At 43.7% G+C, this 144179-nt stretch overlaps 2 protein-coding genes and 1 long non-coding RNA gene across 7 annotated transcripts; all 3 read right to left on the reverse strand.

Annotated features, from left to right (window-relative positions):
- Nucleotides 1-373: 373 nt before the first annotated feature.
- On the reverse strand, nucleotides 374-80850 carry bach2b (BTB and CNC homology 1, basic leucine zipper transcription factor 2b). Of its 2 annotated transcripts, none has more exons than XM_070849545.1 (5): nucleotides 80745-80850; nucleotides 24209-24463; nucleotides 10135-11640; nucleotides 2264-2470; nucleotides 374-913 (listed from the first exon to the last, which is right to left on the reverse strand). In XM_070849545.1, the coding sequence occupies exons 2-5, from the start codon at nucleotides 24449-24451 to the stop codon at nucleotides 431-433; spliced, it is 2439 nt and encodes an 812-aa protein (XP_070705646.1). In that variant the 5' UTR covers nucleotides 24452-24463; nucleotides 80745-80850; the 3' UTR covers nucleotides 374-430. The 2 variants fall into 2 exon arrangements, with proteins under 2 accessions (XP_070705646.1, XP_070705645.1); XM_070849544.1 differs by lacking the exon at nucleotides 80745-80850 and adding an exon at nucleotides 64905-64962.
- A 21164-nt stretch (nucleotides 80851-102014) lies between these two features.
- On the reverse strand, nucleotides 102015-119934 carry map3k7 (mitogen-activated protein kinase kinase kinase 7). Of its 4 annotated transcripts, none has more exons than XM_070849031.1 (18): nucleotides 119742-119934; nucleotides 119026-119141; nucleotides 118798-118908; nucleotides 118564-118629; nucleotides 118417-118462; nucleotides 117068-117206; nucleotides 115557-115685; nucleotides 114532-114656; nucleotides 113963-114093; nucleotides 113126-113207; nucleotides 112341-112450; nucleotides 112060-112207; nucleotides 111331-111411; nucleotides 108424-108491; nucleotides 106598-106697; nucleotides 105751-105812; nucleotides 105440-105555; nucleotides 102015-103814 (listed from the first exon to the last, which is right to left on the reverse strand). In XM_070849031.1, the coding sequence occupies exons 1-18, from the start codon at nucleotides 119803-119805 to the stop codon at nucleotides 103634-103636; spliced, it is 1875 nt and encodes a 624-aa protein (XP_070705132.1). In that variant the 5' UTR covers nucleotides 119806-119934; the 3' UTR covers nucleotides 102015-103633. The 4 variants fall into 4 exon arrangements, with proteins under 4 accessions (XP_070705132.1, XP_070705129.1, XP_070705134.1 ...); XM_070849028.1 differs by having other exon boundaries at nucleotides 112341-112471; XM_070849033.1 differs by having other exon boundaries at nucleotides 112341-112471; nucleotides 119026-119145.
- Nucleotides 119935-141662: 21728 nt separating this feature from the next.
- On the reverse strand, nucleotides 141663-143425 carry LOC139218381 (uncharacterized). The gene is made up of 2 exons (XR_011585655.1): nucleotides 143269-143425; nucleotides 141663-141890 (listed from the first exon to the last, which is right to left on the reverse strand). It is a non-coding gene; the product is annotated as an uncharacterized lncRNA (long non-coding RNA).
- Between the last annotated feature and the right edge of the window lie 754 nt (nucleotides 143426-144179).

The following is a 144179-nucleotide window of genomic DNA, read 5'->3' on the forward strand; positions in this document are numbered from 1 at the left end:
AAAGGCAGGAACAGAGATAACTGTTGGTACACCGAGAGACGAAGAGAGCTGCTGTTTAGGTCCAATGAGGTTCAACTTTCAGTTGTGATGTGTGATGCGCGAAGAACTGAGTCTTCGCTGTAGAGGTTGCTGCCGGGGCGAGTATAGCACCATTGTAAGGGTTTGGTGAGAAGTTCCCACTCTGTCATGGTAAGAGGAGAATACCTGGAGAACAGTATTGCTGCTGTTAAGACAACTTTAGTGTCAACCGTTCAAAAAAAAAAAAAAAAAAAAAAAAAACGCACAAAGAGACATAAATACAAACAAAGCTTGTTTTTCAGTGAACACTGGCGGAGGCTGACCGTCTCAACAACCCCGAGAGAGGGTTTGTCAGAAGAGTAAAATTAAATAATAAAAAAAACATCAAAAACAACAACACAAAGAACCACCACTACATAGTACAGTCCTTCCTTGGTTGCTCGTCAGTTGTACATTTGTCAGTCATTTCCTGGCAAAAATCGACCGTCACCGTCTGGTTGGACAGCCCCGACTTTGTGCACAAGCCGGCGTCTTGGCCGTCCGTGTCTCCGTCCGCCCCGTTCCTGACGGCCGAGTCGGGCTCACTCTCCGAGGGCCCGGGCGACCCGTGGAAGCTGGGCTCCGGCGTGGCCGAGCCCGAGTGGGCGGTGAGGTCGATGCTGGTGGCGGTGGCGGGGCTGGGGGCGGGCTTGGGTTCGTGGGCGGCGTTGTTGCCGGCAGTGGAGTTGGCGGGCCGCAGCACGGGGCAGTAGTGGTGTAAAGACTGGACCTGCTCGGGGCTCAGCTGCACGTCCCTGCACACCTCCTGCGACAGGCAGGAGAAGTTCTCCCACAGCTCCCCCATGCACGCCTTCAGCTGGTTCCTCTCCGTCAGCAGCTTCTCCTTCTCACATACCTGCCCACACACACACACACACACACACACACACACAATATGACTTACTTTTAAGGTGCACTTTGTAAGTCAGAGTCAGAGTCAGCAAAAAGAAAACTGAAATGCTGCTCTGTCCCTGGTTGGATAGCTTACTTGTCTTTAATGTACAATGTGAGAGTTCTTCTTTGGTAATAACAAGTAAACAAGCTGATGGAGGAGAGGAATCTCTGATACTGTTGCACTTCCTACTTAGTACCAACAGAGGTAGACAAAACCAATCTTCTTAAAGGATAGGTTCACAATTTTTCAAGTCCGTCTCAAAACAATGATCAAGTACCCAAGTGAACATTAGAACAGGTTTGTCTCGCTGCGATCATTCCCCCCGGTTACACTTGGCCATTTAAAGATCTGCTCTGATGATGTTCCAGCGGAAGTGATCAAAAAGGGCACCTGAGGTTAGCCTTAGCAGTCTGAGTTAGACAAGTGGATATCTTTTTTTTTTTTTACAGATTACTATGAGAGAACCCATTTAGATGCATGGAAGGATTATGAGACAAATGGGGGCCCTGGGCACAGATATGTAAAAGCCCCCCCCCCCCATTCCTCCTACACGGAAGTAAGACACCAAGAGTGACAGATGGTGTTTTGTGTCTCTTTCAGTAATATTTTGCAGCTTAGAGATGTTGACCTCTTGGGCCCCTGGGCCTGTGTCTGGTGGGGCCGTTTAGTAATCTACTCACATTCAGATGTTCGTATCCACCCATGGCTGTTGTTTTAAGGATGGAAAATATGTGAATTGATCCTTTAACTCATACACCGTACTGAAATCTCATGTTATTATTAAACTGTCCGCTGTATTATGAGGAACTGATTCTCACATCATCACACGCTCTGTCGCTGCACACTGCTGGAGCTGGCCGCTCTGCGAGTCTTACTCATGAAAGGCCCTTTACGATAAAAGTTATTTATTATTATTGCTTCCACGGGACTCTAACAGACTGCTGTAACATTTCCCGAGGCGGAAGCAACGAATTACAGACCTGCAGTTTTGAAAAAACAAAAACAAAAACAGTTGCTAGACAGTTGCCTGCAGATTGAACCTTCGCCAGCCCACTCACTGCTTCACACACTCAGCATGGCACCCAGAGGGCACTCTGATGGTGTGAAAGTGCTGATAGAAAGGAGCTGCTCTAAACAACGCAAGCCCATCTGACAGCAAGGATTCCACCACATCATCATTTCCCGTGCTTTGTTCAGGTGGGAGTTCGGGTAATTACCTATACCTGATGACAAGGCGCCTTATGGAGAAAGGAGAGTCTCAGGCTGAGGACGGTTGGGTGCCGTTAGCGCCGGTGGAAACGGCTGACTCACCAGTTTTCTGATCTCACACTCCAGGTTCATGATGCAGTCGAGCTTCCTTTTGCGGCAGCGCTGCGCCGCGATGCGGTTCTTGCTCCGCCGCCTCACGTCGTGGATGAACTCGAGCTGTTCCGAGGTCAGTTTGTGCATTTTCACCAACATTTGGAAATCGTTCCGTGGAAGATTTGTGATTTGATCTACAGGGAAAGGCAGCTTCACCTGGGAAAGAGAGAAAAGATGTCATTGACTGATAATTATTATTAAAAAATACTAATATCTTTCTTTTGTGTGTGTCTAAAGTGTGTCACTGGAGTAATTATAGACTTTTGAACTTTCTTTCTGTCTCTATTTCTATTTGTCTCATATGGTCTATGGCTGAATGTACCTGGTACGTAGAAAAGAATTCATCAGTGTTATCATTGTGCATAGCTGCTGTTGGACAGCTACTACATTTGACCACAAGATGGCAAAAGAACCCTGCTCCACACGCCTGGCAGAGCAAGCCTTGGTGAGCACTCAGCTCTCCCCGCCTCATATTTAACATGTAGCGCATTCTCAAGTGGAGGGGGAAAAGGTGATGCAAGAAAAGAGTCCCTCTCCATCTGTCCCGTCGCACCTGGAAAGGTGCCAGTATGACAGATTGAGGGGGCAGTGACTTTGTCAACCTGATCCAAATCAGTGTCAGGTGATTTCTGGGGGCATGAATATCTGCACCACAAGCTAGGAGCAGCCTTCACAAGCCGCAGAACAAAAGAATTAGTGGAATAAATACAGCAGTGTGAAGAAAAGCGTTTGTGGTGTGTCTTCACTGATGCTAAAAACATATTCAGGTTGTAGCTATATGTTTATTTTCCATTTCTCAGCTTGGAGAGCAACAATAAGTCAGCCTCCTTCCCTCAGGTGATGGCAAACCTTATGATAAGCACATCATAGGCAGATCCACCCCAGCGGTATCTGCGTGCACCAGGGAGCCAGAGCTTTAGGCAGCGAGAAAAGCGGTGAAGGCGTAACAAAGAGCCAGAGGAAGACAGCCGGAGAGCTTGGCAGAGATGAGAGGAGCTACGGCTCTCTTTCCCCCTCTCCCTCCCCGTGGCTGCCTCTGCAGAGTGCAGGAAGAACAAAGTCAAACAAAGGAGATGATGCGACTCCAGACTCCCACCGTACCTGGCTGCCTGAGCGGGGGGCCAGAAGCTCCCCGGAGACCCTCAGCCGCTCAGATGACTGCAGGCACAGGCTGCAGCAGAGCTCTGTTTTTTCCACCAGCGGTACACGGTGGCGGCCGAGGTGTCACCTGGTGTAAGCGCCGCTCAGGGGGAATAAAGCGAGGTCCCCACTCATGACAGAATTGAAATTACTCCTCACCAAAGAGCAAATCTAGATGTCAATCTATCCCTGAGAGAGAAAATGGTTTGAGTTTCCTCATTAGAAGAGCAGCCCCTCTCTCGGTCGCCAGGAGACCTATTTTTCATCTCAGCTCGACATCTGCATGCAGACACATGAATAAATAATGGCCCGAGCTTTCAAGGCCACACTCGGCTCTCGCTACTTTGCCAGGGCATGACAACTCCAGCCTCAAAAGAGACGCGGGGAGAGCGATAAAACATCAGTACTGGCTGCCAGCTTCATCTAAAGCAAAGGAAGAAGACGACTCTCTTTGCGATTAGATAGCAGGCGCAGATAGCTGGTGTGCCATAGTGTACGGTGATTACAGGAGTATGACTGTTCCTACCACAGGATCTGATGGGATCTTTGACCAAACCAGGCTAGAATAACAAGGGGGAAGGAGACACTGTGACCTTGTGATGGTTTCTTTCTCCCCCTCATCCAGCAGCCAGTGGTACACAGGGGACGGCTAAATTTAGCTGCTCCTCCATGAGCACCAGCAATGCTTGGGATGACGGAGTACGCTTCAATAGTGGTCATAAATTCACACCCAACTCTTCTGGATTTACATTTCTCTCTCCGTTCTCTTCGTTTCCTCCTCCCTACCCTCAGTCACCCACTTTTCTCTGGGTCATTATGCTGCAAATGGGGTACAGAGCGAAAAAGTAGGGCTCATCTGTTATGAGGACCAGCGCTGTGCTGCGCCTCAGCCCTGACAATGTGCACTCTTAAAAAATAATGTTTTAAAATTCACAATCAGGCTCAAAATGCCATTTATAAGTGGAAACATTCAGTCAAAGGGATGAGCTGATCATTTTCACCTGGTGAAGGCTATTTCTTTAACCCTTTCATGCATGAATGAAGTGTTTTTATTCATCTTTAGGCATGAAAAACAAGATTTGAACCCATATTTTATAAAGATATATTTACATGTCCAGTAGTTGAAATATAGCTAGCGATGCATGATGTACAATTCTACAATATTTTTCTGACCTGCAAGGGTTTCTTTTTCTAGAAGGTTTGAACAGAAGAAAATGAGCAACTTGGTATTTTCTGGTCTGTCGGCCATCTTGGTTTCACTCTTTTTTTTTCCACTTCCAATGGCTTCCCCCTGGGTAGCAGTCAGTGTATGAGATGATGCAGTAGCTTCCACTGTAGAGGCTGATGTACAACTATGCCATCAAAACTCATGCATATACAAGAAAACAGCTTTTTGAATAGCTGCACACTGCAGTGACCTCTATGCATGAAAGGGTTAAATATGTGTTCTGGATTATTACAGCATTTTATATGATATTATTTTACATTTTATATTTTTTATATTATGTTGGGAGGTGTATTGGGTACAGGTCTTGCCACGTTATTGTAAAATGATGAATCCATCCATCCATTGTAACTTGTTTTGAATTGTAGATGCGAGGGCTGATTAAGTAGGTTATTTTTGCAGTGTGTGTGAGACGGGGTAGAGGGCGGCCTGCAGCAGGTGGAGACCTGAGATGAGCTGTGGCGGGGTGGGTCGGCTCGAAGGATGACCCAGGCAGGGGGGAGGGGGTGGGGGGGGGGTGTCACTGTGCTCTGTGCTCACCTACACTCTCTCAAATCTCCGGGACTTTCAACACCTCCGGCAGTTTGCTGTAAAAGCTGAAGCCATTCTCTAAAATGACTGACACCTCTGGTCCAGCTTCCGTGTAATACTTGTCCCTTATCTAATCCAAAGTAAAAATGAGATCATATCTTGTCAGGTGGGATTCAGAATTAGGCACATTTGTGTTTCATGTTATCTCTGTAATTAACCCTGTTACATCCCACATGCTTGTTAATGAGATTATAAGGCAGCATCACACACACGCGCGTGTCCCGAGTCAGATCTTGATGGAGATAACGTTGAGAGGATCAGTAGTAACTGTTCTGCTCCAGGAAGTAATAAACAACACTTTTCACATGTATAAATGACTGTTGTTTCCTCACTGAATGATCTAATCATGAATAATATCAACCTGCACTGGGTTCATAAAAACACTTCTTTTCACAGCATTCTGTGTCATGTAGTCGTTTCCATTGAAAAAAAATCCTCTGATGCTTTTTACTTTAGTGGCAGCAGCATCCACTGTAGTTGGTTTGAAATAAGCACAAACAGAAATGGGTTGTTAAGAAAAATGTGTCAGAACAAAAAAAAAAAACAAAACAACGCTACCAAGTTGTTTCTGGGAATTTGCGTAAAATCGACCACAGCACTGGGCACCGAGGTGCAACGACACAGCCAGAGTCAACACGACAGGAATCTCACAGATCGCCACTGTAAGGTAGCTGGATGCTAAACGTCTCAGTGCTTCCTCAGAGCTCAGGTCTATCAAATGAATAATAAAGTTGTTTGTGTGGCCCAGCTGGCCCCCGAGGGCTCCTGTACTGTTGCTGTAACTCAATGGTAGCAGCATCCCGGGGATCTCGACTTCATCCTGATCACACACCTTTCTCTTTTCTGGCAGGGAGGGAGGACAAAAATACATCCTCTGTTTGGGTCTCTATATTTGTCCCATTTCACTCAGTGTATTGCTGCTTGTACTCGAGGGACACTTTGGGGGGGGGGGTAATGAAGAGGCTCTGTATCTCATTACCTTGTTATTACATTTTTTACACATGCATCGAGCCAGATAAATATAGATTTCAAAGTAAAATGCTTATGTAAACATGCTCTCCCTCTGCACACTTGTAGGCTACAAAATAAAACTCCCTGCAATACCAGAAGTAAATTCTTCATTAGCATTACTAATAAGTCTCTGTCCACTACATAATATCGAATATACTTCATTTCCAAAGACCATTTCTTTCCCAGCTAACGCTGATAGATGTATGAATGGTAAATCAGACTTAGACCACAGCCACATTATATCTAGACTAGAGTAAAGGTTGTCTGGCGTTGTGCAAGGGTGGCAATACCGTTAACAAGGATTGTGCGCTTCCTGTCACACGGCCATTCTAGTTAGTGTTTTTCGCCTGATTAACACAGAAACCAAATAAACAATGTGCTGATATATCAGGACTACTTCCTCATTCCTCCCACTCGCTCTGAGATCAATATCTGCAACACGGCAGCGGCCAGACGATATGCCAGAATGAACTCGACGCCTACACGGCAAACAGGAGCTGTAGATCTCTGAAGAGACAGAGAGACAGACTGAGGTACAAATGGTCCTGTGTAGAGAGGCATGGCACGCTCCCAGCTCAGCTACTGGCGGTTGCAGTGGCAGTTGTGGCAGTGCACAATATTAGCTGCTGCCTTTGTGACTGCACACTCCGATCTCCTCGCTGACTGGAGACCTCTCTTGTGGTTTGCTAGCCACTGCAAAAGAGCTGAAATCAAGGTCAAGACTTTTTTTCTGAAAAAGCAGTTCAGTTACACAACAATGTGCACTAACCTGACAGTTAGTCACACCATCACTAAGGTCGGGTATATTTTACCTTGTAAAAAAATACTTCTCATCAAAATATATTAAAGTACAACAATACATGGCCAATTGAAGTACTCTTCTTTTATTTTCCCCTATACAACGTCTCATAAAATGAAATGAAAAATGAAAAATTCCTTAAAAAAAAGGTTATACCACACCAAACTGGTTATACCACACCAAATAAGGGCGTAGCAGTGGATTCAGTGCATTTTATTATTCATCAATTTAACTTGTCATTCTTTTTTCCACTTCACCCATCAGTGTAGAAGCAAACAACAAAATCAAAGCAACATCTCCAATCGTTTGGAACTTTTATTTCCAATTACCCTACTGCTGCGCTGTCACAACTAAATCTCACAACAGTGTCTTTCTCTGTCTCATCTTAAGCAAATCATTATCTTATTTGAGTTATTATCTTAAAAGAGTAAATCAATATGAGAAATGATCCTTTCCAGTTTGAGTCTTGAGAAAAGTTAAGAGCTGACTTTGTTTACTGAAACAGAGTTCTGATATTGTGCAGGATCATTCATAAGCCAATCAAGTCTTTTTTTGGATCTAACTGTTATCTCATAAACTGATTCTTTCAGGCCAATAAAGATCAGTGCTGTGACAGAAAAAAATGCTGAATCTATAAGAAAGCTTTACATTTGTGAGTGAAGAAAACTCTCCGAAGTTGCTTTGTCTCTGTTTTAAGGTGACTCTAGGCTGTCCGCTGTATGAACCTGCTGATAGTAGATGGCTCATGTGAAGTTAACAGCCCATAACCGCAGAGCAGGAGCTACCCCAAGACCTCACGTGACTCTGGCTACCTTCAATGACGGGCGTTTGGTCAGACTGGCCTGGACTCTAACAACTTCCTTCCTCATCTGGATTCATTGTGTCCAGTCCACAGTCCGTGGCTGCAGCTATTTTTACCAAAGCTGCCATTTGCTTCTCAGCGAGGCGAGGCCAGCCCTCTGTCTCTCTCTCTCTCTCTGTTTGTTTGTGTGGCTGAATTACAGAGAGGGGCTGAAAGGAAAAAGAGTGGCTCAGGAAGCATGAGGTAGCATTTCTTTGCCGCATAAAGGCCAAAGGGGAGTAACCTAACACTGAGCCTCATTTTGAAACTACCTCTCTGTGACCTCCATCATAACGTTAATGGAATAAGCTGTACGGCTGGCAGGTCTGGGAAACACTCATTCATGAAAACTCTTATCAACAGACTGCGATAGTGATTGGAAAGCTGGCAGATAACCCTATGTAACAGGTTCAACAAAGGACACTGTGTGGAGTAATGGAGCGCCTACAATGGCTGACACATACGTATATAAACATCATCATACCCACACAACCAAATGACAAAGGGAACTGAAATGTCTCCTAGTCATTTTTTGGGCTGCTCTCCCAGTTGATAGCTCAGCGCTGTAAATAAATCCCACATCATTTACAGCGGCACATTCAACAGGCCCGTCAAAGGCCCATAAATCTGATGGCGATGGGTGTTGTTGTGCCATGCCATGAAAGTAATAATTACATATTACTGCTGAGCCTCTTTATCTTGCAAGGCCTGCTTGTGCAGTGGAACTGAATTCTTTCCATGAAAAAAGCACAATCCTGTCAAGTAGCTCCAACCCTTGCAACACACTGACTTGCTCTGTGAATCTGATCACCATGGCAACGCACCCTGCACTCTCTCCCTCCCTTTCTGCTCCCTATGTGCGCTTAGAGTGTCCCTCTTATCATAAAAAAAATGAAAATAAATTAAAAATCAAAAATAATTCTGCAAACATCACTGAATGGAATATCACATCGGTCGATGGCCTGCTGGCAACACTGAGCCTCCCGAGGTGAAGAGGTTGTGAGTAACAACAAACATATGATGTCACAGCCTAGAGAAAGACATATGACAGTGCTGGTGTCATTTGAAAACACCAGAACCTGCTGTAGTGGTGTATGATTTATTCTAGGAGCGTTTCAAATCCCAACCTGGGAAATGAAAATAAGCACATAACCCAGGCAGCTAACAGCTTTTGTGAGACATTTTGGAGACCTGACACCAACAGTATGTGCTTGAGAAGCAGATGCAGAATTTTAATCATTAAAGTGAGTAAACAACGGTGCTACAAGGACACAGAGCTATTGACTTTATTGTCTTTCACCCCCCCCCTCAGGAGGGGAATCTGCTCATTTCGACATTATTACACCTGCACCGCGGTCCATCTGTGAATAAGAGGGTCCCTCACTGATCTTTACTCGGTAAACAACAACAGTCGTCTAGTCTGCAGCTTGGAGAACGTCTGCCCAGGTGGATTAGGGGAGGATGATTAGAGGATTGGCTATTCATCCCTGTCAGCACTGTTGAGCTGTGCTGCAGTCCTATCATGAGACCAAGCTGAACCCACTCACATTCAGCTCACTGCAAGTGCTGCTCCATTATAGCTCTATGGTCATAGCACATAGCTGCTTTAATGTATTGGTTGTAATCACTTTACAATGTACCACGGTGTACCTTCGCTGTGGCTGACTATCACAGCTACTTGTCCATAGGTCAGGAATGTCAGAGGTCAGCTAGGCTATACTAAGAATTTGCATATGCATCTTTACAGGTGGAATATACATACTAGTCCTCAATGGCAGGGAGACAGATAGAGCCAGAAGGAATCACTTCAGAGGGCAGTATACCTTGGGAGAATCCTGACCCTTCAACCGCCTGCAATGCTTCTCTAACACAGACTATCCCCAGCTAAGATGATCAACCAGTCACAGTCTTAAAAACAGGGCCACAGTCTCCTGCACTGAGACTATCCTAGTGCATTTAAGCTCACATATTCAGACTTGTTACACAGATCTCCAGCAGCGCATAAAGCAGATTAATAATATCAAAGCACATCTGTGCCCTTTGGTAGTGCTGTAAATCTTGTACTGAACACTCCTGCTTCTATTACATGATGATTTAATGACTGTTAAATGCAGACCTGGGGAGCAGGCCACTGCAATATAATTAGCCATGGTAGAACTGAGAGTGATGGCTTCGTTGTGTGTTACATGTGTAAGACAATGCTTTACACTCACCTCTGGCCCTCGCTCCTGTACACTGTCTCCCTCTGAGAAGGAGCCCGACTCATCGCTGGAGTTGATGCCGTAGGACTGCTCACATTTGATCTTGGGCCGCACTTGGTTAAAAAGGGCGTCCCCACCCGCACTTTGCTCCTGCTGGTCCACATTGAGGCAACGTGCCATGTTGGAGCATGGCGAGGAGGAGAACTCAAACTGGGGCAGGCTGCAGGGAGAGCCTCCGCTGCCATCCTCCGCATATGAGTACGAAGAGCAGGAGCTGGAAGTCCTGGTGCGTGTCTCACAAGGCGGAGAGCGTGGGCACACTTTGATTGGCACTGGGCAGCTGGTATTGGGCCGTGGGCGGCACAGGATTGGGGGCTCAGAGGAGGTGGTGCTGGGAGAATAGGTCTGGGAGGTGGGGAGGGACTGGCTGGCTCCAGCCCACACGCTCTTTGGCATGTGCTCAGTGAGCTCCATCTCCAAAGAGTTCCCACCAGGGTAGGAATGCGCTGGGGTTCCCAGACGGTTGCAGGCCCCTGAGGAAAATATGACACTACGGCGGTCTAGCTCAACTTCCTGTTTGCAGACCCCATCACAGGAAGCGGACTTGAGGGACAACCCTGGAGAGAAACCGTCCTCGTCCTTTGGGGATGTAACAGACAGATCCAGCTCCCCAGTGAAAGGCCTGAAGTCTTTTTTATGTTCTCCCTGAGAGTTTCCCTTGTCCTGGGGGCAGACAAGTCTGTTGGTGAATAGCTGCTGTGATGTGTTGGGCAGACTTGGGAGGTCCGCCCCTTTCTTAAAGAAGGCTCGGAGGCAGGAAGGGGACTTGGTTCTCTTGGTTCTTTCCACAGATATGGGGTTATCCATCTCCATGGCTGTCACACTGTCCTTTTCCCTGACATCCTGATCGTCCTCTGACAGGCACAAAGAAATGGCCTCTTCCTCTGCCTGTGGTTCAACTTTGATCTGTGCCAAAGGCAGCCTGCCCTGACCCAGCACTGCCCCACTAACGCTGCTCTCCTTTAATGTGCTTGGAAAACCTGAGGTACTGGTGTGTGAAGAGGTGTCATTATTGTGCTTGTTGCAAGCCCACTGGTATTTCCTGTACTTGGGGCATCGTGGCAGGTCTGATGCTCCGTGCCGATCAAAGTCCAGCCGACCATCCATGAAGTTACTGGGCATAGCCATTGCTAGCCGATCATCGTCAGGGTGTCGAAAGGAGGTGAGGGCATCAGCAAACCGCCGTGTCCTGGGGGAGGTTGGCCTTTCCACCTCTGACTGCATGCTATCATCCTCTGAGTTGTTCGCCTCCGTCTCTGCTGCCACCTTGTGGCAGCGCAGCAAGCCGTCCTCTTCACTGCGCAGCTGAGCTTCCAGGAAGCGAAAGCACGAGTCCTCGAGGTTATGCATGCGCAGGAATTCGGCACAGCGGATGACCTCCTGGATGTTTTCTCTGCTGAGTAACAGCTTAGCAGTGTAGGCAAACTGCAACAATGGGGCGAATCCCCTGGCAGTGACCTGCAAAAAACAGGGAAATTGCCAGCATTACCATCAGCACAGCCATTGTTCAGAGCACTTGGAGTGTGGTGAGACAACCCGACAGCTCCAACAACCATAAACAAACACTGTAAAGTACCGCTTAATCTTTTTATCGGGTCAGCACTGAACATTCTATACAGTGGTAAATAAGAACTGGTGCTCTGGGGATGTTGGCAGGCTGCGTGTCCAGCCTCATGCTCATAATAACAACCTGTGGGACATTCCAGCAGTCCACCACTGTCTGCTTTGTGGTCATATCATTGGTTTGCCTACACCCGCTCCTGTCTTCACAAAACCCTTACTTGAAGTAACATGTCTAAGCACAAGTGCTACTTTATTTTCATTCAGTTTCACATATTCAGTGTTGGCAGCGGAAATCTATATAGAAGTGCTGAGAGCTCACTGATGGAGGACCAAATTCTGACTTGTTCAGTGGATTATACGAAAAGCCAGGTTATATGATCTAAACCTTTTTTGATATCTTACATGAGAAAAACTTTTTTTCTTTTCAAAAAAGGAAGCAAGAGTTCCTTAGAGTTAAGCATTGTTGAAACACAAGCAGCCTTTGATTCCTGCTTTTGGCACCTGATGGCAAACTGCTGGTGCTATGAACAAAATATTGAGATTTGATACTCAGTCCCTGTTATACCTGGGAACTGCACTGTAAGCGCTCCGATCAGAGCACAGCCTCACTTTCTGTGTCCTGCATCCTCAGGTCAAGTGCCTGTAAAGCCTAATGGTTTGTAAGACTACGGCTTATCCCCATTGTGGCCATGTGGCGCGGGATGATAGAGGGAAGCCTTCCATTTAGACTTAATGCCAGATAATTAGGTAAACTCCTGAGCCTGCAGAAGTCCAGGCCGCCCTCTGCTGCTGTTGTCACTGAGCACACACATGAGAGAAAGGAGCCAGAGGAGCCGGCTTTAATGCGAGGCTTGTCTGCTGTTTGGAAATCAGCGTGAGGTTCACACTAGGTTGTGTTCATCACTTTACTCAGGTTCTGCCACCCAATCCCCGCAGCTTTATCCTGGTTCATTCAAATGATCGTTCTGTGCTCAGAGAATGCAATCAAACCGCACACAGAGAAAAGGTGCTTTCACAAACACAATTACAATGGGTTTGCTTTGAATCTTGGATGGCATTGTTCGCTCTACAAAGCACCTTTTCAGAGCCTGAATGATGTTAAGTCTTTCTTACAAGACCTAACAGAGGCTCACAAATGTAGGGGATGAGCAGCACAATGTGGTTTTAATGAGCCCACTGTTTACTGATTGTTTTGCTGCCTTTGTCGAAGGGGAAAGAGAAGATGTATTACCCTAGGTGGAACAGTATCCACTGTGTGGGTGCCGCAGCAGCTTCCAGAGGTCTAGCACTCTCTGCCAGACATCCCACTTGTAAAACTGGATTTTCCCTCCTAAGCAATCAGGCTTCAAAAACCACAGAATTTGCTGTGTGGATTTTCCACGTGGAAAAACAACTAAGCAGTATGCATGAGGAAACAAAAATATGCCACTAAAAATAGCTTGAGGTCATCTAAGAATGTATTAAATCATCATTCAGGAAGATGAATAAACATGTGCATTAGGTTGCTGTTTTTTTTTCTTTTTTTCAAACCTAATAGAGCCAATACTTGACCTCTTCCTTCCCAAAAAAAAAATCTGTATGAAATTAGAGATAATAAATGCTTGTGGCTCAGAGCTCAAGAACACAATGGAAGATGTGTCTGTGCCAATTTGAATGGAACATGACCCCAAAATACAGAGGCGGATTATGTGATTAAAGAACAGATATGAGGATTAGAGCTTTAAATAGTAAAACACACAACTTGTCTTTCGGCTAAACTCAATGATCTGCAAGATTATGTGTCAGAACAACTGTACTGAACTGATTCTGTATTCTAACAGTGGTCGGATGATGCTAGCTGCAATCAACTTGAGCCGACACTGAAGTTCATACCGCACTCGTTTATGACGGTCTTTATACAGCACACACATTGTCCGTGCGACGTCGACCCTCCCTTCCCCGACAATATAAGTAACACAACTTAAATTGTATTTTTAATTATTTAGTTGTAACTGTTTTATTAATTCTATCTGTCATCTATAAATTCTATTTCCAAGTATTAAGGTCAAAATGCTGTTTCAGACCTTTTCAAATGTTAGCCACGCTGCCAGGAATAACATGTTGGCGGGGAGATGAAGAAATCTGAATCTTTTAACCGAATCCTATGTAGTTCCTCACTTTTAATATATTCATTGGCCTAAGTGAGTCCACAAAAACCCCTCCCAGGTTGCTAAAACCCTTGCAGTGGTGTGAAAGTGTGTGTCACTAATGCTGCAAATCTCTACCCCCCATAGGTATTCATTTATGACGACTGCGAAGGCAATAGCAAACCATTAGTCAAATTTATACATACCGGGATACGCCCCTTGAGATTATTATCTAGTATTTAGTTTTCAAGAGGGTCGCATGTTAACGTGATCTTAACTGCATATTACCTCCATTACACATTATTCACTGTGCGGTTATATATTTGAAGCCACTGCTATCTTTGATATACTTTTTTATCAAAAAAATGTATGTTCATATCGTAATTGCAGAGCTGTGAAGTGAGGCGCCTCTGTTTCACTGCAACAGCTGTCAAATCTTTCAATATTTCTTCCAGCTGGCTCGCTACATCTTGAGTCAATATTTGTGGTCCTGTTCCGTACATTGCCAATGCAGTGGTGAGCACAATTGACCAGCCACGCTATAAAAAGTAATGCCAATCTAAGCTTGGATAATTAGACTAGTTTAGTGTTTGTGTGTCTGATTTTTAATTCCCATGCTTACACATACTGTATTTCTACTGTAGCCAAATGTTTACAATGTAAAACCTCATACCAGCACCGGTTTTTACAGACTGGTATTAGAGCTCTAGCTAGCAGACAGTCCAATAGCACCGGCCGTATCAGTCATTGTTAAGAGGAAGCTGCTGACTCCATATCTGTGAGGGGGATGGTGTGTGTCTGTGTGTGTGTGCGTAGGTGCATGTGTGTGTGCGTGCGAAAGCCTGTGCTAGTGTAAGTGGGTGGGTGGGAGTGTGACGGATTGGGGGGAGGGTAGAGGCTTTGACTGGACGATCCGCTCTGATGATGAGCGCAGCACATCTAGTGCTGCAGCACTGCTCAGGAACATGGACACACACACACACACACACACACAACGCCGACAACCATGCACACACATTTCTGTACCCTGTTCCAATAATGAATCCATTGAATCTGAGTCTCAATGCTCTTTTGCACCTTCATTTGTATGATGACATACTGTATGCGCCCTTTAGGCTGCTGACTGGCCACATCATGTTGCTAGTTTATTTAATGATCTTGATGTTATTAATAAAGTCAGCATTTTTATTTCTGCACTAAAGAGATTTACTTTTACAAGGCCATAAAATTGGGGGACTTTTTAAAATCTTTTTTAGACAGCAAGAGTGAAGAGGCAGACAGAAAATGGGGAGGAGAGGAATCAACCAATGACAGTGACGACCATGAGGCCATTTGGCATGTGCAGCTACAGAGATGCTCAACTGAGACGCAAATTGGTTTAAAAACTGTGAATTAGGGGCAGTTATGTCCCCTCATGGGGCAATCTCTCAAAATACAGGATCCCAATACTGAATTTTCTAATTCTCATTCTCAATGGGTATACGTTTTTACAATTTTGCTTTCTTTTTTTCTTCCTTTTTGAGCACTTCACAGATCACAAATAAGAAGATATGGTGAGTTCAGAGATGCAATTCTGAGTAAGTGCATGCAGATTCAAATTTGCTCAAGGTAGCACAAAGTGACTTGAAAATTGGAGTCCATCCTCAGGCTTTATGACCTTCATAATATCATACTTTCACAAGTCATGATCATATGGAGACAGGAATAAAACAGAGAGACTGATGGAAATTAAAAATGAGTTCTGAGATCTGTCAGAAGTGTCACAATTGAAAAACAGACAGCAAAAACAGTCTAGTAGTGTGCAGATAACATGAGGTGGAAAATTTGCTTCACTGTCTGTCCACCTTTAAGAAACTTACTCTTTCCATGCTTCATTTTTGTAGCCATAAAAAGCACATTTGTGAATAATTAAGATTTTCTATTATTCACTAATGAAAACTAGATCTATACTTACGATGGACCAACAGTGACCACAAACAGCCCAGGTTACTAACCCTGACATCTCCTGTGAAACTGTCCTTAGCGTTCATTGTCTTGTACAGCACGCGCTACAAGAACAGAACACAAATATTTAGCAACCTGAATAAGTGTGTGCGCTCACATAACTGCCACTGCCACCTACACGCACACACACACATCTCAAACACCATGCCACGCTGACTGTAATGGTGAGGCAGTGGTGGGCAGGCAGCCGGCTGCATCCAGTGCCGCTGATAAACAGCAAAGCTGCTGGAGTAAAAGTGCTGAGCGAACCAGGGATCTATTTTCAGCTAGTATCAGCAGCTGCTGCCTGCGGGACGGCATCTTTATGTGTGTCCTGCACCATATGTGATTACTCCACTGTTACAACCAGCACAGCAGCCTAATGAAGGAAAGCGTTAAGGGAGCAACACAGGATGGAAGGGGGGGGGGGGTGACGAGAGGAAAATGAGGGAGTAAAGGAGACGATCACGGTGTAGGACACAAACTGTTAAAGCAAGAAGGGGAGGATACACAGAGTGTTTCCTGGTCATTCACTGACTGTCATGATGTGCAAAGCATTCTGTGAGCACCACTTAAGTGTATGAGTTAAAACAATGTGATAAATTCATCAACGTGACAGATTGGGGCCATTTTAAGCTAAGACAGCCCTGCTCTGTGTCTGGAGTGGACAGGCGATGCCATTACAGGGCAGGAAATTAGAGGCAGTGGCCAATCACAGACTCACTCAAACAATTCACATGACATATTAGGAAGCCTGCCAAACATCCTTTCATAAACAGGCCGAGCAACACTACACCACCCTCTCCTCCCTAAATCACTCTCTCGCTTCCCTCACCCAGTGCACCTCACTTACACCGGTCTTTCGCCTCCATAGAAGAGAGGGCTAATTTATGCAAATGTACTCTGGCGAATTCCTGCATGTCATGCATGCTAATGAGGACATGGCATGGCATGACAATGGGAGTGCTTCCCCACGCAAGAGAAAACACTCCATCTCCGTTGGAGGGAGCAGCCGACGCTTTAACATCAGATCTGCTGAGTAACCTGACATTAACCTCTGTGTTCGCAGACAAACAATAAGGATCCTGAGTCACAACACTAATGGAAATGAAACTGGCGCTGTACTGTACGCCGCGCGCTGCATCGTGGGTTAAGCCGTTGTGCTGGAGGAGATGACAGGAAATGTGCAGGGACAAAAGCCCACCGCAGAACAGAGACGCTCTGGGGCCAAAAAAGAAAGTCTTTTAGAATAAAAAACAGCTGGAGCAGACATACAGTAAGTTAGTAACCTCAGACGACTTGTATTAAAAATACATTCAACTGACAAATGAGTGACATATTGTGCAATCACCTGTCTAAAACCTGATAAGACTGATATGGCAAGCTCTAAGCAGCTAAAGAGTCTTTTTACCTTTACCTGAGATTTCACACTTTTACAACATTTTCACATTTTTGAAAACATTTTTTCAAAACATGCCACGGTATTTAAAAAGAACTTTGGATGGTTTTCCTTCCAGGCAGCTGTTCTTTCCGCAAATTTTGCCAAACGGTTCATTTCTGTTGCCCGTTAATGTGGCTGTAACTGTAGACTTGATTGAAATATCTGCGATTTTGTTACTAAGCAACAATGTAAGTTTGAAACGGACACGTTTGTTCGCTGGGTTATACGAACCGACCATATCGATATTTCAAGAGTCTGCAGCTGCGGTGGTATGAAAGTGAATTGAAATCAATGCCTGCCTGGAGGGAAGAATTACAATTAGAATCAGCTTTATTGACCAAGTATGTGTACAAGGAGCTTGACTCTGATTTGAAATTGCTCTTAATGTTATACGCAGTTCAAACAAAAAGAGACAGAAATAGAAATGCAGCTACAACAAAATTGGAATTAAGGTAAAACAAACATGGAACTATTAAATACACACACAATGAGGAAAAATCATTAAGATAAAGAGCATGGTACAATATTCTTTATTCACTATCTAAAGGCTAGTTTATTTCAAGCAGTTTTAGTCATTAAAATTCATACACTTACATACATACATTAATTATATATATATAATATACAATATACAGTATGTATTGATGTAATGATAAGCCAGTATCAGTCTGCTGCTATATCAGTCAGGCTCCAGTGAGTCCAACACTTAAGTAATGGTACTGAATCTGTATGTAATAAGGTTCAGAGCACGTTAGAATCAGCGTTAACAGTAACAGGAGACAGGAGATGCTAAGAACGCTGAATACATTTTCACGTAGGGATGTTGAGAGAGTTGGAAATGGGAGGAAAGTGTCATCCTTAATGACAGCAGAAGCTCAGATGTTCGTAGTGCTGAGCTGTGGGTAAGTAAACCTCCCCCCTGAAGGTGGATTAAATCAGATAGTGTACTTCCTAATCCTCTCCTAGTGCAGCTTACTGTCCAGGCCAGACACTGGGGAGGACATGACCCCACCACTACACTATTTAAGAAACAAGAAGATTTCGTTTGGGCTGTTTGTTTTCTGACCGTACAAATGTTCAATCATTGAATTTGTCCAATAGCGCTGGACTGGTGCCAGGACTAGTCTCAGCTCTGCGTGCAATATTGTTTTTTTTTCACCACGCTTGTATGGCAGGTTTACGAAAGTCTGCGTCTTCCTTTCATAAAGTGAGATATCAGCTGCTTAACTGTGCCAGGTTTGGAGGTTAAATACAAAGGGCATAAACATGAGAATCACACTGCAGGCTGTTGCCCAGCAAGCTGGCTGCTAAAGGTGCTCCCCGATCCAGCCTCTCACACTCAGACAAAGACCCTGCATCTTCTCTGTCAGCTTATGACAGGAGATGTGTCCTTGTGCTGGCAGAGAAAGAGAGACCCCCCGCTGGACTAAGGGGGTTGGGTATTAGTGCCAGAACTCCCACCACCACCAGTGCATCATTCCTCTCTCTGCTGCTTCCCCTTCATCTTCATCACCACCCAACCCCCATCTTAAAGGAAGGCAGGGCCCTGTTCCTGCCTCCCACCATCTGTCTAATAAGCTGTATCTGTGTGATAGTGTCCTGGCCAGGCGCTCGGTGTGGGGCCAGTCGAAACGACGGCCCTCAGATTAGCTGCATTGTGCAGGTTGAAGACCGATAAACTGTTCGACTTAAGGTGCTGGACGGGTGTCACTCATCAACCCTCGTAAACCACCCAAGACCTTTACATGTCACACAAGGAGCGGAGTCCTCACACCTAAAAAGCATAATAGTGGCTTCCAGAATGAGTGTTTTCTGAGCTGCCAAATCTGTGGTTATGGTCTGGTTATATGTAGATAGCTAGAACTGCTGGGTTAAGGTTGTGAAAAGAAACTATTGCTGTCAAAGTCTGATGTTTTGTTGAGGCAACCGTCCACCCCGTGGTCTCTGGACTGATTTAAGTAAAAAGGTTCCGCTACTTTCCCTCACTTAGCTTCCGAGAGAGTAATGCCACTACTCACACACCCACAAGAGGTCGCTAGTTAGGTGAATAAGTGCGCGGGGGCCACAGTGCTTTTCTGATGTGACCTCTCATTGTCAGCTGCCCCCCCCCCCAAAACCAGTGTACCTCAACAATTACTGGCTAGGTTGCAAATGAATTTATTTAGAAAATGATGATCGTCCAGACCTTTCCTCTAAAGCCAATATTCAGTAACACTTAGATCCATGATGAGACATTACCACGTCTAATGGGAATACCATGACATTTTCCAGTGCAAATCTATATTCCCATCTCGTCGCTGTCTCTCTGGCCCTGGTCTTTAATCCCTGGACCAGTGTGTCCTTACCAATCTAGTCTTGGATGCGCTACTCCAACTGGAGAGATCCCACTGTCTCCTGGATTGTCTTTCTTTCGCACCTCTTTCTCGACTGACACTTGGTGGTTGGCTGAATGGGGATCCACATGATGTACCTAGTCTTGAGTGTCATGTACTGGCCTGTGCTTATTGTTTGGCTCCCTGTTCCAAACTGCCCAATTGGATGGTCTTGGGTTGGTGGATCCACTGAGGATCTTAAACACCTACACCCATAACCATAAACCCTAATCATAACCCTTGACCCTAACCACTTTTAAGTCACCGTTGATGACAAACGTTTCAGTATTCCATCCAACGTTTTCAAATGGTGTGTTGTACACAACAGCAGCAGGTCGCTGCAGCCTTTAGGGGGCCGCAAGCGGCACATTTTAAACTTCACGAATCTTCGCAAATCACAGCAAATCCTTTACAGCACTGCAGGTGGACACTCTCTCCTTTTCAAAACAGGGTGGTTTGTGTGCATGTGTTCTTTTTAAGATGAAAAATGTGCAGTGCGTTCCCTGGCTCATGACTAAGGAAAGAATTGACAAACAGGAGGTGGTTTGAGGTCTGTGAAACCAGCGCTCTGCTGAATCACAGCGCTGCCCCTTTTTCCACAGTTAAAAAAATCAGAGAGGGAAGAAATGGTAGCACTGATAATCTGCCACCTTCTGGAGCGCCCTCCACTGTCTCCACAACGGTCTGGAATCAATCATTCCAGCCAGCCACTTGCCAATCACTGGAATGACTGTGAATTGTCATTTGATTCATTTAAGGCAACCACATTATTCACTGCTAAAATTACTGCAATAAATGAGGTTTCTGCTGCAATAATTCCAATGTACAGTAGTCGCTATGACCTGACCCTCTTATGCGGGAGAACAAAGGCAACATGCAGCACTAATAATTAGCTGACAGCAGTCTGCTGTGACCACGGCAGTGAGGACTGAGTCACATCTTTGCACACAGGGCTCGAACTTAGAGGTCATTTCTTTTTGTCACAGCGATGACTGCTCCTCTCCAGTGGAGGGCTCCCTTTGAAATTCCTCTCCCTAGTTTGTATTTGTGGCATGCTGACTCTTATGAATCCCCCTTTGTTCTTACACTCACAAGAAATATGATGTAGAGAAGCACTGTGTGTATGTGTGAAGCCTCAATCGTCCAACACAGACATTGTGATCTTCTGTTCCTTCCCCCTGCCGGCTGGCCTGGAGGACAGCATCAATGACATAAAGCGGGATTGTTTTGTTCCCATGATGTGATGGCCAACAAAGCCCCTTGATGAAACTGGCTGCCCCTCTGCAAGCCTACAATCACATTAGATATAGATGATGTCACTCACCCGTGCCAGCCCCTGCTACTCCAAGGGCAGCGAGGCCATGAGAGGGGAGCGAGGAAGATGGTGGGGGGAGGTGGTCTTTGTTTCACATTTCATCTGTTCCAACCGCTCCCTCTCTCCTCCTCCAGCTAATCTGCCCTTTGTTTCACATAGGTAGCGGCCTTTAGTAGCTGCTGAAGGAACACTCTCTCCGTGACTGGAGGCAGACATACAAGTGTCAGTGAAGTGTTGCTAACCTGGCACAGCTTAAGGCTGCAACTCTGAGCTGACACAGGCCAGTGGGGGATGAGCAAACCCGTCCCCCCCCCCACCATGAGAGAGAAGATGGCACTCAGACACAAGGCAGGGATGTGTCAGCATGCCTCAGCCGCTGAGCGTAAAGCAAAGGGTGACAGGGGGCCTTAAAAAATAGCCTGGCCGCATCAGTGAAATGACATTCCTCCATGTTGCGTCTGTGACTTGTCTAGACAGCCACAGAAGGATGTGCTACCTGTTTTACAGGATGATAGAATGCTATTTAAAGGAAAATTCCACCTAATTTAGATGAACACCGTCAATTACTTCTGTGCCTGAGTATTACATTACATCATCTGAGAGGGAACTGTTGTGCTGCTTATTGCACTACTTATACTCCACAGCAATAGTTGCTAGTTGCTTTGCAGATCAGAATTTGATATTCAAAATATATAGATATATGATACAATTGACAGAGGTTAAAATGAGCTCATCTGCACCACTGACAGCATTTAATGCTCCTTACACGTGAATGCATCAGTAATAATAATCCAAAATATAAATATAACTATAAACTGTATTATATAACATTTTGCATGATAAGCTCTTTTAATTCTGGCACTTGTTGTAAAGCACATTTTTCCGAACGTGCTTATGTAATGTTACTTCATTAAGAGTTTGAAAGCAGGCGTTTCAGCCTGAGTGAAGGGTGAATACTATTCCCATCACTGACAGCACTGGACATGAAAACTGATGAATCATTTCATAAGTTGGGTCCCGCGAAAGTGCATTATTCACTATTTTCTGACACTGACATTGATTACATCGGTGATAATGAAAATCTCTCTACAGTGTGTGATTACATTGGCAGCATCCATTGTGACAGAATAAAGCCAGTACATCCATGTTGTTTTGCCGTGCACGTCCAATGATAAAAAACGTGTGTGTTGTCAAATTTAACAGGGATGGACAAAGGGAAGGAGGCTTGGTGAAAACCTCAACGGGGATAACTCGCTTTCTGGCACAATAAAGAGACAGTCATTGAAAGATGTTACACACACTCCATCTCACACCTGAAACACACAGCAGCTCATGCATTATTCACGCGTGCAGTGAGTGAATGAAAAGGATGCTGCTTTGTGCATCCAGGAGCCGCTCCCTGCAGTCATTCTTTGAGTTAAGGAGGGAAGAAAAAGCCCCTGATGCTCATTTTACACAGGACGCAAAATTTGACGCCAACTTCCTTTTCATTGAGCGAAGGCGACAAGTCGTTTGACAGGCATTACTTTAGTAACGCAGGCTGGCCTCAGCGATGAGCCGCAACTCCACAGCACATGTGGGATGTGCCCCAGTTTTCACAGCAGCACATGTATGTATGCATGTGTGCGAGTGTGACATCAATACGTCAGAAGCGTACTTTCATCGTATGTTAAGTGAAGGAGCTCTGACAGGGATCAGTTGAAAGTGACAGTGTGAGAGCTGAGGTGAGTGAGAGAGAGGAGTGTTGCTGAACACGACGAATGCGCCCCGAGGTGGCGTTAATCTTGCCATAAAATGCTACCTGCTGCCGACGACGGCTGCGGCGGTGGCAGCTGACAGGTGCTAATTGGAAATCACAGCCCCGTAGGTTCAATAATGCACTTCGTCACACCTCTTTATCCTCCAGTGAACAACAGGCCGAATTAAAACACTGTCACATGGAAATCCTCTCCGTCGTGACAGAAAAAAAAGACACTGCGAACAGGAGAGGGAACGAAAATAACTCTAAATAAGTAACCATGATAAATAATCAAAAAGTCAACGGTGAAGTTGAAGCTGAGGAGTGATAACATATCAAAAAGTAGCAAGTGGAGTTCAGGTGAGATTTTTGGAATTTGTGTGGTGCCAGCTGGGAAACCCTCAAGGTCCTCCAGGCCCCATAAAAAAGATTCATTCTTCTATTTACATTCTCTATAAAAACAAAATGTTTATAAATAATCTTACTCAGTATCCCGGTAATTTGCTCCACATTGGACGTATCAAGCAAAAAAAAATCCCTGCGCCGTGGCAGGTTATTACTGTAGGGATAAAGCAAGATGACTCCACTAATACAACAAAACAATACAACATTCTGTAGTGACACTTAAAAACTAGCCAGTCACCTTTCACCTCTTGTGTTAAGACAGAGCATGAAGCCAATTTTCACCTTGCTTCATTTGCACAATTTAGACAGATTAAGCAGATTTTTTTTGCCATTGCATCATCTGTACCAACGTTAGCTGGAGCTTGTTAGATTGTCTCTGATCCGTCAGTGAGTGAAACGTGCGAAGCTTAATGACCTCGCGGTATCGTCCTGTAATATGCCACAAAATGTCCATCACAGTCTGGACTAGTAATGCTCACGATCAATCTTTTTTTTTAAGTGAGCTCTTCGTGGCACCGGAGAGGAAATACTGTGAAAAGAAGCATAACTTGCTGTAAGTCACCAGAATTTGATTTCCCCTGTGGGTCCATGCAATGCTGACGATGCAGGATAACAGTCACCAAAACTGCTCAGTTAAAGAGTTACCTGTGGGTCCAAATGACTTCATTTTTATCAGAATCAGAATTCCTCTGGCTCTCCTCTCGTTCTTTTGTGCAAGTATGTCACACTTTGCACCCGCTATGCTTCACTTGGGTTTGTGAATTTGGAACTGGATTATGCAAACACAACAACTCTTCACTAGTAGTATTTTAGACATCACATTTTATGTGAAAAAAATACAGTTGCGTATGGCTTTGTTCTCTTTGGCCAAAGGTTGCATTCAGAGTTGTGCTTTTCCTTGAGGTGGAGGGTGGATAGAGGGCCTGAGTCATGTATAGTGGAGCTATGGATGCTGGGAGAAGTTAGTATTGCTTTTGTACTGGTGTCAGTGGGGAGTTTTAGTGTTGCATTGTGTAGGAGTCAATAGCATTCCACCCCTGCATGAGAAAAGTGTCAGGGAAACAGCGTGTTTGATGGACGTACCTCTTCCGGAAGGCTAACGACCAAGCCATTCTCCGCCTGGCCCACCAGCGCCTGAAGGAAATACTCGCTGCAGGCGGCCAGCACGGCCCGGTGCCCACGGAACTCCTTGCCCTCCACCAGGACAGTCACATCGCACAGGATATCCTGCTTCCGCTGGTCGTTGAGGCAGAGGAGGATATTGGTACAATGAACCGTCGACTCATACACATACATGGGGGCTTCAGGCTTCTCATCCACGGACATTCCGCTCACACCCTGGAAATAGAAGCACAACAGAGGGGGGTCAGCTTACAGCCGAGCCCAGCGAGCGCATACCGCAGGGCTGACATCAGCCCCGGCGGTCTGCTGCAGCCAGCCTCATGATTCAACACATACAAGCCTGACTGACTGCTTCCCCTTCAACATTCAGAACTCAGCAAAATGTTGCCGTGCATGCCCCCTGCTCACTGTGGACTCTGTGGACAAAATATCCATGCATGAATCACAGAGGACTGACTTTGAGAGTAGTCTACATACGTCCTCTTGCACACTTCCCGCTGCACATTCACATCACATGCACAGAAAAAAACCCTGGTAATCACATCAGCAAATGACAACAAACAGAACAGCCTTTATTCCAAAAAGCAAATTCCATCGAAGTTAAAGGTTGACAAGAGAGTCCAGAGCAAAGTGTGCCGTACTTTTCGCTTCAGCAGCCACATGTGTTTATAATCTAAGAGGGACTCACTGTAAAGGTATGCTGAGCAGCTTTGGACACTCTCAGCAGAGGAAGGGTGACAATATAAGAAAAAGAGCAGCTTCTTCGCGGGACAGGCGACCCTCATAATGTCTGTGCACATTGCTGTTGATTTGATTGAATAAAATGACATTGTGTTTCAAGATGAATGCATTGACTTGAGGGGACCTTTTGTCCTACTTTTACAGCATTAGTGCAACAAATAAGATTTCCTCAGAAAAGTTCTAGAAATGGCGAATACACACGGAAGATGTCCTCACTTTAAATGTTCTGGACTTGCATACGTGCTGTATGACTTGTGTCCACATTGGAACGGCAGCTCATGGTTCATCTAAAGAAAAGTTGCTCATTATACATGAAACTGTTAAATTTGCACTAACTTGACATTTTTAGTACACGTTTTTCATATAAATGAAGGGAAAATACACTGGACCTTAACTTTTGTAGTGTTAGCAGTGACCAAATAACCAATTTAAAGGCAGGGTCTGTACGTTACTTTAGAATTTGTGTTTATTGGTTGGAATTTTCACAGCAGCTCCACAGAAAGCAATAAATGAAAACAGTTTGACATGAAAAAGGAAAACTTCTGGTGTTTTCTGTGATTGTCACAGGACCGTGTACTCATGCACCGGCCTACCCGCGTGCACTCTGTGTGTGTAAACTCATTGCACATCACTGGAGTCTTCCACCAGGCTAAAGCTAGTGAGTCACTAGAATGTCACAGAAAGTGCAGCCAAAATTGAAATCACAGCTCAACGACAGACTGCTGTCTGTTACCACCACCAAAAACACACACACACACACACACACACACCGAGACGAGAGAGAGCGAGAGAGCTGCAGTCCTCAAATGTGTGTATCATGTGTGACCGTACATCCTCGGAGCTAACCCTTAAGAACAACGCATAGCCTCTAAGCCAAGTGAGCAGTAACTCGGAGCTACAGGTAACATTACATCTGTGACAGCGTGTTGTGCTTGTGCTCATATGATTGTGGCATTTAAGGGAGTTGTGTTTTGTCGGACTGGAGGACTAGGAGAGGCTGCACAGAACGAACAGCGGCTGGTCTTCTCATCACTATCGTGGACTGGCCCTCCGGCGGTAATGTCAGTGAGGCAGTGCGTCGATGTGCTGCTGGGGAGTGGCTTTGGAGGAAAGCCTGAAGAAAGGGGGGGCGGTGGGATATTTTCGGTTAGATTCTTTTAAAATCAAGCTAGTTTCTGCAATGTTGCAGACTTTGCCTTTAAGCAAAGAAAGCTCTCGCTGACTCACACTTTTATGTATAAAAAAAAATGCTCAGCCAGAGGCAAAGTGTTATTGAAAATGAGGAAGCGCAGCTAAAATCCCCTGGGTGAACAGAGACTCATACATTCAACGCAGTGATGAGTGCCATCACTTGCCATAACAGAATCCTCTCCCTGACTCCCCCATCATCCAGGATTCTCAGGGTTGGTGGATCTTCTATATACCCACACACCCTCCAGGCTTCAAGAAAGGTGGATGTGCGTGCGTGGAATGGTGTGAAAATGAAGACAGAGACGTGTCTTCGCTTTGCAGATGCAACTAGCTCCCATCTTGTGAAACTAGTAGCCCTTCGCCACAGAAAGGGAGTGAAGGAGACCGGCTGAGACTCTGATTGCTAGCTTTTCCTTCTTAAGGCAACTGATCCAGTCGACAGTCAGGCGCAGGAGTGTTGAATGAAAGCATCGGATGCGCTGTTTGTCTCTATATGTCATGGTTAGCAACCGTGCCACGGACAAGCAGTGCAGCCTTTGAAAAGCCTGCACAGTCATTGCATCACTTTTGCACTATCATTTCACAACTGCTGTTATGGAAGCAACAATTTCATCAGGATTTGGAGCAGTTATTGTACAGAGGGTCAGTCTGAGATATGTGCTGAAACACAGAACGTGCATCGTATATGACGTAACTAGTAAGAGCATTTTTCAAATTCATACAATAGATTGCGAGAGGTTTAACTGAGTAACAAAAAGGCTGCAACAAATGTACGTCACATAGATACTAGCTTTAATGTCTTAGCGTTTAATGCATTTAGTCCGGTAATCTAGATTACCTAAAACTAAATGCTGGAATGTCGGAAAAGCTATGACGTCACCTATATAGGCCACATATTGCACACGAACTATGCAAATGACTCAGCAGCTGCATGACCTGTTTTTGACCTCAGCTTTATGAAGAAACTGATGGTAGCTGGCAGCAGTTCCAGACCTATCAGCATCTTTGAAAATATAATCAGGCGCTGATCTCTCAGCATTGGAGAGCACATGTCAGTCATCTCCTATCTACCCAACGGTATACTATAGCAAGTGACGTCTGAAACAAGCGAATGCGTACTGAGCCCAGACCACAATGAGGAAAGTGAAAATTGTGAGCTGGTTATGCAAGGCTACGCTAAGCCATGACTTACATGCAAGTATTTTCATATTAGGCCATTTGCAGCTTCATTTGCTCACCAGTCCAGAGTTATAATAAAGAACTGACTGAAGCAAACACACAGTCTGGCACCGGGGGCTGTTGAGAAGCAACTATGTCAGTCCAGACTCTCCTGTGGTTCTGGCTGGTCCAACTGTTGTATAGTTTGCTTATTTCCACCAAACATTTCTCAGTTGGCTTCCGAGAATAATGACCTGCCTTCCAAGAATAATGTTTCCAGATGCGGTTGTGAGGTTCAGAGCAATCAAAACACGCTATTTCTACCCAGGAATGCACATGGTTCACTTGGACTTCAGATGGTTTGTTGCAGTGGGAGGAAAATGCAAGGATGACACAAACACAAGGCACACACACACACACACACACACACACACACACACACACACACACACAAATAAAATGCAAGCATATTCACAAACACTTACGTACACACACACTCACACACATGTACTCATACAGATAGACACATACCCAGACGCACACAACACCACAAAATAGCAGGTTGTGGCAGAATTCTGATTAGAAGTGCTGATGGATGCAAAAGATTTCTTTTTTCGTTTTCGTTTTGTTTTGTTTTGTTTTCTTTCACTGTCAGCTGTTGACTGCAGCTCTTTCTGCCACGCTAATAGTGATGCCGCCGACCTTCTTGTGAGCCGCTAACATTCCTGTATAGATCAAAAGCACAGCGTGACGGCGATGAGTACGCTCCAGCAGCGGTCAGAGCCGACTTCAGGGCCCACCGCTGGCCGCTCCTGGAGTGAGCCCGCTGATCTGAGGGAGGCTGATGAAGACTAATGTGGCTGGTGGCCCATTAGCTCTGCGTCACATCAGTTATGCTCATGGATGCTACGGTGCACTGCCTGAAGAGTGTGTGCAGAGCAGCCCACACATTGCCAGGCTACAGGTAACATCCTGTATGTGCAACGCTTTTATTATGTTCACCTGTCACTGTCACAGCCTTCGCGCACATGCAACACCCTTCAGACTCCATTACTGCGGCGCACTTTATTCTTACACAGACGATTTATTGTCTCCACAAGGTACGATCTGTGCCAGATTTCTGGGTCTGAAGACATCTACATACCAATTTTGTACCATAGTCACAGCGCCACTTACTGGCAACAGGAAACGACATCTTTTATACTTTGATGTATGGCCTGGATGACGCTTAGTCATGAAGCTTTTGTTTTCACTGTTGCCATGGCGACACATTGTTTGTCATGACACAGGAAGTTGCTTTTGAAGGGCTAGGAATGATTGAAAATTCACCAAATTTGGCACACACACACGAGGAGGCCTACAATGTGTGATCTGATGTGGTTTATGGTGTGGCATGACCTAAACCCAACAGGAAGTTGGCCATTTTGAATTAAGTGTCAAATTTTGGTGGATTTTTGGCCATTTGGAGGGGTCGTAACCGGACACAAAAATTACAGACGATGTGCTTTTAGGGTCACTACAATTAACTGTGAAACTGTGAGCCAGTGGAAAATGCACATCATAGTTTCCCAGAGCCCAAGATGACAGCTTAAGATTCCTTTAAGTTGAACTCTAATCATATTCAAGTGTCATACATAGAATACAATATCTAACTGGTGAAATCCTCAACAGCAAATCATCACATTCGAGAAGTTGGAACAAGTTAATGTTTGACTGTCCGTCTTGATAAACTGCTCCCATTATCTGAACTGGTACTGAGTGACTAACTGAATAACTGAATAATTGCTTCAGCAAGCTATGAAGAGAACATGTGTTTGCTGGAGGAGTTGATCGAGTGCAGAGATCACTCACAATGTAGCAGTGGCAGAAACAGAAACATGTTTTCAGGATTGACATTATCTCAGGCATAACCCTCCACAAAACATACAGCAGAAATAATGAGCTACGTTTTCCTCTTCTTTTTGTAGATTATCAGCAGGTCAAAGGTGTCACTGATTGTTACCATGGGAACACAGCTGAGATACCCTAGGGTAGGTCAGATAACCTTACCCCTTGAATGAGTCAATCTTGAGGCAATTTTCCTGTCTAAAAGTATTTATAGAGGAAATATCACATTTACATAGCCAATCAGTGAGCTGAAAGGGATAAGTTGCAGGGCGTTTGAGTCATCTTTGGCCTGACTGTATCACATGACGCGGTTTTAGTTTGAGTAGGAGGGGTGGGTGGGGTGGTAATAAGTGATGTCATAATGTGCTCTGTGATGCGTGTCCCCTCTCTCTCTCTCTCCAGGTCTCGGCAGTATGATGCACGGGGTGTGTTTAGGGAAGAGGTGGGCCCGAGCGTAATTTCACCTTAAATCAAAACCCAACACTGACAGCTACAGTATGAAGGCTTACTGCTTTGTTTGTGCTGAAGACAAGTAGGTGATGATATAGTATATATATATATATATATATATATAATATAGTATAATAGTATAATAATATAGTCATCGCCTTGATCTTGGAAAGCAGTGACATTAAAAAGAGGACAATCGCAGGCAGTCTGAAATGCTGGATGTAGTCCCTTATTACACAGAAAACCTTGCGTGCACGCAACTACAGCATGACACATACAGAGGGTGAAAGGAAAAATCATTTTTGATCATGTTTTCCATCATTTCTTGACACGATGAACAACGGACCGAACAATGAATCAGCATGGAGCAAATGAGACCCGCAGGCGCATTTATGAATAATTGTTACCAAAGACAAGTTGCTGCAAATAACAAAATCCCACACAGGGGGTCTAAAGCAGAGCTTACCGTGGGACAATCGCTTTGACATCTCTTGACATCTCTAAATACAAATGCGGCCTGTGGATCCTGATAATAAAAAAGGTTTGTTTCAACTGCCACATTCTAATGACGTTATCCACTGAGCTAGCACAGTCAGAGGGAGTCGGACATGAACACTGTGTCACTGTGCACAATTAGGGGGAAGGACTCCTGCCAGATGACTGTAATTACACTGAGGATGAACATGGTTTTAATTGGAATTATCAAATTAGGCCACGGCAATAAATGCCCTTGGAGCCGTACAAGGCAGCAAATGTCAACATGGATGGCAATGATGATGATGATGGGTAGGTAAATGGAAGCCCTGATCCAGAAGCGTACATATTACCATGTAAAGTTCAGATGAAAACCACATACAGGTCCGCTTGATGAAAATATTTACAAGCAGAAACCTATTGAGCCACAAAATAATGTACAAACATCGTCTTGGACTGTAACATGCAGCTTTCTTCAGGTTGTTTCATTTCCTCAAGTGAAACTACCTGCTTCCCCATTCTCAGATTAGTTTTTGTGGCTGTTCAGCGTGACAGTGCATCTATGCATCGGTTTTTAAACTGTAGTCCAGAGGAAGATTGTTGCTATACAATTTGTTATGGGGGAAAAAAATAGAGAGAATGCCAGCATTTCTGAAAAATGATCAATTTAACTGTGGTGATGTTTCCAGATTCCAGAGCAAGAAACTTAAGGTTTTTGGCTTGGTCATGGCAACACCATTACAAAAAATGTTGTTAACTTGCACACACACACACACACACACACACACTATATATATATATATATATATATATATATATCTGCTGGACAAATCGCAATGACATTTGCTAAGTAAATTCCCATGATCCCAAGGGAATTAATGTATTTGATTTTAAAGGCCAGCAATTTAGTATTGCACTTTCATAACGTTGAAGGACAAATTCAATAAAAAGAATGATTAAAAGATAGGAGGCAGAGACAGATATATCTGATGGATCTCAGATCGTCTACCTGACCCAGTGAATGAAACAAAGCTAATATACAGCTTTTAGCTTTGGATTGGGGTTACGGCTCAAATTTGGCAGCATCAAAGTTATTTGGCAGGGTCGAATGAGTTTCATTTTAAAGGTTAAGCTAAAGAAAACACTTCTATATTGCACATAATGCAACCAGCTGTACATTTTCTTTCCTCCTAGCTTGGTAAAGGCTGATGTTTTTTTTAAACTAATGCTGTAGTCTGCTGGCAAAGGTAACGCTTGCTGTAAAATGGATGAATTAAATTGACATTCATGAGATCTTCGGGTTACAAGGCTGAAACAACATTTCAGTTCATATCTAAAATGGTATCAGAGCTGTGAAACATGCACATGACCAGGCATACTGTATATCATACATTTAGAACGACATAGGTGCTAGACATCATCGGAAACGCGTTTTTGGTTCATTACGAGCATCAAACAGGTACTGTAATAGGAAATGTTAATAGAAAAGGTTATTCTGCTATTACACTTAACGTGGTTGTGTAACTAAGTAGGATTATGTGGTTGTGGCTCTGACCCCTGTGGACTGTGACAGTATTGCAAAATCCATTGAATGTCACGAAATGTGCAGTGTTAAGACTATAAACAATACTGCTTTTGTTAGATCCTGAAAAAAATATTTTCTTATTACTGCCTGTGTTTTTTTTAATCGGCAACTGTTATTGTCTGGTATTGTGGTAAAAAAAAAAAAAAAAAAGGCTCCATCATATGCCGAGAGAACGGTCTCAGTTCAGCGTAAACACTTCCATCTTGCTGCCAGCCTTCCGCCAACACAGTTAAATCACAATCACATGATTTCTGAAGGTGAAGGCCACTCTTAATAAGAGGAAGGAAGGCTGAGGTGTCTCAGCGTTGCACCGAGAAAACTGTAACATAGGAAGCAATGAATTCAAAATCTGCAGTTTGAAACACAAAACAGAACTAATCTGTCACTGGACTGATATTTCTTCCCTCAAGCCTTCAACAAGTCTCGCGAGATGCTGAAGAGAGGGTGACGAATGTGAACGTTATTATTTCGATAAAGAGAACGTCTGTGGCGTGACACATCATCCTTGAAGTAAATTCCTCTGCTCAAAATTTGAAGACGAGATAGAAAGATAGCAGTTTCGTGGGGTTTTCCAACCCGATCACAGAAAGTTCACCAGCATCATGGCAGAGGCTCCTCGTTCCTCCCATAGCTGATAAGGTAAACAGCCTTTCAGAAGGTCACTGGGTTGATGATATTGATCTTGAGATAACATATGCAAGAGAGCCACATCTGAGACACACTGCTGATGCTCACCAAACTCTGCTGATTACATACTGAGGGATGTGGAGGAATAATGACTGTTTCTTTGCCACGTTTGATCACACTGACACTCGCTTTTTGTAATTACGTCCAAAATGTAAGTGCTCTCATGATATACATGTGCAAAAAAGCAAAAGTAAATAATAGCAAAAGAGTAAGTCGTATTGAGTGAAGGCAAGATGTGACAGGTAAAGCTTTCTACAATAGACGGTGGTCAAAACAGTTCCAGGTAAACCTGACACGGAGGACACAGTCATCCCAGACTACTGCTGGAGTCATTATGCTCAAGTCCATCTCGCAATGGATCAAGTGCTTTTCACTCCTGATGGAAATCAATACTGTCTCCCTGCGCTTCGATTGGGGGACTGAGCAAACACAACACAGCATCAATTCCTGACCAAGAAAGCCTGGCCTACATGGGGTATTCATGCACAACATCCAACTAAACTCTAGAAATGTTATCCATGGTCTAATTTAAATGTCTGACCTGACCTTCTCTGGAGTTCCTTCATGTGGTGTCCTTAGCAACACCCATGTCTAGTGTGGTCAGGTGACCGGGGTTAAGCCCCCCCCCCCACCCGGGTGCCACCGAGCAGCGGGGCCATCTTCTTGCTGCTGGCACTGATGAATAGGACCGACTGTGAGAGCGGACGAGCGTCTGTCTGCACAGTGCAGAGTACACATGGAGCGCCGCACAAACCTGCGATCGGCCTAATTAACACCAGAGCTACTTCATCTCCCAGTGATGGAAAGGTCCAGGCAGTGACCTCAGCCATGTGAATCAATACTCAAACCGCAGCCGAGATTTACCTTTTAAAAGAAACAATTAGTGCGGAGCATGAGATGAATCAAAGACAGCTGGATTCACACAAAGAAAAACCAGAGACTCAGGCTATGTCTTTGAAAATATCAAGACTGCAGTGTGAGAGCTTTAATAAGAACCCTTGATTATTTCAATCCCTGTGATCAAGAAAAAGACAATTAAAAGTCTTAACCAGGTGTTTGAGGACAAGAGTTGAGACTTGGTGTTGCTGTAATGTCTTGTAGCCGTATCTAACACAACAATAACCACAACAACACTCACAAAGCTATTAATAGGTGTGTCTTGCTGACTAACTGCTCTTGAAAGACCTGCTGATATCGAAGAACAAAATGAAGAACACACTCTCCAGGGCTATGGTTCAAATCAGTTTTACTTAGCTGAGGAAATATTTGCATCGCTGAAATGCAACGAAATCGGCTCTGCTGAAGAAGAAGACTTGACTTCTATATGTCAAAAATAATCTTTCCATCTACTCAAAGTCACAGAAATAGAAAACAAATGGAGCCTTGAAAGCGTCAGCTGCTAGTGTATGTTGGCATTACCTCAGAAAGGCATCAGCACAGATCCAGTCATCTTGTTATTCCAGTCTTTGCTCTGACAACTTTCTAATGTCTCTCACTGTATGTTACCGACAGCATCTGAGCCTATCAGTGTCCGTGGGTGGTGAGTATGACTGAGCAAGTGAGGTATGTGTGAGAGTGTGTATGTGTTTGTGTGATGGCATGCCAGAGTATTTTTGGGCCCTGCCTGCTTAAATGCAGCTTGCATGAATCATGACTTCCCACATAGTAGGTCAGTGAGCGGGGTGAGTCATATTGCTGTCTTATATGGTAACACGCTGCACATGTGATAGAAACACTGGGGTTATCTATAGACTGGACTCGCTGCTTCAAATGTCTGAAGCGGAGCTGCTTGTGTCTCAGCCCCGTCTTGGTCCTCAGAACGATATAAGTTCTCATTTGTCTTCATTTAATCTCCTCTTTGCTATGTCTGAAAACAAAGGTTGATATTTGAGAATTAGATTTTCAGTGCCAAACGTTTTTTGGTGTGACTCAGAATGACTCATACCCCCTTTTGGTTTTCATCTGACACAGCTTCAGCCTCAATGTAAATACCACTACAGCCATATTTGACAGCAGCACAACACGCACAAGAGTCACCGCAAAGGGCAAATATACACTAACTCTTTGACAGAATCTAGAAATAAAAGCAGATGCTTATTGCATTTCCTACCTCATGCTTTATATCTGCGCTGACAGTGACAAAATACACCTGCACACACAACCATTTGTTTATCGCAACCTCTTCCTGTGCGATTGGCTGAATCAACAAAGACACAAGTTTGCACGCGCCCTCAGTCTGCAAGTGCAAAAAAAAAAAAAAAAAAAACACCTCATGATGGAAGTAAGCCACCCCAAAACTACCCTGCTGAGGGGGGAAAGCAACCTTTGAAGGATTGGATTAGGATACGTAAGAGTGTTTCCCCGCAGAAGCCGGAGAAGGAGCAGGAGTGCTAATTAGGCCGGTGATTGGCAGCTAGCACGAGTGTGCCCAAGACTGGATTATGTGTCGCATTATTAATGGGGGCCTGGTGGATGCGGTGCGGAGTGGAGGGCACGGTTGAGGTGGAACCCTTTATTTAAACAATATAATCAACGCGTGCGTGAAGTTCAGCAAAATTCAACCGTCAATTTGAACAAAGAGCTCATGCTCAGAGCACTCATGGAAAAAAGGCAAGTGGAAAGTCTCCCCACAGGAAAGAGTTGACACAGAGGCATCGCCCACGTCAAAACCTTCAAAAGCCACGTCTGTACGCACTGTATGTGTGTGCGTGCGTGCGTGCATGATCGTGTGTGATCATGTGTGTATGTGTGAGTGGGCTGGAGGGTGCAAGTCTGTTGGTACGGCGAAGAAAAGCAGTTTTTCACACGTTGCTCTCTCGTGTGCAACATCTCAAGTTTTAAGAATACATGCAAATGCTCTTGTTGGTGCAACATGCGTTAAGTGTGTAAAAACCGGAGCAATGGTAAAAAAATCTCCAGCTGAGATCAAAGGGGCTGCAAAGCCAGGCTGCGAGGAAGATCAAACACAGCATCTACTAATGTGACTGATTGTAATGCACCCTTGACGAACACAAAGAGACATCCAAGCATGTCTGAAGATTTGGGGCTGCAACTGGACGCCGCGCGGGAGCTTTGTTGCATCTAAACTCGTCCTCGTTTATTAGCTCAAGCGCTGCTGTCGTGTCTCATTCTGCAGTTCTAGCTCATGTCACGTGAGCAGCGGACCTGAAGACCTGTAAGTTGTACCCGGCAGTACACCTTACCGCTTTGCATATTGTTTTTGTTGAAAACGGAATGGAAAGGAAGCTGAAGAAAAACCAAACCTAAAGAGGACTTAACACCTCCCATGCATAAAAGCTCCAAGTAAATCTGTGCTCAGGATTTTCCTCTCATGACTAACTAAGAGTGATCCCTCGCAAGTCTGAAGAGTGTAACTATCCAGCCGACTCTCACCTTGGTGGCTTGCCAGCTCTAAGGTAACCAGACAGGTCACATAAAAACCTATAAATTATTCAGGCGGTGCACATCCAGGGGATCTTAGCTCAGCAGCCTCTGCCGTCAGTTTACTTGCCGATGCCAGTGTGAGGGGCGTGGAAGAGGACGAGAAGCTGCAGCAAGCTGAAGCTAGCCAGAGAATGGCCATTCTGGGTTGGATGACACTCTGGCAGCGGCAGCCACACGGTGTGAGGGAGCTAATTTGGGAAGTGATATAAGCGTGAAAATATATGTACACACACACACACACACACACACACATGCACACGGACTGTGTGACAAATCGGCGCAGTGTTCTTACACATCCATATTGCTACGCCACGTCTTTAACTAACAAGAGCACTGACAAGCAGCTTCTCTTCTATGTGAACGATATGTTCCAACGAATCGTGCGGCAACGCAATAAAGCAGACACAAATGATCACAGGGTCATTATGTGAAATGGTTCATTTAGGTTAGTTTGGGGAAGGGATGGATAAACGAAGAAAGGTCACGAGACCCCGATGCTGCCAAGGATAGAAAGCAGAATAAAAAAAAGTGGTTTAACCAGAACCACAGTCTTTCCCTACCCTTGACCGACTTTGTTACTAGCCGAAACCTAAGAGCACAAACGATGCAGGACAGAAAGCTCGGCCTCTGGTGTCAGAGTCTTGCCCTTTGTATGCACCACCATGTACTCCCACCTCCCCCTGCTAAATTCTCTGCAGCATAGGAATGTCACTCATTTTGGATTGAACAAAACATCACCTGTGAATATAATCCTTGGTTTCCTCCTAAACACCTTTGGCTTAAAAATGTAGAACTGGATTAACATAGAGTATTTACTAAGTGCTGGGTATGCTGGCCCTCAATTCTTTGAAAATGACTGAATCGTTATCGTTCTTTCCTTAATTTAACTCTGTTGCTGCCAAAAACCCTTGAATTCAATTCGCACCTGTATCAGACAGTTGTATCAGAACGAGGTGGTTATGGGCAACACTTTACAAGCCGGGTGTGAAGGTTCATCTTTGACCTTTGAAACACACATTTGACAAAAGCTTCTCAACTCAAGGTCCACTTACTGGCTTTGTTTTTTTCTCTCTTTGCTGTCAAACTCCATCTGCTGAGGTAGACCATGTGATGTAGTTAAAAGCTGCACAAAAAGCCGCAGTGATACATACTCTGAGCGCTTTAGTGACAATTGAGATGAAGCTATGTGTGATGTATGAATGTCTACAAAACATATTTTAATATTGGTATCAATGTTGACTGGTAATGTGCTATATAACGAACCTAGTGCACACAAGCAATTGTAACTGCTGCAGCAATCTCACTCATCTCACAAAAACTCACTCATTGACCACTGTGCTCTTCTCACAGCATTCGGTGGAGCAGGACTATCTGAATCACGTGCAAGAGTTTGCAAGTTTTCATACAAAGCAATCATCAGTCAGCTGATTTCAGTGACATGAATGCAGGAGCCTCCAAATGCAATATTAGCCTGACATGACAAGTCACAAATCCATCAGTGTGTCATTTAAACAAGTGCTTGTCAAATAAAACACTCTTGTCAGACATAATTGATAATACACACACATCACAGCATCTACTGCAGAGCATCAGCTCTGACGCTGCCTCACGGGTCGGTCAGAGTTGTCAAAGTGCGTCAACACAAGGTCTGACTGCCTCTTGTTGAGTGCGAGGGCACAGAATGAAAGGTTATGGTTTCAAGTGTGCGCAGACGCGACACAGTTTGCGGTTTAGCGGCTTCTGGGTAGAGGTCAGGATGACTCAACCCGAGAAGAGAAAGCAGTGTTTATAGATTGGACCCCTTTTTTTGCACGCCCAAGCACCGCAAGTGGAAAGTGGAAATATTCACGGGGAGGAAGGACTGTATCACCCACCAGTGAACACTGTGATCGCTTGGTTCAAACTGTGAAGAAAACACAGATTCGGGCATGAACACATTTCATCCAAATGCATTCCAGATCGAAATTTCCTGGAAAATTCCTACAAATAAAAAGTCCGAGGCAGTCTGCAGTGACATTTGTGATGCCGGTAGTGTTTAAGTAGTTTCCCCATAACCGGCAACATCAGCATTTCTTCTGTCAGAGGCTGACAGAGAAAACAAAGCAGAGCCCCTAGTCATAAATCCCACCGTGAGTAATTATTGTGTTTGGATCCAACAGATCACTTATTTACACATGGGCGGGCCAGCTGTGTCGTGCAGCCATTAGAGCTATCTGTGAAACACAGTGTTGCAATCTAACTATTAATGTTGGCTCTGTACTTTCACATTAAGATTATGAACAGTCTGGCTGCAGAAAACTGCACCCTAGACATGCATACACTATATATATATATATATATATATATATATATATATATATATATATATATATGTGTGTGTGTGTGTATATATATATGTGTGTGTGTGTGTGTGTATATATATATATATATATATATATATATATATGTATATATATTTGATTTGTTTCAGTCTGGAACAGGCACTAAGAAATATAAATAAAGAATCTTGAATCTATATATATATATAAAAATATATAATCAGTTGGTTCCAGGTGTGCTTTTACTTAGTTCCTTAGTAAATAATCATAGCTCATCATCAATCATAGCCTTCCCTCTATGCTGCACTCCCAAACAGCCATTACATGTGGCTCTAAAGGTGCACGCCACTGCTTCAATAACTCAGTTACAGTCTTGGCTCGTGAGAGATCAATATTTATCTCTGGTGTTATTGATTTCCGCTTGATTAAAACACTGGATTGTAACAAGTTCAAGGAGAAACAGCACCGAGTGCAAAACCAGGCAAGTCGCTCCAGCAGAAACCTCGCTGTGCTCACACCAGCACTGAACGCCATGACCACAGCCCAGCACGGCACAGACACCCGTGGTACATATACACACTGTGGATGACATTTTTCTGAGCAACGATTGATTTTTCCATCAGGCTGGGAATGACTAATCCAATAATCAGCTGAAAGCACCACATCTATAGGCAATGCACAGCCAGTCTGTGCCGGACTATTTGTTTTGACATTTTGAACCTCTTCAGATGTGATTTATGCTTTCTCACGCTAAAAAGGAAACCTTGAAATCAAGAGGTTGTTACAGGGCAGTGGCTTCGACAGAAGGACGCTCAGCGCACTCTTTTGTTAAATATAATATCTCATTGAAAAATGAAAACACAGTCATTCATTGTCTCTTTCAGTCTGGCCTTGTCAATGACTCTGCAGCTTGTGAGTGCTGCCACTTGCTAGCATCATTATAGCCGAGAGCACGTCCTCTTAAAGCTAGCTACGCAAAATATACATTAAAAGGAGAGTATTTTGATGTGACAGAAGCCTCTTAGTGTTTACCTCCTGTCAGTCCTTTTCTGCATGTGAATTTCCCGTTCAGAGTAAACATGAAAAGGGTGGCAGAGGGAATTTTTGATGCTCTGTTTTATTCACCAGTCAATCAAAGGGGAATTAATGTTACTCATATGCAAATGGTTTATTTTTTTATGTCGAAGTGGTTCAGATTTGGAAACAATTTTTCATCAGTCACTGTTAAAGTCAGGGTCAGAGAGGTGTTCTGTTTTTTTTTTTAAGAAGGGTTCTTTGTGGTGACGAATCTACAGATACAGTGCTGCACACACATGCCTTAGGCATGAGTAGCTGAGTGGAAAAGGCTGAGTCAGAGACTACAACATCTAGAAATTAGTACTTGTGTTATTATATTATATACTTCCCTTTATTAGGATTAGGATTGTTTTTATTTTATTTTATTTTTCACAAAACATAGACAACTTTGATGCCACGTTACGCTTTTCATTTCAACAGGTAGCAGAAATATCTGGAGGCCTGCAGCCCTCCACTGTGTCACTTCTCTCTGTCAGTCTGAAGCCAAGTGCAGAGCAAACATCGCACTGACTGACGGAGGAGGTCAGCCTTCCTCCCACATTAGTCCTGTGGAAACCTTAGGGGAAAAAAAAACGCAGACGCAAGGAGCTGCTATTTGCAGATGAGAGACAGCGTTGGCTGTAATGACACGTTGGATGATGGTCTGCGGCAGGACATTGGCTTTTCTTGTGGCACAGTTCTTGGAAGGCATGATTGATGCACATCTTTGCTCAAGCGCCCTAAACGTTTTAGCTCATCTGTGGCCCTGCAGCTGCCACACAGCGGACGCAGCCCGAGGGAAGGCCGCTCTTGAGCTCCAAACAGGGCTAAATGGCCCTTCTTTATCCTGCCGCTGTTTCCTGACCGAGGTCAACCTTGCTGCTCGCCACAAATTACTCCCTGAAAACGCTGGCAGACAGGGCTGAGGAGAAATTGCCATTTGTTTGTTTATGGTTCAGACTGTGCACTAAGTCCCCCGTCGTAAGAGGTTATTTTTAGATGCCTAATCCTTCAATGGATTCATAATGGCCCAGACTGGCCAGATGACAAAAATAAACACAAAGCTTCATGTTAAAGTGTATACTGGGTTTATGTCTGATCTGTCATTATTTTTGCTCTTTAAATTTCCATTATAAAAAAAAACAAATGCATCATGCGGCCACGGTTATGAAAACTGATGTAAATATATATACATGTCAGCCTCACTGTGCCTTTCTGGGACAGCAACCATGATGATTATGCGTGATGAATCAGAGCTATTGGGAGGGGGATTTCAGCTGCAAGTGTTAAAAGCAGCAGGTTCGTTGTGGCGAGCGTCTGATTTCTTTCTTTCACAACTGTTGGACACGTCTCAGGCAGACCCCGGATATTCTGCTCAGCTAAGCATTAACCGTGCAGCTAATCTGCTGAGGTGGGTGGGGACAAACATGACCACACACAGACCGCATGAGCTCCCCTCTCAGACTTTCACTGGGAAAAAAAAAACTGTCTAGAATCGGACGGACATTAACACAAGAGGCTGGGCAGCCTCAGCCTCTTTACAGCATGACACTGGGAGCTGAACACTGGTTTCCCATCATTATCCACCATCTTCCCTGGCTGGATGCACTCAATGCGCACTACATCTATGACCTATGACCTTCACAGCTCTACCAGATGGGCAGTCAGACACTGCTAAATCATACACAAGTTGGCCTGTATATACCATAGATATTACTGAAGTGGGGGGTGTACAACTCTGGCAATGATAGCCAAGACCTAGCAGACTTACAATCAGACATATCTTGTGCAGCTGCAGAAGAAACTCAAGGAAATAGAATCCTGAAGTGATGCAGAGCCTGTGTGAACTACGTTACACTACAACGAGATAAGAGCGCTCAGGGATGATGTGATAGCAGCTGATTTATTTTCCAGGAGTTGATGAACGGGTGCTGTTCCCACATGTCAGAAGTAGGTATTCAACCCAAGCTAGCGTCTCTCTCTGCCCTCCATCCACGGTGAGGTCCTACTCACGTCCCACTTTCCTGTGCTGGCCCAGCTAACTGCTCAATATGTTCTAACGTAAAGCCGGCCATCGACTGGCACCCTACATAAACTCAATAACTCACCTCTCTCTCAGCCACTGTGTAAACTGTGAATGTCATCTAGTAGACAGAGTAATTTCTCTACATCTCATCATGGCAGGAAGCATTGATCAGAATTACTGATGCATCAGGATCTGGCCTGTGTTTACATTTCACCCTACCAAGAAGCTGACTTTAAAACATCTTGTATGTTTAACAACTAATTGCCAATGATGGTGTGACCACAGTTGACTTGGATCATCTTGAAACTGGCTTTGGGATTTCGCTTCTGCTGAGACGTGTTTTCTGCACCGCTGTGAGCAAAAGATTTTCAGTTTGTCAACTGGCAGTATGTTTAGGTGGAACTTAATTCAATTCAAGACACGGTGGACTACATGTTGCATTATCTTCTGCCGTTTGTTGGATTTCAAATTGAGTCGACTGTTGCAGTCAACCTGAACACAGTTCATTGACTGAAAGCATGGAGGTTGGGATCGATCACATTTCGCAGCCCCCTCCTCTGAGGGAGGAAGTTAGCCACACAGATGTGAATGTGTTATTCATTCTACAACCTTTTAGCCTGAATCTGGTTATGACATAAGATTTGGAATAAAAAAAAAAAACAATAATGTTAATGTATAGGTGCTGCAGTAGAATTTAAATGTGAATTTTTGAGTTGAGCAAAAATTGGACTTGCAACTTGACTTGGACTTGTTTTTGCTGTGAGACTTTAAGACTTGACTTGGACTCGTCCAGAAGACTTAAAGTAGAGCTTCGGGTCTGACGTCCACAGGTGCTCTGCAGTAATTTAGATTTGGCTTTTCAGGCATTGCATGATTATACATATTGTGCAGTTTAGTCAGGTAACGTAATAAAATCAGAAATAAATTGAATTTGTGAATTCAGAGATTTGCTCTTATCACTCAGGGAACATAACCACGCAGAGAGTAATATTGTGGTTTTAGACAAACTCAGCAAATTTTAATGAGACAAATTAAGTATTCTAAATTGGACTTTTTCTCTTTGTTATTTTCAACATGGCAAAATTTTGTTAAAATGACAAATAACCTTAGTTTGAACTGCATTTCAGACTGTAAATCAACCAGGGTGCCCCAGGCCCTCTTCCTCCTTGTATTTTTCAAAATCAATCACGTCCTGCAGAATATCCAGACCGATTTTTATTTTCTTTTAAAGTTGCAGGAAAGCAGTTAAAAGTGAAATCCTGCACATGCAAACCCACTGTAGCAACGGCGGCTCGCTGATATCTGCCCGCATTCTGGAATAAACTAAACACACAGCGGTGGCTCACAGGTGGAGTATAAGGTGTGACGGAGTGTGTTTCGGGACAGTATCTCCGGTGGCTCGGGCCCTGTTCTGCATCTGGCATTAACAGTCCCCCGCACGCAAGCTTCAGCATGAGCACAGTTTACTAGCGTGGCTCAGTAGTGCCTCTAGCCCGCACACGCCTCACTTGGAGAACTTGTCTCACCTCTGCAGCTTGCACCGCTCGTAAAAAAAAGCCCAAGCCCCGACTTCATCTGTCAGGGCAACAGCTCAGAGTGAGTCACAGTCCGTTCATTCATCAACCCTCCACCGACTGAAGGTTACTTGAGGGAAGACATTATCTAAACTGACTGGCTGTTGTCTTGCCTCCGAATTCCCTTCAAAAAGGTTCATTGTGGGCTTTTACTCCTTGTTGCTTGTGATCGAGGAACTGACAACCACAGTCACACTGGGTAATGTAAACGCGGCCATCGAGATATCATTTCAACCAATCAATCAATCGATCTTTATTTATATAGCACCAATTCGTAACATTTCCATGAAGAGCAGGTCTAGACCAAACTCTTTCATGAAGAGAGAGACCCGACGATTCAGGAATTCAAAATTAAGGATGCAAGAATCCCCACATGAGCAAGCGTCAGATATTATATGCGACAAGCTGACTTATTCTGAACTCTTTCACATCCTGTGTGACTGTCCTAATCTTGTTTCTAGCAGTTGCTCGGGCTCATCACAACAAACTCTCCACAGCGGGGTGAGCGGGGTGGAGGGAGGGGGCCAGGGGCAGTGGAAAAGGGCCACAGAGGAGGCTCGTAAACAGCTCACAAAGCGCCGGGGTTGCCGCAGGACACGCATCCCCCCCCCCCCCCCCCCCCCCCCTCCCATTCTTCCACAGACACAGAACCACACACATGCTCACATATCACTGATGGAGGTGGAGGCGGCGGCGGGGGCATGTGGGCTCTGTTTCACTTCCTCATTCCCACAGATATAGAGCAACACACGGGGCCACACACACACACACACACACGTATGTACCCATGTGAAATGTCCACACTTTGTTGGAAGGATGACTCAGTGTGAGCAAACAGTTCTGTCTGGCATTAAAGAGTCCTGTCAGGCCTGTTTGCACTGTTGCATTTCATTTAGATATCATATCAGCAACAAGTAGTTTCTGTTTTCCTGCATCCTAAAATGTGCACCGTGCTATAGACGGTGTTCATTGATGTGTGTGATGGTTTTTCCTCATGGCTTTTCCTAAAATATGTGCAATGTTTCCTTCCTTTTTTAGAACTTCTGCTATGTTTTTTTTCAATATTTTGACTTCCCGATTGCTTTCTGAACTGATTTGTTCTCAGTTTTGTATGAATGGAACTTGGAACTACAATAGTGAACTCCATCCCAGTATCCTAGGAAATATGTCCATATTGGAAGACAGGATTAGGCGCTCTTATCCCATTACAAACCTGCAGGTGAGGGTTATAATTCACCTTTTTATATAACTCATAAGCATCTTTCCCTAACTTTAACAAAGAGCTTTAGTCACTAACCCTTACCATAACTTAAACGTTTATATTCAATAACCACTACCTTCAGTTGCCACGCACAGATATTGTAGAAAACTTTAACATCAGCAAAAAGAAAACTCGTTGCATTTGAATCTGGGCCTTTCACTGTTAATATAAGCATCATGCTAGAGATGGAGTGTACTGATTTATTTGTTGGTTGTAGGTACTGCGCTTGATGATGGCAATCTCGCCTTCCCTTTTGTCAATTCTGCTCTGCTTTCCAATATTCTGAATTCCCGATTGCTGACTGGTTGATTGTACTTATCCGTTCAGTATGAGCTTACATGTATTGTGACCTGAGGAACTAATGTACAACCATGGTCTGCATTTCCCACGTGCACTTACGTGAAATATGACAATAACTGTCATAACATTTAGTTAGTCTAAAAGAGGTAAGGACACAACCAAAGAGTTTTGATACACTGAATAAGCTCGATGTTCAGCCGCAGTAATGGGATCCCTTACTCTGAAGCTACCTTTACATTTGTAATTTGATTACATAATTTAATGAATACAGCACAGACTGCTTGCATTAACTCTGTCTGTGTCACTCTTGCACGCACACACACACACACACACACACGCACACACGCACACACAGAAGAATGCTATGAAGTCTGAAACTTTTTTTTTCACCCTGTGCCTCTGAGTCATAATATGAAGGAGGAAGCCAGGAATGAGTAAGAAAATGTTCCACAAGTCTAATAGTACATTTCTGTGCTGCATGAATGACTCTCAGGGACTGTTTGTCTCTTAAAACAATAAATAACTCTGCAGTCTGGTGACATTTCTCTCTCCAGTAAAAACTACTATGGATAAACACTGACCGTGCAGTATATGCTGCAGTGGGAAAACATGAACTCAGGTTTCCTAAGGTGAACTGGTTCCCCTGCCCGTGTGACCACCTCTGATAATCACATAATTCACTCGTGCAAAAACTTGAAACACGAAGTAAATCATTGTCTGCAATAATGAAACAGCATTCTCTACTGAAAATCTGAAAAAAAAAATAAAATATAAAGCCCCCTCTCCGGCCACTCTTTGAAATTCTACTCCATGCCACAAATTAATTGGCTTTGCAGATGAAGGAGACGTGCATTGTTAAATGCTAAGTGCTGAATTGAGAGGCTTAGTGGAGCAGCATCACATCAAAGCTCCGCCAATTACATAGGGTATTCCTGCTCTCTGTAGAGAGGAGCGCAGCTCGCCACGAGGGGGGATGGAAGGCAGGAGTGTAGGATCCTGGGTAGTTATGGGCACATGAGAAAAAACATCATTTACACCCTCGCTATTAATTTCAACTGAACTTGAGGACAATTTTCAGACAATAGAAGCTATTCTTTGGATCCATGCATTGAGGTTTATGTCTGCCTCCACGTCTGTTTCATCCCTCACAATATCTGTCCACGATTCAAACTAGGCAAACCTATCGCCAGACAGGACAACAATATCGTACCACTCTGTAAAACTGCTTTAAAAATATAACCCGTGTGCATCTACAGCAACTCGGACAAGCTCGGTTGGGGAGTTGGGAGAAGATTGCGGTCGCAGTTGTGACGCAACAAACGTTAACTGCGTAAACACAAACTCCAATCTCATGAAAAGTCAGATTTGCACTACACGGCCACACACATCCACTATTTTCCTTTTTGCTACATAAAGTGGGCACTGCTTTACTCTACCTGCACTGGCACCACACATCAGAGGCTGGGTTCATTAGCAGATAATCCTGAATGTCTAATTCAAACTGACAGGCATTCTGTTTATTGTCAAATCACTGGCCCACGAGCAGCTGACGCATAATTAATTATCATATCATAGCTATACAAACCAACAAAGAGTGTCAGATGACAGCACTCATCCTCTAACTCGATATAAAGCAGAAAATGTGCTCATCAGTGCAAAACTGAAGTTCTTACACAAGAGGCTTCATCAGCAGATCAGCGCACTAAGCACTTTAATTGTACTGGGGATACTTAAGCTGCTGGTTCTCTTTCCCCTGAGGTTAGGCGGTTTGAAGCAGCACCCAGGGGTCGCTGGCACAAGCGTTCATCGAAAGACGTGACCAGCCCTAGACTAGACTCATGACTCCTGTCTCATTCCTTCAAGAGAGAGCGATGAGAGGATTCCTATCATTTCTACCTATTCTGCCGCTGCACGAACCACAGGGGAATTGCAGCTATTCATCAAACCGCGAGGCAGGTCATGGAAGAGCCCCAGTGTTTGAGGGGGAGCCAACTTGGTCAGGCTATTTACCCCATGAATGAGTGTGCAGTGACTGCAGGGGAAAAATAATAACATGGAGAAGTAAAGGGTGGGCTTGGCATCCGCCTCATATAGAATCTGAATTTTAAGGCAGATATTTGAAAAGACAGATCTCTGCACAGCAAATATTCCTCAGTAATAAAAAACTAAACACCAAATGCATGGCATGGATACTTTTAAAGCCAGACGTTTGGGTCTTTTGAGGGCAACTGCAGGGTGTCTTATCTGGTTTCTCTGTTCATAGTAATTGGCAGAAACATTTCCATAACCTCACATTAAAATGATTGATACTTTTAATCAGCTTTTACTCTTACAGCTTACTTTTCATCATTAAATATCAATAATAGAGAGGACACAACAAGACTAAGAGTCTGCAGCCGTGCTAGTAGATGCTAACATCAGCACGCTTACAAGTTTTTTTTTTCTTAACCTTTATTAGACAGTGACTTGGTCATAAAAGTATTGGACGAACTGAAACGTCAGCCTCATTGTGGTGCAAATGGAAATTACCATGGACCACAGAAGAATCCACACACTTCGACTGAATCATTCCAATACTTTTCAAGAGCAAAGTGGTAGAATGACAATTAATGTGAGCACCACACTTGCCCACACGTCACTGGCATGGCTCGAAAGCATGAATCCATTTAGGAAAAAAACTTGTTATTTGAAGATGGTATCTAAGGCATAAATGTGTCATAAGTTGAAAGGAAGTTAATGAGTTAATTCACTTCTTACTTTTCATTTTCACTTTTGTCTGTCTCATTTTGTAACCAAACTCTGCCCAGAGGGAAAATGAAAGCCGTTGTAAAATCATCAGGCATCAGTGAAACCCTAACCTGCCACAAGGAAGGCCACTCAATCGCCCACATGAATCGTCCAAACAGAACCTCTGTGATTTATTCCGCAATCCAATAAAAATGTTAGGCGTGAGAGTGGTGGAATGGAGTGGAGTGGAGTGGGGGGGGGGGTCCATCAATCTCACAAACCGCCACGACGCTGTCGTATTTAACCGCTGATCGACCAAGTCTCCTTGTCCTCTGTTGGCCAGCAGGTAGCTGCCGAGGTGACTCTGTACGGGGAGCCCAACAATGCACTGAGGCGGAAGGGACACATCAATGAGCTCCTTTCTCCCTGGAGAGCCACTGTTTACTCAGCACAAGGCAGGCCGGAGAGCAGCACAATGGTGTTTCTGGGCCTCTGCACCCAATATTGATGTCATACTACTCATCTCCGCATTATCCCTGCTATTGATTAGTCTGATCTCAGCCCAGAGCGCCAGGGAGCATCAACAAACAGAGACCTTTTTTTTCTCTCCTCTCTTTTCCCGTCTCATCCCACTGACTCCCACGCACTCGAGAAAAAACCGAAGCGATTTTTTCCAGCCTCCTCCCTGAATCCCCTGAACTCTCCGTTCGTGGTTTATCGATTAGAACCACGTCAATACTGCCGAGATCCTGAAGTGCACAATCACACACGGAACGAAGTAGAAGCTTTTCATCCCTTGAGGCTAAATTGGTTTTGCAGCAGAGCGATCATTAAGAAGACACAGTTTTTAGTGTTTGCAAAGCAGCCGCTTTCACTCTGCATCGCAATTCTTTAACCGAAGGCAGAGTAAACTGCTCAATGAGAATATAGTGTTTATCTACACGTCTTTATGTTACTATCTGACAGCATCTGATGCGATGATGTGCTGGTACAATGATTGTTACTTTGTGTTTGAACTTTGAATATCTTGTCATATCATGGTAACAAATTACTCAGAGAAAACCCTCAGCTGCCAGGAACTTTACAGTAAGTGGAAAATGTGAATCACCCACTGTAACACTTAAACCCCCAAAAAACTCAGTGGAAACGTGTTCCGCCCACTACCCCTCATTGTTTCCACATAGGAAAATGTACACAGGCTTTAACATTTTCATAAAATCAGACTGATTTACATCCCTGACTACAGTATATCTACCTCCACTGAGGAAGGAAGTAGGCAGAACGGCATCTTGATCAAATGCTTGATGACTAAGTAATGTTTATGCACTATTCTCATTCCCTTAGTTTTGACCATTGTTATCAATTTTGACACTGAAATCACTGCAATTCCTGAATTTTGATGTTTGATGGGACAACAAACACAAGAGGTCAGATGATCAGACAATTTTTAAGCAATCAGTAAACAATCAGCAAACAGTTTATCCAGACTCTTTAAACCATGTCGCCTTGTTCCCCAGTACAATGGGAGTACAATATTATAGAAAAAAAACAAAAAGACTTGTTATGAACTTGAATGATCCTATCCTACAATTTTATGATCCACACAACAAGTGAAAAATGTTGTTGTTTCTATGGCAACTGGGTTAATGGCTATTACAAGTCAGATAAATGACATTTAAAAAGGCTCATTAAATCAAAATAAAACGACTAGCAATAGTCAACTGTCACATTTTGCCGTAGTGAGCGTAGCATGCTAATTATCCCTTTAATCTGTTAGTGTTATTGCTTGTTGCACCAGTGTGATGAAACATCTTAATATGTCAGGCAATTAGTGGATTGGATTAAGCCAAGAACACTCCATTCTGGTTCAATTAACTGCAATTATTTCTCAACTGAGTGTCAAGAACATATACTGTATCACATTATCATCCATCCATCCATCCATATGTGTGTGTGTGTGTATTTATGGGTATTGCAGTATAATATAAAATGACACAACACTTTCTTGAGCACTGTACTGTTCAATTCACTTTGGAGTACATCCACCCTCTGCTCCTTCGTACTGTGCCTCTACTCCACTCGTAAAGGAGCGTTTCTACAGACCGTTAGTGTTAAGTTTACACAAGTAAGAGTCTAAATGCCCCCTCCCACTCCTGCTTGATTCTAGAAAAGTTTTTGAAATGCGTTGACTTGTATCAAAAACAGCACTGATTCTTTTTGCTTTAATACATTGAGATGAAGCCCCGCTCCGGGCGTTGCTGATGACAGAGCCCAGGTGGGAACAGCGGTGACACCTTTCACTGTGTGACACGGGAACACTGCGCCCCGGCTCTTCCTGTGCTCCGCTGGCCTCCTGCCTGGACTCTGTCACTCACTCGTGTTGCCTTTCAGCCTGGCCTCTGACATCAGTGCTGCTCGCGGGGCCGGGTCGCTGTCTAACTCCGGCTCAGCTTATCTAGGGTTTCACGTGAAGCAAGGTGTAGTAGGAGGATAATTTGTCCTCTGATGTCTGGCAGGTCACAGTATCTCCCAGAGCTAAAAATACACCCGTGTGTCCGCCTTCATACGTGTGCGGAGGGAAGCCCGTGGAGGGCCGGCGGAGGATTACAACCGGTTTATTGATGACGGAAAAACAAATTAGAGCCATCTCTGAGCAGCCCGGGGAAACAACAAACCCCAAAGTGTGCCAGTATAGCTGTCACGTTGATGGCTCACTTGGTGAATTCCTCAGGCGGTTTTCTCCTCCTGATCATGCCTTAATTCAAGGCTTCATTCAAGGAGATTATTCAGATCAAGCAGATGTACTCTTCACACACACAGTGTTGCCTTGTTTCCTTGAATATACACCTGGTTAATTATTCACAGCCCGGAGGGTCTGCAGTCTAGCAGGGTAGCTGCCTGCGTAAGGACCTGTCTTTCCTGATTTGATCTCCGAAGATTTCGTTATTCTGGGCACAGAGTCAACGATAGGCACGTCATCAGAATTTTTCTGGTTTCTAGGCAGGGGAGGGGAGGAAGGGGATCACAGAGCAGTTAAACCGACAAGCCTGGCTGATGGAGTGGCTAGGTGAGAGAGGCCTGCGAGCACGAGCGGCAGGGGGAAAGGCTGGCGAGCCTCGCTGGAAACAGATGTCAAACAGGAACTTGTGTGTTTAACGTCTCCTCTGCAACAAGCTTCCTGGAGACGGGATCTGCCTCGACTGGGGCAAGCCAGCAAACTGCTGCCTCATACTTTACCTCGGTCAGCCTGTGACCTACTTTCTGCTGGGATGTGGGAAGTCAAAACAGAAAGTCCACAAAAAAAACAAAACAAAAGGCACTCACACACACACACGCCGGTTGATTTGGAAAGAGGGCTTTGTGGAATGTCTTGGGGGAGTGTTGGGACAGCGGCTGTCTTTTCTGGCCGCTCCTCTCCCACGGGCAAAAATACAGGCCGAATTCAAATGACATTCAAGGGAAATATGTGGCGAAAGCACTGTGAAACATCTCGAGGAGCCGCAACAAGTGGCGTTATATCAGATTGCCAGTGCATATGGAAGAAAGAGCAAAGCTTTGAGTGTCTTTAGTGGTCAGTAAATATAATTAGAGGGAACTGACTTTTCTTCAGATTCAGAGCACTGACTCCCATCATCTGCATTTTGAGAAATACAAAGCTAGATAGGTGAGACAAGGATTAAGCTTGAATTGAAAAAAAGAAGAACTCAGTTTTAGTTTCTAGTGGCAGCCAGAGTCAGAGGTAAAGCAAAGCTGCAAAAATGATCTATTCTTTCTCAGCAAACACTTTGATTAGAACCCAGATCTCTGCTCAGTCATTTATCGGAGAGTTCGGGCAAAGGTGACGAAGGTGAACTCCGCTGGTATCTCTGCGTTGGACTGCCTGTTCTCTGTGCGCCACCGTCTTTCCCATCAGGCCCTGGCGCTGAGACTGAACTGTCAGAGTGTTCTGAATGATACGCTGCCTATAACTGAGGCGGTTTTGGCAGTGTCAGTGTGTTACTATGTGGCAGAAAACACCTGGCTGAGACACACACACACAACAACAACTCGCAACAGCAGAATCAAACCGACTTCACTGTCTTCTGCTCTCTGCTACCATCTGACAACCGCGGCGTAACTACAGTACATGTTACATGGTTTTAAAAGGGGGAAACGCACAGACAGCGACGCCTTCTTATACGACCGGAGACAACAGGAGTGATTTTTCAGTACAGACGAAGAACAAGGCGGTTACTACAAGCCACCAATAATCAACAGAAAGCAAAAGGGTTCCACCTGCACAAACACTGCAGCAGAAGAGACGTGACAAGACAAATCACACTGTTTGACTGACAAGTGATCTCTGAGGTGCACAAACACCACAGCAAGAAACCGAAACCAAACTCAGATACTAAGCTTTACTAAGCTACAAACACCAAAACATAATAATAAATAAATAAGATCATTGTGGTTCCAAGAGAAATCCATTTATATATATAATAATGGCTCAGATTGAATCTCCATAAGAACACAGTCCTGAAAGAATCTGTGAATCTACTCATTAGTCACTCAGCTGGAATTTGGATAATCAAATAATTGTCACTTATCAAACAACAAACATTTACATACAAACATCTGCTTCCATTTCCCACTTCAACTGTTCCTGGTTTTCAAATCAGAGAGAGAAGCGAATCCCTTGGAAATATTCCACCGTGGGTCTAGAGCTTTGACATAAATTGGACTAATTATCAAAAATCATTAAACCGTTCTTTAAAAATGATTCAAAAGAATTCATAGATATATCGATATAGAAAATGGATTTTCAACATAAAACCAAACAACTGATGACTGTATGAGGAAGCACAGACAAAAAAGGAGGAGCGTTTCCAATTTCCCAGACCTGCTTTTGTTGGTTATCCCTGTCAAAATCTACAAAAAGCAAACAGATAAACCTTGCACAAGCATTTAACCCCATTTGGTTTGTTCAGCAGGGCGAAACGAAGAAATAGAAAACAGCTCACAGAGCGTGCACCTGTCACCAACAGTGTCAACAGAAGACACATACTGTCACGACTGCGGCCCTCATATGCTGGGTACGTCTAAGAGAGCGCTTGATGGGAATTTAGCGAAAATGTTTCATACAATGCTGAGAAGATTCATTTTAAAAGTGATGCGTTAGGATCCAGTTTTACCCCTAAAACCATGAAACCAGCCATTTCTTGGCCCTGCTAAATCCTTGCTGAAGGGAAGCGCAGACATGCACGCGTACGGACGCTGTCGGCTGGTGAGACGGATTCCGTCCAACAGCCTCACGGAGGTGATAAAGTGAGCACGAAGCGGCACCCTGCCGAACACATCCGCGCTGGCTGCCGCCGATGTGAGAACAGCTTGTTCCTCGCCATCTTCTGACTGCCCTTTTTAACATCCACGGTCAGGTGATCCACCCACAGACTCCACACGCCCCACAAAACCATCCTGACACGAAAGCAGAGGTCAAAGCACCCATCGGAAAAAAATGATGCTATTCATTTTTCTGCCTTCGTTGAACATTGCCCGTTTGCACATTTGTTGTCGTCATTGCAAAAAAACAAAAAAAGATTTAATGTTTCAAGAGTAGAATGAATGACTTGTTATTTTTCATGCGGGGGTCTGCTGTGCTGCGTTCAGTCCATTGACATTTCCCAGCGATAGTAACTGACATGCGGAGAGTATCACTGACAAGACAGTAAGAGAGTGCCGGATTCCCACAGAGTCATGGATTATTGTTCTCTCATCAGATCAGTGGTCAGATGGAGAGACTGAGACAGCCATGAATCATTACACCTCCTCTCATGATGTCTTCCACCGGCTCACACATCTCCATTAATACGTTCAGACATGCAATCTGTACAGTACGTTGCTGCTGTCTTTAAAATAGCGGCATTAGACCTTTTAAAGGCGGCCGCTGGGTAAATGCTCCATAATGGCTTCATTCAGACATGACGAGATGATTACAGAAAAAAACATGGCGCTCACGCAACATTTGGCGCCCGGCAGGTGAGAACAGAGGTGAGGGGATGGACATGAAGTGAGGAGGTGCTAAAAGTAGATTTTAATGTCTATAATAATTCATTAATAATCAGTTTAATATCTCAATTAATGACTATAGTGACCGCTAGTGACACTGTCCCCTGCATATTACAAATACATTTTCAAATGAATTTAGATTCACATTGCACGTGTGCATGAATAAAAACTGAAAATTCAGGGAAAGTTAATGATGAGTCTGATGGTTAATGTGTTTTTTTTCACACAACTGAATGAAACGTGCTGATCGAGCATAAAAAGAATTTCCTCGACAGCTGAAAATGAGCTCTTTCACCGTGTGCCATACCCTCTTTGTTAAGATGATGACACTCAATGAAGACTAATGGATATGTGATGAACAAGTCTGAAGGGACCTAGTAAAAGCTGCCGCGGCTTTTATGGAAAGGTGACTCGCGGGCTTATAAAAGAAGCCGAAGTCCTGACGTCACGCCCCGAGCAAACTGCTGCTCCGCCAGGTTCTAGCTGCCGTGACGCAGTGAAATCTTTCATTAAGCATCTTTCATCCGCCTTTGTGAAGGGTTCACAGTCCGTACAAAAATGAGTAGTTGCCATTAGAATCTGAACCATTTGGGATTTTAACAAAGTTAGACTGTTTGATTTGTTGGCATTGAAAAAGAGAAACATCAGACCTATCTTAAATTCTTGTCCAACACTCTTTTAATCCCTCTGAAAAAATGGAGTCAGCTACTTACGATTTTGAATGAAGAGCCTGAACATGATTCACACACAGGCTGTTCAAAGCGACAGCAAGAAAATACTGTCTGATGGGAAAAAATGGCTTCATTTCTGGAGATGTGCAGCTGGAAGGTCAATCAGCAGATAAACCAGCTTGAGGTGGGCTTGGAGGAACGTTCAGGTCGGATTCAGCACGCAGAGTATTTATCACAGCAAAGTATTTATCACAGGAGCCAAAGTGTGTGTAGTACTTGCTGTACCCTGGCTGTACTCTACACACTGCCCGGCTCGACTCGCATTCCCACTGACATTTGTTTTGCAGTCATCATAGGCTTATGACCTCAACGTTTACCGCTAGAGGGTGAGCAACGGGGTGACAGGGGTCAGGTGGGGGGTTGGATTAGGTCGCTTGGGGCCAATGAGAAGCAGAGAGAGAGAGAGAGAGAGAGAGAGAGAGAGAGCGGGGTCTGTCAAAAAAAAAGAAAGAAAAGGGAGGGACGTGAAAATGAGGAGCATTAGGGCAAGTTAAAGAACAAAACAGAGAGGAAAGTGGGAGCGATTGGTGGGACAGACCGGTCGTAGTGGAAGTGGCTGACTCAGGCAGGGTTCACCGAGTTCAGCTAGTAAATAAGTGACTGACTCCTCCGAGTGCATTCCAAGGCTCCACCTCACCGTCCCGCCCAGCCTCTTCTCTGGGGGATTCCTGGGGTTTCTGGGGCTGTGCTCAGCTCCGTGTGTCAACATTTCCAGACCTCGCTGCCAGCAGAGAAGCGGGGTAGGGGGGCTGCTGCTGCTGCTGCTGCTGCTGCTGCTGCTGCTGTGGCTCATTCACTTTAAAATGTGTTTGCTGCAGACGAAGACAGGAAGGTCCACATACCGCCCTCCTGTCCCCTTAACAAAAACATCCTGAGGGTCCTAAGCCGGCTCGCCGCGCCGCAAATGAGCTAGTTCCACCAGAAACCTCACACGCTGCTGGAAAAGAATTGACTTTCACACTTCTATTCAGTCATGTAACGCACAAAAACATTTCTCAGAGCCAAAGACGGCCGTGAGTTGTATATGGAGATTAAAACACCCCTGAAGCTATGCAGAATCTGGCCGTGGCACCATCTGCCTCGGCTTTTGCTAATCACCTCAGCCAGATGGGTTAGCAGATCTTTAGGAGGCTTGTTTTCATGCTCAATAAAAATGTGCCATATCAGGCCTTAGCACAGATATATGCGCTGTTTGTTTGTTTCTTTTAGCCTAAAAAAAAGGAAAAGTAGTACTACACTCGATTTCAATCCCAGGTGATTGTCGAGCAGTTCACGTTTAAGACGCTGTGCCGCAGACGAAATACCAGAGGGAGATGTGAAGGGCAAAAAGGTGATATTGCAGTGAAGAAGAGGAAAAAAACCCATTTCATATTCAGAGCAGTTCCCAGTCTGTTCAGTAGGTAGAGCTGAGTTGCTGACTACACACACACACACACACACACACACACACACGTCACACACACAGCTTGACAATTAAATGAGCATTCTGAATCAGGGGCACTTTCTCACTGAAATTTGAGTCTCAGCACATCTGCTCCTCATGAAATCTTCATCTTCTTTGGGTTTCTGCCACATCAGGAATAAAAACAGCGTGCGGTTATTCACCTCTGCAGTGGAAATCATTTCATTTCTCTGATGTCAAAAATTGCAGTTCTGTAGCTCTGCTGCAGCCTGAATGAGTCAACGGAATGAATCTGGCTAATTAGATTTTTAGATTCTTCCATATAAAGATAGACAAGGTGAGGGATTTGGCGTCGGAGCTTCACTGGCGGCGAGTTCGCGGATTCCAGCGTGTTTATTCGGGATTTCAAACCTTAGCTGACAGCAGCTGGGTTGTTTTTACATCCTTGCACAGAGATGGGCTGTAGGTTGAACATTCCTGAGCTGAGGCCTTAAATCCTGAGAACAGCGCCCGAAGTAAACTAGCTCCGAGACAATGGCGAGAGGTTGAAGGTGAGGAGAGTGGGGCCTTTGCAGCTACTAATATATTCCGAGGAGATTTCTAAAGTGCTCCGACGCCAATTGCCCCACATAATGGTTTCCATGGTGATGGTTCCTCGGATCCAGGGCTGCGGTACAGAAATGAACCAGCAGAACAATGACCTCAACTTCCACCACGTTACGGAACATTTTTCAGCAGGCTTCTTTTTCCGTTCTGTGTCAGAAGGTAAGTAAACTCTGATTTACAGAAAACAAAATCCGCTTTTGTCCGTGTTCCGTTTCCATCTCTGCTGTTCCCATGATCCATGGCTACAGCCCCAAACATCCTAAAGCTCTTTTTTTTTTCCAGAGGCATCCTTTCAGCCTATGGTCTTGACAACACAGTAGGAATTTGCATGCATCAATAGTTTGGAAGAAAACAACATCCTCAACAGAATCCACAAGTCTGGAGAACAACAGCCCTTCCGGTCATTTCTATTTTTCAGCAAAAGTAAAATAATTGGAAATTTTAAATTGCTGATTTGAAGCACTACTCTACCAACGCTGTAGTCTCTTATACAACACTTATGATAGGGTATAATAATCTATTATAATTAATAGTCGTTTGAGCAATTTCAAATGAAGTCAAATAATGTTGAACTCAATGTTCCACAGTGCGGTAGAACAGAGAGAGAACAAATTAAATGAACAGAATCCTCCTACACAGCCGGCTCCTGCCTCGCAAGCATGTGATATCACACTGAAAGAGAAAAACATGGCTGAACTAAGAGTGTAATATTGACCACAGGGTGCAGCTTCGGCACCCATGTCAAACATCACACCTGCCTCTGTCTGAAAGGGTGCTGTCGGCCGGGGCTGACATCCCACTTACAGACCTCGTGGTCATAGGCAGCGAAGGCTATTAGACACATAACGTCATCCCAGAGATGACAGTAAAACTAGTCAAGGCTGTAGAGCTTGGCTCGAAAATCATCTTCAATCTAAACCATTAGATGAGGGTCCCACCTACTCTTCAGTAATGACATTTTGATATACGGTGATACAGTCAGATTATGTCTTGGGCCCAACCTCGTGTAGACAGGCCTCTGACTTTTCACATCAGGGTTACTTATCATAGTTAAAACTACTCCGCTTGTGGAAACGTTCTGTAATGACTTCCTTTGTTCTAGAGGAGCTTAATCAAGTCTGACCCATGATGATGTACTAGCAATGTCATCAGGGTTATCTTAACTTAGCTTCAATTTGTGACAGGAAGCTACAAAATGGGGGCGTCAATATGGAGGACCTTCACCAGCTAGGGGGCTGCACCAATCACTCAGTTCACTAAGTTCATCAGTGTGTCCTTACGGGATAGGTGGTGCCAGGACTCTGGTGTGGTAATGACTGCTTGCGAGGCAATTTGGGGAACTACTGTAGTTGGAGCGCTTAACACTAACACTGCATGCACACATACAAATCCAGAGTAGTGCTGGGCTCGCTCTGTGTTGAGTCTGTAATTTACATTCTCTGCTCCAACTAGACATTTCTTTTCTGACGAAGCCTTTGTATTACCGTACGCACCAGGCAGTAGTTAGCTTCCACAGTTTGTTTTCCTGAGCGCAGAATAATTCTGCAGGGAATAGCTGTAAAGTCATGGGATGAAAATAAAATATCTATTCAAGTCATGGAAAATCTTGATTAAAAAAACAAACAAACATGTGTTTTATTCACTAAACCAATATGTTTTGATTCATTTTGGTCATTTTCTACTTTGGGTTCTGAAGTTTAGCATCTATTTCTCCTCCTCAGCTTCAGCTCTAGTATCAACCGTCCTCGGTCCTCCCCGTCATTGCTGGGGAGGTCCCTAAAGTGAGATCAAAAGCATTTTCTTTTTTGCTTGTCATATTACATTTATGCCTGATGGAAATTCACCTTTTATGGACAAGTCAGACTTTACAAATAAATGATGTGACTTTGTTCTGACTTCCTAAACTACGGTACACGTTTGAATACATCCGATCAGTCTTAACCGACATTGGCACTAGGGTTCTGTGTCTGTATGTCTGCTTTCCCAGGTGGCTGGTTAGTTAGCAAGCTGGATAGCCTGATCGCAAATCGGACAATAAGTTAGCAGCCAGTTTATTTTGAGAGGCGTTGCTGCCATTGACTCCTGCCTGTCTGAAAACCATGCCTTTTCTACGGTGGCTTCTTTGGCACACACGAGAGCTCACAAAACAACAACACTGGAGTTGTGGATGTTTTTTCCTCTATAAACATAGAGTCTTTGTATAAATCTTCATATGGAGCATCACCTTCCACCCCCTCATGAACATACATGACAGCGTAGAAGTGTATAGTTCCCAGAGACAAAAGTCACACATGCACAGACGGAGGATATACAACCTCTTGACAGCTCTAACGGGAGTGGGAAGACGGGCTGTAATGGAATCTAAATAACACTTGTGCAGGCTCATTAAAGTTGCCCCGTGTGCTCGGTCATTAACTCTCCTCCTGTGTGACCTTCATCGCTCAAGGTGGGGTGGCAGGGACTGCCACTGCGGTGTGCGGCCTTATTTCCAGCACACTTAAGAACGCCCTGAAGAAGACAGACTGCGCTGATTTATATCCTGTGAGAGTGCCGTCGCTCTTTACAGGCTGAAAAAATTATCAACCCACTGAATGTCCTCTAAACAATTTAATTCCACAATGGAAGACGTCTGCCACATCAAAACACTGCAAATGTAGTACTGCAGTTAAATATGAGCGTTGACGCAATCCAGAAATTAATTCTCTCTCTTCTTGGAGTGGATCCTGCACCCAAGCAGTGCTCATTTGGCATCACCGCCATTGGCTATCAGCCAATAAGTCAACACTGAACCTGATAGTAGCATCCCTTGCTGCTCCAACTCCAAAATTAGCTCAGATTCAATTATTGATGCTTGATAGGCATGCTTTCTCTCTCTGTCTTTAGGTTGCACAACAAGACCGAGAATCTAAATACTAACGCATGTATGCTAACGTGCTCAAGGTGACAATTCTAACACAATGATATTTAGTGGTTAAGTTGGTTTTACACGTTCTAACATTTCCTAATTAGTTATAAAGTGCAGTTGAGGCTGATCGGCTGATGGGAACGCCTTTAGGTATACAGGTAGCTGGTGATAAACCAAAGTACCGAGCAGATTAAACCTGACGCTGGTGCATGATGAAAGGTCAGTGGGTCACCGATACTGTTATAAGTCATCCTGTGGGAAACACAAATAAGCTGTCGAGACGCATCGCTATGTTTGTGCATCATTTCACAGCATTCCATCCGATAGTTCGTGGTATATTTCAGTCAGGGGAGGCCAACGCTGCTATCCCCAAAGCCACGCTGCCAACACGGCTAGAAAAAGGAAGGAAAGGAGGAAGGAAAAAAGAAAAAGAACACTCACACCACAAAACCATCCTAACCCTTTCTAACCCATCAACTATGTGAATACTTCCAAAATGCTTTAGCGAACGGGAGGACTCATCTTTTATTCAAATAAAAATAGCTACGTTTCTATTTTGCATCCTTTTAATTGATTTGGTGGGAAAGAAAGAAGGATACTGTGTCACAACAGTATCCAGCACTGGAACAATTAGGTGGTTAATTTGGTTTTTTAGTTTGACAAGAAATAAATGTAAAAAAGCCTTTCTGGCTTTTTTTTGATAAAATGTTTATTCAATGAATTCTTAGAAGAAAGTCCTAACAGTATCTAATTAGTCCACCAAGAAATCTTTCATTCCCCTAAAGCTGATATTAAACGTGTGATGCATATTCTCTCAGGTTTGAAGCTACAGCAGACCCCCCCCCCCCCCACACCTCTGTGCAGTGCACCTGCTCGTACTGTATCACTGCAACGCTAAATACAAGAATGACATGACAAATCCAGACCTCCCTGCAGGGCAATGGACTCAAAACATGCATCAGCCCGAGGAGCTAGTCCAGCAGTATGAAGGCAGCATGAGGAAAACCAGTTCAAACAGCATTCAGGGGGGGGTGGGGGGGTGGGAAAACAAAGCAGTCCGATCATGCAGATTAAAGAAACTTGCCTCTTTTCTGTGTTTTTTTTTTTTATTCGCTAGTGCTGGCTTTGGCTACTTAAAAGTCCCGTCTTGTCCAAAGTGTGACAGTGGTCCTAGGACGAGCTGGCAGGCCACACATCCCTCCCCCCACTCGCAGGAGCTGCAGTGTATTAAAATAAATCTGTGCACACGTCCCACCCCAACATGCTCGTTAGACATTACCTTATACAAGGCTAGCACCAGCACGTTCTGCTGTCTGCTGGCCTGGGAGCAGATCTCAGCTCCCCCTCCTGCCCCTTGGCTATAACCCCGCCCATCTTATTTACCCCGCAGGCCCCCCTCCACCTTCGTCCACCTCTCTCCTCTGTTTCTGTGTACATGATCTCACATGACTCGACAAAACCCCGGGCCCAGAGCTGGGGGGGGGGGGGCGTCCAGAGCTTTTTTCCCCAAGAGGGGAGGAGAAGATTGACTTTGTGGAAGAGACCTGGAGCAGTGCCCTCGACTTGGCTCAAATTGCCCCACTTGTCAGACCTGATGGATTTTGGCTAAAAATAAAAGCAAAAAGGGGCCCTTGACAGGAGAATGAATGAACTCAGTGGTCCTCCTCCCGCTAACCGAGCTGCCACATCGTCCCCCGATGCCTGAGAGAGACGAGGACGACGTGCACGGCCTAGGGAGAGAGAGCGCACCGTGTTTCACAAACAAAACATGCCCTTTTTCATGTGAGGCAGGGGGAGAGTCGGCAAAAAGGAGGGGCGGGGGGGGTAGAGCGAATGCAAGACGAGCCAAGTGAGTGGGAATTCCTGCGCCTCCCCCATCTCCACCCCTGATTCCCCCGCCCCCCCCCCCCACCGCCACATTCATAGCAGCAAAAAAACAGAGCAAAACAGAGCAGCAGCAGCAGCAGAGAGGAGGAGGAGGAGGAGGAGGAGGAGGAGGAGGAGGAGGAGGATCATAACCCAACCCAAACAAATACAGCAGCAGCAGACAAGCCTGTGGACTTTTCCCTCAAGGAGAGAAAGTCTTGGTCACTCACTAACTTACACAAATGTCTGTTTGAAGAGGATATCATTTGGCCTGTGTCCTTCTAACCCTTTGAACCCCGGGGACACTGTGGATTAGCTAGACGTGACATATATTGTTATTTAAGGGATAAATGAAGCCGCCCACAAATACCATGAGTTTGTGACCCTTCTGCCTTATATGTGTTCTGATGACACTGTTTAAACTAGCAAAGCCATCCAGAATCTAAATCACACAGGGGGGGGGCACTGTAGATTTGAAATGAACTGCAATGAAGGCTGCAAATGCACGACCCATCACTTGTTTACAGATCGACCGGGGGTGCAGGGCGCCTTTAAATATTCCTTTACTGTTCGCCATATGTGAAGCTCATATGAGGTCCGCACGGGTGTTCCAGACTGCCATCTGGATCCTATCAGAGACCGCAAATACAGATGCAGTGAAAGCGCCTGGTAGCAGCGCGGGACGCCCAAAGCCTAATGAATGAGGAGAACACATTTTCAACCCTCGCAACAGGTCGGAGGCAGGCGTGGGCTTCACCTCACTTCTCACACACACACACACACACACACACACACGCACACACACGAAGCACGGGGGAAGATCAATTGTCGGGAAAGGTTCCGCCTCACGCTGACTCCCACGCCACCCGAGAGTGTCCCGAAATATCCCTCCTCGCTGAACAAAAGAACAAAATGGCAAGAGGCGATACGTGATACAGCAGGGTTAAAAATAGACCCAGTGCTGACGGATAGGGCAGTGTTTCATGACCTCTCCATAGCAGCTCTTGGTTTACACCCCGAGCAGACTCCTACAACTTGGGAGATTGTGAAGAAAACACAAGGATAGGCATTTTATGCATCGCTTATAGGTGCAGAAATAGGATCGGGATGCCCGACTGCTATCGGGATCTTACGTGGCCTGGAACTTGAGAGCAGAGGGAATCAAACATTCTCACGCACGTCAAAGCAAAGAACATCCTGTTTGGGGGGATTCAAAGGGTCTCATGGTATGTGAAGCATAAATGATCTGCCTGAGAAGAGAGAAAAAGTCCACCTTTTCAGGGGGAGGATATTTCTTTTGTTTTGATGTCAGTGCACATGGCATACTGCATAAAGGATCATCAAAACATTACATCATGCAGGAAAAATCCATGAGAGGAGCTGCAAGCTTTTCCAACTGTGGTTTGCTGCACATCAATCAAAGCTCGGGGAGAAAAGAAAGGACTTAGGGGGAGAGAAGTCCTGAAAGCCACTTGTTTTCTTGCAAAGTGTTAACAGACCGCTTGATTCAGGGGATCAGACGTCTGAATTGGGCTCTGGAGGTGGTCTTTGCTCCAGGTCAGGCTAAAAATGAAAAATGCCTCAATGAGGAAGGAAATGTGTAGAAAACAAGCTGTTTTTGGTCTTCTTTGACTTTATTTTTGTACTGTACAATCCTACAGTACAATAATACTTTGTTTTAAACAAGGACTTTGTAAATCAAAGTCTGCTAAAGAGCAGCGTTTATTCATAAAGAAATGATTGAGTCAAAAGACATTCCAGGGGTATGATGGGAATAATTTCTCCCACTTTGTGTCATAAGTGCATGCAACATGCCTCAGAGTGACAGGAACAATGGACTCTTTCACTGCCTTTGCCTGGCTGGAGATGGGGAGGTGCATCATGGGAAGCAGACAAGCAGACAGGCTTGTACAGTCGAGCGTGGATACTTCAAGGACGCCTCACACAAACCCCGGCAACAAGCAATGGCTCTTAAACTTTCAGATATGGGTCATGCGTGAATTATGCGCTTGCTCCTGCTTTGTAAGACACACACACACACACACAGCTGAAACGCTCACAGGCCCTCACACACACACACACACACACACACACACAACTCCTGACTTTTACAAAAACAAGTGTGATGGGATGTTTTTATTTGTATTCGATGTACGAGCTCTCGCGTGAAGGATGGACCGCCTCATGTGAAGGCGCCGCCGCTCGTTTCAAGACTATTAACTTGGCACTGAGGCCTTTTTAACACTTTTCATAGCAAAACAAAAAAAAAATCAGGTGCATAAAACACTTGAAAAGAATGTCCTCTCAAAAAGTCTTTAGCAAAATGGACCTGAATAAATAAGGACATACTAGTACATGTCTAAACTATATAGAATCAATTCAATTCTGCATTGTCACAAGAAAAATAAGGGACTTTCTTCCCGATAAACCAAATGAAATGCATCACGAGTGCTGTTTGGAGACAGAGAAAACCCTTTTTCTTCGACACATTTGTCTCCCGAGACAATAACCTTTCTCATTCATTTGCTTTTTTCTTCCAGCACATTTTTTCTCTCTCCGGTTTTTGCCAGACATTGTTTTCATGACTGCGAAAGATTCGACCGAACTGAGCAGGAACAGGAAGCAGGAGGTCAGTCAGGATTTCAGCTTCCCGTTTGAAACATTTCTTACGCCACTATGAAAAAAATGAACACACACACACACACAAAGAGACTAAATTCAAATGCTTATGCAACCCTGCAAAGACGCTCCAATAGGTATCACCGGTAAAACAAAAGACTTAAGTTAAATTTGAATATCAGCTGTTATTTACAACTTTCACCATTTGGGTAGATCGACTGTGCTGTAAATTCTGTGTATTCCCGCTCAGACAGGAGGAACTGGGTCCCAACACACACCTTGCTCTTTCAACACTTGCTGAAAGGAGGGGGGCTCGCTAGGGTTAGCTGTCTCTCTTTCACGGATCCAGATGTGGCTCCCATCAAAAGGCAGTCCTGTGACCTCGGCGCACCTACATGCTGCGGAGTAAGGAGTCACGGAACCCCCGGCCCTGTTTCGGCTGACGAGACAAAGCAGCTCCAGTGCCCACCCGGACGGATGTTGCGCAATCAAATGACAGTAGCGGTATCAAACGTGCTGTCTCTGCAATCACCTTTCAAATACAAAATGTAAAAACACAAACAGAACATGTACGCCGATCCCTCAGCGGAAGAGAATTACGACTCCAGCAGAGTAGAAAAGAATCCACGTTGAGCAGGTCTCAGGGCGCGACAGCACAGATGCCAGCACGCCACGTGGTCTGGGCTTAAGTGCTCTGACAACTCTTACTCCTACTACAGCAGCTTTAAACTCCACTATACTCTAAGCCACAAACTCTGGCTATGAGACTAACAGCTCCAGGACAACGGCTGCCTTTGTGTTTGCTGGTAGATTACTAATAAAAGCAGGGCTAAGAGTTTTGACTTCACACACACACGTGAGCGCTGCCACAAAGAGATTTGTGAACAAGCATGTCACTTTGGAGTTATAGCTTCCTTTTTTGCCAAGAAATATTCACTGGCATATTTTGCCTGGATCTATCATCACAAGGCTGAAGGCTACAAAATTGTTTCCTTGAATTATATTTTTGTGAATACATCACTGGGGTTGTTGATAACTGTGAGGCCGCTCAAACACTTGCACAGAACAGACTGAGAGACACAGTTGGATTATTGAATATTAAGGCTACTACAGCTAACTAATCTAGCACCTGCAAAGGAAGTCAGAGAAGGAAGCTAGATTTCCTTTGCAACTCAGTTATAAATGGAAATGCACACTTTGTCAAGAATGTATTAGTTTCAAACAATGTGGTTTTTCTCTTGTTGTTTTGAGAACACGGTGATATTATCAGCCCCCAGGATCGTTCAAATAACCAGTTTTAACGTCAAATTTTTGCTTTTGGACTCCAAATATTACAGGAACTTGCGAATTATTTGACAGCAAAATAAAGAAATGAGTGTTATTACAGTTTTTTAAATGATACATTGAATGCAGATACATCTACATTCGAAATTTAAACCGCCCGAGGTTTTGTTTGTGTGTTGCTGCGACAAATGTTTGCCTCGGCTTCACACAGTCTAACCACAACAGGAAAAAATAAGAAACTGCCTTCCTGCCAGCACAAAATCATGTTTTGACATGTAAAAACAAAAAGGTGGAGGTGGTGCAGCCTTAGCGCTACTTACAGACTTGTCCTTCATCTTCTGACGGTGATTAGTGATCATTTATCCACGAGCGGCGTACGGTCACACTTGACGCATCTGACATCACCATCAGTCAGAAGCAGGTCAGAGACATGATTGGCAGGTTTGGCGGTGGTGCGTGCGGGGAGGGGGGGGGGGGGTGGGGTGGGGGGGTGTCCCTGCAGCGTGAAGACAGACCCTCCTATCATCCATGATCACTCATCCAATCTCACAGGAAAGCTACAGAACCAAAACACGGCAGTCCGCTCGCACGTTGTAGGGCTGCGATCACTAGTTAATCAATCAGCTATCTGATCAACAGAACATGAATCTGCAACTGTTTTGAGTCAAATAATCGTTTCAGTCTTCTTTTTTTTTTTTTTTAGCAGAAATGCCAAATATTTGCTGTTTCTAGCTTCCTACATGTGAGGATTTGATGCTTTTCTTCATCATCAGTGATAGTAAACTGAATATCTTTGGATTCTGAGCGGTTGGCCAGACAAAACAGGACATTTGAAGATGTCACCTCGGTTTGTGGGAAGTTATGACGCGCATTTTTCACTCTGTGTTTTGTTTTAGACATTAAATAGATTCATCAACAAAAAAAAAAGAATCAGAAATTAGATAAACTGTATTTCAGGTGTTTTCTAAAATCAAAAATCGGTAATAACAGACAGATGGTTCTACTTTTAGAAAGAAAATAGCCTTTGATACTTTGTTTTCTAACTTGACTGACTGACTTCACAGCTCAGCGTGAAAGAGCTTCCTTCATGTTGGCAGAGAGCAGCTGGCTATAAAACTGCAAACTGCAATCAATATCTCAAGATCCACTTACTGGCTCCTTGCTAAGCTTTTCAACTGTATCCCACGGTCCTCCTCGGCAAACAGAGTTCGCTCAGTTGAAGAAGCACGAAGAAGACCATGAAAAGCTGTTGAAAGACTTAGAAAAGGCTAAAAGTGGACCTTGATATTTTGTTTGTCAATTTCAATTTTGACAAATTATTGAAATATTATTCTTGAGTTTTTTCTTTTTCTTTCATTTCTAGATTTTTGTGCAGTGCACTCTCCTTAAAAGGGGCTATAATATCTGGGAGCTTCACATTACCGTCCCTCACAGTTGTTTGATATTAATAAATAAAAAATACAGTTAGTTCACAGAAAATTATCCAATAAACTAATTGATTATCAATTTTCAGTTATCCAAAACATCTGTCTTAATGTCTTTTGCCGCCTTTCTCAATTTCACCGAACAGTTTTCCTGGTAAATTACATTTTAAGACTAAATAAGTAAACTATCAGACAAAAAAAATTGCATGAAAACTTTTTAAGACCATGAGATGTGGTTGGAAATTGCTCATAAAAAGAGCCTAGAAATAGAAATAGAAACTACTATTTCCAAGGCCAAGAATCACTCAATGAATATATCAATAAAAAATAAAAAAAGATAGATGTTAATCAATAATCACAGAGCAGTTAACACAAACATAATCCGTCTAAGATGATTTAGCGCCGACTGTAATGAGACCTAACAACAGTCCGTCTCTCTCTGAGCTTGTGGTTAAAGGAATCTTTCACTTTCAGATTCAGATCAGCTGTCAGAGCTCCATCTCTTCGCGTTCCGCCGCCGTTGTGGAGCGATAGCAATCAAACATCTCGACCTGAACGTGTGCTTACAGCTGCACATTTGTGACAGAGATATCACGATGTCACGGTACGTTGATGAATCACATTTAGAGAAAAGCCGCCGAGCGGAGGGTGATAGATAAGCCCGTTTGTGGGCTCTCGGAGGAGGAGATGGCCGTGGCGGTTGGCTGAAAGCGCAGTGTAAGTTGCTCTTGTATATCATCCTGGAGGAAAACATCACGGTGTTCAAACAGACTCCACTATCACAATCAGGACGAGCAGCACTCGCTGAGCGTGATGAGAACCAATTTGCTTCCTTCCCTCCAGACACAATCCTTGAGTGAGATGAAAGGGAAGCCGTGCTACTGTAATTCATCTAAACGGCCGGCTCCCCCGGTCTTCCATGCAGCCACGACTATTGAGCTCCACTCTCACTTACTCTCTCGCTGCCTTTGTTTCTCAGTCTCTTCAAGCTTCTGTAACTGGGCTTTAAACATGCACAACACTTAATCCCAGAGAACGAAGATCGCTCTCTTATGTAGTGCCGTCTTAAAACCAAGACTTCTAGCTAGCATTCAATGACCGCTCAGGTCTGTAATCTTATCGACTCAGGGCTGTGTGATATGGCGTTTATTTCACTGCGTTGCAAATCGCACTCTCTAACGGCAATATTTTTTCATCATTTGGACTGCGTCTTTGCGTTCCTACCACACAGCAGGAAGGAGATTTGCTCAAAGGCACAAACAAACACGGAGCACAGTGAATGTGACGTAGAATAACTCTGAACAGGAGAAGGACTCTCAACAGAGACAAGGGACACCGAGGAGCACGTTCCTGAAAGAGGAAACCAAAGACCAGAAAAACCTACTGTTCTGGTAATTATGCCGCAGATCGGTTTCCAACAACAGACTCTTTTAGCGCCTAATAATCCAAAAAATCGAATATGAGATCAGACTGTTCAATGTTGGACACTTCCTGTTTTAAACCTGAATTGGAATACTAAAGACATTTTAGCATCGCTTTCTTCTTCTTCAACATTCTTTTGTAACTGAAAATCTAATTTTAGTAGGTGGAATAAAGGCGATCCAAAAAAAGTTCAACAAAATCATACAAAATCTATTTATGACCACGAACGTTCCCATTCTTGACGGTGGAAATAGCATCGACCAAATAATCCATCCATTTTTTCCAGAACTTTCTACACCATCTCATGGTCTTCATTAGCAGATATTAGAATAAAAGATGAAGAAGTGCTGAAAAAAGAAAAATACATCTATTTATCAATTTCTGACAGCAACAACAGCTCAGTTCATTAATTAAAACTCTGGCATCCAAACATTTGAAATGAATGAATTATGATGAGACTCTTCTTCTACTCTTCTTTTCTCTAAACCTGTTCATTGCTCTGCAGATGTAGTTCTGTGTTCTTCACCAACTCCAAACCTACATTTTGTTCTCTGATTAGAAAAAAAAAACCTTTACTTGATTTAATGTGAGATCTACTGGCTGCCAACATCAGCTCCTCTCACGTAATAATAAAGAAGTAGCGCCACAATAATGCTTCATTCATGCAGAACTTTTCCACAAAATTGATCACAAAACAGCAGAACTGCAACTACAACAATTATGTCCATTATCTATTCATCTGGTGGTTATATCTGTGATTAACTGATTAATCATTTAGGCAGTAAACATCAGGAAATAATAAAAAGTACCCATCACAATCTGTAAGAGTCCAACTGACCAAAGTCAGTTCTTTAGATTGATCGTCCAAAACATGGAGATATTTAATCAGGATTTATCAAAAGAGTTTAAGGACAATAACTAACTTATAAAAATAAGAAATACTAATTCTACTACTAATAATCTCTATGGCGTTTGACATGTAAAAACAGAAAACAGTTTACAAAATGCTTCACGTCAAGGTTACAAAAGAGAGAGCAGAAGTGCAAAACACACGCCGCCAAGTAAGAAGTGAGTTAAACACACACACACACACACACGGAAGGCACACACACGCAAAACACACCAACACACACACGCTGATAAGCCTAGTAAAACCGCTTCACAACTGCCTGACTGCCACAGAGTCAGTCCTACACTCCAGAAACAGAAGAAAAAGATCTTTTCATCACAGAAATCATCTCTGAAATCAAACACGAAAAGCCGTGAACAGCTGCTTGAACAGTCAGAGTCAGGTAGCGGGTCGGCACCGTGTTGTCCTAACACGCTCGGCTGACGCACATCTTGTGAGTCAGTATCAACAGTGGAGCGTCCGCAACTCAGCCTTGTTGACCTTTCACCATCTGTCCGCAATGAGACGGCCGGGCCAGTGGACTGCGCAGGGCGGCATGTGACCGCTGCAGGTACACAAGAGTCCGCTGCTTAGTCACTGCAGGCCACAGACACAGGTGGACACCCACTGAACTGACCATGAACCCAGGTCACACCCACCGCCTGTTTCCTGCGCTGCTTTAGACTTTATTTGGGTCATTTAGGTTCATGTTTCCTAACTGCAAACTCACCAGGGATCAAACTGACAGTGTGTTTTTGTTTTTTTTACTATATTTGACCTTTTGTGGATGTCACACTTTTTATGATTTGAGGTTTTGCAGGAATGAGTAACTGCTGGCTATCGGACGTCAACATCTGCCCTCTTACACTCCATAAAACCACATGCTCTGGTGTCATCGCCTTCCAGTTACATTCTCAGGCCTAACTAGGGATAGAATGACGGCAGGTGCGACTTAATATTTCTGACATGTATCAATTTATTGAACATTGTGAATAAGCAATAAAGAAAAAAGAGGGTGAAGAACTGGAAAAAGTTAGCTTTTATAAGCTCATTCACTTGAAATTACAGGATGAAATCAGCTTGAACCTAGCTGACAAGTATCCACGTAGGTTCCTCCCCCACAGGAAGGCCTGTGTACATGGACCTCCATGTTTTCCATTCCACATCTGTGCGCAACAAATGGAAAAACCATCGGGTCGAATGTTTTATGCCCTCAATCAGCTTTTTCTCGCCGTATTAATACTTTTTCTTCGCCATGATTAGAACTGAAACCACCACGAGGAGATCTACGAGGCACAGTGGGCCACTGCAGCAGCACAGGCGGGATCTCCACCTATGGCTGCCTGCCGTGAAATGGCAGGAAGCCACCGCCGGCAAATCCTGCTGATCTCGTTGTAAGCTTACTGGTTTACAGTGCAGCACAGGGGCTCGGTGCAGGAAGTGGGCACATTACTGCACGTCCACGCCCACACAACCTCCCCATTCCCCTCCCACTACTGCAGCTACCCCCCCCCCACCCCCCCCCCACCCCTCCCAACCACCTGTGCTGGTCTCACAGGATGCCGCCCCCCTCTCGCTCCAACCTCCTCTTCTCCTCCCTCAAACAAACTCCTTTTTTACAGCTGCACTTCTTCGCCAAACCGCACACTGAACGCACTTTGCTGTTTTACACTCCACTGCTTCAACGTCAAAGTTTACTGTAAACTTCCTAAAAATGCACTGACCCCCACACCCCCTTTACCACCCCCACGGCTATCAAACCATAGTTCTGGTTCTATTTATGTTTAGGTATGGAGCTAAGTGGTTTGGAAATGCTTATCTTCATCTTGAGTCAACATTTTCATTGGAATTAGGTTCCATAGAATAAAGAGAATAACAATACGAACAATGTTCTGTTTCTGGACGTAAGCTATTCAACAAATATACCACTTGTAGATCACCACATGACCTTATTTGGACGTGACAGATCATCTGATCATTAGTGTGTTTCATGGTTGGAACAATTTCTACCTTAGCTTGACTTTGACAATTTTTAGTAAATCACTAAATGTTGATTGGTTGGCATTTAAGATTGGCTCCCTATAAAGCCTCGCTTTCTCTATACAGCAGCTGCCACTGGGTGTGGTCTCCCTGACAAGTGAAAGCTCGATCTACAGCGCAAAAGGAAATCCGTCAAGCGCTGCGCAACATAAACAGGAAGAGGATAGCACTTTAGTTTTCCCTATCTGTAGCTATCGCCGGTAGCTATCCCCCTACTAGCACAGGGTCCCAACTTAACGGCCATGAGACAGAATACAGAAAAGTTACAGTGCCTTCACAGTAGCAGCTGAAATGTACTCAGTTTGAGACTTAATACAAAACTTGGCCGATGAAAACCATCCGATACGTCTCGCGTCTAATAAATAAGCCTTTGCGATCTCCGAGAACGTCAGCGCCACGTCCATAATCCTGCATCTTTTTTGTATCTTACACATAAGATGATCATTTTTACCCAAGTGCTGTGTGCTAAAAGATCACAAATATTTACTTCTGAATATCAATTAGCTCGAAATTGTACCTTAAAAAGTACTTAGTTACTTTCCATGACTGGTCATCGCTAATAAGTCGGCGCACAAAACAAGCACATGACCAAACTGTGTGTTCTGAGGTATCACTAGACAGTTTACTCCGACCTCAGAGGAGCACGCTGATTATTGTCTCTGCATTCATCAGCCAGATGTCAGAGCACAACGTTAACACACCTCGACGGACAATGGGAGTGTTTTTGCAGGATGTCTCTGATGTGCAGTACAAATAAATCCATCTAGGGAGGAATTTTAACCTCTGCCACAGCCGGTGTCACCTCCAGGTTCATAGCGATCACTGAGTGGCTCTGGCGAATGGACAACCATGTTCCTGCCACTGGGGTCATCCCAGCTATCTACACCCCCCCCCCCCCCCCCCCCCCCCCCCCTTTCCCTCCTTCACTAAAACAATGATCTCAGTCCCCATACCAGTAATCCAATGATTGTTTGAAATACCTTCCAGAATGCTTGACTGAGTGCCAAGTCTTTTTCCCATCTGCCCGGAGGACGGAGAGACAGGTTGGACACAGCAGGATGACCTTGGCAGGAAACGTCAAAGCACTCTTACAAGATGGGACCTGCCTCAATTTTGATCCACAACTAATGATTTAAATTACTGTCAAATTACTGACTACAACTTTTTTTTTTGACTTAGATTCATTGGAAAACATGGACACTGACTTCTGGCAGTGAAGTGAGGAGATCTCGAAATGACTAATAAGTTCTGGAATTGGTACAGTCGATCATCTCAGCATTGGACTATTGATTTGAAGCATTATTATTACACATCTAGCTCTGTCATATTTAAAAAAACAGATACAGCGACACATTTTTGACCGCTACTTAGCAAATAAACCTAATTCTGATTCGGATCTTCAGGCTATATGGCTCTCTTCTTTCCTTTCCTTGCAGAACATGGGAGTTACTAGTTTACCACTGCCATAATCGGTTACTTTATTTGTGTGTAGTTTGTTAGACAGCGTCACATTTGCAACTCTGATTTTCTGTAAAATTGCTGTTTTTGTCAATGGAGTCTGGTGGCTTTATAGAAGATTTTTCTTTTTAATATTTTGTAAAAAAAGACATGTCTAAATAAAAATATCTTACAGTTTAACAATATACGTTATTGTGAAAAATGACTACCTGCACCTGTATCCATGACTTTAAACGCACTTTGATATCATATATATCAAAGCATCCTTGACAGCCAGTCCTTTCTGCTGCATCTAGGAATCCGTGTGGGTATAGTACAGCAGTTATGAGTATGAACGGACACAGACACACTCAGCTACAGGAGGTAACAGTGTTAACCCTTACTGCGCCGCTGATGCATTCACACAGTGGAACCAGTTGAAGTGTAACGACTCAGAACAGTGACGGTCGCAGCACCACTGGCAGCTTTTCACTGACACAGTGTGCACTTCTCAGAACAGAAGAGCATCACATATAAGGACATGACCTCAAACTTCAGAGGAAGGAGCACACAGCAGCATTCTTTTGCCTGTGCAGGAGGGAGGAGGGGGGGGGTGGGGGTGGGGGGGGGGGTTGAAGCTAACACTTTTCATTCTAACATCATCTACACAGATTGCTTCATATTTAGACGGACGGATACTTAAACCCGTGTTCTGTTTGGTGCAGCTGATACATTTTTCTCATGTACAAAGATGTAGTCCCTCACTTCTCATCCAGCAGTCAGCTATTTGCTGCAGCTTTCTTTACTATTCCTTGTTCTGGAGCTTTTAGCTACACATTTGTGAAGCAGCCTTTTAGTTTTGGTACAACTGGCGGAGGGTATCAGAGTTCTCAGGCTTGTATAGTTTCTGTTTTCATTTATATGCTTTTTTTTTTTTTATTGGTGTGAATGCTGGAAGCAACATGTGTTCTTCTGTGTTCTTCTATATACTTTCCCCTCTAGGAATCAATAAAAGCTTATCTCATCTTATTCTACCTATTTTTTTTTACTTCATTCTTGCTAATAATTTTTAACTTTTTCATATAAGTGAAACCTTTGTCTTACTTTACTTGGTTGGCAAATTAATCTCATTTTAATACTTCCCCAAATGAAGTTCCATTTTTGACTCTATTTGTGTGTCTCTATATTTATTATTAGTATTATTGGTTAGTAGAATTATTGCAAATTATTTTGTATATTTAGCAAAGTAACAAGTGAACAGATTTTGATGCAGGTCCTACATTTTTATTATTAGCAATGTAAATTTGTATTTTTTGGATTATTATATTTCTTCGAACATTTCCACATAATTAATCAAAAACAACATTTTCTGTAAAATAAATGTAGATGATTGGGGAGCTTGGGGGGGGGTAGCATGCACTCTTAGAGCTCATAGTTTAATATGATATTTAATACTCATATCTACGGCCAGATGGTGATAATATGATTTGAAATGTGTGTGAATTAATGTGACATGATATTAATCGTCAGGTTATTTCTGTTATTAAATACAGAATGTGTTCAAATAAATAATCAAAGTACAGTTCATTAATATTATATTGTGTATGTCTTCACCTTGAAAACAACACTTGATGAAACAATCTCACCTCCATCTCCATTAAGTAGAGATTTGGATTATATCACAAAATTACCTTGAGGTGAAACTTTAAAAGTCCGGAGAGCAAAACTATATGAGGGGCAGAAGTGAAGTGGCGGTGCAGCAGTGGCTGTTCTCTGGTCAGTGACAGCTTACACTTTATGTGACTCAGCAGCTGCAAAGAGAAAACTGCTGACAGACAGAGAGACATACAGGAGGCCTTTAAATTGGAACTACTACTGCTTGTGTTCCCCGGGAGAACACAGAGAGGAGCTGCAAACACCAGAGGAGGCCGAACCCTAGAGACCCACTCTGTTTACACCGCCTCATTTTCACAGCAAACTGCTCTAATTTGATATGGTATGCATATCATTTTGATGGTGGCAGTAGGGGGCGGGCTCTGGGGACCACACAGACAACAGTGTTTTCTATGAATAACCTCAGCAACCCTGAAAAAAAAAAAAAAAAAGAAATCCACCATGAATATATGGAGGAGCTAGCCCGGCTCCATGATAATTGCTCCGTTACTGTTACCAAGGTGAATATCTAGACACAGTGAAAGCACTTGGTGTGACTCTTCGGCTGCCATTTTACCCGTTGTGTTCAGGAGAAGAGAAACCGTAGCACGCATGTCACTCACGTTCAGTGACGCTCTGAATAATAAAAGGAAGACCACACACAAGTCGGTGGAATTTAGAACAACATGAAAAAGCTTCATGACAGCGCTCGCTTAAATATGGAGGTGTGTGTTTCACGCAGCACTGCATGTGTGTGCTCCGGAGCATGCTCAGAAACAACCGTAAAACATGCTTAAGTTTCAGGGCTATTTTTAATCGTGGGGTGGGGGGCACAGTGGCAATTTCACAACTGAACTGCCTGCTCTGTATTTTGCAGATGCGAAAAACGACTGCCGTGCACCTCTGCTGCTGTCAGTAATGATGCAACATGATGGAGAGCAGTAAGTGTCCATCATATATCAGGCAATGAATGACTGGAAGGACTATCTGTTTTGTTTTGTTTCTTTTTCTCCGAACTCTGAATGCATCTGAATTTAATTCTGAAATGAATTCATTGTGAGAAGAAAATGGGAATTATTTCACAATTTTGGAAATATAGTGAAAATTCTGAGAATTGAGATTCAAGTATTAAAGAAAATAATATAATAGTAATATTACCTAATAAATATAAGTAAATACCTTTAGATTTAAAACTAACGCTGAGATCAACGTCTAACAAAAAGTCTGCCAATCAATCAGAATTTAGTCTTTCGTTCTCCATGTATCGTCAGAATGTGGGCAAGTTTCTGAAGTGAATATATTATGATAACTAAATGGGACTTCTCCATTTTTTAATTTCAGAATTTTTTAATTTAATAAAATTAGATCTAACGTCTGAAGTAAATTGTTAAAATTCAAAAAATCTGAAATTGAGCACGAACACAATTTTGAAACTTAAGTTACAGAATTTTATTTTTTCTAAGAATTTATCTTTTTCACAATCTGGGGAAGATTAGATCTTTGCGAATTAAAGTTTCTGAAAGTAATGCATTACATTTTCATCATTCTGAGAATAACTCCAACCTTAAATTTCTGACATTGAAGTAAACATTTTTTTTTTTTCCAAAATGCTAGGTTTACTGTCAAGACTCAGTGGCGGTCATGCGAAGAACAGAATGGAATTCTGAAATGTATTAATATTATCAAGACAATGAAAAATAGGAAAATTGTGATTCTCAAAATCAGGTTAGAAAGAGTCAAAATCAGGAAATTAAAACTAAGTCAGTGTTAAGAGGGGAAAAAAAATCACTTATTCCTCAGAACTCTTAAATTCTGACATTAAACTCAAAACTGACTTTAATCCCAGGACACAAAATCTTAAACACAAAAATGTTATAGAAAATCTTTAGAAAGAATTCACGATTGTCCATCATTCTATCAATCATAACCATCTGATTCATCTCACTAAGAATTCATTCATCAAATGATTTTGAATGAATTGGCTCTAACTGTCTTCCATAGAACTTTCCCGCCTGGTTTCTTCTGACCGATGGAGCTGACCATCATGAGGCGCGGACGCCCCTCCGGCTCGCCGTACGTACGGAAACCCAATGAAGCAGCAGCAGCAGCATTCTGTTTAAACAGACCTGCAGTCCTTTGCCAGTAGTAGTGGTGGTGCTGCACTAATCCAATACAAACAGGTCATTACACTGCGTTAAATGTTTTCTCTTCATTCACTAAACTCCACTTTACACACGGCACACTGTTCTAAACTGCTTCAATAACTACTGACCCCTCCCCGCCCTCCCCTGCAGCCCTCCTTAACCCTGTCCAGTGTTTTAATTCCTGAGCTATTAGGACCAGATGTGCATCATTTCATTAGCTCTATAACGGTACGTTTTTGCACAGATACAGTTCAGCTCTGCTACAGAGCATTAACTCAAGAGTTCAGAGGGTGAAGCTGCACGCTGGAGGCGGTAGTACGAGTCTGTGAGATCATCAAACAGGTTTGACGCAACTCCTGGGATGATTTACGTGTCTGGATAATTTCTTACAGGCAACACAAGGAAAAAAAACAAAAAAAAACCACCCAAACCAAAACAGAACAATCAGAAATCTGCCTGTGGTGTTTTTAGATTTGATAGCTTCTTGGCAAGTGTCTCTGTGGAGCGGCAAACACACAGACAGGCAACTGACTCTGCAAACCGCAGACTGATGGGAGCTGGGTCTGACGGGATAATGCAATCTGATTTCACATGGCGAGCGACAGAGCCAGTGCACGTCGCCGCTGTGAACGGCGGGAGGAGACGAACGAGCAGCCATGATATGACGAAGAGAAGAAGGGATCACAACAGAGAGAGGGGCAGACAGAGAGAGAGAGGGGGGGGGGAGAAACAGGGAGGGAGGGAGGGAAGGGGGGAACAATAGCCCCTGGTGTAAAGTGCAGGATCTTAGATTTCTCCCAGCAGTGCTGTTCCATCTACGCCTCACACTGGCAGCAGCCCAGTCAAACATGCCTTTGTGCTGACGTGGGAGAGCTATGGGAACATGTTTTCTTCTTTTCTCCTGGCCAAGGCACTGGCTTTGGGATGTTGAGCCGAGCTGGTGGGGGTTACTCAAATATCCTCGGTGATGCAAACAATCCTTTAATGATGCAGAAGACTAAAAAGTCTACGTGAGAGCTTTGTGTCCGCTCCTTTTTAAAGGCGCACTCCTGCTAGGTCGCATCAGAACACGTTTTAGCACCAATCTCAGCTAGCTGCTGAGATTGTCTTCAGGAAAAATCCATCTATGATCACACACACACACACACACACACACACAGAGAGATCACTCCATCACATCCTACTCCAACTGCAATTTCATGAATCATTAACTCATAAGTGCTTGGTTACTTTTGAGCACCATCAGCTTCTTCTCTCATCAGTGATTTAATTAGCTTGATAGGAACTCCAGCAACATAAAGCGCGGCTGCTGCAGGAGGAGCGAGCGGCCTGGACACTACGCTTCAGAACGGAAAGCGCGAAGGGGGGGCCCAGAACGGCAGGGTCACACGGAGGGATCCTGTTGCCGTGTGGGATTTCAGCTGCGGCTTGGAACCCTCGGGGACTCATTATGGCGAGATCCCCAAAACAGCCTCGCTGAGTCTGAGAGATGTTCCCAAGCCAAAGTCAACTTTAAGAATGTTGGCCTTGTTACATAATGACTCATTTAGCATTTACTCCAAATATGATCTGTTTCTAAAGGCTCTTTCTTCAGTTGTTTTGATGCACCTGCAGTTGTGACTAAAAAAAAAAAAAAAAGAGGAAGAGAAATGTCCCAAAATGTTTTGTGCGTCGTTTTAAATGCTGTTAATTGTGGATGCTTTAACAAAAAAAGTTTGGTTTCGTCGCTCCCATATTCGACATTATGTCCTGGGTGTCTTGGGGTGAGTGAATAGTTCAGTTAAAACCCCACCATGGTGGCTCTTTTAGACTCATTGTATACTAATTTGGCAACTCTTAAGTCAGTTAAATAAAGAACAACAATCATTTCTCACCACAATTATGTTTGTGGGAGTGAGAACAGCTTTTTGACCCTCACATCATCAAATATACAGAAAATATAATGCTGAATAAGCCTCAATAAAACAAATATTGAAATACAACTAGTTAGAAAATGATTCAGTCCTTTTTTTTTTGGTTCTTCCAAAACAGAATCAGTCACTTTTTACAGTTTTTCTTCCTTGATGAAAGCCCTGTGTGTCAAATTAGTCAGCATTTTAACCAACAGGTCAGACTAAATAAAGACATTCAATATAGCTCTCATTTGCTCTAGTAGTGCCTTTTTCTTTCTTTCTTTCTTTCTGTTGCCTCGTCACTGTGTATATACCACGATCATTATTGTAATGTTTAAGTGGCAGCTTACAGTAATGAAAGGGGCCAGAAGAGAGCGGGGACTCAAATACTGTGATGCAACAACTGGGCAACAATTCATTCACATTTAGTGGAATTATACTGTAATAATTTAATGACATCAGGCCCAGTTAGTCATTCAGATTGAATTCTAATAGAAAAAAAGGAGCAAACCTCATTGCTGTTTTACAGTAGAATAAAGTCAGTGTGATTCCTTTTTATTCATACATTATAGAATAATACGCCGTTTATAGCTATCAGTTCATAATGATTTTTAATAACTATGTCTCCCTTGATAGTATTGGCTGGATTCTTTGTGTGCACCTACTTATAAGAAACTTTATTAAGGCAAACCTGCATAAGCATTTTAAATGGGAGATTTAAGACAACAACGGACTGGTGCAGGTTTCAGCTGAGGCAGTATCTAAAAACTCCCACTGCATACAAAGTCCTGATGGATTCGGTCCAAAGCAAAATGTTCCCAGCTCAAAAAAAAAACAAAAACAAAACCTCACTACACTAAATGTTGCATTATCCTTAAATGGAAACTCCTACTTCTGACTGATGCTGTCAGTGTTTCATTGAGAATCTCCAAATCACTGACCTACGTTAATGTTAAAAAACACACAGGACCCAGTATCTAAATGCATTATTGTGTAGAGGATGATTGTAACTCAGCTCCTTTCTTTATACTGATGGACAGAAAATAAAGAATCCTGATGCAAAGGAAATATGTTCTAGGTGATGGTGACAGATCCTGGAGGAACGAATCGCTGACGGATTGGATGAAGTGGCATTTAAGCCTGACTGAGTCACTGTGGGGTTTACAGTTTTGGACACCCCCCTCCCCCCCTCCTCACAATAAGCAGGGGATTGCCATGCATGGGAAAAACAAGGCAGCGGGGCTACTGTACAGAACAAAAGGCTCCGTGCGTAAAAACTGCGCATGAGTGCTGGCGCCATGCACGTGTTGTGAAAGCAGAGAGATGTCAGCCCTTTAAAATGGCAATGATGATTCTCCTCCTCACCACGAGCACCACCCCCCCCCCTCCCTCCCCATCACCACGCGCTCGGAATCATCTGAGCATCACAGATTCACGAAATCCAACAATTACCGTGTACAGTTCACAGTTTCGTAGCAGCTAAGAGCAGAAAACGCGGCACACGGTGAACGAAGAGCGGTGGTCGAGGATGGAGGGTGATGCTGCGATCCCCACCCCCCCACCCCACCCCCGCTTCAGCGGTGCCATCATCGCGTTGCATCAGCACAAACAGACAAAGAGGCTGTGTGATGCCGCGGATGTCACCGCTCCTCAAAATGCTGCATCACCGCCTTAACGGCAGCATCACTCCGCTCCCTCCTTCAATTCAGACTCCGACTCAAACACGTGGCGACTTCAGCGACAGTATCTCCAAAACCAACACATTTGTTCCGCATCCGTACTCTACTGCAAAGACGAGAGGACAGGAGCTCTGCCTGCGCGGACACACGCGTCCTTTTTGTTTTTATTAGAGCAAACTTGGACGCTGACCCCCCCTCCACCCCCCTCAGATGGAGCACGTCAACCGATTCAATCTGGTTTTTAAATCTCAAGAACACACACACACACACACACACACACACACGTGATATCTAACATGTATGTTTAAGGCTCGTGTGCACAACAGCACGTGTCACCAAACTAAAGGAATATTGTCCCGCAAAATGCCCACTTGTCTTTTTGCGCATCGACCTGCGAGACTCGCGGGAATAATCCACCAGCACACCACTGACTCCCGCATAATACTACTGTAAGACTGACAGGGACTGACTAAGCCACTACGTTGCTGCAGCACCCACATTCACATGACAAGGCAGGACCGCGCGTAAAGGCGCAGCTGCTGTCACACACCAGTCACCAATTGATTTAAAATAAAAACATTTGTTTTAAAAAAAAAAGCACCACTGCGCTCTCACACATATTTCTATTTACACAAAGCGTGTTTTGGAGTCGGATCCGCCACCCTGGCTTACTATCTTTACAGCACAAGGGGTTAATGGTGATGGAAATATGGGCTCTTCATAAACGACGCCGTCGAGCGAAAGAGTTGATTCCATTGGCTGTCGGAGCAAACACGGCTCATCCTTACACAGCAAATATTTTCATGGCTTTTTTTAAAATTATTTTTTACTGTGGATTAATGAATAGGTGTAAACTGGTACTATACCACCACCGCCACTACTACTACTACTACTAATAATAATAATGCCAGTAATAAATAATTCCACCTTAACGTGGTGGACGTACAGTACATACAGTGACCGAGGGTGGTGTTTAAATGACGCTGCAAAGTGACAGCTTCTTCTTTTATGGAGCATTTTTCTTGCCACGCATCTGACCCTCCTGTGGGATAACCGACGCATCTCTGGTGTGCACAGGCGGAGAGAGAAGGAGCGCACACGGCGTATTGACTCAAAGCATAACAGGATGTGGTGCGGAGTTGAGTTTCACTCCTGAACCCGCGTTCACACCCCGACACATTACACCCTTCAATATTCGCCCCACCGCCGAGCTTTCAAGATTTATGCATGCGGTTTATCACGCGTGTGTGTGTGTGTGTGTGTTTTTTTTTTTTTTTTTCCAGAAGTGACTTTTTCCATCCAGATCTCCCACACACACACACACACACACACACACACACACACACACACACACACACACACACACACACACACAGAGAGAGGACTCTCCGGGCTGCAGACCCACCGCTGCGCCACTTATGCAAGTTTGCAACTCGGATATGAGTGCATCCACGATCGGCTGAGATTGGCAAAACGGAGGATTCACAGAGAAAACAGTGAGGGACAGAGGGGGAGGGGGGGGGGGGGGGGGGGGTCAGACAGGGGAGAAAAGACGGCGGGACACGCGCATGCCAGCTCACCTTTTACTTTCTATTCCGCTCGTATTCCAGCCCTTTTGTCCGTTTCCCACATAAGTTCTTTCACATGATGACTCGCTTTGTCGTTTCCTCAAAGCCTCCGGGCAGCAGATGGGTGACTTCTTCTCCCCCGTCGCTGCTGGAACTCGGTTATTTCTCAGTCAACACAAAAAAAAAAAACACACCGTCTGTGATTTTACGGTCTGTATTGTTGCCGCTGCGTGTACGACTGCGCGCGCGCGCGCGTGTGTGTATGTATGCGTGGTTGATCCAGCGCGGCGTGCCGCTCCGTCTGCGCCGTTTGTTCCACCGGACTGGAACGCCTCCTCTCCCCGCTACATTGTTGACATTCGGCCGGTGACGTCACTCCATCCCCTCATTCACAACATCGTCAGTGCGGCGCGCGGCTTTGCGTTGGCGCCGGTGGGAAGCGCGCGCGTACTCCCGCGACAGTGCGCAGCGCGGCTTGGAGAATCGCACTACTGGCTGCTCGCTGAAATCCCTCCCCTCGTGCTCTCGCCTGAACCCCCCCCCCCCCCCCCCCCCCCCCCCACACACACACACACTTTCCCTCCCCCTTTCCCCTCCTCCCGGCGCACACAGCGGGAATATGACTGAAGGATGACACAAGGCATTTTTCACAAGCGGCAGACGCAAACAAGAGCGGAAGAAGCGCTCACATGTCTGAGCAACAGTATAAAAGTATCAGTATCTGTGTTTATGTTCTCGTTATTGTATTATTGTACAGTATGATGACTAATTATATGAATGTGGTCATTGCTTTAATGTTGCAGCTGGTAAATCCAGGCTTCTTTAGAATTAAAGTCTATTTCTCTATATTTTATACAGCTTCTGGGGACCAATAAAGCCTCATTGATATGATGATAGCTGGTACTGATTATAGTTTGTATTGTTAATCTAAATTTGCTAAGTAACTAAAGCGGACAGATAACCGTAGATGAGTGAGCAGCAGACTAGTTGCCTCTGAGATACAGTGGAAGTATAAATAAAGAGTAAGTGGACTTAGTTACTGCAGTCCAGTGTTAACTTGATTCTTCTGGTCTAATCACCTTAACACTGAAGGTGGGTGTGTGTGTGTGTGTGGGGGGGGGGGGGTCATTTCTGTCATGTGTTACAAGTTTAAAGTTTTGTTTCTTTATTGGTATTAAATGAAAGCGTCCAAACTCAAAAAGAACATTTGAAATCAGTCTCTATTCTGTCCTTTGGCTTTTTCTTATCTCCTCATTGTTGCAGTTTCTACAGCAGTGCGTTTTTTGTTTTTTTTTTCTTATTCGGGTTGTTTGGGGGTTTATTCTGTTTATGCGGGTCGTCACTGTTTCAGCATGTTGTTTTTTTTCCAGTTCACTTTGTCACCTCGTAAAGCGTCAGCGCAGTGAAGTGCTGGAGCAGGACCTGATTAACCTGCCGGGCTGCCATGAAGTCGTCATGGGAAATGTGTATGTAATGCACCCTGTTGCTTTCAAGCTCTGATTAACTACAGTGCAACAGTGCAAACATACAGTAAATGGCAATGTCATTATTTGCCTGGAGCCATACAGACCAACTGAAACAGTTTGCCTTTCATAGTACGCTGCAGTGACGCTGAGTGTGTCTGAACACGCTGGTGGCCGTTTGATTTAAACAAGGAATAATTACAAATACAGCAAAATAACATGGGGTTTCCTCCAGGTCCCCCGGCTCCCTGCCTCAGCCCAAAGACGTGCAGGTTAATTGGTGACTCTAAATTACTCGTAGGTGTGAGTTTGAGTTTTCTATCTCTATGTGTTGCCCCCCCCACCCACCCACTTAACCCTTTCTTGCATAGAGGTCACTACAGTGTGCAGCTCTTCAAAAGCTGTTTTCTTGTATATGCATGAGTTTTGATGCCATAGTTGCACATCAGCCACTACAGTGGATGCTACTGCATCATCTCATACACTGACTGCTACCCAGGGGGAAGCCATTGGAAGTGGAAAAAAAAAAGAGTGAAACCAAGATGGTCGACAGACAGCCAGAAACACCAAGTTGCTAATTTCTTTCTGTTCTATAAAAAGAAACCCTTGCAGGTTAGAAAAATATGGTGACACCAAGTAACATCTAAGGAGTCATGCAATTGATACATCTTCAAGTATTGATTTTATATTGGGAGGAAATAATGATTGACCACATGTCCACTGAATTGTACATCATGCATCACTAGCTATATTTCAACTACTGGACATGTAAATATATCTTTCTAAAATTTGGGTTGAAAAAAAAAATAAAGTTCTTGTTTTTCCTGCCTAAAGAACACACAAACCTCCTGACTGAGGTTATCATGATTCATGCATGAAAGGGTTAAGGATAATGTTTCACCAAGTTTGTTAAGTTTAGTTCATGTGCTAACGTGGTATTCAACTTTCCCCTCTCGTTTCAAGTCCCTCGATTTCCTGCCCCCTTTCCTGTGTTTCCCGCTCCTGGGATTGTCTGCCCCACCCTGATTGTTTCCACCTGTGCCCCCCCCCCCCAGTGTATATATTGTCTGTGTTTTTCCCCCCTTGTCCTGTGCCAGGTCGTCTTGTTCCCCTGTGTCGAGCATTCCAGCGTCTTTAGTCAGTGTTATTGAGCGTGGTCAGGTTAGTATCTATGTGGAAGTATCTTTTCATAGAGTCTGGTTTTTGGTTGTAGCTAGTGCAACATCAAACTGCACCTTTTTCCACCTGTTCTGCCTCCCGTCGAGCTTTTGAGTCCACCCTCCTGCGTGTGCTTCTGGTCGTAACGTATGAACGCTAAAGTCGCTGTAATCTAAGTATTAAGACACAATAAGGGGCTCTATAGAAACACCACGTAGTTCTAATACTGTGAGGTGGAGACGAAATGATTGTTCTCGTTGAGAAAGACGGCTTTTGCGGGGGGGGGCAAAACTTGTAAGTCAGTTTCACAAGTGCAAAACAGACTCAATCAAACAAACTGAAATGCAAATGCATGATGCTAAATGAGCGGAGCGAGGAGGTGGGAGGGAGGTAAGCTGGAGAACGCCGCTCGGCTTAAACATCAGCTATGTGAGGGAGGCTGCGTTTTTTTTTTTGTTCTGGGGGTGGGGGTGGGAGGGAGCTCACATCCTATTTGGACAAGCGAACACTCACTGGAGATGTTTTAATTCCTAATGTAAAAAACTACCCCCCCCGGGGGAGTTTGCATGTAATTATGAATTATCACAGCACAGCAGACAGTCCCTTCTTCATAGCAGCCGTCAATTTTTCCCTGGATCCTCCACGAGTGGCGCTCAGGGAGAAGCTCCCCGTGCTGCTGCACCCATTTAAAGCCACAATTTGAGGTGGTGGTGCTGCCGCTGACATCAAAACAACAGCACTTGAAGGCGTTGCTGGCATGGAGAATGCATCAAAGTGAGCGAGATGCAGAAACGGCAGAGAATTGTGCACGCTGGGTGCAAGGGGGAAGGCGATGATGCCGTTTTTATCACGATGTGTAGGTCCAACTTTAAAAATAAGTCTAAATGAATTCCTATCTTTAACCACGAAGAATTCTTGCTAAAAAGCTGGGAGTGGGGAACTTCCAAATGAATAAATGTCCACTACATTCAAGTCCTCACCAAACCAAGTTGATTAAGCCTATTCACTGTCAGGTAAATCTCCCTCTGTTTCACAGTATACCAGCGGTTTTCAGTATGGTGTAGTAATGAGTAATGATCTGATTTGACGTCAGCCAGCGCCACGGGATTTCCAGGGCTGGAGCAGAAACCTAAAACCTAAGAAGCACCCAAGAAAACCATCAGAATGCTTCCGATGAAAAAGAAGACGTCGCAGTTCAGATGACGGACTTTACACAAGCGAACGATCGACGGCTTTACGCCATAAGCACTGGCGGTGTTTGTGTGTAGGCCCACGCTGCAGGATGAGATGAGCTCTGATGACAACGAATTCAGGCTAAGAAACAATGTCATCATATGAAATGAATTTGCTTTGTGGCAGCGTTGTTGATTGGTACAATATCTGCCTGGGTGTGCAGTTATATAATCATTGTCACACTTCAGTAGTGTCAGCCTACATTTTGCTGTCACGCTGTAACTACAAAAAAAAAAAAAAAAGATACTCTTGAAACTTGGTGTCCAGTTGTGGTAAACTGTAGTCGGCATTAACGCAGCATTAATGTCTGGCGGCCCCCTCCCACCCACCTGTAACCACTGAACATAAATGATTTCTGAGCTCTAGTGACGCCCCGAGCTGCAGATCGGCTAACTGTTGATAGCGACATTATGTGGCCTGAAAAACTGGGGGAACAAAGAACAGCATTCACGGGCTTTTCACTGTGTGATATTTAGAATTTAAAAGATTCCTCAAACACCATCTACTCACCACAGCCTCCCCTGACTGACTCTTTGCTCTCTATGTAAAGCGTCCTTGGGTTTCTTGAAAAGGCGCTACATGAATCCAAGTTATTGTTGTTCTCGTATTTTCCTGACAGCTCAAAAAAAAATGTCCAGAGATATTTTTATGCTCTTCTGAAATTTCTCATTTAAGCAGGACTTTAAACACGCTTCTTTTTGACACTCTGCAAACATTTTTTTTAAAATTTTTTTTATAACAGACGGTGGAGCCATTTGCTTAATCCAGATGGCTAGTGCGCATTAGTGCAACATCAGCTTACTTCTAAGAACTCCGATGACAGGTACAGATTTCAGTGCAGTCTTCTCATACTGTTACTTGAAATTAATATGCATTACTCATAATTTAAAAGTCACAAGTGAGAGAAAAAAAAAACAGAGGTGCCTTGAAATAAGGAGCTAAATGCCAAATAAAAGTACAGCACTAACAGAGAATCCATCAAGGGTTGGTTTTTTTTTTTGGGGGGGGGGGGCAGACACACAGTTTGACAATCCAGCAGCTAATCCTCAAGATTAGTGAAGCTATTCATATTAAAATTCATCAACGCAGAAACCTTCAGGAGATCTGAGGGATTTTATTTCTGAAACCTGAAATGGTGGGGGCTCCAAAGCCGGGCCGGGGGGCCTTTAGCAGGCAGGAGCAGCCCCGTGTCGAAGCAGGCTGGGAGAAGAGCCTCGACCCCCTTTGTCTCAGTGTGGCGCTCTCACAGTGAACATCTCACTCATGCTCCTGATGCACTAAATGCATGAGGAGAATTTAATTACAGGGTACAGGCTCCCAGCACACACACACACACACACACACACACACACACACACACACACACACACACACACTTAGACACATAGTGAGCAGTGGCACTCCTGCACTCAGTGACCTCTCCTCGAGGCCTTTGCAAGAATGGTGGCTGACTGAAGTTGTGTGGTGCAGAGGGGATGAATGGGTTGCTGGTGGTGGTGGGGCCGTGGGGTGGCGGGTCGGGGGCATGGGGTGGCGGGTTGGGGGGGTTAAAGAGTCCGAGCAATGCATTGGCCTAGCCTTCCCGCCCAGCGCCCACACTGTGGACAAACACTGTGTTCTTATGTCAGGAAGTCTAATTAGACTTAATAAAAGCAGCATGTGAAATGTCTGCCGCTCCTCCGTGACAGAAAGAGGAAGCTCTGTGCAGAGGGAGGCTCGCCTCGTGGGGAAAGTCTGAAGTTCTCGGCGTGAGGATAAGACAGCGCGGGAGACTGTGCGACACACATGGAATGTTATTGTTTGGTTGATGGGTGTCAGTGAAATATGTGTCCCATTATGTCCATTTCAACTCACACGTGTTACCTTTTAACCAAACTCACAGGTAGAGCAGCGTTAGTGCTGCTATCAGACACAGTACAGTACAGTACAGGCCAAAAGTTTGGACACACCTTCTCATTCAATGTCTTTTCTTTATTTTCATGACTGTTTACATTGTAGATTCTCACTGAAGGCATCAAAACTATGAATGAACACATGTGGAATTATGTACTTAACAAAAAAGTGTGAAATAACTGAAAACATGTCTTATATTCTAGTTTCTTCAAAGTAGCCCCCCTTTGCTCTGATTACTGCTTTGCACACTCTTGGCATTCTCGTGATGAGCTTCAAGAGGCAGTCACCTGAAATGGTTTTCACTTCACAGGTGTGCCTTGTCAGGGTTACTTAGTGGAATTTCTTGCCTTATTAATGGGGTTGGGACCATCAGTTGTGTTGTGCAGAAGTCAGGTTGATACACAGCCGACAGCCCTATTGGACAACTGTTAGAATTCATATTATGGCAAGAACCAACCAGCTAAGTAAAGAGAAACGAGTGGCCATCATTACTTTAAGAAATGAAGGTCAGTTGGTCCGGAAAATTGCAAAAACTTTGAATGTGTCCCCAAGTGCAGTCGCAAAAACCATCAAGCGCTACAACGAAACTGGCTCACATGAGGACCGCCCCAGGAAAGTTAGTTTTGATGCCTTCAGTGAGAATCTACAATGTAAATAGTCATGAAAATAAAGAAAAGGCATTGAATGAGAAGGTGTGTCCAAACTTTTGGCCTGTACTGTATGTCCAACGTGGTGAACAGCTACAGTGTGAGGCATGGACCTGCAGGTCAGGAGAGCCCTGCCCCCGCACTTTTAGACATGCGTGATTTCCAGTCTCACCACTGTAGACATATGCAATAAGAAAACTGAGCTAATACATGCTCTTCATGAGTCCTACGACTCCCTCCTGCTAATTGAGGAACTACTAGTATTCTCATTAAAGGTCGACCACACGTGCGCCTCACCCCTGCGGCACCGTGATCGAGTCTCCAGGTTACTCTCATTCATCCTGTACACAAGCGCTGACTGGAAACCTCTCAGCTTTTGTGTTACTGTGTTACAGCTCAGTCATTTCGCTAAATCTCTCGCTGGCCGGCGGCTCTGACTGACTCGAACCCACGGGTTCATTCGCTGCACTTGTTTTGGCAGCACCTGCAGGCTGCAGGAGATCTTCCTGAAGTCACTTTTCTCCTTACATGTGTTTTGCCTTGGAAGAAAGATTTTTGCTATGTACTTTTACCATATGGGTTTTCCCTTCCATGCAGACATGCAACTCTTCGATTTCAGTGACAAATTAGTAAGCATATACCGCTATTTAGAAGGGATTAGGTGAAACATGATCTCTGCCACATTACCACATTCAAACACGCATCTTCGGGAACCTGTCTGCACATAGGATGTCTCGTGCACCCATGGGAGCCATTGGCGAAATATTGTGGAACTACAATGTATTTAAATAACTTTAAATAGATAAATAACTCTTTATTCAACAATTTGGGGATTTCGGGAGGCTTCCAGTTTCATCCAATAACAGCACCTCAGTTCACAGTTTATATACTGGGCACTTCAATCTGTACTGTGAGCAAAACCGGCACATGTATAATCCTGCATCTGCTCAGAGCAATGACTCATACGAAAAGTGTTCAAAGCAAATCCAAAAGCATGAGAAAAAAAGCTGCTCAGAACGAGAGACACGTCGGTCAAAGAGTCATCGCTTCGAGAGCGAGGATGACTCATTTCCAAGTGATTCATCGGGGGTTTGCGGTCACCCAGATAAGACTGCCAGCCAAAAGAACTTTGATGAATCTGCTAGCTAAGGAGAGCGGCAAGTCCAGACAGAGACCCTAAGACGTAAATGCAGCGCTGTTGTCAGCCAGCGAGCCGACATGTGACCCAGAGCCAAATGCCTTTGATTACATCAATTACTGTGAGCCTGACGGTGCCTGAGGGAGCGATCTAACCGCCATTCATAACAGTGGCTGCCACAGACGGAGCTATCAGGCTCAGGTTACCTTGAGGACAGGTCCTCAATTCCTTGAAAAGAACATGCAAACACAAACAAAGGTAAACACACAGCAATGCATATTTCATGTGAACACACACACACACACACACACACACACACACATACGACAGATGTTCAGCTATATAACCTCTTGAACCCCAATTATAATTACAGTCTCAAGCAGCAACTTTCTACAGCGTTTTACACATTTCTGTACCTATTTCCAACATGACAAGTTCCGGCATGCCACTGAAAGGACTGTGTGCGACGATTACACGGTATGCAGTGAAATAATCAAACGGCAGATGAAAAAAAGAAGCGCTTATTGTGCGTTTGCCATCTGTTTAACGCTAGTTTTATTAGCTCTCACAATAGAAAGCGTGTGAATTTATCACATCATTTACACCTGCACACACACTGAAGTCTTAACTTTAAACTACAATATAAAAAAGCTGTTCAAATCCACCGTGTTTGAATACACGTCTACGTATTTTACTTTAAAGGTGCAGTGTGTAGTATTTATGGGGCTATATTGGCAGGAGTGCAATATAATATTCAAAAAGTTTTCAGTAGTTTCATCAGAGACTAAGAATGGTTGTATTTTCTATAGCTTAGAATTAGCCCTTTATATCTACATAGGGAGCAGGTCCATACAGTCCACTATGTTGCATCACCATGTTTCTACCAGAACGAACAAAAAGGGCCTTTTATGTTTCTATGTTTAAGCAGCAGCAGCTTGAGTTTAGTGGTGCTAATGCACTGGCCAGAGGATGAAGAAGAAGAAAAAGGAATACCATGTTGTGTTGTGAGGAGTTTGAAGACCCAAATCGTGACAAGTGAAGGGGCAAACTCATTAACCAGTGCAAAAACAAACAAGCAAGAGAGCGTGATTCCTCGTCAGCTTCTTCAACGCGCTCGGAAAGGGAGGGGTGAGCCGGGAATTCAGCTGGTTGGAATCTGCAACGTCACCTTGATGTTAGCTAATTCCTACACGTTTGCACCTTTAGCATCATTACCCATAAGCACTGCAACGTAAGCAGCACGATGACACATTATTACATTTCTTTTTGACGTTGCCTATGCAGTACAGAAGACCAAACAATAAAAGAAGAATAACAGATACGGTGAAGTATAGTCAGTAAAAACATTTTAAATACTGATTTCTGTGGAAGTTGCTTATTTTTCCTGTTTCTTATCGTATAGCCTTTGAGAAAATGACTGCTAACGCTCTTTTCATTAGATATAGTACATACGTAGATGCATACAATTCAAAGAAATAAATCATGATATCTATATCATATCAGCGGCTAACAGAGAGAAGAAAACACAAAATGTAATGTAAAGTGGAAAAGGGAAAAATGTTTGAATTTTGCAGAAGATGAATCGTTGCATATTTCCAGAACACAACAGTCTACAGTATCCTCAGGCTCTGGAGGGAACACTGCTGGAAGAACGCAATTAGACTCATTTTACACCCAAAAGTACGAGCAAATTATTTACCATGTAGCGCAACCACATCGGAAGATGACGCGGCGCAATAAATGTCGACCTTTGTCATGTTTGTCGGCTTTGTTCTGACTTGAAACAGTTTTTTTTGGGGGGGGGGGGGTCGAGTCTTGCAGGCAGCTTGTAAAAAGGACCGTTGCGAAGAGATGAAACAAGGCAGAACCACTGACGCAAGACGGACGGACGGCTGAAGAGCTGTGATGAAATCTAGAGCGATGTAGATCTGGAGCGATGTCGAGAAAGATGGACAAAGTTTAAATGTCAACGACGAATCGCTGATTAATAATAATAATAATAATAATAATAATCCAGATCTGCAATGCAATGAGAGGCCAAAACTCATATAATATAAATAAAAATGTGTATTTATTTCATCTTTTATTTAGACATTTATATATACTCTTATTCTCTACATGTACTCTTGTTCTAAATATATATTCAAATGCTGGATATGTTTTTGTTTTTTTTTGCTGCATCATTCAAGTTCTCCAGGTTTGAACAAAGTCCCACAGTGTGAGCCTGTAACGACTGACTCATCTGTCTGTGGGTCGGTGAGGTCGAAGAGGTTGAGACTGTAAGATTTCTCCGTTTCGCAACCAGAGGGGGTCGCAAACAAAGAATTTCACCGCACAGTTTGTTATGTTAGTTTTTATGTAGTTAGTTTGTTTGTTATCTGCGTCCATTTTTTTTTAATGTTTCTGCCTGCTTCTGTCAGTCACTCAAATGGAATTACACTCTACTTTTTATTCAGTATATTACACTACTCACAAAATGTTAGGGATATTCGGCTTTCAGGTGAAATTTCAGGATGAACCACCACCAATACATTTCCTGCTTCAGTTAGAATTGGTATTTAAACAGTCCTCCTCATCCTGCTGTTCACATTCTGACATCATGAGACCAAGACGACACCTAACAGTTGATCAGCAGCACCTCAACACTGGAGGCTTCAAACAGGAAGTCCTCAGACGGAGGTGTTCACTGAGCTTAGAGGGTCACAGAGTGTCATCAGGAGGTTGGAACAGTGATACAGAGACTGGAAGAGTCACAGAAAGGAGAGGAGTGGACGTCCTTGGGCCACGTCCCAATTTACGTTTACCCTCGTTTACCCTCCACTGTTGTTAGATTTTCTTTCAATAAATTGTTTAAGATGAATAAATCTACCATTGCATGCTGATACTTAAATGTCCTACTTTCATGATATAATATCACTGTAGCATTCACTTTTTACATTTTCCATAAATTTCACCTGAAAGTCGAATATCCCTAACTTTTTGTGAACCCTGTATATTATATACATATTTGGTATCTTTGAAAGTGTTTCAAACGTAAGTAGATTTGGAAAAAAAAAAAAAAAAAAAAGTTCTGAGCGACGCTTGACTGCACAACATGCTGCACATTTGTAATAATGAACCCACCGCTGTGCTCAACAGGGTCAGAGAGGTTAACAGACATAAAATATTGGAATGCTGCAGAGTAACCCAGGTGCCTTCTCTGAGGAACTACTGTATGAGCGCAGGGAAGCGCAGGGTCAATCCCCGCCTCCGGCTCACCACACACTCCACCTGACAGACTGAGCTAGTTTGCAGTTCTCTCCATACCTCAGAGATTAAAAGGTAAAAAAAACACGAACCTTCGCAGATGACAAGTTGTCACTGTGTGTTTGTGTTGGAGTGTGCGATGCGTGCATGTGGGCGGTGAGTTGAGTTGGAGTTCAAGATGGGCAGAAAGCCAGTTTCCTGACACAACCATCGGAGCTTTCACAATAAAAACGGAGCTCGCAAACCAGAAGTACAACAGTCCGCGGAGGACAGCTTTGTTGACAGGATACCGTTCTGGAGGTTTGGAAAGCAGCCTGTACATGTGAACAGGCGGTTCAGAGGGAATCCAAGCATATCTGAACAAACAAATGTGTCATCTAAAAAGGTGGAAGATTGCGTCATGAAAATTCAAGAAGCAAGTTGTTTCAAGGCAGATGCTGATCTGATGGTTTGTCAGTAAATGTGCTCATTACCAGCAAAAAGTGACAGCACAGTTCTTTTAAAAATGGAGCTAATCAATAGTTTTGTATGGACACTGAATACAATGATCATGTGTGAGATGAAAACATCACTCGTGGTGACAAACCCTGACGAAGCTCAGTTTCCTCTTTTAGCATGGCTGGTAAATTCTGCTCCCACCAACCTTGTTTTTTTCGCAGCAGCATGCAGCTGTTTTGTTGCTGTTTTTGGAGGAAGAAAGCTCTGGTGAACCACCGGCTCAACCCCAAGCAGCAGACACAGTCAGCGACTAGCTGGTAAACATAGTGGAGCTTTTAGCCGATTTCCCCCCTCAGGAGTCGACGGAGATCAAAACAGAGCTATGAGGAGAGTAAATATTGGACTTACATTCATTAGGTGGCCGGAAAAACAACTTCAACTGGATGCTAACGTCGCCCTGTGTCTGCTGTCTGAATAAGCAGATGTTAATTATCACGTTCACCATAAGCGGCTTTTCGACTTGTACTGCCGCCCCCCGGCAGGCCAAGAAATAAACTGATGCGGCAAATAATCGATCAATCAATCTTTATTTTATATAGCACCACTTCATGACAGTGTTATCTGAAGACGCAGAGCAGCTCTAGACCAAACTCTTTGATTAAGAGAGAGACCCTACGATTCAGGAATTCAACATTAAGGATTCAAGAATCCCCACATGAGCATCAGATGTTATATCAGGCAGCAGTGGCAGGAAGAACTCCCCTTTAACGGGAAGAAACCTCGAGCAGAACCAGGCTCAGAGGTGTGTGTGTTCATTCTGCTTCATTATAAAACAGGTGACTGTGCTTGGAGATCTTGGTCCGCCAGATTTCATGAAGAGGAAAAGTCAGTCAGCCAGTTGTATTGCTTTCATTTCCATGGAAACCAGCAAGATTCTTAAAAATTCTTATGTCTCCATTAAGCCTTTAAAGGGTTGATTCACCAAAACCACAAAAAAACAAAACAGCTAACCAATCTGGAGACATCTTTTGTCATTATTTCTGTTTGTTAGAATGATGTTCTATAGTGATATGTGTGGATTATCCCCACATTGTTCTGGATGGACTGTTTATATTTTCAAATTCCATTTCCTTCCGTTGTATTGGTGCGGAGACACCAGTCTCAAAACCTGGATACATAAAACGCACACTATGTGCACTGTTGGATAAACGAGAGTTTGTGATTGGGGTGAACTGCTCCTTTTAACACCTTTAACTTCCCCATAATGCTTCCACATTACATGACACGCAGCATCGAGGTGTGTTCCAGCTCTTAACTAAAGCTACGCGGTGTGTGTATATATATATATATATATATATATATATGTATAAATAAAGACGTTATCAGTCTTTATTTATTTCTACGCAGCGCCAGCTCACAACAGCGTCATCTCAAGACGCTTTCCATGACGAGCAGGTCCAGACCACACTTTTTAATCAAAGAGAGAGACCTAACCATTCAGGAATCCTCACAATACCACACACTACATACTGTAGGTGTCTTTTTTTTTTTTTTAAATACATTTATACACATTTAGTTTACCAAATTAAATTCTATCAAATTAAAAATCATCCAAATGTAATAAATAAATTTGCAGTAGAATTCCAACCACTGCAGCATCTCTGAATTTCGACCAGCGTCCGACTCTCCTCCTCGGTCCAGTAAACAGAGGCTTACAGTGCTGTCAGCTCTGGAGGCTGTTTACATGGGAAGTGGACCTGGATCTCACTAAGCGGCTTGTGCTGAAGTCTAAACAGGTGGAATCCTTTAAGACGGCCCGATCATTGGGTGACAGTTCCCTGTCTGTCACCGCTCTGGGCTCAGGCTCGGAGATGAGTGGAGTAAACAAACAGGAGTGAATGGGGTGTGAGAGATGAGTCATCAGTTCTGGGCCTCTGTGTTGCGCTCTGCATGCCTCAGTCTGCTGAACATCCGCTCCCCTGAAGGCCCTCGTCACCGCAGGCATACTTCAGCAATTACCTTCCCGCCCACACGCTGTCAGTCACATGGGCCGTAATAACAGGCTGTCGCACTGTCCCACTCCAAACTCACTCACCAGCACTCTCTCCTTTTTTTTTTTTTTTCTGTCTCTCTCTCTCACACACACACACACACACACACACACATACACTGTGTCTGCTGTGCACATCCTGAATCTGATTACAGGGGCTGCACACAGTGATGTGAAACATAGTTCTTTTTTCCCCCCCAATAAATAAATCAGAGGAAATTATTGTTGCTTCTATTGCAATTCTAGTTTATTCATTATTTAAAGCTGCAATAATCAAAAGAATTGAATAAATAACGGATCAAGTGGCCGTGTGTGATGTGCCACTTGTAGAATTATCTTGGAGAATCATCACTGACTCTGCAGCTTCCTCAGCTCTACGCAGCGTTTTAGCCTTTTTCTTTTAGGTCATCGTCTTTGTTTTCCAGGCGAGCAAACTTCGCTAACTCTTGTCAACCTTATTTTCAGCAGCGGTACTGAAAAGTTAGACGTACACTACCTTGGCCAACAGCAAACAGCAGACAGACACAGGCAGAGAGCAGCTGGTGAACACAGTGGAGCATTTAAGCTGGTGAAAAGTAATAATTGGGAGGGTGCAGCGGTTAGCACCGTCACTGTAGGGATGCTTTTCTGTGGTTGTAGCAATGAAGAGAGGAGTCCAAGATTCATTCAAGAAGTTTATGTAGGTGTACGAGCTCGGAGTCCAACATCACAGGCGTAGATGAGACTAAGGAATACAGAGTAAAGCTACCACATATATAGGATTCTACAAGCTAGATCTGGTTTCAGTTACATGAGAGCATGTCCCAAGATGGACTTGATCTTTCCGTAGAACAACCAGTCGTCTGGACAAAGCGGAGTCAGAAGAGTAGTATGCTGACTTGAGAGTAACATATATATCATGTAAGACACAAGTTCCTACAGAATCGTGTTACATGAGAAAAACCTTCTAACAGTCGCCTCACAGCTAGAGGGTCCCAGGCTCGCACCCAGCTGGGATTGGCTTTAGCCCCCTTGTGGCCCTTAAGGATAAGTGGTAGTGGATAATGAGTGAATGAACAATGGTAAATATTGAACTCGTGTTTGTGGGAATGAATGCCTGGATGTGTAAACTACATGCTATCATAAGGTGAGAATATACAATTACACAATGTGGGTTTTTTTTTTTTGTCAAGTGGCCAAACAGAATCAATAAGAGCAGCTTTAAGGCTTTAAGAGTTCGACTCTGATTAGATGCACCAGATATGCAAAGAAAAATCACTTTGACTTCAGGAGTGAGTACGTCATGAATAATGCACGTGGAGACGCTGAACTTCAGAGGTCCCTCTGGACTCTGTGAACTCTCTGGCTAGATTCACACTCGCCTCATTATATCCGAGTCCTAGAGCTGAGCGCTTGTTTCTCTGAAGAAGAAATGATCTTCGAAGAACTCAGACAGTTGTTTAATAACAGCTGCTTTTTTTTTTTTGTCAGACACTTCTGTGCCCCCGGATAGAAAAAGAATCTGAAAAAGTTCTTTAACCTGCCCCCCAAGTTTGCGACCGCACATTCCAGTCCAAGACGGTGGACGGAAACGACAGGCGTGCTTGCTTTGCTTTGCACAACGCTTTCAACTCTTTAATATGATGGTGTTATATGTAATGTAACAGTGACACATGAGAGGCTCCATTGGTGAGAATTCACACGCAAAGTTTTAAATTCCCTCCAATGTGACGTGAGCATTCTTAATCTCCGTCCCCCTGCACTTCAGATGAGTGCATTTGATCAGAAACGATGCACGCATGAAGCTTGCATGATGAATGGGGACTGTTATTATCAGCTTCCAGTCGCAAGTTGCCAACTGAGTGCAGCATGACACCCTCCAGAGCTGCAAACCTCAGGCCAAATCAGCCGGTGAATAAAGCCCTCTTGACATTTGACTGTTTATTTGTATGTTTCCTAGACCTTTGCTTGTGGAAAACTGTGCGGGTTGATGCAAGCTTTGTGTTTACATGGCAAGACAGTGGTTCGCTGTTAGTTTGAAATCCACGGCCTGCCTCCCACAGTCAGTTTCACCCACTGCCGAGAGATGCTGCAGTGTTTAGAGCAGGGGTGTCCAAACTTTTTTCACCGAGGGCCACATACAGAAAAACATCCAAAGGGCTGGGCCGCTCACTAGAAGGGAGCTATAGTGCTCACTTTAATCCACTAGAGGTGATGTATATCGCCTCACCTCTAGTGGATTAAAGTTGGCAACATCAATCAAATGTATGTAAATTCTGCTTGATAACTGAACTCAAGAAAAAAAACAGCCTTTCCTTTCCATTAGTGGGCTTTCATTTATTAGTTGTGGTCCAAGCTGCTCTTTGCCTTGTAGGCTCTTGTTCAGCCCCCCCCCCCCCCCCGCACCAGCATCAGAGAGGGAAGCTTGAAATAGTCTGTGCTAGAGTCCTGGTGCTCGAATTAACAGTCTTACCTCCACTTTCTTGGCCCTCGGCAGACACCGTAGATTCCTTTGCGCTCTCCTGTCCCAGCTGGAGCTCCATCCGTCGTACCTCCACACAGCTTGTCCCATTTAAGTCCCATCATGCCAACTGCACCTGGCACAGCTTCAGACACATCCTCACCCGTTGTGGTGCTCTTTAGACTGCTAACATCAAGCAGCTCCTCCGTAATGTAAAAGTGATCTTCATTGGTTATTAGCTGTGCTCTCATCGCACACCACGTCTCAAACTTTCTACACTTACTTCCTCTCTCACGTTTCCTTAATTCCGCCATTTTGGGTCACCTGTAGCTAATTTCTTCTTCTATTACTCATTTTATAGAGAAGCTGCCTCGTTCAAGACAGCTACTCCGCCTAGTGGTGAGACTAAGAAGTACAACACAGTCCAGCGCAGGTTCCATGTGTGGGCCGTATTACAATACATTTTTAGAATTTCCTGCGGGCCAATGAAAATTGGACCACGGGCCGCAGTTGGCCCGCAGGCCGTAGTTTGGACACCCCTGGTTTAGAGCTTTAAACCCCACGGTAATGTCATTAGTAAAGGCCTCAGTGGAGAATCTTAGTAATGCCATAGCACCAGGAGAGCTTCATAGGCTTCCCCATGCTGAATAATGATCTAGCTGACGCACACTCTTGTGCATATTGCTCATAAAATGTCACATTTTGTCAACCAAATGTATCGATAACTGAGAAAAACTAGGTTACATGTCAGGGAGTAGCGTACAAAGGCATTTTCTTTTCAATCTGCTGCTCTCATCACTTCCCACTCATTCGGTCCTGAACCTGAGGGCATCTGGGAAGGAGATGTGCATCTTACCGTAACACACAGATACCTCACCTCTTACTCATGCAGTACTTTCCAGCGTGAGGCAGCAGCATGCTTGTCTGCTGCGGTCAGCTGTTCACTGTTCAACACTCAACAGGCAGGTGTTACACCAACCGGCGGTGATAAATACAGTAAGGCAATTCACGTGGAGGCCTCGGACAGGCACCCTCTCACAGCGCCCTTGAATATTACCATTAAGCTGGGTGCTTCTGTTCTATGTTTCCTTTAACATTGTTAAATAACACTGACCTTGAGATTAACATTGAGATATTTAACATTGTTTACAATTTTTGAAATTTCAGTTTTATGCTTTTCAGGACATTTTTGGGATTTATAATGTGTATATATTCTTTTCATCGCAAACTAATACTGTACCTGTTTGTTTTATACAGCTACCTGTTTTATGTGTGTGTGAACGTGTGCATTTATGTATGTGTGTGTGTGTGTGTGTGTGTGTGTGTGTATGCTGCTTTAATCATTTGTTTGTGTCTCTTGTGGACACCAGGAAATGTAGCTGTTGTGTTGGTGACAGCTAATGGGGAATCCAAATAAATGAACAATTAACACTTTCAGAGTTTCCACCTCAACTCCTTTCAGCTCTCGTACATAAACGGACCCTTTAGGCTCCTTTCGGCACATTTGCTGCTAACTCTTCCCAGTGCAGCTTTTAAGCCGAAGGGATTTTAATCGGCTATTTCAAGCACCGACTCTCCTGCTGCGAGCGTCGGAACTTGAAATTTCCAGAGTGTTCAACGGAATTCAAACGCCTGCTGCATACCTGTTGTACCTCCAGAAGACTGTGCTTTGTCTGAGCATCATCCTTTCAAATCACAAAAGGGTTCATTCATCCTCTCCTCCGTGACTCATAAAGTCAACCAAACAAGAAGCAAGACTACCGACACACCAAGTCAATAAAAAAAAATTTGTCAGAGCATTTGCTCCCAATTTTGCATCAGAAAAGGAGCAGCTGCTCACACTTCCCCTCCCCTCACCCTCATTAGTGCCCCTCTAAATAGACCCGTGGTGAAATTATGAATGGAGAATGACGGAGTTCACTTGCTGTTCTGAATAACAAATCAATTCATGATCCCAATTAGCATACTTACACTGTTACTGTAGCTAAAATGCAATGTGTAATTACATAATGCATGAAGCGGAGTAAACAAAGAATCTGGTGCGAGAACGTGAGGCTCTTTGCTCCTCTAACATCTCAGACTCAGAGGAGATCATCGAGTCCTTAAACATTCGCCCGCAGCCAGTTTGAAAGCCGACCAGGGATTCGTGCAGATTAATGGAATCGTAACTGGCACACGGTGCAATTTATAGACCAACATGCAAGATATTATGACCCAAATTCTGTCCATTATTAAAAACTGCAACATCTCTCTCTGCCACTGCTAGCCTATTTATGTCACCCAGTTTCCATGGCTACCATGCCATAGATAAAATCTAAAGCACACACACAGGTTTTTCAAGCGCAACATCAAGTTTCCTTTGCAAAGAGGAGAGAGGGATGACATTATAGCCTCAGCGTTCACTAATGCACTCAAACAAAGGCAGATGAGGATGTTATTGTGCCTTATCTCATTATTTGCAGGCGCATTAGAACAGAAAAAAAAAAAAAAAAACAACTTTGTAAAGAGGGAATAAAGTATAAGCATCCTGTCATGATAACAGCTTTTGGGATGCCTCACCAAATGGTTTTTAAAGCTCCAGAGCCGCTGCTGAAGTGCCTTTGTGTAAACTGCCCTCGGTCGATCTCAGCGCTGACCAAAATGTCTCTGCAGGCCACAGCATCGAAAACTGTCAAGCACCAGAGCCTCACCTGGAAGTCTTTGTCGGATTCATGTTTGCTTAGGCTTTGGCCATAGTTCCAGATTAAATCTAATATTTTGTCAGTTTTACAGAGTATTCTATTTGAAGGTTTACCGAGGCGTACTACACACTCAGGGTTTTAAGAGGCAAGGCCAAGCGAGCAGCTAAGACTGGGTGTCAAACCTCAATAGTCGTTTGGTTTTGCCGACAAACCAAACTAACTAACTTTGGCCCCTAAAAGAACTGCTTTCCACACTGAGACTCATGCATTGTTTCAGCATCAAACCCCCCCACAAATGGACAGTAGCCTTCCTTCCTCGCTCACACACAAAAGCAGACCATCGCCCTCAATTTCCTATCGGCCCACAGTGGACCAAACATTACACGTTCTATCTGAAAACAAGAGAGCGTGGGACAAAGCTGGCAACAATAAGCCGCCTTCCTTATTTCCATCAGTTCAGCAAGGGCAAGCGGGAGCACACACACACACACACACACACACACACACACACACACACACACACACAATACCTGGCTGGAGAAGGAAGGTGACATCATTTCTCCACAATGAAATGACTCATTGTTCCCTATTTAGCTGTCAACTTCAAACACAGACAGTCTCAAAACAGAAGCCTTTGTCAGCAGAATGCAAAGATGATTTCAACCTGAAATGTGAACCAGAAGCCCGGGCTGTGGGTCACTCACACACACACACACACACACACACACACACAGGGTCCTCTCTATCAAAAGCCAGACTCGGCTTATGTAACCCAATCTATTTCTATATTAGATAAATCAGCCCAACAGTAAAGAGAGGCCGTTCACACAATCAATAAAGTAGGTCGGGTGGCGTGACATAATAAAGATTCACTTTGATCCCTGCTGGTGATACGCTGAGGATGTGGGGTTCTTTGTCTTTGAGGAAAAGCAGCTCCACAGCTTTGTGTTAGCGACATAGACTGGATGTTTAGCACCACCTGCTGGCCGAAAGGTGGACACCGCACCGCTGCGAGCACAGGTATGTTTCCTGCTGTGTGCCCCCCCCCCCCCCCCCCCCCCCAGCTGCAGGTCAGCTTATCTAAGAGGGGTAGCAGCTCACGATGACGCCACAGTCCTGTAAGGACTGAAACAGTGGATTTAATCTTGTAGGCACACGAAACACACAAGACACAGAAGTTATGGGATGCGTAGAAAAGTAAAAAGCCAAAATCACAGTTTGATTTAACAGCAGTAATGAAGGGGAATAAATGTGGATCTGAACTCAACAGCCGTCTTGCTTTGGCAGGCCGACAGTCTGCACTTTCCTACATTCGCTTGCTAAAGCATGAAGTAGATCCAGTGAATGCTTCATAGATTTGAATAAATCCTCAGCATTATCCAAGTAGCTGGGAACACTAGCATTGGTGTTTCCGATTATAGGAAAAAAAAGGAGCTTTCTTTTGAAGCCTGTTCTTGTTTTGAGAGATGAAGGCAGTTCCAATGCGAGAAACTGCAGAGAAACTGGAGATATCACACGATGGTGTGAGCAACTCTCTTCACACGACGGCGCTAACTGGCTCCAACCAGAATAGAAAGAGAAGTGGGAGGCCCCCGGTGCAAAACTGAGCAAGAGAAGAAGAACATCAGAGCCTTGTTTGTTTGAGGAACAGATGCCTCAGGTCCTCAACTGGCAGCCTCATTAAATGGTACCTGCACAACAGCAGTCTTAACGCCGAGAGTGAAGAGGAGAGAAAAGAAGATAATCTGAGACCGGCCAATGAAAGAAAAAGATTAGGACTGCAACTTGTCCATCACCTGTTCCTGACAAGAATGTTACATGAAGTTACTTTAATTTAGTGGCTGGATGGACACAAGGGGATCTGTTGATCATGTGATCTCTGGCCACTCAGCACACTGACTGTCACCGCCCACCATTGATTTTATGATTCGGAATGAAAAGTCTGGACAGTTACTGGATAAAGTGCCAGAACATTTGGTTTAGACATTGATGTTCCCCTTAAGATGAACCATTTGAACTTTGACCTTTTTCCTGTAGCTCCTTTAGTAGTGTTAGAAACTTTTTCGTCCGGTTCTTATATTGGCAGCTCAAGAACTCAACGGAGGTTTTCAGTCAGGTCTCACAAGCAGTTTATTCTGGTCACAGGTCACAGGTAAAGTACTCGCAGCGCTGGGCTCATGACGGACCCCGAGGGGCCGGTCAGAGGAGCCCCCTCTGGTGTGTGTGTCCCTCTGGTGTGTCCTGTCCTGTTCTGTTTCTGTTCAAACATCTCATGTTTAAATGCTTGTTGGATATCATAAAGTACGTAACCATTTCTGGTTAACTGTTTAGGTTGGTGCGTCACAGATAGCACCTTCCTGTAGTGATGTTATGGTAATCTAACAGTTGGATGTTGGTTGCAAGGCGTGTATCTATAATCTAACTTCAGAATATGTTTTGCACAACAAAAGCACTACAATCAAGGTCTGTCTGGTACATTCTGGAGGTCAGATTGACATATTCTGTTCACTCTCATGAGGAGAGAGTAACTTTATTTGAGAAGGCCTGAAACATTCTATGGTCATATTAAATTCTAATTCAACAGTAGGTCAAAATTTCCCTTTGTCCAATATTTGGATTATGACTAAATACCTGCAACTAATGACTTTCCCATCAATTTTCCCACTATACCTGCTAAACCTCAGCATGTTCGCATGCTGACCTGAGCTGTGCCAGTGTTCAGCCTCACAGAGCTGCAGATTCGTGTTCAAAGACCTGTCTAGGGATGGCGTTTAAGACCCTGTTTGGATATGTGGCATTCACTCGTTCCTACACAAATCAACATTAAAGGGTGCGGCAAAAACACGAGGACACTGTAAATGCACTCAACGCAAACATTCAGGCATGAAAAGGAGCATCTTTTCACAATTCAGTTTATTTCATAATGCCTTGCTCACTGACATATACTGTACCTCACTTCCCAATAACTTAGGAATCACCTAATAAACAGTGGGCTGGATGTGTGGTAGATGAATTCTCAGTCGACAGGAGCCTCGAGGGAAGATTCACTCCTGCACGGTAACGGCTTTAAAAGCGAGACTCGACGAGTCTGCACTTTTAAAAAAAAAAAACAGAATTTCTTAAAATGAAAACTAAAATTTTTGCACATGAACGGACAAAACACAGCGATTGTGCAAAAACACTTGATGGGATATGAGGCTAAGAAATAACACGTCACACCCGGTCCAGAGTACATGTCGTCATTCTGGATGGATGAAGCTGGTGGGAACATCATCAGCTCACTGACGTACAGCTTCCTCACTCCCCTCAGCAAAGAATTTCATTCAATTTGCATTACATGATAACTTATTATTATTATTTTTTTTTTTTATCTTGTATCCCCACTAAAATGTCACATAAAACAAGCACTTAAAATGCAGGCAACTTCTAAGGCAACATGTGAACTAAAAACAAACTAGATACTGTATAGGGAGCTACTGTATGAGCTCCTCTATTTTGTCCGCAAGGGCATTCCCAGACCAGATAAAATATGTCCTATTGCAAAAATGACACGAGAGCTATCATACAAAGTGAGCTACTGAATAGAAAAGACAAAAAAAAAAAACATCTACACGCAAAAAAAAAAAAACAATACTGAAGTCAAAAGAAAAGGGGAATCCACAGCCCCCCCGTATCTGCTATGGAAGCTAGTTGTGTTTTTTTTTTGTTTTTTGTAAGAGTATGAGGGGCAGATCATTACTGCAGCATCCAGGTTTACACAGCGGCTCCTTTCTCTGTGATGTCTGACGTTAAGTTCAACCCTCTCTGAACCGACTGCGTCAAAACCAGCGAGGAGATAAACCGGTGCGGTGGTCTGTGGGAGGGCTCATGCTCACACACTTAGAGAGGTTAGAGATAAATAGGTTGATTTAAGGGGTGTGTGTTTTGCATAACAGGGGTTTTCTATGCACGCGCTGGAGAACAGGTTTCAAACACCCTCGTTGCTCTCGAGATTCTGCGTATATTCTGCATTCTTTTTTTTTTTGCTGAAAAAGCCTCGGTTTTCACATTCTGGAGGACGGTGTGGCTGTCAGCGGGCAGCCCAGAGGCCCTGAGGGCGAACGTATAGGAAAACAACACAACCCACACTCGGCAGCCGGCTGTGTCGCTCGCGGGATGCGTCGCCGCTGTAGAAAAGGTCCATACCGGGGGCACAGCAGCAGAGTCTTTGGGGGTGGGGGGGTGGCGCGGGATGCGGCGCAGTGATTGTTTGGTCTGCGGTCACAGAGTACACTGTGAGGATGTGCAAATGTATGTACAGAGGATGTCATCTTTCCTGCTGGACAGAAGTGAGGGTCTACAATGCAACATGCAGGACCCAGCAAAGTGCAGGTCTCTTTAAAAAGCTGGACTGGGAAGAGTGTGTATGTATGTGTGTGTGTGTGTGTAGCACGAGAGTGTAGTGCTGTAGTGCTGGGATGATGAGGGGGGGGGTGGGCAGGGGGGATGGTAGCAGTCCATGTGTCTCTGTCTCATCACGATGTGCCCTGTCTCTTCTGTTGCTGGACCCGGATCAGCTCCAGCTGTTTTTTGCACTTCTGGTAGTATGTGGACAGACTCTTGTTCTCCTCCAGCAGCTTTTTGTGCTCCTGCACCAGACGGGACGTGTTCTGCTGGTCCTTCTCGTCTTGGTCCAGTTCAGCGATGAGCTCCTTTCTGCAAACAAGGGACACGAAGCAACATTAACCCCCCGAGTCCACAAGTCAAATGTAAAATTCCCTGACTTCTCCATGACTTTCTACGACTAAAAAATGTACTTTTGATGACCTATGAAGGCCTATTTCTTTTTATTTTTTATATTGTATACTAGTCTTATGTTATATTATTCTTTTAGATTGTACATATTTTATATATTGTTTCTGTTTTTACTTTTGTTTTTGTGCCTTAAGTGTTGGTTGTCTTGCTGCCTGTACTGCTGCCGTGACAAAGTCATTTCCTGTGAAGGATCAATAAAGGAACTATACTTACTTAAAATAACATTAAATAAATGAATGAATGAATGAACACACTTTAGATTAGACCTCAGTCTTTAGCACCTACTTAGTCCTTGTATCCATCACATGTAATCACAGCTAGAGGGGGAACTGAGCACCAGTCAGAACACACCTGGAACGGTAAACCTAATATTACCTCTACACTTCATGCAATGTAGGGCTGACATGAGGCCTCAGCAGTCCGAGTTAGTCGGGTATCTTCCAAAGTCCGTTTAGTAGAGCTGTCCCTCAGGTGTTGGAGCCGATCCGGGAATATTTTAAAGGAACATACTGGCTAAAGTCAAGCTGAACTACACTGTGTGTATGAAAACTCAGTGTCTGAACTAACACACGAATAAGGTTGGCAAAATACACAGATTCCCTGCAGCTCTTAGGCGAACACATCTGTAATCTATGTCCTCTCTCTGTCATACTTAAGTATGAAAAACCCTTTTCTGTGTTACCATCCCCCTGCTGCACCGTAGCAAGCCAACACTAGCCGCTGAAGCACAAAGAGAGGATCTTGGACTAAACCTGAATCTGATATCTTTGATTTGATTAACTCGGACTGCCGAAGCCTCGCGTCATCTTCCGCTGAACTTCCTAATTCATTTTTACATAGAGGGGCTGTTATACTTTACTTGGAAGTAGACGGAACCCTATTCGATCTGTAGCATCTAGTGCATACTGCAGACAATTAGCACGCGGTATAGGAGTGGCGTTAGCAAGTGAGTGAGCCACAGCTGGCTGAAGTCACAGAGTGTTTCGGCAAAGTTCATCCTTGAGCAAATCCACTGGCAACACTTTGGAATAAACAACTTCCCCCCCAAAAATAACACAGGGGTCAACTTGACATTTAGATTTGCTACCTACATTTGAGTAAAGAAGCAGACCTTCTTCTAGACCTGCACCATCGCTATGCTCACAGGGATGTTATAACAAATGCTTGACCGTCGTCAAACAGAGGAGATTTTGAGGAACAAATGCTGATCCTGTCCAGCCGACTCGTCCATGCTGTATAAATATAAGAAGTCAAACATGGTTGTTCATGGTTGCTCATCTTCTGCAGCTACTGCCTTGGATTTGTCGGCTAAATTTGATCATTTGGCTTTCTGTAAACACACACACACACCTCCACAAAATGTCTTTCTCATGAAAAGTGGCCTTGCTATGGCCCTGTTTGTTCTGCCCGGGATCTTCCCAGGATGCGCCGTGCTTTGGTTTGGGTTTGGCGAGGCGATTCACCGCCCTCCTAAGCACAAATTGACAACAAGATGAAAACTGGCAGCTTTGTGAAGTTGGACCTACTTTCTCTGGATCAGCAGGGCGATCTCAGTTTGCACTTTCAGGTATTCTTGCGCCATCTTGCAGTGCTGCTCAAACACGGCCATGGACTCTTTGGAGTTGGGGCAGGGGGCAAGTGGCTGGAAATGAACGTGCATGTTGCTGTTAGTTAACTTCAAAATGTTCTGCCCTGCTCGCTGACACTGCCGATGCGTGCTTATATTCAGTAAATTAGGAAAGCTGATTTGATGAAGCTTTTATCTGACAGTATCTCAATGGAACCACAGACTAGTTGTGTGTCATGCTGTTTGCTGGAGGCCGAGTGGCTGGTGTACCTGCAGCTGGTGATCCAGGGTGAGATAAGCCATGGGAATGGAGTTGTCTGAGCCGTTGGTGTCTGAGGAAATGACAAAAAAAAAAAAAAAAGAGTGTAAGGGCTGTTTCTTTTTTTCTGACTGCACATGAACAGTGTCAACAGTCCACCAAAGGTCTTTCTTCAGAAATAACCCCGACTGCCCCCATCGCTTGGGGCTGACCAGAGGTGATTAACACTGTACACAACATCTTTGGTGCAGCCAGACAGATTTACAACATCTGGCCATAATGACACTGATGCTGTTACAGCCAGAAGGTTTAAAGGGTGACGAACAGCAGCGGCCTGCTTCTATCAATCACCTGAGGTGTAAAATTCAACCTTCACTTATTCCTCTAAATCATGGCGTCAAACACATGGACCTGTGCGGTAAAAGGAACCAGAAAACATGGTTGTAGGGAGGTTTTCACACCTAATCTGTTTAGTACAGTTCAGAGGAAGTTGTTTCACTATTGGGTTCAGCTTATTTAATCTGGTGTGAAAGTTACCTGTGACATTGTGGTGAGGGCCGACCACAGGTACACATTTTCTCACGTGCTGTTCCACAAACAGTATGCAAACTGTTTCTAATCAAAAGGTGAGTGAGATGTAGACCTTGTCTGTACCTGGCACTCTCAGCCATGCTTTTAGCTGTCTGCCTCTTTGTGTCTCTTTAAGTTTTGTCTAGTTGTCTCATTATGTCTGTTACGAGGAGAGAGAGCACTGTCGATGTTCGATCTTTTCTTTTACTGAGTGCTTCATATTGTCTCATTCACTCTGTTGATTGCGCCGTGGCAGCAGAGTTCTGTGGAAAAGATGCCACGGGGTACCTGTGGGGTCGTCGGGGGAGAAGTAACCTCTGCTGCTCGTCTTGTCAGGTGGCATCATTCTCACACTGGGACTGGAGGACCGGCTACTGTTCCTGCTCCCCTGCAAGAGGAGACGAACGCTGTCAATCAACTGAGACACCAGTCACGGCTTCTGTGTGTTTGAAGTCTCCTAATGATGCACATGAGCCGAGTTAAGCTTGGTGATTTGGGATTTCTGTCAGCATCAGGAGTCCGTGTCAGCTTGGTGGAGGTGAAACCCACCTCCACAACCTACATTACAACTGTTGAAAGTACAGCCTGTTGAATATAGTCCGTTACTTGCCTTACAGTGAAATACAACTAGCGAAATGTAACCTTTGAAGAAGAATGAATGAAAATCCAAAATATGTAAATATTAGTCTAAAATGGAACAGGATGATTCTGAAAGAACACATACCATGAAACCATAAGTTAATCCAGTGTTACCAGCACCCAGTGTTTCAGGGCGTCTCTCTAGATGCCAGTCTGGGAAATGGCAAAGAATCAAAAGCAACTTCACACAAACACGACTCCATGATCAATGGCACTGTCACACCACCGGGAATCCGAAGGGTAAGCTGATCCCACAGGCAGCGCGGAACAATTTATCTTCTTTAGCAACAGTATTCTTTGCACAAACCTCTTTGCGGTGAACTCTAAATGAACTTCTGACTGCGCGGAGCTGTGGGGTTTTCCACTAAACAAATGGAGACAAATGTTTGGGAGAGGCAGGAGAAGTGCTCCGAGCCGATGGCTGTGTTTTGAGGAGGCAGAGCCGTGCTGTTCCCGCGCTAATGTCTTCATCTTCTCGGAATAGACGTATCAAACGCGTATCAGACTCGATGACACTTTCTCCCCGAGGATTTCGCTCTCTTGACAAATGCGTCAAATGTTTTTGAAAGATGGCATCAGTCAAACATACACCAGGCTTCACAGGAGGAAAGGAATAATGAGAATAAAAAAAAAAAACAAACATACAGTAGAGAAGTAGAGAAATAAAGCTCACTGACAGGGTGGAATTACATAAAGATCTGTGCATCGTCAATCTTTGAATCATGGGTGTTTATTAGCTCCCATCCTACGTAAATAAAAGTCCAATGGAAATTACCAAAGTCATCCCCTCGTGCTGTCAGAAATAACATCAAAGTGATTTTCATATTTTTCATCACTGAAAGGAAATAAGGTCTTTGGAGATGTACCAGAAACCCTCCTGAGTGAGACGGGCTCTGTGTGTGTGCTTGACTGACAGCTGATTTATAGTCAAACAAACATCAGTCCCGCTGCGATGCCTACCGCACAGGTTTTGATTTAGAGCCCCACGACGAATGATCGTACGCGCTGATAGGACTACTGCATATGGGCCATAACTACATTTCCGCCCCCCCCCCCGAAGCAACTGTGCTTTCATTCCCTCGTTCACTTTGTGATGGGAGGGCTGCGCGCATACTCAAAGAACTGGAGTTCCATCTTGGTAACTTCTGTTTCATTTCCTCTTTCGAAAGTGAATCGGAAACTACGGTCATACCATATTTTCTGTTGGTCTTCATTGTGACGGGCGGGTGAACTGAGCAACCACCCCAGCAGCATCAGAGCAACATAAGCAACCCAACCAGTTCTAGTGGTCCCCTGTAAGACTTAATGCATACAGTGGAGCTGTAGAGGTGGAAATGTTTTATCCAAATAAACTTGAAACACAATCTTATTTTTATAATGGAACAAAAAAAAAACACACACAGCTTTCTTCCTCAAACTGGAACTCCACAGACCCTCTGCGATCTAAAAGTAATGTTTGAGTGTGACTTCCTTACCTGGTTGGATTCTGTGTTGATACCCGGCAGATCCTGTACAGACCGGCGTCTCTGAGGCTCGCATGAGGCTGTGGACAGAGAGGAGGAGGCGTGAGACCCCAAAGAGCGTGCTGTGATAGTGATGGTGGGAGATTGGTGCCTGTGTTTACTTGAGGGATATCCAGACCTACAGAACCATACAGGGACAGCTGCACAGGATTTAACCCCTTTATGTCCTGGCCTGTCAACATGTTTCTGTGGCATGGTTGGAACGTGACCAGAGCGCTAAACAGTGCACAGCAAACACACACACACACACACACATCATGATAGACCAAACCTATCCACAGCAACAGCTGAGCATACTTGTATGACAGGTTGCCGCTGACTAGCTGGTTTGGGTTCGGGGCAGGTGGCGAGGTGAGGTCGCAGACATGTAGAGTGACTGCAGTCAAAAGATAGACCTGCTTTTACAGCCGCAGCTTCGTGTCAAGTTACACGTCATGCAGAATTATCACTGCTGTCGAGTAAAGGATTGGATGTGTTCAAAATGTCAGCTTTTCAAGAAGTAATGAGGCCTTCTTCTGACTTCAAAAATCATGGCCTTTTGAGTTCCTATTCTTTTCAATCCACTGTGCAGTGTTGCTCTCAGGATTAGATCACGTTCGTGGTGGTAGCTGACTGGTATCTCCACAATGAAATAATCATTTATTTTTTTAAATAAGAATTTGGTTCATTAACTTTTAAATAGTACAAAAAAATAGAGTGTTAATATGTGGCGGTCAGTGTGGATGTGGCAGCTGTCACAAATAAACCAATGGTGTGGGAAACACTGCGGTATATAAACCTCCCAGGTTTCACATTCTAGCAATATGCAACATGATCGAGTCATTTCTTTCACAGTATGTGCATTCTGAAACGATCTGAAATTGATCAAGTTGATACTAGCGCTTCAGAGCTTGCAAACACTTCAGAAGTGATACAGATGCCAGAGATTATCTGGCGGGACTAACTACAAGCTCCGTCTCTGGCACAAAGAAGAAACAAAGCACGAGGAAACGCGTAAAACAAGAAGCACTGCAAAGGGAACACAAAGCACTTGCTGCACTGTGTTGAGTGGAGCTCTCTGCTGCACCTCTAAGGTCTTTGTCATGCAGCTCAATTGGATGTTTTCTAAATTTGGGCAAATATTTTACTTAATTTTAATGAAACAGATTGAGTTTTAATGGAATTGGTCTAATGTCCAAATAAGTCAAACATATGCATGCCAGTTCTGGAGTTGCTGCTTGACAGCAGGGGTGTAACTGTACATAACGTTTTGTTTGGTATGCAACTTCTTTCGGAGTGCTGCATCAGATTAGCCTGTCAAACTTACTTACAAACTACTTACTACTAATACTTTAGAATGATGGCCATAACATGCCAGCCGTTGGTTAAAGTGTGAAACCTGCCTGGAAAGCTTTGGCCGTTGGACACTTTAGATCCATCTATCTAGATCTAATTGATAAATGCACTTTGACATACTGTGCAGCGGTGTTCCATATGCTTGGCCAGCTATAACTACAGCTGTCCACTGACAACCCTCGTATTTTTCAGCTCTTGATCGTTTTTTTTTCTGTGTAAATGAATTGTCTGTGTGCATTTTTACAAACTTTATTGCCTCAAAATCGCCCACTGAGGAACGAATAAAGTTTGAATCGAAAGGATTAACTGTCTGTTTGCTATATTTCCTACTCTGATTAGCCCATGGGTGTCTCACACATTGTTGTCAGGGTGACAAACGCATATGAAACTCATGAAGCAATGAAAGTTACATACAGATATGAGAGTCACAGGAACACTGACACAGTAAACTGTGTTCCATATTGTCGGGAGCTGTTAGTGCATGTGAAGAGTGGTCTAACAACTCTCTGCGCAGCTTAATCTGTGGTCATTTGGTTTATCCTGCTGCACTGAAAATGTACATACCAAAGTGAGTTTTGTACTCCGTTACACCCCTGTTCAATGGCCAACAGGGATTTACATGCTGGGGAAAAGGCCTGATGTCCAGGTGTGCACATGCAATTATGCACACGAGATACTTTTGATACCATGAACAAGCCGACTCCTCTAGTCACTGGATTAAATGTTAAACTCATTCAGTGTGTCTCACACGGTTCCAAAATAGAGGCCTTTCCTGACATCCAGAGCTGTCCCCATTCCTTTCAACCGAATCTTGTAATAATAGCTCTGACCCTCAATGTGACAGAAATTAATCAAAATGACTTTTTCAAAGTTAATGGATGTAAAGAGAGCAAGAGGGGGTGAAAAAAAGAAAAAAAAAAAAAAAGTTGCCACGCTTTCTCTTTGTCCTCTATGCATGAAAGGCAAGGACGAGCTCAAATGCAGAGAATTGGTGCACTGATTTACTCCTGTTATCCATGATCTACACTGTAGACTCTACAGCAGCCAAGCCAGAGAGATGACAGGGAGGACAGGACCATGAGTTAGGAGGCTTATCTCATCTGAGTCATCTGATCAAATATATCATACACTGATTGGATTTCCTGAAGTCATCTACAGATTATTGATACAGGTGATGGAAAGACTCATCAGCCTCTGAGGAAACTTAATTAGTTGGAAGTAGCTTTGGAGTAGAACAGGTAACACCAGATGAGAATATTAACTCATGTTCTGCGTCTGCCAACTAAATATCTCACATAGACAGAAAGACATGAGGCCACCCTGATGTGTATTACTCCAAGACCAACTAAATTATAGAATTTTTTTTGTGATAAACTGCCCTAAGACATGCAACCAATTCAATATGAATGATGAATCATATGGAGTGACACACAGGAAAGGGGTCATGTCAAGAGCACAGCAACCCACAGACACAGCCAGGCCAGCTCCAACCAGTCACCAGGAAGCCCAGTGGCCCCGTGATACCTGTGACGACGATCTTGGGGACATCCAGAATGGTGCCGAATGACGCTGTTTTACGGTGGCCTCGTTTATACTGGGGGCGTGCTGCGAAAACACACACACATACAGCTGCAAACACAACAAGCATGCAGACTAGGACAGACTGGGAGCCCACGGTTGGACTGGAAAATGCGGGCCATACACATGCAGAGCATACAGTGTGTACGTGCAAGGGCAGCATGCACGCCGTCCGCGCCGCGTAGACCGCCAGCAGCCGCCGCACTGCTTCTCTCAGCACAGATAACAGTAGACATTGAGCTCAAATGCTGGAGAAAATCTAAAGGCAGGAGCTCTGTTGATTAAAATTACATTCCAGTCTGAAAAAATAAAGAGCAACAACAAAATCGCTGACATGAACTCCCGTTCAAATGAAAACCGTGCGTGGATCTCCTGAGGTCTCAGGTGAGTGCGCTGCTTCCTGTCAGAGCCTAAAGGAGAGGACGGTTGACAGCTGGGTCTGACGGGGTTCACATGAGGAATCAATCACCTCAAAAGGAGGAAAGCACGCTTATGGACTTGGAAGGGAACAAGACTCACCTCGACAACAACACTGCATGCCTTTCATGTGCAACTTTTCTTATTAAACAGGATAAATTCAACAGAAATCATGAGAGCATGCCAGTTTGCTTTAATCGGCTCCTCTTCCGCTCGCCTTTCATGTGTTGCTTTGCGCCGCGTAATGTCTGGCATTACCTGCGGGTGCAAATGGCATCTTGGGCTCCAGCTCTGACAGGTCAGCACTCATTCTTTTGCTGTCAGACGATGTCAGGCACTGCGTTCGTGCAGGCAGGCTCTCAACACTGCCCCCCCTGGACAGAGGCAGAGTCCTCAACGGGTCTCCCTGATGGAGCAAAATAAAACGTTAACTACGGAAGCTTGTTTTCTTCTGGAACTATATCTATTATTACAGATACAATTTCGACAGTTTTGATCAAAATTAAGAAGAATGGAGAACTTTTTTTTTTTTTTTTTACCTTTGGCTTAAAGTGATGAGCAAACTGAGGCGTTATCTTGATAGTATCGTTGCTCCCTTGTGAATCGCTGTGCTCCATGTTTGCGTCGCTTCTGTTGCTCGTGCTGGTGCCTGTACAGTCCACATATGAACCTGTTAGACACAGGACAGGAGAGAGCGTGTACAGGCTTCGTGCTTTCTCTATTGCAAGCTTTGACATTATTCTTTGTGGTGTTTTCTGGTAGTGTTTGATGGCTCACAACACTGAAAACATTAAAAAAAAACTCAAAATAATTGAAGCTAATTGAGTAATGTTATACAGACAAACTTAGAGATTTGAAATAGATTGATAGGTTCCCACAGATTCAGTGCCAGGTCTGGACATTCACTAAACAACAGACTTCTGTCCACTCTTGTCTGCATTAGTGTTGCCACTAGAAGTGTGATTTCCATCTTGTGGGCTGTAAATCAGTTTAATGGTTTGTAAATCAGACACACATTTAAATCACGAGACTTTAAGTTACCTAAAAACCTAAATTTTACTCATTTCATTCTGCACAGGGAAAATCATATTTTTTTCCAGACATTTACTACCTCAAATTCTGAGATGAGGTAGATTTTCTCAGCTAATACATATGTAATCCATAAATAGGGGTTGCACCAATAAAGGAAACTAAATATAAATGAATGGAGAATAATGCATTTTCCTCCCACATCCTTCTGTGTTGATAAGCATTGACAACATTTGCTTTTAACATGAACTTCCTGTACTGGTGCATCCCAAACAGTTCAAGGGGACTCTTGTACCTGTACTTGTTGCGGAGTTGCTCTGTCCCTCATCTGAATACTGGTAGGGATATTGCAGGGGTTCATCGGAATCTGGGAAGTACTGCATACAGGGGGAAAAAACAGAATGAAAGGGATTTGACAAACAGTAAAGACGTTAGGACTTTCATTCCTAAAAGATACACCTAAAGATCCAAGCTCACTCTGTATGAAAGAGTGGGGTTAACTCAAAGATAAAGCACCGTCATGCCTTGATCTTGTAACAAAAAGCTACGTGCAGCCAGGCTGTAGTCTCGTGACCCATTTCGAGGACCCATAAGATGAGTTAGAAACGTAAGTAACAATATGCTGAAGCAAAGGTTCAAATGTTCATCAGTTCCATATCTGGAAATTGGTCATTGTGGAGGATGGAGGTTGTGGTGCTGTTTAACTGCATTGCATTATACAGGCAGGTGTTTCTGATATTTTGTCCACTGAATTTCTTTCAATGAGGACAGCTTAAATAACAGAAACACCAATCTGTATAATACGAGGCATTTTGAATCAACGCCCCTCTGAAATTAGAACCTATAGGAGGATTTAGTGCAAGTCTATTGTTTTAGACAGCATTAGAGTCTGTACTGTAACATTATCTGTGTCATTCATTTCCTGGCTCTGATCTTATTTTAATTACATAGAGGAAGAGATGAAACAGGTGGGAGGGAGGGAGGGACGTGTAGCAAAGGGCCATGGGCCGGAATCAAACCCGGGCCGCTGCTGTAAGGCCTAAGCCTTAATAGTACGTGCTCTACCAAGTGAGCCACCAAAGTGCCCCCCAGGTCTGTCTTTAATGAAAGCCTAACAGGGAGGGGTGATTACCTTCATTAGATGAGTCATGATCTTCACTATCTCCTCCATGGAAGGCCGCTGAGAGGGGTCTTTAGACCAGCAGCGAGTCATCAGACTCTCAATGGGCTTGGGCAAATTTTTGATTAAAGGAGGTCTTGTGCCTAAATGTGGAAAAATAAGAGGAAAATAAAGTTAATGCTCTCACAGAGTCAAAGGAACAAATAACTGTTGGCGTCCCAGCAGACAAGCAAAGAAATATTGCGAATTTATGCTAAATCCCCTGTATCCTGCTGCTCTAGTCAGTAATGACCCTGGCAGGCACATTCAGTGGTGAAAAATATTAAACTTGTCCTCTGGTATTATTAGTGTCCCATTAGTATTCTCCTCCATCCATCTCTGGATTAGAATATACAGCAGGGAGCGCTGCACAGGTGAACATGCCTTTTAGCTGCTCTCTTCTCCCAGACTCTTAACTTTCACAGTTTCCACAGCAGGCCTGGCAGGGGAGGCATGTCTGAGGACTCGGCGGCTGGCAGCTGGATGTGGCCTTTGCATCCTCCAGCTCCAACCCAAACACAAAAACACACGCGGCGACTCACCGTTGTGCACGGCCCACATAATGCGAAAAGCTGGTCCTCCAATTTCATCAAAGGGCTTCCTGCGAGTGATCACCTCCCAGAGAATGATCCCCCAGCTGAACACATCGCACTTCTCGCTGTAATTGCTGCCTGCAACGACAGAAGAACTTAGGTCCTTTTCAAACAGGGTGAAACAGGCTCAGTTTGACATTTGCTGACTGACTGATAAATGTAATTCTCTGTGGCGCATTTGAGATGAGAGCATGGATGCGCCTGGGAAAACACTGCAGCTTTTGTCTCATCTCCGCTGTCGGGGGAGGAGGAGGAGGATGAAAATGAGGGAGCAATTTTTACCAAAGAACAGCTCCTGTGTTGCTTAGTTATGCTGCTTAATTACTGAGCCTGTTATTGCAGAATTAAAGTGTACATCACACACCTATTCTGAAAAGTTGCTGCGCTGAGGCGTTCTGATAGCATTTTACGCTGACGCAAATTACTTGCACGGGGTTCAGCGGGAGGGCAAAAGTGAGCTGTTTAATTGCACTGGAGTCTTGTAAGTTGCCTCCAAAAACAAGATAATGACTGCAGCTTAATTCATCGTTCCTCCTAACCCCCTTGCCAAGAACACGTCTCATCATGTAGAAATACATTAGGCTTCTGGCTGAATGAGAACACAAATTCTACACAGTCGTCTCCCGAGGGAAATAAAGCCACCAGCATCACTCCATTCATCTTCTCACTGTGCTTGGGAGACAACCATTAATAAAGCAGGAAGGTAGGGCTGCTGATGATGAATCAAGAATTGATGCCTCCATGCTGGGAGCGCTAAGCTGCCATTAAGGTGACAAAACAAAAAGTTGGCTGAAAGAAAGAGCACAACGAAATGGATAAGCCCGATTCACTGGATCGCGGTGATCCTATGGGCATTTATAGAAACCAAACAGTGAGAGGATACATGAATACGCTTTTTAGATTAAGAAAAAAAAAAAAAAAAGAGCCAGGGCAGGTATCCTAAACTCTTCAACTACTTGGAATGCCACTCATACTTGCCTTCAAATACTTCTGGGGCCATCCATGCTGCACTTCCTTTGTTGTTGGTCATGTGGGTCTGAATGTCGCATGCTGTTCCAAAGTCACATATCTTCAGCACGGTGCCACCTGCCACTAGAAGCAGACTGAGACAAAGAAAGCAAAAAAATAAAGCCCATTAGAAGCTGACAATACTTTGAATTTGAAATAAGTCAAAGCTTCGCCGCTTGTGTGAGTGAAGAAACGGCGCTGTAACCAACTACAGGAGCAACGTACATGCTAAGAGAGTCATTTCCTACCTTTCTGACCTGTGACGACATGTTTTATTTCCCACTTTAATACATCATCTACACACAAATTGCACATCGCGTTTTCATTTTAGCACAATCTCATCCAAGTACAGGTGGGGGGGTAACACTGGAAGAATCATTAAGAGTATACACATAAATTAAAGGTACAATAACCCAGAGTTGACAATTTGTCACAATGCATGACCTCGTTATTCCTAGAAACTCCACAACAGTCCTCTAGGAAACAGACAGCTGGTCATTCCCAGAGAGTCCTGCCAGGAGCCTTCATTCCACCAGAACAGACTGAACAACCTCTGGGATCTAATCATCCTTCAGTCACACTATGCTACTGTGTGTTTACACTGATAACACAGCACAGCTTTAAAACAATGCAAGGGGCTGCCTTGGTGCCTTCAGGTACTACTGTAATAATGGAATATGATCCGCCGAGTCCAGTAGAACAGCGACAGATCCTTCCATCAGATGTCAGAAAACACTGTATGGCAGTTAAAACTATGAGAAAGGACTTTAAAACGCTCACAAATCCAATAATTTTTTCCTTTGATGTAACAGCCAAGAATTTCAAGTAACCTACTAGGACGTTTTTTTTGCCTATGCGGTGCCTTTAGCTTCGACTTTTCACCACCATTGCTCTGTGCCTGATCCCCCACTGTGCTATTGCAGTGGTCTCATTGCAATGAATGAAGGGTACGATGAATGGAGGAAATGATAAATAATTTGAATACAGACAGAACCTTTACACGGAGTGGAGGGGAGTATCAAAGTGCTCTGATTTAACGTTAAAACACAGCAAGAAAAGTGAAGTAGTCTTGCTAAACTTTAAATATATATGATAATAATAAACATGCAAATAAGCAGGTACACGCTCTTAAAGAGCTTGAGAGAGAAGTTCAAAGCCAGCCTACTTTAACACCTCTGCATACCTGTTCACGCCTGTTTAGGACACAGTCACTCTGCATGTGTAGATGTAAAGATTTTGCAACATGGGGAACTGCACAGTTGTAATCAAGTGGCTTGCAGTACTGTGCTCCTCAAAAAAAAAAAAAAAAAAGTTCTACATCTAAATCACAATATCAGACAGTCCACACCAATAGAAAAGTAAAATATTTGTTGAACAGCACGGACTAATTCAAACAGTTTAAAGGAAACCACAAGGCACTTTGTTGGCACAGTGAAACAGGAGAGACAAGAAGTGTGTGAGGTGAGGAGGAGCATACTTGGGTGGCTTGAGGTCCCTGTGAATGAGAGCCTTTGGTTTCATGCCATGGAGATAGGCCACGCCCTGGGAACACTGAAAACACCAGCTCATGGCATGGGAAGCAGTGTAATAGGGGAGGGGTTCAGCACCATGCAGCACTGTGGACAAGAGAGCACTGTCACAACCACCACCACGGACAATAAACCCCACACCGTCATACACATACACACAGGCCTGACTGCCCTTTTCTTCTAGCTTCTTCAACTAGTTAATTCCAGGAGAATACATGGTTCCAAAACCGTATTCACAGCTCAGCTGAATCACATCAAAGTTACTGTATTAGTGCAACTCCCAGGAGTAACTTTGATAGAGATTCAGCGACTAGGGAGAAGTCCCATACTGAAGAACTCACATCCTGGAGAAACTAAAGCCTGCCGGTCTGAACCTTTTGGCTGTTCTAACCACTGATGTGTTACAGTATGAAACACTCATGCATACATCAAGTACCTGAATTACATGGGACGATTCGTTTAGAACCGAGAAGCCCCTAACCGCATGTCGCGACAACCAAATTGAATTGATTGCAGTTTACCGATTGGGCCTGATTTTTTTTTTTTTGTAGTTTTGGCCGTCATATCAACCAGTTATGACCACGCTGCTCTCACCAGTGCACTTGCTGAGACACACAGCGTCATGGCTACATCAACGTCCAAATGGAGCCAGAAACACAAGCAGTTGGACAATCAGACGGGTTGAAAACAAACCAACGCTTTAACCAAATTGTCCAGAAATCACTTTACTTATTTATCTATTTATTTATTCATTCCATGCAACTCTAAATGTAGCTAATAATCCCCTAATGTATATATGGTAGGTCAAAGTTAAATCAGCATGTCTTTCTGTTAGCTACGGTGGATGTTTATTAACTATGATTTGGGTATTAATTCTTTCAAAATAAAAGTCTTACATTACCAAGGATTGATTGAAAGGTTATATGTTGTTCTTGAGGTCATACGTAGAAAAACTCCATGATGCTGATTTTTGATGAAAGACTAGCACAGAGTGCATCTTTGACAAGACATTATAGTACCACTGCATGTTGTGGTGTGTCACGCCTCAATACCCCCCCCAAGTCCATTTGGATATTTAATGCAGGGACAGACAAGGTTCAACTGCATGACTAGAAGTGCAAAGTCTAATTGATAAAGGAACCGGACAAGTGACTGAGCATGCAAACACAGGGAGGGTCGACTGAACAGGGCTTCTTCTCATGTCTGTGCAAGGCTGCGTTCGCTACCAGCAAAGTGGAACAAATGCCGTCATCGGTAATAAAACAGTATTGTTCCAGGGTACCACACGTAGACTCACCATTGTACAATGAACCACCTTCGGCATATTCCATCACGAGGCAGACCTGAGTGGGAAAGAAGATGATCAGAATCTCACGGGTGCAAATGAACACACAAGCCTGTACTGTGTAGTATAGAGCATCACATGTAATAACGTTTAACTTACTGGACTATGGCAAGAGCCATACAACTTCACAATGTTCGGATGGTTCACGCGTGAAAGCTGCCGGAGCTAGAGATAGAGATGAAACATTATGCGCCTGCATGCACACCTTGAGTACACATGTTTATCACCCAGTCAGTCCAGTCATTAGAGGTAATCTACCTTGTTATCGCTGGTGGCATTCAATCAATTTAAACTTTGATGTTGCAGTAGTGACACAAACTCAAATGACAATACCTCAACGATAAAGGCTTTCCTCTCTGATTCACTTTCAATGGTCTTGATTGCAACATCTTTGCCTTTCCATTTGGCTTTGCAAACAACCCCAAAAGCTCCTCTCCCCACCACCTGCAAACGGACAGTTGACAAGAAGGACAATGTGTTTACGGGCATCTTCTGAGCCTTCACGAAAAAGCAGTAATCGAGCCCGACCAGTGACTGACCACACGGATAAACACGACCTACCTCCTCAACTTCAATATCCTCATAGTTGATTTCTTCAAACGGATATCCAGGAGGTGTTTCAAGTATGTCGGCGGATGGTAACGTTAGAGACATTACTAGCCAAGACGAGCTAGCAACTTACTGAGCAGAAAGCAAATTGCAGACAAAAAAAAAAAAGGACATGAGTGTAAATGACTTGTCACGGTTTAACTGAACATAAGGGTGCTTCAAAACATCTGTGACAGCGGCTCAACCGAACAACAAACCGGCGTGTGGGTACAGCCGGACATGGCTACACGTAAAGTAGTGAATACGTGAGAGAAGTGAACACACAGCCACACGGATAATTACATATTCTGTGGCGACCTGTCAACAACAGGTAGAGCGGCTGAACGTTAGCCTTGTGTCAGCTGGTATAATGCAGTCAACCAGCTGGATTACCGCGTAGCTTAAGTAGCACGGCTAACTGTAGCTGCCCTAACAACAAAACACCAAAAACATTTACGTGAGCACAAAGTTAGCTTCTGGCGTGTGGTAAAGCGACGTTACATGCCCATAGCGTCACTGTAGGCTGGTGCTGACCACAAGTCAGCATCACCATATCGCACTCGTAGGTAAAAAAGAAAACAAGCTACTCAAGGCCTACAGTGTATTAGCTAACCAGCTTGCGTTAGCTGGCTAGCCTGACTGCTAACGCTAGCTACCGACTATGACACATTAGCTTCAACAATCCCAACCCTTCGCAGTAGACTTGTCACCAGTGCCGGTTCTCTGGACATGGGGAGATTTTCTACTATTCATGTACGGAAAACCGAGGAATAGCGTCCATATTTTAAAAATAGTCTTTCTATATCCACTTGGCAGCCAGACATAACTTTTTCACAACTCGTCTAGCTGGCTTGCTAGGAGTGTATTTTTATTCTCCGCAGGAACAGCTCCATCAGGAAGTGTGTGCGCACTGCAATTGAGTCCCCTGCACACCGACCAGGAGCTGTCTTTCCATCTCTAAAAAAGAAATAAAAAAATAAAAAAAACAGTTGAATGTTGCAACTTTTTCAGGTGGGCTTAATTCACCACCCTGCATTTTTATAAGACTGTCTAAAATCTTATCCTGTGATTATTATGGCTGTCAGTATGATGTGGAGAGGTAAAAAAAAAGACATTTTCCTTTGAAATATAAGTGTAAAATGTAAATGTAAAATAGAAATACTCAAGTGAAGTACCTGACTAAAGTAATCACAATAATCAAGCAGTCATGGTTCTGATGACTGGTTTTCTTCATATTTCAGTGGCAACTCACAGGTTCCTTCCATCAAAAAGTCTTTATTGTCATTCTACTGCTGCAACAACACTACAACGAAACGAGAGATGACACTCCCTGAGATTTGAATACAACGATACAGATATAAAGAAATATTCGAAAATGTATATGTTACAAAAACCGGTGGGTCATCTGTCTAAGAAAAGATAACAAAAGATGGCTTGAGTTGCAAAAGTTATTGAGGTGCTTTTATTTACAAAAAACAGTGAGGAAAACAGAAAGTTGGACGTCCACAGCAAAACAACCCCCCCCCCCCCAAAAAAAATACTTGTCACCTGTCTGGTTTCCAACCCCCCCTCACACTGACTCCTCAAGAGCTTTGGTGGCCAGAGGCTTATAAATGTTAAGCCCCTCCCCCCGGACCAACCAACCGCGGATCAATCAATTATCTTCCCTTTAAACAATCAGCTTCACTGCCAGTTCTTACATGAACCAAAAATATCACACAAATATCACTACTTATAGGCATCACCACTTCCCAGTCAAAGGCCTTAAATAAACCCCAACGCTTTGACACACAACTTCATCAGTTAGGTAACATCACCTATCACCCGGTTAGAGATGGTACCTTCCGCCATCAGCACACCTGCTGCACCTCTGGAGCCTCTATATAAGCCAGCACTATGCATCAGCTCTGTTTCACACCCTGAAACATGTGCCGTCCACTATCAGTGACAGAGTCTTCGTCACAGTGTTAAAAAAAAAAACGTAATATAGTAGAACACAGTGAAGACTATACACACACAACGTGGTAGTGCAAATGATCAGTAGCTGCAAAAGAGATGGAGTTTTGCTCAGTCAAGGGTTTGCAGCCTCAGCCTCCCTCCATCTGCAGAGAAAGCCTGCGAAATGCAGCTGAGAGCTCCAGAGAAAGTGAATGATACTTGCCAAACTACTGTTACTAAACTCAAGAAATAACTTCGGTGCTCCACAAGTCCAGTGTTATAGTACTGATAACTATAGATTAGATTAGATTCAACTTTATTGTCATTACACCTGTACAGTACAAGGCAATGAAATGCAGTTTGGTATCTAACCAGAAGTGCAATTTGTAGAAAAAGTGCAGAAATATATATAGGTATGTACAGAATATACAGAATTACAGAATTACAGGTGCTATATACAGAGTAGTGCTATGAACATGTGTGCTAGTAACTACAGTATAAATATAAATATAATATACGGATTAGACTGAGAGTGGAATGTACATATAATACAGGTGTATACAGATTGAGGTGATATACATATTACCTAGGTTTAAATACTATATTTACAGAGGACAGTATGGTGATGTGTCGGGGCAGGGGGGGCAGTGGGGGGCAGAGTTCAGTAGGGAGACAGCTCTGGGGAAAAAGCTGTTCCTCAGTCTGGTGGTCCTGGTTCGGAGGCTCCTGAAGCGCCTGCCGGAGGGTAAGAGGACAAACAGTTTATGGGCAGGGTGGGAGGAGTCCTTGAGGATGCTGCGAGCTCGACGCAGACAGCGTTTCCTCTGGATGTCCTCGATGGCTGGAAGAGGAGTCCTTGTGATACGTTGGGCAGTTTTCACCACCCGCTGTAGCATCTTACGGTCTGCGGCAGAGCAGTTCCCATACCAGACAGTGACACAGCTGGTCAGGATGCTCTCGATCGCACAGCGGTAGAAGTTCACCAGTACGCTTGAGGACAGGTGGTGTCTCTTCAGTGTCCTCAGGAAGAAGAGGCGTTGGTGAGCCTTCTTGACCAGGTTGGAGGTGTTAGTGGACCAGGAGAGGTTCTCAGAGATGTGAGTCCCCAGGAACTTGAAGCTGGAGACACGTTCCACAGCCATCCCGTTGATGTGAATGGGGTTGTGCGTGTTTCCGCTCTCCCTCCTGAAGTCAATGATAAGCTCCTTAGTCTTGCTGGTGTTAAGGAGCAGCTTATTGTCAGCACACCAAGCGGCCAGATGCTGTACCTCCTCCCTGTAGGCTGTCTCATCGTTGTTGCTGATGAGGCCGATCACCATTGTGTCGTCCGCAAACTTGATGATGGAGTTGGATCCATGTACAGGTCTGCAGTCATGGGTGAACTATAGTAATAGTGCTATCTTTCAGCATCCAGAGTATCAGCAGAAAGGTGAGCCAAACTCAAAATGCTGGCATAAAATAAAATAAAATAAAATCTATGATAAATGATACATTTTAAATTTAGATTTAAGATGTGTAATTTATTCAAACATCATATTAGGAAAATATAGCCGAATGTGAGGACAATCAATATTTGCTCTTCAATGCAAGTTAAACTTTAATGCATCACTATCCAATATCATAATACACAGAAGTTGATACTTTGACTACATTTTGCTCAGAATACTGCACTTCTCTGTTCATTTTGGGTAATTGCTATTTTCACTGCTCCTAGCGCTCCTGGGAGCAATATCTTTATGAATTAACCTTACAAAGATGTTTCTCATTTTGCTTTCCGCATTGTGTTTTTTGTAGATTTATTGAGAGAGCTTCAGGTGGCTCATCCAGAAGCGTCGCATGCCTCGCCAGGCCTGTAAACGTGTGATAACGGCCAGTAAAGCTTGACGTGACACCGATCCAACTTGTTGGCTTTGCCGGTCTTTCTCTCCAGTCTCAGTCTCGAGATGAATTTCTGCTGACATTTGATGTAACAATTTAGCCTCGCAAGCGAGACTTTCCTTGATCGGGGGAAGTAACACTTATGTGATGTCAAAATTGCATTTATGAGGAGGGACGTTATATAAACACAGCACTTGATGAATGCTAATTACATGCTCCACTCACAGGGAGTAATAAAGCAAGTTCCCAATGGAGGCATTCCAAACCACAAGGCAAGCACAACTCATACTAATGAGCATGAACTAATTTGTTGTGATATTGAACAGAGGGTTGTTAATAGCAGGAGCCATCCTTCTCCCCTGAAATAATTATTCTAATCGCTCATTTCAAAGGTGATTAAAATGCTCTCACCTGGCACCTTTTCTGGGACTACCGGCATTGGTCTACCGTATGGTCAACAGGAAGTTGCGCGTTTAAAATCTCGTCTAAAATTATTTGAGGAGTCAGACCTGACAGAAAGGGCTCTCCTTCTGGACAGGTGACTTTCACTGCTTGCAAAGAAGCCGTGTGGCATCATTATGCAGTGCTGCGATGGAAGTGACGATGTGGAGTAATATCCTGCGAAGTGACATTTTTATCAGCGGATTGGGGGGGGGGGATGAAGTTTAATGCGATCCTTGAGAGGTCAAAAATGCAGCTGTCGTCGGTGCTCGGTGCATTCAGGAGATCCTGACATTGAGCGCTGAAGGATTACACTTGATAGACCTATTTTCAAGCTGCCTTTTATGGATACAGTCTAAAGTGGTTGCATACAAGTAGCATACAGCTGCTTGACATAAGCATATTATTCTTGATGGGTTTCAGTCTGGTTTCTGCTGCTCACACTCCACAGACTCAGCTCTTCTCTGATAACATTTGAAGCACGATGATGCAGCAGAATGCTCGGATGCTATGTCTGAGATAGTATGGAGAGCTCTGATCTCTGAGAGTTCCCCTCCTTCCTCTCTGACAGGAGAGGGAAACTGCCCAAAGGTTCTGTCCCGGGTCCTCTTTACCATGCAGATGATATTCACTTGTCAAGTGTTCTATTCAATCCTACTCTTTTCACCCGGGTGAATATTCATGCTTTTACGTCACCCCATCTAAACCACCGTCACTTCCTTTTCACCTGCCATAGCAAGCCAGACATCCCTGGATCCAGGAATGCGCTGATTGACAAACTGTCTTCTTCTGTTGTTTGTCAATCAGCACAGTGTCAGGTTGGTTGGCCGTCACCAGTTTGTCAGTCTGGATCTCGTAGTTCCACAGAATCTTAGGGTCGGTGTTTCTCAACCACTTTGGGAGGCGTCTTCCATTCTGACTGTGGCACTTCCAGCCCACTCCCTGCCTGCATCTTACACCCTGCTATTATGTGCCGGATCGTTGCGGGAGCATCTCTGCACTGCCTGCACCTCGGGGTCCTGTCTGCTTCTGTCTTTTAACCCGGTGGGATCATGTCAGTGGTACATGCCACGCAGGCGCTTGCCTCTCCACGAAGGTTCGTCATCCTCCTCTGTATCATCAGGTTTCTGCTTCCTGAAGTATTCAGTCAGCAGCTCTTCTTCCTGATGTATTTCTGGATCTTGATTATTTCGTCCTGGACAGTGTACAGTCTCAGGGTGCTGGACTTGGAATAGGAATTAGTGTGTTCGGCGTCCGCACGGCCACAAGGTGTTGCTGTTGCACTTCCAACAGCTCACCTCTCCTTCAACTACAGTTCCCTCTTTTTCTCCACTTACGTAAGGCCGCTGTGTTTCATCTGCCTGTGCGCCACTATACACAGAAATTTCTCATAATTAGAATGCATTCATTTATATTCTTATGTCAGCATCAGCACTCTCCTACCAGGAAATAATCTGTTTCCTCCGCTAAGTTGTATGATTGATTATGGTTCACTCGGGCAGCTGATGAACATTTGTCTTGTGTTTATGGCTTTTAAGTGCCACAAACGCTCCAGGTTGGCGTTATGGATATCTCTGTCCCCGATAAGACTTACATTGTTTAATTGGAGTGGACGGAAAAAAGACCAGTGTTTGCAAATATTCACCCAAACCATTTTCTATAAGTGGAACATCTCCCTCTGCTGCACCCCAGACAAGTAAACAGTGTAGACTCTGGGGAACACTGCAAAGTCATTTTGCAAAATTATTTTAACTTTATCTAAATGCTCCGTTCACTTCTGCTGAATTTATTTGACAGATGAGATATATCACAAGAAAAGTAATCCCATAAACTAATTAGTATTAGTCTGAGAGACTGTTTCTGCAGCATGCACATGGCTGAATACCCAATAGAGTCACTGTGTGAATCAAAGAACTACACCTGAGAGAGTGGCTTAAATCCTATAGAAGGCTCAGTAAAGACTGCAGCAGTGGGACTATTACAGCCGAGGCATGTTCAAAGCATAGGTAGAAATGAATGCATTATTTTCCTTCTCTCTGTTCTCCCTTCAAGAGCTGATTTAAATCAGTTTGCCGACCCCCACCCTCTCTCCCTCCTGTTCAGCGAGTGACAAAGCAGCTCCAGCCCAGCACAGTTGGTGGCGGCTGTACCACTGTACAGGCCGACCGCTCGGCAACCAACTGAGAGTGACCTTTCTGCATTGTTCCACCAAGGCTCGAATGCATCAGACCTGATGAGTGGCTGAGAGGGGAGAGCGTGGGGGTCCACGCTACCTTTAAACTCAGCCTTCCCCTCCCATCATAACGCCCCCCCCCCCCCCCCCCACTGAAACCCCTGTGCTGTGAACCCTCCCTGATTTCTCGTGTGGGATAATTTATCCACTCAAGCTTATCTGAAGGGAGCGGCTGACCTTTTCATTTGGAACACTAATGCTACCTTTTGGGTGACTTTTCAAGCAGTTGGTGTGAGGGACAAGACACCTGCCTGGTGGATTATCCTCTGACAAAAATATGGCTCTCAGCTGCCCTCCACTTTCATTACTGTCTACGAAAGTTAAAAGTCTCGAGGCAAATTATGCTCAATTTTGATGTCGCAAGTATTCGCAGGTGCTCACAGGTGTAATATTGCATATTTTCCCCCTAAATGCTGCACAGCACTGAGGATTTTTAAAACCGGTTGAAGCTGAATTTACCCTTACTGAAAGATCACGGAGAGTGTGTGTGTGTGTGTGTGTGTTTTAATATGGGTGACCTATTTGTAGCGTTAAAGGCTTAGTTTAGCTTTTTGACATTATATGAAGGGAGACATTATGTAACGCGCCTACTTAATGTAAGTGATGACACAATAATGTCCAGACCTATTTATATTTACTGTAAGAGAGTAAGTGACTGACTGGAAGTGTTGACAGCAGACGTATGTTATATCTTAAAGAATTATATTATAAGATTTATATACAAATTCTAAAAAGAAACGGAAGCCAGGAACACACGCATCAATCCTCTGGCGAGCAGTCGCCTGGTCTCTCTGTGTGTCTGCCTGTGTGTGTGTGTGTGTGTGTGTGAGAGAGAGAGACGAACAGACACGCAGGGACACACACACACACAAGTAGACAGACAGACAGGCTGGTGTGGCTGGTCAGCCAGACTACAGCTCAAATTGACATACCAGCGACCTTCTGCCTCCTGTGTGTCCCAATCACTGTAGGCGAACTGTGCATGTGTGTGTGTGTGTGTGTGTGTGTGGTTGTTTAGCCACTGTGCCATGCTGTTATACTGTTTATACTGTCTGAGCGTGTTGATTTTTCTTTCTGGGGTTATTTTACTCACGTCACTTTCATGCAGGAGTTTCCGAAGTTTGCGTCCTGTCACAGTCTTACATTTAACACATCACATTGCCTCAATGAACAATATTTAATTAACCTTCCCTAACCTTTAGCACACCGTAAAGATCAAGAACTTTAAAAACTCATTGAACATAAAGAATGTTGTCAGCGATCTCTGGGGTTTTGCAGAACTGTCCTATATCAACATCTAGTGATAGGGTTGGTTCCAACCAAGACTAACTATAGGAGATTTGCCATTTATCTTTAAATACTTTCCCCAGAACTTCAAACTATGTACAACTAAACCACCATAAATCTTAAACTTCCCTTATCAAGTTTAGTAGCCTGCCCAGCCCAACATTCTAGTTCTTTCCATAGAGTCTGTAATGCAAATGCTCTCTCGACCCAGACTACAAACATCCTACATAACTAACAGGGCATTCAGCTTTTATATGTGTCAGAAGCAGAAAACACGTGACCTCACTGAGCCTAACCAGCATCAGCCAATTTCTCCTTGTAAGGCTTTTTTTTTTTTTTCCTTTCTTATATTTTTTGCATTTAGCTCAGTGCACCATGTTTTCCAAAGGAATCAATCACATTTAAACAAATTGCAAAACTGTTGGATAGCATCAAGAGTTGTAGACGACTTCTCCAAAGGGCTCCCATGGGATCCATCTCAGTAAACACTACATTTCATCCGGAGCCACCAGTTTGACAGGCCTGTCTGCGGATTTGTTTTGGCTTCGGAGTATATGATTATGGAAACAAGTCACTGGTACATAGTGGTTCAAAGCTGAAGCTGTTTTACACTCGTTTAAAAGCTTGGTGTTTTTATTGGAAGCACAAGAGGTTATCGTGGGGATCGTACAGCTCCGTGACATCATCTCAAAGAATGTGTGGTAACCAAGTCTTGAAATGAAGTTATGACTGCTCCCACGGGGGTTCCTGATAGAGACTCATTTATCAAACCTATTTTACCTGGCTATGTCCTCGACGCTGCATCCAAAAGGGTGTGTTGAAAGATAAGATTATTTTCTGCTTTACAGTCTTTACCCATATGGCCGCTTTCCACATCAGAGGCACGTTAATACAATGAGTTATTCCTGGCATCTTCTCCTTTGGTAGTCTGACCGCTCACCCAGTCAAGAGTCTGCAGCTGTGATAAAGACAGAGCCCTTTGCTGAGGAAGTGGCCGGTGCAGCAGCACATCAGCGTCGAGCATCAAAACACCTGGAGGAGCGGGATAAGGAAATGTCTGTACCCTTGAGCGGGCGGACAGTATCAAGGCGGGAACACAGAGGAGCAGAGTGTGGCAGTCTCCAGAGGGGGGTCAGACAGGGATCAAGGGCATTCTTGTTATTTGTGATTACTTCTCCTAGTATCTGCAGGACTGCTTTTGGAGGTGATAAGAAACAGCAGGAGTAGTGGACAGAGAAGCTGCTGCTTCTCAACTCTGGAGCCCCATAAGATCGTTACAGAGTGAGGAGCTAATTTCTTTTCAGTGCCATTGGGTCAGGTGTACAACCTTTCAGGGATTTAGGGGGATTATGGCCACCCCGCTGCACCATCTCTCTGCCTGACCACAGACTTTCAGTCCAGCATCTGTGCAACTCCAGGGAGTGTTCATGTAACAAGTATGCAGGGGAAAGTCCGTTACGCATATGACTCTGATTCCTGACATAGAGTTGTAAAGCGAGAGAGTTTATTTCGGGGCGTGTCGTTCATTTTCTGCATAGACAATGTTAGGTGGCTGGATGTTGGAGCACTTTCAAGGATTGGGTGGCCACGAAACTCTCCTGAATGAATTAGGAGAATCAGGAGTATGACAGATATTTGAATATCTGTGCCACAGCGATATTACATATTCTAAAAATTTATAAGGCCAAGAAATCAAAAGAAAAAGTAAAAAATCATTTGAATATTTTAACAATTTATTCATTTTCAGCAACAAAAAAGTATGTGCAAACGTTTACTATGTTCACGTGTGTAGTCCAATGCTTCAGGTAAAAAAAACTAAACTAAACTCTGTTACTCACAGAAATAGAAATATTCACATTTTCATCACAACTATGCATATAATCGTTTCTGGGTGTTTTTTTTAATGCAACCACCAACTATGTGCAAATATGATTGTTTTTCACATTTTTAGCCCAAGGCCTCAGGGGAAAAAAAAACAATAAAATAAAGAAATAAAATCTCTCTTCATAAAGTATCTATTACACAAAAAATCCCGGAACTATTCATATTTTATCACAACTGTCCATATAATAATTTTTTCACAATGAAATAATCACTTCTGCCAAAGCTGATCTAGCAATTTCCACGTTTCTGTTCAGTAATAAAACGTTTGCAGATGGAAGAAAACACCAAACAGAATGAAAACACATTGTCTACTCTGCTGTATGTGCTCATGGTATAACCGCTGCCAAACGTGCATAGAAGTAGGAACAGTTGGAGAGACAGATTAATACATTTAGAGGCTTATTGAACGCCAAATATTTACAACAAAGAAAGTTAGCACAGAGGCACTTATTCTTCATACACAATGACCGCAAGGTAAACAGCAGAAATACTTCATGTAAATGAATGTGCACTTGCGTGTATATGGTTGACCGATGCGGCACCTTGTCAGATGATATCGTGCAGCATCCAAAGTCAGGCCTGACCCTGCATTTCTCTTTGTCAGAGCCCTCTGAATTGCCGCCGACAGTCGGTCTGAAAGAGGCCTGGATCAAGCTGTGTCGCAGTCATTGGAATGAACCAGAAAGAGCCAGTGTTTAGAAAATGTAGAAAATTTGCATCAGTTTTCTCAACTTACTAAATAACAATTACCATCTAATTTGCTGACCGGTATTCAAATGAAATGTGGGGTTACACTGCACAGACGTCAGAGTGACTGAGGGGTTTGGAGTGCTTCCAGAGCTCTTGTGGCCCAGCATTTATTTCCACATGGCTCGTTTGCAGCTGAGGAGACTTGTGGCAGCTGCTTTGTTTGCCCCATACCTTGGCATGGCTGATGAACTGTGACAGCTGATGTCTGAACAACCAGTCAAAGAAACTGCCTGTAATGAGGAGTCTGCTGTTTGAGAGACAGATGCCATCAAATTTCAGATAAAGTTATTCCCCTTGCACTGATGGGACCGTACTGGTTCTGGCAGGCTCAATGCGCCGGTGGCTGTCACGTGGTGAGTTATTCTGAGATCGCTTTCTGTTTATTTATCTGAGCCGGGAACGAGGGGCGATAAATATCTTGGCCCAACCTACACATGTGAAAATGTGGCTTTACACATGTAGCTTCAAAGAAAATGCAGAATCTGGCCTTCAGTGTGGCTTTGGCCAGCTGCCTGTGGATGAACCCGGCCAAGGCGAGATTTAAAGCCAGACTGTGCTGATTCAGACAACAATAGGAATCAGTTTTGGATGGAGATGTACTTGGAATCCTAATTGAAAAGCTACATTTCCCACTGGTTTAAAGGTGACTCAGCTATATTAAAGCTAGTACGATTCATGTTTTTAATTAGTAGATCATTAATATATCCATCTGTATAAAAGACTTCACTGTGGCTGGAGATACTCTCGATGCATACATACTCATGTCAGGTTTGTATATTTATACGTTGAACTTTAAACATACAACCGTAGCTTTATGACAGTAAACATGTTTTGTAATGGATTCAATTCAAAGCTTCTGAACAACTACTGTATCCACGACAGACTTGTCACTGGTGCACATGGCAGGACTTGCAGAAAGTTATATATATATATATATATGTATATACACTCACCAGCCACTTCATTAGGAACACCTTGCTAGTAACGTGTTGCCTTCAGAACGGCCATAATTCTTCGTGGCATAGATTCAACAAGGTGCTGGAAACATTCCTCAGAGATTTTGGTCCACATTGACATGATAGCATTCCAAAGGTGCTCTACTGGATTAAGATCTGGTGACTGTGGAGGCCATTTAAGTACAGTGAACTCATTGTCATGTCCAAGAAACCAGTTTGAAATGATTTGAGCTTTGTGACTCGGTGCATTATCCTGCTGGTAGTAGCCATCAGAAGATGGGTACACTGTGGTCATAAAGGGATGGACATGTTCAGCAACAATACACAGATAAGCTGTGGCATTTAAACGATGCTCAATCGGTACTAAGGAGCCCAAAGTGTGCCAAGAAACTACCCCCCCACGCCATTACTGTCTGGCACCAACAACCATGCCACGTTCAAAGTCACTTAAATCACCTTTCTTACCCATTCTGATGCTCGGTTTGAACTTCGGCAGGTCGTCTTGGCCATGTCTGCATGCCTAAATGCACTGAGTTGCTGCCATGTTGCTGATTAGACATTTGCATTAATGAGCAGTTGAACAGGTGTACCTAATGAAGTGGCCGGTTAGTGTATATAAAGACCCATTACTGGTGTGTTTTAGATCCTTAAAGGGCTTCTCCTTCTATTTAGTATTGCTTTTCCATAGGAGAAGTCAGGAAAAACAGACTAAAACCATACACATGTGAAGTAACTTAAGTTACGTTGTGAAACATTTGCAGTTCGGTTAGGTTTGGGATAGTGATAATGATGTATGTTAAAATAACTCAACAATGATGTTTGGTTTCCTTCTGGTTTCCCTTTGGTGACCTTAAGTTATGGTTTTCCAACAAGCACCTTCATAGGTTCTGCATGTTTAAAGAAAAAAAACACCTTATCTCCCATTGAAAGGAGTCAGTGGTAATGTCCATATTTTCAATGTCCTCCGTAAAATGCTGTGTGTGTAAACGTGGTGGGAGTCACCTCCTCTTGTGTGGTAGCGGGCTCAAACATTGGGTCAGGTCCACTTAGAGGCAAATTTATAGTGACGTTTGAAATTAATAAAGGAAATTGAGATTCATTTATACATGCCGGCCTCAGCAGGCACATCAGCAAAACTGTCAAGCAGAGGTCACATACATCCATGCTTCCTATGGAGGGGGCCCAAAGCCAAATAGAAAATTGCTTATTTTCCAGCTCAAACAGGATGTAGTATCCTCTGTTGCCAGCAGCAAACATCTATTCCTATGTAAAAGCAATAGATCAGCTCTTTTAACAGAGCTTGTCAGGGCTTGCTTCCTTGGAGTTTAGTGAAAGAGCTGATATGCTAAAGCCAAGCATAGAAACATCACAGTGCACAGGACATCAATCAAACATCACTTGGTTATGCAAGCTAGAATATGAAATCCACTCTTGGAGTGTAATTATTGATATTTAATTCAACTCCTGGTTGTCTTTATTTAGATTTAGATTTGGGCTTTATTGTTCCAGAGGGACACAGAAACCCACATAAACACAGGCGCATACAGATAAAGTAAAATAAACAGACATAAATTAATGCACAAGGTCTCTGACTTTATACATTCCAGCACACAGCATTGTCTGTGAGGCACTTTGTTCAGTGCTGCAATGGCAGAGGGGATAAAATATAAATGATGCGACGCATCAGAATTTCCTTCACTTGTAATGCTGTATTCTCCTATAGCTTATATTATAGATATGTATTAGTAAATGTATGGATTGTGTTTTCAGTGATATCAGTATTGTTACTATTTTACTGTAGACTGCCTACGCCTTATCATTTCCAACACATCCTTTTTATGTCTGATACTGATGCACAAGGCACCCTTTGGTGTCGGTATGAGACGCCATCATCATGATTACTATTCTAATTATTATTAATAACAGTAATAAGACGATGAAAAGGCAACCAGATGAACTGATAAAGAAAAGATCCACATGGCCTAACATCTGCCATCAGTACAGGGAAACAGCGAGGCAGAGAGTTTGTGTGTGAGACCACAGGCTGACAACTCCCCACTCTTATTTACTGTGATTTAATGTCCACTGACCATGTCCTTACATACTTTTTTCCTCTATACATTTTTCACATTCTCTGTCTGTGGCAAATATTTATGAAGGAAGCTCAGCATGTGTTTAGTGATGGCTTCATCCCGACATGCACTAGCCGTGTCTGCTTTCTTTTGCTTCTCCACTGACCTGAATCCCTGGCCCTCTCTTCAGTCTTTGACACTGCCTGGCAAATAACGAGAGGAGAGACAACATGGTCGAATTCAACGGCGCGATCACTTCAGCACAACTAAGACTTTAATGGAACATTTCCTGTTTGAGGGCTAATAAACTAACTGCAACTTATTCTCTTGACTGTGGTGACATCTTTAAGATGACGGAGGCGGAGGTGGGTGCACAGGTTGGTGGGATTGCCCCCTTTTCCTGCAGAATGGGCTGTCTTCCGACACCATCTTTGTCACAGAATCCAAAAAAAAACTCTCATTCAAACTTGGGAATAAGGGCCAGCTCTCGTCTATCATCTCCTCTGACATAATTTGGAGCGGCAGTAACGTTAATAGCCATACACTGTGGTAGTAGCTAGTCAGAATGGAATGAAATGGAGATGGTTTAAGAGGCACTTGATTATTTACACAAAATGATTAGAAGTGTATTTCTAACATATCAATATTTCATTTTTAAATACCATACCGATATGTTGACCACACCCCAAGCCCATTCCTATCTGTTTCAACACATATTACATTAACAAAATAATCCTAGCAAAATCTGGAGAAAATCTTAGATAATTGGGGAATTTAATCATTTTATAAACAGGAATAAGAAATAGTGTTTTCTTGGTTTAAGGAGTAACGTCCTTGAACTATGTTTTGATGAACAACAGCCAAGAGCAGTGACTTTCTGATAAGACTGCCTGTTTCCCTTTGCTTCCTGTTTTTAAGCTAAGCTAGGCTAATTGCCCCCTGTCTCTAGCTCCACATTTGAAGGGGACATCACACAGGCCTTTTCACAGCAGACATTTTTGAAAAAAGCGGAGTCGTTGCCAATAACATTAACAAAATGGCTCCGTCCCAGTACGCCGTGACAGCGAGCCGGTGTGCACACAACACCAGCTACCTGAAACTAAAGCAGCTAAATGGAATGCAGACGTCATCCATTTGATTTTCTACACCTGTGCTTTTCCTACTATGCAAAATGTCTTTGTGCATTATGGGAAATGTAGGACCCCGGTTTTGGGTGTGTGACTCATACTAGAAGCTTAATCCTACATTAGCCACAAATGATGATGATTGATATTTCACATTACGTACCTGGCAGAATATTCTTTTTGTATGCATGTGTCTAGAAAATGTTTTCCAATCAGCTATTTCCAATGATATTTATTCAAAACATCTTTTACTCACTCAGTTGGCTCTACATTCCACCTACAGTTACACCCGATCCAGCCAATGCTTCTACTTGTATCCATTCAGCGCAGTCTTACATTCTTACCATTCAAATCATTCAACAAATTTCCCCAGCACCAACAGTCCACGCTTTCCTCCCCGCTGACCTGAAAGAGGCCTGATTTCCTCCCCAGAGTGGCTCCCTCTCGGGTCACAGGACACAACATCATTGTTTCTTGCCACAGTCAGCCTCTTACGATTACACGGATTAAACATCAAACTCCTCCGACCCAAGTCAATGTATATTTTATACTCCACAGGAAGAACATAACTGAGTTAGAGTTTTTTCTTTTGTGTTTTCCCTCCAACGTTCGAGTCAGCGTTTTCATTCTCCCTTTTCATTTCCTGCACGTCTCGTTGTGGTATGAAGATTAAATGAAAACTTTTTGCCTTACTTTTCCCGAATTCAGCACGGCTTTAATCAAATCTTTCATTTCATCAGATTCAATCACATAAATGAAGCTGGCGGACAACTTTAAGGTGATCCGGAGAACATGGCTGACTGCATATAACAAAATGGTATTCTTGTATTTATTACTCAAATACGTTGTTTTATTGCATTATTAAACCTATGACTCAACAAAAGCAGTCACAGAGCGCTGCACAAAAAAAAGAAATAACCTGGATTGCAATGTGAACATTATTTATGCCACATTTATGGTCTGACCTCAACCTGATCGTCAAAAGATTTGTCACAATCACCTTTTATTTCGCAGCCAAGATCAGTAAGTTATGTGAAGTGGAGCAACAGCTCAAACACATTTGTAACCCGCGTTCACAAGTTCCGTCTCGCTCAACTTGTCTGCCCATTGAAAATACAGCACGGCATCTAATCCGATGCAGTTAGTGACTAACATCTTCTGAACTCTGGGATGTTTCTACCCACGGACAAGCTCCCTCCTAAAAAATACATCTTATTGTTTTGTAGTGAAAGCTGTAATAAAAAAATAACACAAGGACAGAACTACTTACTTTTACATGCATGCAACCTGCATCTGTATCATAAAGCTCCTTAGTAAACCAATATCCTCTGTGATATGAACCTTCCAAAAATAGATTTAATTAGCTCTTGCAATGATTAGCAGCTCTCCCACTGAAATGTTATTTTTAGTTATTCCCACTAATTAAAAAAAAAAAAGAAAAAAGAAAAACTAGCCAGATCGCTGAAATGTATAAAAGGCTAAGCTAACTTAACATCCTCAAGGGGCAGCGGGTGGATTGTTTATGCTGCTTTTATTTCTGTATCGCTCATGTTTAAACGTTGATGGCAGGAGATGTATAGGTTACACGCTCATTAAGCCCAGTGGGACGGCAGCATTTGTGTTTACTAAGTTACACAGGCTCCTGTATCACTCATCAACGGGACAGAGGCAGGAAAAAAAACTATGCTACTGAGGAGTGCAATTGCTATTCTTATGGCGGGTTTTGTGTGATGCATTAGCTGCCCCTCGTCTTTTCTGACATGCTCCATTTGTTTGTTCTCGCCATGCTCTATTTTATAACTTTTGCAACTTTGTAGTAGCGTGCAATGTTGGCCGGGTCTCCCTTTTACTATATAGTTATATATTACATGTGTGTGTGCAATACATATATCACACACACACACACACACACAAATACAAGAACATCTCTAAAGCTCTCTAGTTTTTTTTTTCGTGCTGAAACCATACACAAACAGAAATGTACAAATGACAATGTCTTGGCAAATGCTATGTGCAGTCACTGATATTACAACCTGCACTACAATATATCTCCAGACGCTGCACAGAAGTGCTGGTCTGATAAATACACTGTATTTTCCAGCATGCAGCTCTCTAAAGCCACATCTAGTTTACATTTCTGTTGAACTGTTTCCCCCCGTTTTCACTTTATTCTATGCTGTAGGCTAACTACATCTTGGCTCCGGCTTGGTATTTACAGCAGAGACATGTGATTGATAAATCATGATTTATCTTTTCATCTCACACTCGGAAGACAATAAAAATGCTGATTCTTTTGAGTTTTAAACCAAAGCTGGACTGTGGTACAACCGGCACTTGAAATGTCACTTGAAATTCAACACGCAGTTTGCTGAGGCCCAATTGACTGCTAGCTGTTCCAAATGATTGTCGTCCTGCGTGTGTGTTTGTAGGGTGCAGCACCCTCTCAGACGTGCCACAGAGATGAGAGCATGGGCGTGCACAGGAAATATTTCCTCTAATTATTCCAGGGCTCTTGTCGAAGAACGTGGAGCACATGGATCAGTGTTTGGTCATTTCCTGAATGGCGTACAGCATGTGCAGACTCACATGAAGTTGCCTGGCTGCCCGTGCTTTCTTCGTGCACTGGGTTTCCATTTGCCTATTAAAATGACGCCGTCTCAATGGGCCCTCTGTCGCCCGGGCCGGGCATACACGTCACCTCGCTGTGTGCATTTACTTGATAACATGATCACGAGTGCAGATGGGTATGACGAGAGAGCGCTTATCTCTATGCGAAACATGCCATACCCACAGCCGGTCGCATCTCTGCTGCGTGCGGCTATAATAAATACCATATCACTGGAAAAGAATTGTGATTCCTTCACTGATAAGCAATAGCGGAGATCTCCCACTGGTGCTTTTGCATGCTGCAAACCTGAGCGAAGACTTTGAAGCTCACACTGTGAATGCATTACTTGCAGGTTAAACTAAATCAAGCACTCCTTGTGATTTCCCATGTCTTCAGATTGTGTTTAACTGTGCGGTCCCACAAGGATAAATGCACAGAGCGTGTAACAAAACACCGGCTGACTCATAGGGAACTGATTGTCATTGCCACTGTCATTGAAGACACTCACTCAAAATATGTAAGCATTCTCAGTCACGGTTATGTGCGCCCACAAAATGACATATGCTGTTATTAGGATTTTAACCACTTCTGACATTCTATCAAAAGCTAACAACCCTGACCCGCTTTTGAACAGGAAAAAATGCATTAGCCAAGAGCTGAGTGTGAAAGGAATTGCTTTTCTTGTGGCTGAAACGGAAACTCAAACGAAAGATTAGGTAAAATAACTTAGCAGGCTGTATAAATTGTTGTACAGGAAAAGGTAATCCATCCTTTTGTTTTGCCTTTCGGTTGACAGAAACGGCACCAAGAAAGGAGACGGGACGACTTTGTTTGTAACGTTTCAGATTTCACACCGCGGAGAGAGAGAGAGAGAGAGACCGTTCATTATGCAGCTACAAAGGCAGCCGAGTAATAAAAAAAAAAAAAAAAAAAAGAGAGAGCAGCGGAGATGGAGACAAAAGTGTCCCATCTGCCACACTGGTATCAGAACATGAAAGGAACACAAACATGACCTCACATTCACTCGGAGCGGCCCTAAGATGCAACCCCGCACGCACCCGGTGAGTGACAGCTCTGAGGAAACCCTCCTGTAGCTCTGTGTTTTAGGGGCATCACTGCAGAGAGGGCGAGCAAAAGAACGAACATCTCTTTACTCTTAAACGACGAGTGATAAACGATTACTGAGGGAAGCAAATCCTCTTGAATATCATCCTCATTTCTCATCGCAGTTGTGAGCGATGTTGAATTCTTTAAATGATGTTTTTTAAGTACCATTTGCGATCTTGCATGACTAATCATCTCATCTCATGGACCCTGGACTGGTCGCCAGCCAATCACAGGGCCACATACAGACACAGCCAACCGCTCACTCTCACACTCACACCTACGGGCAATTTAGAGTCACCGATTAAGCTAATGTGCATGTCTTTGGATTGTGTGAGGAAGCCGGAGTACCCGGAGAGAACCCACGCTAGCATGGGGAGAACATGCAAAACTCCACACAGAAAGAACCCGGGTTCAAACCGGGATTTGAACCCGGGACCTTCTTGAAGCAACAGTGCTGACCACAGCACCACCATGCTGCCCTTGCACGACTAATAGCGATTGCAAACTCAGGACGTATTAGAAAAGTAATACCCAGTGATCAGTTTTGCACCAGAAGACGTTTTCATCTGGGTTCTTCACATGCTACATGTCAATAGCATATGAAAAACTGGATCGCATTTTAAAAAGTGGAATTAGTATACAATAGCTTTTTGTGCTGATGATGTCAGATGCAGTTGGGGCCCAGCAGTAACGATGACGGCGCGTACAGTATGTGTGCTTTTGTAGCTGAGGAACAGCGTCTGTGTCGCACCAGGCTGTGGCGGTGTGCTGCACCAAACCGAGCATCATTAACAGCTCACTCATCTCCCGTTTCAACCGACTGGTGACTGAGAGTAGCAGGCATATAGTGTGTGGTAATTAGGCAATTTCTAACACATATTAGAAAATTAATTGCTATTTGATATGTAAGGGGGGTAGAGTGCTAAGGAGGAGGGATGTTCCCGCGATGCCCCCAGCTTATTGGCATTGATTGCGACAGTAATTTAGCTGATGGAGATGGCTCAACCTCTGTCTCCGCAGCTTTTTAACAGAGCATGTTTTGCCATTTGATTATAGTGGTGTTTTTTCCAGCTCTGAAAAAAAGCTCAATATGGATGAGATTTTAAGTGAACCTCAGCTGAAATCCAAATAAAATACAGCGTGTCAAATCCATTCCTGGGATGTATCGGTGGTAGTTGCTGCGCTTGACGAGCTGTGCAGCAGACACCAGAGTTCGCCTCAGGGCCTTTTCTGTGTTTCGTTTTTTTTCCCCATCCAAACTGCTACATATGCCCATGTATGTATTCCAGGAAATGTGTGATGTGTTAATTTTTATCTTCCCTCAATGCCAGCGTGATTCATGTTGCACCTGCTATCTGACTGCTTTTTTTTTTTTTTTTTTTTTTTTACACTTTGCCCACACAAGACACAAGCGCAGTCGCTTATTGGTAGAGAGATGACCAAAGAAGTTTGATTAAAAACAGCAGCCAGAACAGAAAGTCGACCAGTTTTTTTTTTTTGCTTGTGGATAACATTCTCAAAAAGAGGGAGTCTGAGTTTCAAAGAAGACAGATTTGTCATCTTCTTCCTTATTGATGGTCAGTCATGAGAGGCCTGGAAACCACCGAAATCCAGCTCATCCTCATATGAGGAACTCATTTGAGGAGACATGTTGTTCAGGCCCCGCTGTGCTTAAGTATCCCCCACTAAGCCCTTTGACACAGCCATCGAGCTGAGAGCTGGTAGACTCTCACTTCTTCGGCTGTAAAGACTGCTGTCGCACTCCTCGGCACTGCAGAAAAGGGAGCTTTCAGGATATGAGACGCAGAGGAGAGAAGAAATATTTAGTCTCAGCTTGCTAGTTCACCCAAGGCGGATCAAGCGAGGCAATTTGGAGTAAATAATACTATTTCCTCGCCCCAGGCAATCAAAACACTATCTGTGTGAAAAATAACATGGGCACACACCAGATGATTGCCCACTTTTTTTTCTGGCGGAAATGCACTCACCCAACTTGGGCGGTTGTGGCAGACTCTGACAAAGTTTCTCCCTGCATCCCTTTTTCCGGCAAAACAACTGTAAAAAGCTCGTTTTGAGATGTGATCCTTAAAGGGGGAAATAGGTTTTGCGATTCGAGCGTGGTAGGAGACCCCAGGGCAGACCCGGAATTCGCTGGAGGGAATATTTATCTCATCTTACCCTCCAGCGCCTCCGCATCTCCCAGGAGGAGCTGGAAAATGTTAGAGGAGAGGGACCTCTGGGATACCTTGCTTTAGTCAGCTGCCATCACGACCCAGCCCCAGATAAGTGGTAGTAAAATGAAAAGGGATTTATTTAATCAAGTTTCAAATATATAATATGTACAAAGCTTTGTGAAGCTTTATTTATTCCATGTATGTAGTGACTAAAGGTGAGAAAGTCAGAGTGGCAATGGCTTTTAATTGATTTTATTAGACCATATATTGTTTCATTTCATGATTGGGTTTTGTAAACGAGTGGTCCTTATTCAACAAACGGACGCCATGAATGTGTGCTTCAGGATTTCAATTTATTCTCTGCAGTGCAAAACATTAATACATGTGTAATGGCCTATTGGCTTTTTCTGTAGTTATTTGAACATTTTCAAATACCAAAAAAAACAATTTTTTACTGGTGTACTGAATGACCTCTCACAGTTCACTTATTGATTAGATTATTTACTCTTAACCAACAGGATCACCAACTCAATCATCAACAACTGCTGCATTTCCTCCAAAAAAAACATTAACTTGTGTGCTGCAGGCCACATTTTTGGTCTTTGTCATTTTTCCTGACCTGCCTGTTTGGATCTTACCTGATTCTCAGACCGCGATTCCCCTGCCTGCCCCTTGTCAGTTTGCATGCTGGAGTGATTTCCTAGTTTTACCTTTACCTGTCTGAGTCCAGAACAAAAGACTTGGGCAAAAGCTGAACTTTCTGGTACTTATTTGTTTCTGAGTGGTTCAAATTTGCCTCATGTCAACACTTTGTGCCTATTAAACTGCTGCAAATGGGGTCAAGTCCAGGCCATGACTGAGTTTTGTTTTTAGTTCGGACATCTAGTCTTTCATGATTTGCAAATCTGCAAGGGCATCCACTATATACATCTGGATATATTTCCAATACTATAAGAATTATTTAATAAATGCTTGTTTGTGAATCAGATCTGGATTCCTTCTGAAATGCTTCTGAAACACCTTTTCCACTAACTTTTGTGACAGTTGGGCCAGTAATACTGACAAACAGACTACAGCACTGAAAACAGTCTTGTAGGTGGAGGTAACAATCATCACCCATGACTCACAAGTCACAAGTGAGAGGCAGTGTTTGTATCTGTGGAGATCCTGCTGCCCTCAGCTTGCATGTTCTTTGTTTCTTATTACATCGCTGTGCTAGGGATGTTTCTAGGCGATGGTGGGTAACAGGGTGCACCGCGTGACACTGGAACTCAATAAAATCGCGACCAGGTTACATGGCTCTCTCTGTCTCTCTGTGAAGTGCTGCAGTTCTGAGCTGCACACACACACACACACACACACACACACACAGCAGAGCTGAGACCTGACAGCAGACGGGATGAAGCCTCGCTTCTGGCAATTCAGCACCTTTCCACAGGATGTGCAGAGCTGTGCGTGTGTTTATTTATACTTTAGAATGTAACTGCTGTGAAACAATCGGCAAAATATCATTTCATTTTTCTGAATCCCCCCCTCTTCATATATCAGCAGACTATTTTGCTTCATCTTCGCAGGTCGTTGGAAACGGGCTGAAGGAGGCTTTAAGTTCCTTGCAAAAGTTTCCTGGGACTAAATGTTGCGGGTACTTCGGGTGGAAACGTGGCTAATGGTGGAAACTACCTGGAATAAGTAGCAAGTAGGGGCGAGCCTCGCAAAGTAGCTTACACTGTAAAATTTTTCGTTGTAAATTTACAGTAAATTACTGGCTACTAATTGCATTACTTTCACAGTAATTTGCTGTAAATATTTTTACAGTAACTTACTGTAAATATTTTACAGTAACTTACTGTAAATATTTCACAACAAATTACAATAAAACTACAACTGTATACTGTAATTTCACAGTTGCTGTGACTTTGACTTTACTGTGATATAGCAGCATTTACCTGTATAATTACAGTAATTAGCTGTAGTTCATTTTACTGTAAAAGTACGGCAATTTGGTAGCCAGTAATTTACTGTGAAATTACAATTTAAATAATACTGTAACATATTGTAAATTTTACTTGTTAACTGTGATTTTACAGTTTTTTACTCTTACAAACATGCTTTGGATCTGCTCAGTAAAAATGAAATGAAATAAACAACAAAAACAATGGCCATTTTAAACTTTTAATACTTTTAAACATAAAAAAACAATAAAAGCACTTGAAAGTGTACTTTTAAAAACATTTTTGAACATTACAGAACAATCAAATTTTTGCATTTCTACTTTGACAGCCATTCAAAGTCCACAAGTTTTTTCAAGAGAGTGCTCACACGTGGGTTGACGCCACTCCGCTTCTTGCCCTTTGAGCCGGTCTCAGGGTTGATTCCCAAGAAGCACCTGTAAACAATAGGCAAAGAAAACAACTTTAAGTTTTACACCAATTTATATATTGCATAATTTATCCAAGGCACATGCAGTGGTGCCCCTTTCCCTTTAGGTAAACCTACACCAAGGCAAGAAATAAGAGTGATACAAGCAAGCAGATCAGGTATGTAGAAATAGAGACACACATGGAAACACTGAAAAACACTAAAAAAGAAAGAATTAACAAAGGTGAAAAGTAACAAATGACATTTACTTATGTAACTGTAATTGAATGGCTTTCTGTGTACTTGTACTTTTTTAGTTTATTTAAAGGGTGACTAAACCCCAGAGTTTCAGCTTAAGTGTCTCTGATTGGAAATTTAAAGTAGAAAAGCACTCGGAGAGTGCAGACCTCTTTTTGAACCTGGGCTGTATTTAGGATTGGTCAGTAGTGCAACTGAATGATAGGAACCAAAGTCAGGCTGATCGGCACAATTAAGTTTAATTTTTGCCTGAAACCAAAAGTAAGTTTGAACTGGGATGCCCGGGCAATTTCTGTTTGTGTCAAAAGTATGCAAATAAAAGTGTTTTGTTTTGCTACTAACAGGCTCATATTGTTATAATAAGTATTATGGAGATGACCTGTACCTTTTTATTTATGTGACGTCGCTCATGCCCTTGATACATCCTGTTAGGAGTCTGTGTTAGGGGTGAATTTTATTTCTGATTATTATTGAAGATTATTTTTGAAGTCATGAAGTCATATGTATGTATGTCAAATATTTAGTAATAATCTGAATAGTAAAATATGGGCAAATGATGGCTGCACAGCTGATCGAGCTCCCTGCTCTTGCCTCTGTGTGTGTGTTTGAGTTGCTGCTTCTGCTTCAGTGTCTCAGCGGTGCTGTTACCATTTACTGATGTTTTTAGAAATAAAATTCACCCCTAACACAGACTCCTAACAGGATGTATCAAGGGCATGAGCGACGTCACATAAATAAAAAGGTACAGGTCATCTCCATAATACTTATTATTATTATTATCCTTTAAAGTACATTGTGAATAAAGTACTATTTACTTTTACTTGAGTAGATTAACAGACTGATAGTTCTAGAATGTTGTCAAAGTAATGGTACTTTCACTTGAGTAGTACTTTAGCCCTCTTTCCAGACCTGGAATTAAGCAAGCTATCAAGTCATATACTTGACACCCAAGTTAGAAAGGTGCATGTGGTGACAGTGGTGACCAATATTGGTAGGGAACATAGGGGTAATGAAAAATTCCTGACACAATGATGTGCTAAAATTGATGAGGATGTGTTACCAAAAAGGAGCATATGCCGGCAGCTCATAGGCTGTGTGCTCTCTTTACCATGCTATCAAAAGGAAAAAGTTGAAGAGCGTTACAATACCTTTGGATAAACTCCAGAGTGCATGAACCATCCTCAGGATACTGCAGATTGAAGCTGTAGTAGCTCGCAAAAAGTGCAGCTATACCATTGATGAATCTGGCATGTGGTCCCATCACCACTTGTCCTTCGATGCACAGCATCCAAGCCCTTGGCTTCATCATGTCACCTGAAATGAACAGCAAAGAAAATCTAAGTCAATGCACTCCCCTGGAATGATGGAAAAAAGCAATCTGAAATATCTAAAACCACTGACTGGACACCAGCTAATGGCACTACTTTTAAATATCAGTATCAGAAAGATGGAGACATGCTACAATATTAGAAAAAAACATGTCAAAACATTGATCAGCAAGTTATTTAAAAATATCATTTCTAGCTTACAGCTACAAATGTCAATATAAAATCCAGATATACCGTACCTTGGACAATTAAGCAGGGGTGCTCGGTAATGCCACTGTCCTCTGCACATCAGCAGCAATGTCACATGGCTGTAAAATAAGACATAGCATACATCTATAGTAGCAAAGTTTCAACATGGTACATAAGAGATAGTCCACTGGTCTCACTGATTTAGAAGTTAATCATAGAAAACATTATGTGTCAACATGTGAATGAGTGTGATTAAATGTATGCAAGTGTCAAAGATATCATACAGTACTGTCTAATGCAATCACAACCTGCTTTTTTTATCTTTTAAACAACTTACATCAGTGTTAAGCATAATGGCGTTCTCTGGCTCTTTGAAATATGCCATCAGGAGCTGAAGGATACATGCAGCCTTGTCTGAAGCCTCTGGCTCGTAGTTTACCAGGATTTCCTCGATACCTGGCTGACGGTTGAGTATCGACTATAAGATCCTTTGTGGTCTCTATACATGTGGCTTTTCAGTACAGTGGCTTTGCGGTACATCT

The sequence above is a fragment of the Pempheris klunzingeri genome, chromosome 18, assembly GCF_042242105.1.
Source record: "Pempheris klunzingeri isolate RE-2024b chromosome 18, fPemKlu1.hap1, whole genome shotgun sequence".
Taxonomy (NCBI): domain Eukaryota; kingdom Metazoa; phylum Chordata; class Actinopteri; order Acropomatiformes; family Pempheridae; genus Pempheris; species Pempheris klunzingeri.

Coding starts and splice junctions, on each gene's coding strand:
- map3k7 (XM_070849028.1), bottom strand. CDS start 119,805: ATGAATAGTAGAAAATCTCCCCATGTCCAGAGAACCGGCACTGGTGAC. Junction 113,208..113,962: donor TCATGACTCATCTAATGAAG/GTAATCACCCCT, acceptor CCCTGTATGCAG/TACTTCCCAGATTCCGATGA. Junction 105,556..105,750: donor CCCTGGATCACCAGCTGCAG/GTACACCAGCCA, acceptor GTTCATTTCCAG/CCACTTGCCCCCTGCCCCAA.
- bach2b (XM_070849544.1), bottom strand. CDS start 64,943: ATGATCACTAATCACCGTCAGAAGATGAAGGACAAGTCT. Junction 24,464..64,904: donor AGAAGATGAAGGACAAGTCT/GTAAGTAGCGCT, acceptor TTCTATTTCCAG/GGTGTGAGCGGAATGTCCGT. Junction 11,641..24,208: donor TCGTTAGCCTTCCGGAAGAG/GTACGTCCATCA, acceptor TGTTTTTTGCAG/GTCACTGCCAGGGGATTCGC.